Source organism: Lathamus discolor, chromosome 3, assembly GCF_037157495.1.
Source record: "Lathamus discolor isolate bLatDis1 chromosome 3, bLatDis1.hap1, whole genome shotgun sequence".
In the NCBI taxonomy this organism is placed as follows: domain Eukaryota; kingdom Metazoa; phylum Chordata; class Aves; order Psittaciformes; family Psittacidae; genus Lathamus; species Lathamus discolor.
The window spans coordinates 55,568,089-55,712,267 of NC_088886.1; the positions used below are offsets into that span (position 1 = coordinate 55,568,089).

At 41.7% G+C, this 144,179-nt stretch overlaps 2 protein-coding genes across 9 annotated transcripts; both read left to right on the forward strand.

Moving 5' to 3' along the window:
* The first annotated feature begins 5,382 nt into the window (after positions 1–5,382).
* LRRC8D (leucine rich repeat containing 8 VRAC subunit D) lies at positions 5,383–53,153 on the forward strand. 5 transcript variants are annotated; one of them, XM_065675339.1, is made up of 4 exons: positions 5,383–5,629; positions 8,028–8,085; positions 16,768–16,900; positions 50,263–53,153. In XM_065675339.1, the coding sequence occupies exon 4, from the start codon at positions 50,265–50,267 to the stop codon at positions 52,833–52,835; it is 2,571 nt and encodes an 856-aa protein (XP_065531411.1). In that variant the 5' UTR covers positions 5,383–5,629; positions 8,028–8,085; positions 16,768–16,900; positions 50,263–50,264; the 3' UTR covers positions 52,836–53,153. The 5 variants fall into 5 exon arrangements, with proteins under 5 accessions (XP_065531411.1, XP_065531412.1, XP_065531409.1 ...); XM_065675340.1 differs by lacking the exon at positions 8,028–8,085 and adding an exon at positions 17,313–17,474; XM_065675337.1 differs by lacking the exon at positions 8,028–8,085.
* A 3,055-nt stretch (positions 53,154–56,208) lies between these two features.
* On the forward strand, positions 56,209–99,930 carry ZNF326 (zinc finger protein 326). 4 transcript variants are annotated; one of them, XM_065675345.1, is made up of 14 exons: positions 56,209–56,309; positions 69,084–69,224; positions 69,655–69,754; positions 79,247–79,373; positions 81,429–81,834; positions 84,516–84,714; positions 86,358–86,392; positions 87,213–87,300; positions 89,347–89,461; positions 90,435–90,582; positions 90,873–90,972; positions 92,887–93,017; positions 93,235–93,330; positions 99,206–99,930. In XM_065675345.1, the coding sequence occupies exons 3-14, from the start codon at positions 69,748–69,750 to the stop codon at positions 99,365–99,367; spliced, it is 1,614 nt and encodes a 537-aa protein (XP_065531417.1). In that variant the 5' UTR covers positions 56,209–56,309; positions 69,084–69,224; positions 69,655–69,747; the 3' UTR covers positions 99,368–99,930. The 4 variants fall into 4 exon arrangements, with proteins under 4 accessions (XP_065531417.1, XP_065531416.1, XP_065531414.1 ...); XM_065675344.1 differs by lacking the exon at positions 56,209–56,309 and having other exon boundaries at positions 68,027–69,224; XM_065675342.1 differs by lacking the exons at positions 56,209–56,309; positions 69,084–69,224; positions 69,655–69,754 and adding exons at positions 72,575–72,705; positions 73,145–73,219.
* Positions 99,931–144,179: the final 44,249 nt, after the last annotated feature.

The following is a 144,179-nucleotide window of genomic DNA, read 5'->3' on the forward strand; positions in this document are numbered from 1 at the left end:
ATTCTCTAAGAGCCATTTCACTGAGAAGCCAATCAAGACTTAAAAAGGCAAGAAGGGCTTTCAGGCTTGATTTGAATAAGGAAATAACAGACTGAAATGTCCCGGGGGGAGGCAGAGAAGTCATTCCAGGGAGCTGGGCCATGATGGCTGAAAGCTTCTTTTTGTCTTACTCTGTTAATTCTGGTTATGACAGGTTTTTAATCTTTACTTCCTATTCCACCTCCATGCTTAGCATGCTTAGTACTTGTGGAAAGCAGGGTAAGCATAAGAGGTGGAGATTACAGAAGTAGCAAAGTGCAAGAAAATTAGAAGAGCTAAGTAGATGAAATGGACTAACTCAGTCCCAGACTGCCCCCAGCCCTCTGGCTTTAAAGGTCTGAAAGCAGTACCTGGTGTGCTGCTGAGCTGGGATCTGAGTATGAAGATGCCGTGTTACCAGGCTCTACATTGGACTGACACAGGCTCTATCTCAGATTGACAAAGCAATGCGCAAGCTTATCCCTCTTTCTGCCAAATTAAAGCCCTGGTCAGGCAAGCAGCCAGGGTGAAGGGCAGGTGACGGTGTTTGCCTGCAGCACAGCTTCATGCCTTTCTGCCAACCCACCTCAGATGATGCTGTGGGCTTTAGGAATTTATAGTCCTTTATTGATAAGTACAGAATGAAACAGGTTGGCCATCTGCTGGTATATCCATTGGATGAAAAGTGATATCTCATGAAAACTAGACCTTCTGTATAATCAGAAGCAGCCAGCAGGAGTTGTTCTGTCATTCCTGCCATCACTTGACAACTGTGCTGAGCTGCAGTGTGACAACACACGCTGCTTACCATACTCGCCACGATGGCTGCTCCTCTTCTTGTTTCATAATACAAAGGTACTTGCTAAGAATGTGGCCTCATCCCCCAAATCTCCATTCCAATTTTAGATGGCTGCATTGCATGTTGAGTGACTGAATTTGCATTATAGCAAACAGAATAAAAGAATTGCTGAGCACATTGTGGAGCTCTGGATATAATTAGAAGGGGGAAAACCCTGCTTTTTATCTATAACAGTCATTTTGGCATTGTAAGATAAGAGACACTCCTTTTTTTTTTTTTTTTTTTTTTTTTTTTTTTCAGCACAAAGACAAGATAAGGAGAGAGGGATTTTTTCCAACCAGGAAGTTCAGAGACTGGGAAAGAGTTGTGGCTCTGGAGCAGAACAGACTGGCTCACAAGGCTTCCAAAGGTCTTTTAACATAGAGGCTGCTGTGCCATGTGTTTGAAGACAAGAATAGTGAAGTGTCTCAGAAAAACATGGTAATGTGGGTCTGGATAATTATTTAAGATGGAGTTATAAAGCAGTAAAGAAAGTTGGTTGGCAGGAATTTAAATCAAAAAGGAATGATATATGAACCTAGCATGGTAGGGACAATGTTTTGCAATGCTTTTTACAGTGGGAAAACGTGCTGCTTTGGTTTTGTTGGGGTTGTCAGTAAGACTGTAGCTAACGAAGGATTGGCTGACGTAATCTAGTTAGACTTTCTGAAGGCTCTGCCATGGTGTCCTGGTCATGGGGCACACTATGCTACAGCTCAGCGCAGAAGTGCAGCCCATGGGTGACAGGTTTCCCTCTCCTCTCTGGAGTCCATCACCCCTGGGCTGGCTCTCCAAGCAACAGCCTCTCCACAGCCAGCTGCAGGCACGAGCAAAAGTGGGCCCTTGCCAACATCATCTGATTGCAGGGCTATAGAACAGCTGCCAGTACATTGCTTAATTCTGCCTGGAAAGCTGCTGTGGAAAGCATGGGGTAGAAATGGTACTAGTGGGTAGGTGAGTGGCAAGTGGTGGATGAGGGCTGAGGAGGGTGACTGCATCCCCAACCTCACCTTCCTGCCCACATGTCCTCCGTGAGCACCAGTGGCTGAACTGTTCAGCACACAGAGATCCATTTCTTGGGAAGGGGTGGCCAGTATCCAAGTGAAGTGACTCATATGGATCTTCATCTTTATTTAAATTGGAGTCTTCCCTTTCAAGCTTTGCCCATTCCATGGAGCCAAATTGCTGTGCTTCAGGAGAGGGGAAAGCCAATTCCCTGCCCATATCTCTCTTTGATGTTGCCATCTGTACTTGTTCCCAAGTAACTACCTCATCTACCTCTTAATATTCCCCTTCATCTTAAATTTGCTTGAGAGAAAAACCCGTCAGCTCACCCAAAGCCAGGACGGCAATACTTTCCAGTAGGCTTTCTGAGGAACCACTGGTACTCGCTGGTTTTGGCACCAGCTCTTCCTTATGCTCACCTTTTGCTGGTGTCCTTCCTGCACCTGGTTTCCTTGGACTGAGCTTGGACATCTGCTGTACAATGTCAGGGAGGCATATCTGGGAATGTACAGGATGGCCATTTGAGTGAAAGAACGAAAGAACTGGAAAACATCTTGGAATAAATTGTCAGCTTTTCAATCTGGCCAAAACCATAACTCTTTTGGAGGACAGGTATTTACTAGGAATTTGTAATGATATAAGGATGGAGTTGATGTTAAGGTGGAAAAGTCTGACCTCTTTTGGTTGGTCAAGGCTAGGGAATTTGAAAGATGTAAGCTAAAAATCAGTCATAAAACCAAATAGGCTGAATTCATCCTATGAGGCATACGGCTGCATCGCTATTGCTTGTCAATGTAATCACTAATTCAGGCCTCTAAGCCACAGTTTAAATTGACAATATTCATTTATTTTAATTGTAAAGGGCCACAACCAAAACAGTGCAAGCGGAAAGAAGTCATTTTTCCTCCGCTGTCCCCATTTTTCTGGCACCTCTTCTATCACATGGAGTAACGTGGGGCTGGCTGACTTGTGCTTCTGAAACAACCCTATAGCAGAACAACAGAATGGCTAGGAAGCATGTCTGCCCCAAACTGAGCTCTGTCAGGTTTTCAGCTCTCCTCCTCTCTCTTTTATTCCACCTCAGCATCTCCTGGGTGGCCAGAGCCAGAAACAGTGATCTAGAAAGAGCTGTCAAGCACCAAGACGTGAACCCAGAGAAGACCAAGCCTGAAAAAGTAGCAGAGGTCTCTGCTAGAGAAGCTTTAAAGGAAGGAACGCAAAGGGTATTAAATTAGAACTATTTGAGTGACCTTTAAATATACATCACAAGGCAAAGGGAGGGGAAGGCAAACCAAGCAACCCAGTTCTGTAGGAAGTAAGTCTTTCACACTTGTGTTTGCCCAATCAGAAAGGGACTCTAACTGGATCTGGATCTACCCAGTTCCAGGTGTCTTCTGCCTCTGCTTCTCCAGAGCTATTTGCTGGAGTGCCTCAGCTTGGCAAGGTGTCTTGATTGCTAAGTGAATGTGGATTCAGCTAGCTCGGACCAGCTCTGGCATCTGAAAAGATCTCTTTTCTTCCGCTTGAATCTCTCTGCCAGCTGCCTGTGAGTCAGGAGTTCCCAGCCAGCAGCTCTTGTTATTATCTGTTTTCTGTTGCCTTGATGTTTACCAGATTGGACTGCTTTTATCTCTATTAACCCTACATCACTGCCCCAGTATTGCACACCCCTGTGCGGCTTGGCCACTGGGTCAGAGCATAAGTAAATAAACAGACAATAAATTCACCTTCTTGAGGAAAGAGCGAGGTCTAAAACTCTGGCCAAAAATAACACAAGTGTTGGTGATCTCAGGGAAGAAAATAACTAAAAGGCCAAACGAAGGTATTAAAAAATCAAAGCTTAAAATAACTGACAGCTCATTAGACTAAATCTGAACTCTGCTAAAATTCTCTACCAGATGAAAACTCCGGTATGAAAATAGTGCTGAACAGCTGAGAGCAGGACAAGCTGGCCTGATTTCCTCTGGTCTCAGAAGCTGAATTGCTGCTAAGTGCTTTCATTTGTAACCTTAGATACATCTTACAGTCATTTAGACCAGAAGGTCTGATTAAAAATGCATCTAAAAATATAAAGGGGAGATTCTCGAGCTTCTAAAGGGCCATAAAGCTATTCTGAACAAGCACCTCAGATCACTTCCCAAGTCCTCCTGCTCCTAGAAATCATGGGAATGAAGCAAAATTAGGAGGATGAACCACTTGCCAGGTCAGTGTTTAACAAGGACTTCGAGATATTGGTGCCTTTTCACTTACAGAAGGAAAACACGACGTCCTGGTTCCCTCAAGGGCTCAGTACAGATGCAATAAAACAATAAAACTAACTTTTTCCTTTCTTTTCTCAGATAACATTTGAATAATCAAAACACACTGCTTGAACTTGTCGCTGTTTTATTTACCTCGTGTACTATGGTTCATTTACCCACACAAAGTGAACAAGCCATGGCTTTGCTACCAGATGTTTCCATATTAGGACCAGTGCTGTTTAATATCTTTATGGATGATCTGGATGAGGGGATGGAGTGCACCCTCGGTAAACTTGTGGATGACACCACATGGGTGGGAGTGTTGATCTGCCGAAGGACAGGGAGGCTCTGCAGAGGGATCTGGACATATCATAAGCCCTGGCCAATGGCATGAGGTTCAACAAGGCAAAGTGCCAGCTCCTGCACCTGACCCCCAATAACCCCACTGAATGCTCCAGGCTTGGGGAAGAGTGCCTGGAAAGCTGCTCGTGGAAAAGAACCTGGGCATGCTGATCGATGGAGCTGAACATGAGCAGCTTGTGCCAAGGCAGCCAAGCAGCCACCAGCATCGTGGTCTGCGTCAGCAATAGTGTGTCAGCAATAGCGTGGCAGCAAGACCAGGGCAGCGACCATCCGCCTGCACAGCAGGGCCAGGGCACCGGTGAGGGTGCACTTTGACTCCTGCGTTCAGCTCTGGGCTCCTCACTGTAAGAGAGACATTGAGGTGCTGGAGCAGGGCCAGAGCTGGTGCAGGGCCTGGAGCACAAGTGTGATGGGGAACGGCGACGGACCTGTGGGGTTCAGTCTGGAGAAGAGAAGGCTCAGGGGGGACCTTATCGCTCTCTACAGCTGCCTGACAGGAGGATGGAGCCAGGAGGGGGCTGGGCTCTGCTCCCAAGGAACAAGGGATGGGACAAGAGGAAACGGCCTCAAGCCGCGCCAGCGGAGGTTTAGATGAAAATTAGGCACAATTCCTTCCCCAGAGGGTGCTCAGCCATTGGAACAGGCTGCCCAGGGCAGTGCTGGAGTCACCGTCCCTGCAAGTGCGCACACACCGTGTAGACGAAGCGCTCAGCGGCGAGCCGCGGCCTTGGCACCACGGGCTCGGAGCCCCCACGGCCCGCGGCCCAGCACCGCGCCGGCAGCGCCCCGCAGGACCACCCCTCCCGCGGGCACCTGAGCGCGGCGGCTGCGCGGGGGGTGAGAAGGCGGGGCGGCGGGGCCGGACCCGGCCCTCACATGCGCGGCGCCGCGGGAGCCATTGGGCGCCGCCGGGCCGCGGGCGGTGCTGTGGGCCGCGGGGCCGGGCCTCGCCGCCGGCCGCCGGTGCTGTCCGTGTGCCGAGCCATGCGGGTGTGCGCTGCAGGGCGCTGCTAGGAGCCGAGCCCGCCCGGCCCGGCCTCCCCCTCCGCTCCCCTACGCGCCCGCATGGCAGTGCCGCGGCGGTGACCGTCTCGGAGAAGGTCCGCGTCCCTCGGACGGGCGGCTCTCGGGGTCTCTGAGCCCACGGGGCCGTCCCTGAGGTGAGGTGAGGCGAGGCGGGAGAGGGGCCGGCTGGCGGGGAAGGGGCGGCATCGGCACCAACGCCGGCACCGCTGCTTCTCCCTTCGTGCGCTTTGCCTTTCTTTTACCCCCTTCCCTGCCCTCAGAACGGGTTGGTTCGCCGCGTTGCTGCGGCGCCGGTGTGCCCGGCGGAGCTGCAGACGGGCCCCGGGTAGCGAACGTAGCTGGCCGCGGTGTCTCCCTTTCGGGGTGTCCGAACGCACCCGGTGTGCGGGGCGAGCAGCCAGCCACGGCTGCGGGGCCGGGAGTGAGGTGTGCTACCGGGAGAGGCGGGCGCCGAGCCCCCTTCCGAGGCCGGGGGTATTAAATGCATGTTGGGACCGCCGGCTGTGTGCCTTTTGTATGGGGTCAACTGCTCTGGCGCTGCACCGCACGCAGATTGGAGGGGCCTGAAGCGGTCAATAAAGCACATCTTCAGGAGGAAAACAGCCCTTGTCACGGAGAATCATGTGTGGTTCAGCGCGGCACGTCTCCTCCCTTCCCCCTGCTCCCCAGGACGTGGCAACACCGACTCCTGCTCCTCGAGGATCCTTGAGCTTGGCACAGCAGCTCTTCTGTCTTGCAACCTCCATTTCCTCTGTTACAAGTGCTGCCACTGCTGTTTAACACGATTTGAGGCACAGAAAGCTTGTGTCTTGCCCAGCATCCTTTAGGGAAGCTGGTCGGTGGGGGGATGCAGGCTGTGCATTTGCAGCACGCCAGCAGCCCGTGGCAGCTTCTCCTTTTGGGTGCTTCCAGTGTGCAAGAGCCATGAGGTAGGTTACTCAGACTTGAAAATGGAGGACGGTAGTGGTAACCAGCCTGTTGTTTGGTGGAATAAGTCTCAGCGGTGCTTCCTGTAATGGTGGTGCTGAAAGTGATGTCTTACTTGGCTTAGCTGCTGGGGTGGAGAGTGAAACATCTTCAGTGCTGGCTTTGGGGTACCTGCTGCTCATAAGCATTGTCAGTTTCAGCTTTAAGAAAGAGAAATAGCGTAGGGAAGTATTTGTTGGTTTTCTTTTTCAGCATGATGTTTATCAGCTGTGATGGGAAAGGATCATCTTTTCTGCCTCTAAAAATGGAGATGGGGAATAGCCATGCCCCCTTGTCTGAGGGAGAGGGCTTTAGGATGTGAGAAATAAGCAGGAATAGCTCTGAGATTTCAATCCCACGGCTCTGAGCTATCAAAAAAATCCCCACACTCCCATCCCAGATAGGATAGCAAAGTCCCTTTCTCTGTGTCTTTTTTTTCTTTCCTTTCATTTTTTCCTCTCCCCTTTTTGTGGTGGCAGAAGAAACCCCCTTTCTCCCAACTTAGGGCAAGGACTGGTAGTATAGAAGGTTAGTGTTATTTGCTCTTGATTGCCATCTTAAATTAATTCACCAAGCCTTGCTCAGAGGCCAGGATCCTATTCATTCTTTGTGATTTACAAATCCCCTATAAACCCTTTTATTGTTAGTCGGAACTGATTTATGAGGTCCTGATCTAGGAATATGCTACTGTGGCTATTTTTTCGGTGCTCCACACCATTGTCTCCTGTGTTTCTGAGCAAGCATTACCTTTATAGTAAACTCATTAGGTGCTTTGTCTGTATCTTGCTTAATGTGAACACCACTTGTCTGTTCTGTTTGCTTTATCTGTTTTCTTGCACATATATAAGCAGGGAATTTTTAAATAGGTACTGTTATTTGTAATCAAGATCACTTTGATAAAGATCCAAAGTTTACAAAGGCTAAATGAGGTAATGTGGGGAAGCGAGCAGCATTAAGCAGTAATGTAAGATTCAGATATGCACAATAGATATCCATACCAGTCCTGACATCCTTGGGGGGACGGTAATCTGTCCAGCATGTTCAGACCTGGAGGAGGAATTCTAAAGCGTAAGCACAAGCAATGGAGAAAGTCTGCACACTGCCATCACAGGAAGGTAATTATTAATGGGAACAGACCTGTGTAATAACAATGTGAAGAGAATGAAAGCACTTGGATGCTTGCTGTGGAAAGATCACCAAGTGTACATTGCACTAACACACATAGCTGCACACTCGAACCAGAGTTCTTGTATTCCAGTTCTTTCCTAGTCCTATGTTCCTGTCACCTCTGACAAGCTGCTCTTCAGTAGCAGTGGGTAACTGGTGGTGTGGAGATTCCACAGTGTCCTGTATGTGGACAGCTTCCTTGACTGTATGTCTGAAGAGTGAGAAAAAAACTAATGCTGTGGGTGATATGCTTGCAATAGGTCCTGCCAGCGACAGGAGGGTAGGAAAATAAAGGGTGTGTACACCCCTGTGGTCAAAAGTGCTTGCAACCATGCATGTTGTGGCTTGGTGCCGTTTTGTGCTGAAATATCGCATCTCGAAGTCAGCTCTTTTAATTTCTCCAGGTCTTCCGGTTCCTTCTGTGTGTTAAAGTGCCATTCAGAGTCTGCTGCAGCCCATATAGTAAGTGGATTTTTAATTGGGTCCTGTACCCCTGGCTGAGATTCTTCCCCTCCTTGTGTTTTCTGATGGCACTGGCTGCTGTGTCAGTTCTCCCTTTCACTGCTTGGGATGTTTTGCAGACAGAATGCTGACTCAGTGCCTCAGCCCAGTGTCTGCCTTTGTCCCTTTGCTTTTTCCTGCACCGCTAAGAGTCAGAGGGAAGTTTTGGTAGAAGTACATGGGCACTGTGATCACTGGGGATGAATCAGTGTCCTGAGGCTTTTAATCAGTGCGGGTCTGGTGATGGCTGTTTTACTGAGAAGTAGTTTGAGTCATAAATGTCATGCAGGGAACCCAATAAACAAGTTTCTCAACTGGATGCAAATAAAAGGGAGTTCCAGAGTTAGTATTTTACCAAATAATGAGCTCGGAAGGTTTTTCATTTGTTTCAGAAAAAGCAATCTGTGTCTTCCAGTTAATTCATAAAAGTGCTGTAGATCCTAAATATTCACAAAACACAACTAGCAGTATTTACATGATACTCAAATCTTCCTCTGTAAAGAGGAAAAAACAAAATGCATTGTTTCAGTTCCTGCTGTTTAGAATTCTCCATTTCTTGCTAGTTGAAGTGAGACTACACAGTTGTTTTTGGTTCAGTTTGGTTTTTTACTTTTCTTACTATTTTATTTATTCATTTCTTGTCTCTTCATGCTGGAAAGATCATGTCCTAGGAAAAAAAAAACAAACCAACAAAACCAAATAAACCCCCAAAAAGCTATTAAGAAAAATGGAGATAATATCCCCCAGAAACCTTATACTTTAAGACTTGTTTGCTCTATTGCATAATTGACTTTTTAAATGCGTTTTTATTACAAGCAGTGAGAAGTCTGTGGACTTCACCATGCGAAGACTTGTGTACATGACTGATTTTCCTCACATGTATAGTCTCTTGAGTATGCATGCATGCATAAGGCTCTCTGGTGTCACAGTAAAGCTGCTCACTCTTGAAAGGGTTTATTCTTGGCTGTGATGTTGAGGTGCTGTGGCATGTATTTTGCCAAACAAGGACTGAAATATGGAGAAGGATGTTTGTGAAATGCAGTTTTCTAGCAGCTGCCAGCATTGCATTTGTAAAAGTGTGTAAATATCATCTGTGTAAGTGTGTAAAATTAGTGTTCTGTGTGTTCTGTGCCTCTTAACTTGAAAACTCTTTGAGCTACCTTTTAGTTCCTGATGTTTGACTTGCTTGTATTGGGGATAGGTTTGGCTCAAAATCTCTTAGTCTAAGCAAATTGAGTGCAATTTTCTTTTAACCGTGTAACAAAGAATAGGTACTGATTGCTTGCCAAACACTTTTTCCCCTCGGAGATTCCAAACAAATTTAGGAAAGAACAAAGCCAGTATTTCTAGTGCTTAACTTCTTCAGAATCATATTGGGTTTTGGCATGTAAAAAATGAGAGTGCATCACAAGTTGGCACTTTCTAGTACCATCAGTAATACTAATTTCCACATCATCAATTTTAACTGACACTGCTTCAATCTTTGTCTCACCACAAATATCTGTAATTAAAAGAATTGAAGCTCTCTTCACTTACTTCTGTATTCCCTTCAGCTCTGTTCTTCCAGTCTTGCAAGAGCAGGTTCCTGTCCCCCTTCAGGAAATGGATAGGAAGAGAAGCTCAAAGACCTTCATGTAGCAGCTGCCAGAGTGTTCAGGGAGATATCCTTGGGAGGAGGAAGTTTGTGTTCTTGGGATCAAGCCAGCAAAATGCCACTTTTGCCCAACACTTGAAGGCAAGCAGTGGTGTGGGAGGAGAGTGTGGCTGCACCAAGGACCTGTTTGTTGGCACTGTTTTAGAAGAAATACCTTCCCTTCTTCCTCCCCCTCAAGTATAAATCAGGGTATGAAAACACGCTGTTCATGTAGTCTCAAAAATGTTGCTACCTATAATTTTCCTTCTTTCCACTTGAGCTCTTTCCTCAGAAGTGATTTGTTCTAAGACTGAAGGAGTTGCGATACTCAAGACTTCAGGAACAGTGATGGTGTAAAATACAGCCACCATTAGAGGAGGAGGAAAGTTATCTGTTGCTCAGATTTTTTGTTTCAGAGATCCTTTTCTTGGTGAAGGTAACTGGTTAAGAAACAGAAATAATAACCAGGCTGAAAGCGTGTGGCAGCCAGCAGTGGGTGAGAATAGCAATCACCTTCATTCACCATGGTCCTGCATTTTGTATTGTGTGATCCACAGAAAAGAAGTTGCCTGGTTCTTCTGACCTGCCTTGCTACTTGTTAAGAGTTTTAAAATCCCTCTCTGTTCACTAGCGCAGTATTTGTCTGAGTCCCATCTCCTGATGATTTCCCCTGTGTGTCGAGACCATGTGTGAGGCTGCCTAAATGCAGCTGTCTATTGCTCTTCTAGGTGTCTTATCTGACATGGAGCTAGTAAACAGGATGAGACCTACAGCAACAGGACCCCTTCCCTAGATTCTTTATGTAAAGATACGCACAGGAACAAAAAAAAAGTCAAGCACAAAGGCTTTTTATGGCCCTTGCAGTGAAGCAGTGAGGCAGGCTCCTTCCTGCCTCCATGCAACCCAGTGGCTTCAAAACCACAGCCAAGGTACAGGGTTGGGTTTTTTTTTTTTTTTTTGTTTGGGTTTCTTTCTCACTTGGACTTCATTCTTTACAAGTCAGCACTGAGATAAGTTTCTCTATAAAAGGTGTTCCTGATTGCCCTTGGGTTCTACAGAAGCTAGTGCTGCCGCACCTCTAGTGTTTTCAAGTCTGGCCAATGCCACAGATACCAACATGCCTGCTAAAAGCAGCATTGTTTTTTTGGTGGACTTTGTTTGAAGCGCTTTACTCTTGCTGCAGTGATTTTCCAATTTGGGATTATAGCTTTTAAGGAGAAAACGAGTGCATAGGATGTGTGTATGGCTATGAAGTCTGAATATCTGCCTGTTCTTTGGCTGTTGCAGGATATGAACGAGAGAAAACTTACGCACTTTGAGCTGGTGTCGGAACTTGCATAAAGAGCTACTTTAGTGCAGGCTTGCTGAAGCTGTGTGTGCTGGAGATGGAGGCAGTTCTATAACCTTGCAGTACCTTAAGGTCAAAAGAAAAGAAAAGCTGGTAACCCTGGGGAGATCTTTAATGTATCTTGATGAGTGCACATGCAAAGTTGATTTTGTCCTATTTTGTCAACAGAAAATATAGTCTGTTGCCTGTCTCAAATGCTCTGATTGAAAACCCACGCTTATACAGTGTTGATTTGCTAATGATTGAAAATAACCTTTCACTGCAAAAGCTTCCTCTGTGAATATGAATATTTTATACAGAAGTATTATGCAATAGGCATTTTGTTGCCTTTGCAGTCCTGCACAGAGGAACATGGAGTTAAGCTGATGTCATTTGGATTGTTCAGTATAACTTTGTCCACTAAACCAATGCAAATGTCAGTGAATGATTAAAAAATGTCTATCTTGCATATTTGTACATAGTGGTTTGTGTATGCTTCGTGGAGAGGGAGGACTGGAATTAGTTTGGTCTGGCAGCCTGTTCATCGAAACTTGTAGTGAGAAGTGTGAAAGGCAGTGCACTAGCTTGCTTTGTTATTTAAACACAACTATGGTTACAAACACTTTCCACATGCATTAGCAATTGCCTTCATCATAGATGCACAGCGGAACCAGACTTCACGCTTAATCTGACTGATGCTTAAAAATACAAACTGAGAAGTCTCCATACAGGGTTCCTCTCAATGGCTGCCATCCAGAAACTTTCACGGACTTGCTTTCTGTCTAATTAAATTAAGAAATAAAGCCTAAACTACCTAGCTTAGAAGAGGAACTGACAAAAGGGAAATGAAACTTTTCATGCACTTGAATCTTTTAAAGTTTCATGTTTGCTGTTTCATAACCCATACTAATTTCTTTGCTGTTTTTACCTCATAGGCATTATTAGCAGGCAGAAAGGGAAGACTGGCTTGGTGATTTTGCTTCAGTCCGTATTGCTCTGACAACAAATCTGTTGGCTCTTAAAACAAGGAAGTTGAGGAATGCAAATACACAAATGCTCGTGTGTGCTGCAGAAATTGAGTTGGGTCACTGCTAGTGCCCCCATGGAAAGTGGGTACGAAAGAGTCTAACAGGAGAATAATGAGAGAAGAATGGACTGAGAATGAGACAGAATTGTACTAATAATAAATCAGGAAAATGAATGATGCAGTGGTTTGGACAAGACTATTTCTAGTGGTTAAAATTTGTGGTTACACTTTGTTTATTTATCGTGTAATTTGATTTAAGATGTATCTAGATTGAAAGGTGAATTTAAGACTGTCCTTGTTAATGTCAATCAGAGTAACCAGAGCAGACTTTAAAGAAAGGAGCTGCTGGGGCCAGAGTTGCAGGAGAACAAAAATAGTAGAACATGTAGAAAAGCCAGAAAATAAAACCATGAGAGGCATGCAACAGTGCAAAAGAAAAGAGTAACAGTGTGGCAGAGGAAAGGAGGTAACAAGATGGAGATAAGTGTGAGTAAATATAAAAGAAAATCTTAAAGCCATGAAGTTGTATTTACTGTTCTGCATGTGGAAAGGGTATGAATTCTCTTTGTTTGACATCTCCAGAAGCAGGGCTGTAATGGTTATAAATGAATGGCCAGGTCTGCAGTCAGCCTGAATGCATGTTGCAAATATAGACCCCTGTGTGAACTTAAGTATGCATTACAGGCACCTATAAACTTTACAGGTTGAACTGGTATGAGTGCGGTTTTAGCCAAATGGTTTTGCACCTGTTAATTTGTGTTGTAAAACCATGGTCTGTCCACGTGCGCAGCAGCCTGGTCACAACCAGTATGCAGCTGGGCGGTGTGAGGAGCAGAGTGCTCCTCTGCTGTCTCTTGTGAATGAAGAGAGGGTGGTGGCCTTCAATGCTCTGGTAACTACTGACTTCTGTCACCTCCTCCATGTTAATGCCTGATTATTTACCTGCTTGCTGTCTGAACTTGCAAGATTTTACATTTTTGGCTTGCTATCTGCTACAGAATGCACTACCAATGCTACCAGCAGTAGTCCCCCCTCTTACTGCTTGTGGATCAAACAACAGGTTACCTATAGCACTGGGAAATTGTGCCTGCTTGCCCATCAAGGTTCAAGTTGTTAATGTCTTGGTTAGATTCTTGCTGTCTGCAACAGAAGAGAGGAAGTGGGGAGAAGCTTGCACATAGCTCATGGAGAGAAGAGAAGGTGGCCACAAAGGGAAGGAAAGAATTACAGGGAGCTGCTGAAATAAAGGGCTTGTTGGGTGGCATGTGAAAAGCTGCAGAGAGGCTTTAGCATGGACAATGAGCTCTGCAGGGAGCACCAGTGGGATCCTGTGTGCTCCCATGGAGTAGGAGCAATGCCTAAGGTGCTTTCCAAAGGGACTGTGGTTTTAAGACCAGCTGGAGCAGATTTGAGCTCACCCTGCTGATGAAAGGGGAAGTCCTGCCTCCCTGCCCACCCGCCTGTGCCTTTGTCAGGCAGGAGGCTTCTCCCAGGCACACACCAGGGGACAGAGTGGGAGTGTTAAGCAGCAGGGTGGCCACAAATCAGTTTAAGCTGATTGTGAAACCTCACTCAGCAGCAAAATCTGGTGTTTATATGGTTATGTTACATTGCTACTTCTGACAATGCTTCTGCAGTAGGTTTCTGGGCTGGTTTGGGGTTTTTCTTGATGGCATGACATTTTTCCTGTGTGGTGGTTTGTTGTTGTTATGCAGCAAAAAGGGAGAAAGATGGCATTTAACCTAAGTGATTGTCAAAAGTCTCCCGTTGGCTGGGTACTTGGAGATACATGTAGAACTGAGTTGTGTTAAACCTCTGATGACTGGAACTGCCTCACTTATTTTATTAGGTGAAGTTTTTTTCCAAGATCTCCACTGCTTCCCTAAAATACTGTGATTTCCCTCGTCTGTTCTTTATAGCAATTTGCTCTGTCAGTGCATCATATTATTTTTTTCACTCTGTGACCAATGATTGTTTCCATGTTAAATGCAGCCTCAGTTAAGCACGACAGAAATACTGTTTTCCGTAATGGAAACGATGTTTGGTCAAGTAACTGTACAAATGAAGGTGACCACATGTAGGCTACAGCATATAGGACGTGGCATTTGGAGGTTGCACGTGTTATGTGCCAAGTGCCTGGCTGTGATTCACATAAAATTGGCGCTTAGTGATGCCAACACCCCTGTGTAAATGGGGTGTAAATCTTTCCCTATGCTGAAGGGGCCTCAAAAATAGAGGATGAAAGGGAATGAGTGTCAGGAGGGACAAGGTTATAAGAGAAGTGGTACATGTGCTCCTTGTTTAATCTCTTTTGTACCCACTGTGCCCCATACAGGCTCTGTAACAGTGCATGTGTATTCTTGTGTCAGAGCACATGTTTCTGGGGATGTTGCTTTGTTTTAATAAATTGAGGTAGTCACTTCAGAAATGGGAGGGAGAGTTGAAGGATGAAGCATAAAGAGAATCCAAATGGGATTGGGAACATAATCCAGGAGTGTTTCAGTAGCAAGAACTGTGGGAAGGACTCCTTCACTGGTCTTCGCTCTGCCCAAGCACCTACTTATGCACTATTATGTTTTATAGGAGAATCTCTGCTTTAGGTAGGGGTATTTTTTGTTTGTTTGTGGGTTGGTTTGGGTTGTTTTTAACCAGTATCTTGCAAGTTTGTTTCCCTCCATCTCTTCTCCAGGTATGAGCCAACTCATGTGCTCAGTCTGTTCTGGGAAGGGGAGGGGGGTGGTGATGAACCTCATCAGTCCTTCAGACTGTGATACAACTCTTGGAAACAGGTTCTCCTGTTCTCTCATGCCTTACCAAGCGTGGTGGTGGTGCTGTTTGGCCTCTCCAGATGCCCTTCCTTAAATGCTGATGCATTTCAAAAAGCACAGTCCTCCTCCTCTGGAGGTGGGAGCTGCCTTTGCCTTCCTGCTTGTTGCCTTTGGGGGGGTTGGAGGGCATGGTGACCTCTGCTTAAGCCCTTCTTACCTGGGTCTCTGACCTCGTGGGTAATGATTACAGAATCACCCAAGGTGAATGGCCCTGTGGCTATTGAGAGTGTTTTCTGTCAGGGTCTGGAACATCCAAAGGTCTGTTTGAAACGTGTGTGCAATAGACCTATGTGAAGTATCTAGGCAGAACATTTCCACCCCCCTCCTTGTGTGTTTAAAAGACAACAGACTCTGAAAACTACAGTTCTGGTGATACATGCTGCAAAAAAGGGGTTTAGTTCTCTTGAATACTTGACCACCCCAACCCCTTTAAAGGTGGAAATTCTCTAAGATGCGTGTTTTATCTGTGTATTTGTCAGTGTCTTCCTTATCTTCCTTTTAGCAGTAGACACCCAGGATAAGAAACCGGGCACAGCAGGTTCCTGCTGACCTTTAAAGTGTTCTCAGTGGAAAGCATGACACAGGGCTTGCTTCTGTGGGCTTCTGAATGCCAGCAGGGGCCAGCCCTGAAAAAGCCTTGGGAAATAAATTAGGAAGAAATGGTCTGTATGTGCTGGGGGGGGGTCCATTTGCCTTTTGTTATGCAATGCTTTGGGAGCAGCTCAGGTGGGTGCTTGGCACTGAGCACAGACCCTTGTAGCAGAGCAGCTCACTGCTGGTGTGGAGGCAGTGTGCTGGTGCTAAAGCAGGGGATGCAGCCCGTTGTCCCTGCTTTGAGCTTTGGCTGTGGAGCATCCCCACGCTTAGCAGCGTGTCATTAGGGTGTAGTGGTTGGTGGTGCTAGGAATGGCTTGGGGCACAGCCAGGGCAGGAGAGGCACAGGAAGGGCAGCAAGGCAGTGCTTGCCAGCCTGCTGTGCACACAGGAGTCCTGTGGAGTCATGCGTGTTGCTAGGGGACTTGTTTCAGCTATGAAGCAGCACTGGTCTACATAGCGGCTCTCTGGGTGTTTGTTGATTGGAGGCAATTACTGTGGAATACTTGATCTGTAAGGAGGCATACTTAATAAGCAGCAAACTAAAATAAATACTTGTGAATTACCTGCTGGAGTCTGGCTGATCCTTTTGCTGAGTGGTTGCTTTGCATCTGCGAGCTCTGCTCTGCCCTGGAGCCTCTGAGTCACTGGAGGTGAAGGCAGCCACGCTGTGGTCTTGGCTGGTGGAAGTGTTGGGCTAAAGGAGGAGGGGGAGGAATCCCAGTTCTTTCCCCATTTTGTCCATCCTGGGGGTGGAGGTGTGTTCCAGAGGTTTTCCAGGCAGCTCAGTGAGTCAAAGTGGGCTGCTTGTCTGGCGTACTGCTGTAATGCAGCAATTCAAGCGTCGTCAAAGTGGTTATGTGGAGCACGCAGAATGTGCAGCTACCACGTCATTGGGATCTGATCTAGCTTTCATGGTGATAACAGGGGAGCAGTAGCATAGAAATAGCAGCACCCTTGGTTAAGTTTGGATGAGCCAGTATATTTAAGAAAATATGTGGGAAATGGCAAACTGGTAGTTTGAGGAATCTCTGCTCTTCAAGAACAGGGCAGCTCATTTAGAGTGTTTCTGAAACTACTAAAATCAGGGTGTGCTCAGCCCTCCTCGGAGATCAGTTGCGAAAAGAGGACTGACATTCTGCTTCTGTGTCGCAGAGTGACATTTCTCTCACACCCTGCTAGCGTCAACATTTTATTTGGCTGCTTTGACTCACAGCAGTTTGTTTTTATACAGGAAGAGTGCGTGGTGCTTGTCAAAATGAGAAAGTGACCATCAGCGCCTGGCTTGGTGTTCCAGAGCCACCTGGAGCCAGTGCTCAGCCCAGCTGAAGCCAGAGGAGGAAGGAGGAGAAGCACAGCCTGATCAGGTACTGAGCCAGGAGTGGGGATTGTCTGATGCAGAGTTGATGGGAAGCTGTGAATTAGTTACAAAAATGGGGTTCTGTTCCTCACAAAGTCTTGCTAAGCATGTGTGATAGGATGGTGGGCCAGTAATGACAACTGCATCATCTGTGGCCTGGTATGGCTGCATACTGTATGGTTGAGTTACGTGACATATCTGAGGTAAACATAAATGCAGTTCTGTGTTTTCTAGGGTATTTGATTTACACATGTAATATGCAGTACAGCTCAGTCTGTGTTTGCTAGTGCCTGTATCCAGGCTCCACATGAGTTGCAAAGAATGGATTAGGAATACTCTTAACAAATGTTTCAATGTCAAAGAGCAATCTGATGTCTTGAGGAAAGAGTTCTTCCTCAGCTTTGTTTTTTTTTTTTTAGCAGGGAGATAAAAGTGCCAGCTTTTGAGGAGCACGTTGTTATGTCGCAACCGTATGAGCACAGCGAAGTAACAGACTAATGGGTTTTAAGACAAAACCAGCTGTCAGCTTGGTAGTTGTGTTTTTATTTGCTGAGATTTCCATAAGCTGTTCCCAGAAACAGGTATTTATTCTTGCATTCACATCTTCCAGGTTGTCATACTTAAGGAGACTTAGTTCATCTGGTTGTATGAAGACACTGAGACAACTTCAAGGTTTTTGCTTTATTGTACTCAAATTATTGGGGTTTTTTTCCTTACGTAACTATACTTTCCAGGTTATGTGGCACTCCTGCTCCAAGGGCCATGTCTTGAGAAGACTTTTATGCACCTTGATACATTAATGATAACAGGGCTACTGCTTACGCTGAGTGCTCATACAACACTTGGGTTGGTAGTGGCCCACAATTCATTTCTAGAGGGAAGCATTCTTTGAAGAGGCACAGTATCTTTCACCTCAAGTGGTGCTTTCTCTCCAGAAGTACCAGCATCTGTCTGAATTTATTAGTCACATTTTTGTTATTTTTTATTTACTGACCCAGGTGGAAAGAGTGGGGGTTTGTGCACATGATACGTTCAAAAAATATTCCTTACGTTCTGGGGGTAATTTCCAGCTCTGATTCAATCTTTCCTTGTGTGGCTATAAAAGGGAAGTCTTTTTCTAGCTTGGATTGAGAACCCTTCACTTCTTTGTCTTTAGAAATAAGAATTGGCATTTATTTGATTGAACAACTAGCTTCCTGCTTCCTAGGGAAGAGATACTGGCTCATTCACCTGCAAACATCCCTCCTGTGGAGAGTGTTTGCTGGGGAATTAAAGGAAAGCTAGCAGCTACTAGTAAAATACAGCACAGTAGGATGAAGAGGGATTATTGAAGCATTACTAGGAAATTCATGGCTGTGTGCAAGGCCTTATGGACTCCACAGACAAGCTGACCTAAATTCTGCAGCCAGACCTTACTGGTTTCTGCATTGATGTGATGTGGCAGGCTAGATAACCTGCAGCCAGATCTGTTTTGCTTTGTTGGATGGGACAGAGAAGATTCATATTTGAGTAGAAGCACAGACTGGGCAGTCTTTATAACTGTACTGACTCCTTCTTAATTTTTTTTGTTGTTTTCTAACCCACATTTTGCTATTCTTGTATACTTTTCATGTAGTCAGGATGAGCATCCTTATAATGCAGACTCGTCAAGAAGAGTGGACGGGTTGTTTACTTCTAGATGGGGAAATACATGAGTGGTTTTACTCAGAGGCTTTTACAGATGTTTTATATTTGAAAGATAGGTATCACCATTTCCTTGCTAAAACCTATCTTATCAGTAGTGAAACAGTTAACCTGTCTGACAGTCATCTCTTGTGGGGGGAATAGGATTAGTATCTAATTGACATAAATGGCATTGCTAGCACATAATGTTTTCAGGCAGTCTGTTTCTTAAGATACATCATACAAAACAATGTGTAAAAACTCAAACAGAAGATGCTATGCCACATGCGTCCAACTAAAGCTGGTCAGTCCTACCACTGAATTCTACTGCTGTAACTTCTTGTAACAGGATTGTGACTTTGCAGTTTAGTTTCTGCTGGCACAAATCTGGTGTGGTGGCAGTTACTACTTCCTCCTTTTTGCTGTAGACGTAAGCTAGACTGATGTAATGCTCTGCTTTGCCTTCACCCCTCCTGTATGCCCAGTTACCCAGTCTCACCACTTCCTCCTGGGGTGCTGCTACAACTACAGCTGGAATTTTTCTGCTGGTGCTGCTTAAACTGGGTCCTAAGAAAGAAGCATTTTATGCAGGCACAAAGATTTAGCAGCCACTCAAAGGGCTTCTGCAGTGAGGTTTCTGCTGGTGTGGTTTGGAAGCAAGAAAAAACAGTGATCGTGGCTGATGCAGCTATATCAGCAAAATGTTAAAGTGTGGATAGGGGCTTTCCCAGGCAAGTGTTTTGGCCTGGCTACTGTGATGGAGTGTGTATGTGTGTGTGTATATATATATGTATGTATGTATATAATATTTGCCTGGAAACCTTTTTCGTGGGAGCATAAGCTTTAAGCTCTTTTGATTTGTTTAGAGGAATTTCTGCAGCTGCAGAACCCTGAAGCGCCAGGGGAAATAGTGATATCCTCAAACAGAGCTGGTTTATTTTAGATCATGCTTCACTGATGTGCTTTTGGTTTGTTTTAAGAACAATTTGTCTGTATAAGCTATTTGCTTACTATGTGCACATAATAAGCAGCAATGGGACGCCAGGTATGGTGGTGGGGTTGGAGAGCAAGGTCTGGCTCACCCCTGTGCATTCCAATGCCAGGCACAGTAATTAGAAGTTTATTAATTGACAATAAATTAGAATTCATTTCAATCCTCCCAAAACCAATAAACCAGTTTTTTTTGCTTGCAACAGTGTTATTGCTAAGGCTGCCTCAAGGCAGAAATAGGTTTTTGCTTAGATGTAGGCATAGATGGCATTTTGACTACTCCTTTGCAACGAAAAAGACTTCTGTGTGCCTCGCTCTAGTGTTACAGTTTTAATGTCAGCTTGTCTTCTCTTCCTTCCTGTCCTCCCAGCAGAATTTTCAGTGTTAACTTTAGATACAGAAGCTGGAAAATAGCCCTACTTTGGTGTTACATTTCTCCACTGTTTTTGCTCCCATATTTCTTTGCCTGGACAGGAGACTTATGTCAGAAGCCAATTGCCACAGCCACATGCCCATGAGCATCATTGCTTCCAGGCAGCTTGTCCTCCTGCAAGCCTGACCCCAGTCAAAATTCAGTGCTCTCTTTGAACCGTCAGTGGAGTAATGGGCACGTTTCCATGTGTATAGACCTGTTTCCTACTGGATGTGTACCAAATTCTGTAGGCTGTGGTAATCTTAGCTATGTGTTTTGACACAATATGATGTTGTTTTGAAGTATTTACCTGTGCTCAGTTCTTGACTGAAATCTCAGAAAATATGTTTTGGATAGATGGGAATAGATTCTCGGTGTATGGTCACTCCCTCAAGCTTTGTACATTGTCTTCAGTAGGTGATGCCCTCTTGAATAATGTAGCACCATCACAGTGTGTGTGTTCTCTTAGAGCCTGGCTGTGAATGCCAGAGCACCGGATCAGCATAGTGAGATTCAGCAGTAAAGGGTAAGGTATGCCCATCCTTGACCATACCTGATTTGGTTTCACAGGGAGATGAAACACTTCCAGCAACTGAGAAACCGCAGAAGGGATTAGGCTTGGACTGGGATAAGTTCACCATTCCAAGACCTGGTTTTCCTTCTGTAGATGGGCCTAACATTGTCTAGTATTTGTACCACAGTATGAAAAGAACATACCCTAAGAAATTGGTGACATTATTGCCTGATGCCTCAGACAGTCAAGATGTGTGTGTGTGTGTGTGTGTAAGTGAGATTTGCAAGGAAAAAATGAACAAATAGCTCTTTGTTGCCCAATTATTTTAGTGCTGCTGTGGTTTAGCTGTAATATTGTGTTACTCTGTCCTCAGCTTTTTATGAGCCTCTCCTAGAAAAATTCTGAATTTCAATAAATAATACATTTCTCTAGTTGTATTTATTATTTCAAGTGTTAGAGTTTGCTTGCAATTATAACATTCCTGTTCCTCTGGTGACTGAATATGTAAAATCCTGGCCTTTGTTGCTGAGCAATAAACTCCCAAACTTTCCACTTATCTGACTTTGCATTTCATGAGGTAGCTCTTGTTCAGTGTATTATTGGAAACTGTGGAAAACTTTTCTGTGAGTAATTAGAATTGATTTGATCAATAAGGCATCAGTGTCATTCCTGTTCCCTTAACTCTTACGTTCTGCAGGATCTGGGGAAAAAAAAGTTGATTGGTCAAGGTCCACAGCAACGCCAATATTTCCTTTTCCAGCTGAGGGAACGGATGGGAAGTTGCAGAGAAGCTCTGCAGGGTGTGGATGAGTGTTTGGGAAAGCGTAAGTGGGTGGTCGTGGAGCAGAGACATATTAGAAGGGACAGCAGTGTGGAGCAAAAAGCATGGTGAATGTGTTAATGTTATGGGAATGTATTGGTCCACTCCTGTATTGTGCTGTCTTGGTATGTGTATTTAGACTGAGACAGTCTGGGCTAACTGGCTGTCAGCTTGGTAAAATGATCAGGTTGCCAAGAACTCCATCATCTAAACATCATTTCAGATTTATGGCACACTTGTCCACCTTTAATGTGGCTAATTTAAGGTATGCAAACATGCTTTTTAGCGCTCTGCCTGCAGTCTCTCTCCCTACAGCTCATGTAAAATGGGTTTGGTTTTGCATTCCTGCTCTGTCTCAACCAGGCTTCAGTCTGAAGGCAACAACTGAGAAACATACTCTTTCACTAAAAGGGTATGTCTAGGTTGTAGGGGATGGGAAAATGAGAAGTGGAGCGCTCATCCATAACCACTCACTAAAGCTTATTTCAACAGTCACATCTGTCTTTGTTATAATAGCTGGAGCTGGGCCAGACTGAAAAGCCCCAATCTTGCTTTGCTTTGACTTTAGCTAGATTTTTACATGTAATATTTTAATGAGGTAGAGCTACTTCTGTTTTCCTTGTATCCAAGCACATCGCCGGTAGAACTCGGGTGGGATTTTTCTGCAGTGTCATTGAGTTTCTTTTGCTTGTGTGGGTTGCTCACATAGCTGTTTCAGTGGGAAGACAAACACTTGAAATAGAAAAATATGATGAGTCAAAGGCTGTCAAGTATTATGCATATATCCTCTACCTTGCATACTGAAGCCCTGACCTACTTGAGGCCTCTAGGTACTTCTGTAATGTAAGTGTTGACAATGATAAACTGCAGTGTCTGGCAGAGGGATTCAGTGTGCAAGAACACCTGAAAATAGGAACTTCTGATCCTTTCCCTAAAATGAGCCAGGGTCAAGGTTTCTGTTCTTTTGGGAGGGGCTGGACATGGTGCTTCTGGTCAGTGTGTGCTGGCATGCTAGTCAGTGGCCAGCACTTTGTTTTAGTACTCATCAGCAAAGTGATATTGATAGAGCTGACTTATTTGACCTGCTTTTCACTGTATGTGTGCTGCAGTAATTCTTTGAGTATGTGTATTATTTATCTTTTTGTTTTCAGAAATAGTCAATATAGCAGGAAAAGCCCCACTCACCACTAACATCTGAAAACAACAAAAAAAGAGCAGAAGACCAGAAAGATAGTCTCTAAACAACAACAAAGTGAGCTATATTGTGGTCGAGGAGAGAAATGCTTGCAGCCTATGGTGCTTGCTAAGGGGAAGAAGGGTTCTGAAAACCTGACAGTGATCTTTGATTTTTTGAGTTCTGCTGTGTTCTCCCAGGTAAATGCTGAGTGTAGTTACTTAGTATTCCTTATAATATTAAATGGCTGAGTTTCACAGCTTGTCACAAAAAGCCTTGGAGCTTATTGGCTTTCTGGTTAGTCTGATGACAGATGATGGAACTAGGCAGGCTAAAGGGTCATGGCATTTTAGAAAGATTCTCTTAAAAATAGCTCAATGACCTTTTAGTGTTGGAGGTACCCCCAAGATAAGCTGTTTCTGAGTGATCAGAGGCCAGAGATATGTGTTTCTTGCTTATTCTTGCAGCAAACATTAGATAGATGTGGATAGGGTTAAAAGGTTGTGTGGGTTAGCACTGGTTGAGAGTGTTTTCTGAAGTTTGAATGGGTTAAACTGATGTTTCTTGACACTTTCTTTTGGATTATCATCTCCCATATTAAAAGTGTAGTTAGGAGATGGGCATGTTTTCATTCTGAACAACCGGAGGGCACATGAGGAATGTGCATCTTGTTTTCAGAGCAATCACAGACCAGTCCTCAGGAGCTGACTCACTGCTATTTTGTAAGCTGGGTTTGCCTTCCTTTCATGCGGTTCTGCATTTTTCCGTTCCCTAATCCATGGTCATTTAGATCCCAAGTATGCTGGTGTCAGAAAGCCTGCTTCCTTGAGTAGTATCTTATTCCCATGTGCATGGTGCATGCTTGGCTTGATTTGACAGTAGCAAACATCATTTTTGATAGTTTCATTTTTTTTTGTAGTTGGGTTTTCATTGAATTATGGCACAAGGGCACTTTCCATGCAGCTGTGTAACACGAGCATTAATAAGTAGTTATTTGAGGTATTGTATTTAGTCTTGTTTACTGTCTCACTTGTATGGGCTTGTTTTCCGTTCTTTTCCTACACAATATTTGAGACTTTCCTGAGTTTCAGATTAACTGACTTGTTCTGTTTGCATTTTAACTGAGCTTTGCTATTGGAATGCCATGGTAGGGTAGGACTGGGAAAAATGGCGTGCTGGAAGGTATCAGAGGGAACGCCACAGCTCTATACAACTTGAACATTCAACTTCCTAATATGTAGCACACCTTGAGTAATGACACCATATTCCACAACTGACTTTCAGAATCATTTAAACTTACTCTCATACCTTAGTAACGTTTTAGTTGTGGCAGGTCAGGTATTTCCCTGCAATTGAGAGTAACTTTTAATTACTTTCTTTGACTTGGATCCATTTTTACTTCATGTTTTTCTAACTGGCAGCTTAGGAGGAGGTAAAGTGCCAGAAATCCAGCACTGTCATCGTTCTTATTTTCTGACTAAAAGCTTTGCTGAAAATAACTGTGCAGCCAATGTGTAAATCAAACTCTTCCGAGAGGCTTACCTGGCATTTGTTTATAGCTCTGCCAGGTTAAAGTCGGAAGGTCTGGTTGTTTTAATTGATGCTTTTGCAGCACTCGTGTGGCTGGAAAACTGACAAGAGTCATGTGAATTTCATGTTGCTTCTGCGTGATTAAAATCAAGGGCAGCAGCGTGGGCTGCCACTAGAAATATTCCCATGAAAACCATATGGGAGACAGCCCAGCAGAGACTGTTTTTTTTCCCCTGTTCTTCCTATTCCACTGTAGGCCTAAGGCTGAACATAGGCAAAAATGGGCACCATTTTCATGGGAAAAGGTGGAGTGATCCCACTTTTCGTGACAGTAGCCAGGAGGTTGTGGAGAGGGGAGAAACAACAGGAAGCTTTTTCCTGGGTTTCCTAGGTGGAGTTTCACATATGCCACTGGTTAAGTGGGAGCCTGATAGGAAGGTATGGGGCTGGTAGAAAGACAGCGCCTTCCCTGGGAGCTGCTGGACTTCAGCCTGGGTGTTCCTGCAGGAAACTCCACCCTCTTGTTCTATCTCTGTCTGGTACGTGTTCTAAGCCTTGATGTCGTCCTCTTGTTACTGCTGGCAGAAAGCTGCATGTGTGGGAGATATGTAAATGTGTTGTAATGTTCTGATATAATTTTAGCGCAGGAAAAGAGCAAGCTCTGTACATGGGTATTGCCAACCAAGCTCCAGTCTTGCAGCTTAGATGCTTTAATAGAGCTGTTAACTCTGGAAGAGGTTTACAGGGATGTGGGGTATAAGATCAAGTTCTTAATTTTGTAAGTTTACAAAGCGAGCCATACTTCCATAAAACTGAATTCCTTTACAGACAGTAGGAACTGTGGGTACTTTACAGACCGTAGGAGCTGTCTGTATCGGTATAACAGAATTTGACTGTTCAATGGCATGATTATTGAGGATTGATGTGAATTCTCTCCTTTGCTTGCAGTGTGTATGTCCCTAGGAGAATACTGGCTTTGCTAAGGGTAGCTGGGGTGGCCTTTACCTGTTGTTTCTCTCGGTGTAAAAGTTCTAAATACTGTTTTGCTTTAAGTGGGGTTGGTCTTGTGATTTTTCTTTCAGGCTCAGTGAGACATGACCTTCTTGTGGGAGAGAGAAATGAACCCCTACTAAATCCTTTCTCATTGGCAGGGTTAAGTATTGTACTCAGGAGGGTGATGTTCCAGTGGAATTGTAGTCTTCTCATAACAATTTAGACTTTGGTAAAGGAAGTGGATGAGTCATTGCAGGGGGTTGATGGCTGAAAAGATTGATTAATAATTAATTTGAAAACAAGAAGGCCTTTCCTCTGTGTCCAGCTTTCAGCCATTCAAAAGATCATCAGATTTCCACATGTAGCGTAGCATTTGAGTACTATGGACATGTTTGTTTTGATGTCTTTCCCTGAACTGCAAATGTTGCCTTTTTTTTTCCCTTCTCTTTGCTTTTGCTTACACGTTATTTATAGAGATATAAATGTCAAATTTGGCTCAAGCGTTTTGATGAGGTTACAGCACTTGAAAAGAGCCAAATGTTCACATTATTTTGGTGTGGGTGTTAGTGGTAATTATAGTTGCTTCATAACCTTTTTGAGTTGTACTGGTTTACTAGATGCTTCATGGGCAAAGGTATTCCAGTTTTCCAGTGTTTGTGTACTTGTGCATGCATGTTCATTTGTTTTTCCTCAATAGGTGTTTGTCAGTCAAGGCCTTTTATTTCTGCAGGTCTGTGTTTGAGCTGGGTGTCCAACAGGAACCACAATGTCCATGGTGCCTTTTTGCCTTTAAGCTAGGATAGTGTTGGAAACGAAGAATGCTGCAAACTGCAGTATGGCTCTGAAGCGATGACTCAAAACTGGCCCTCTGAATTCAGTTAAATTAGCATAAATGATCTCCGTTTGAGGAGTTTTTCAACTGCAGTAGGCCCAAGACAGGAGATCAATCAAAACCAGCTCCTGAAAGACATGGAAGCTTCAGCAACCTTTTGAAATCCTTTCATGTGTAAATAGCTATCCTCTGAGTGTTCCTCTCTGGGGCAGATCTTTGATACAAGGTAGGACTTGTGGCTCTGATCCTAGAAGAGGTATTAAACTGGTTTGTCTTTTTGCTATTTAAAACCATGCTATGTGCAGCCCTGTGCATTTTTTTGGTGCTGAATCTTGACTGTTTAGTGCATTGTGAGTATATGTCACTGCATTTGTTTGCTGACAGCGTGCAAAAAGCTACTGTAACCTTTCATTCTTATTTATTCATAAGCATGAAGGGGGAATGAAAATGTATAATTTTAACTTGAGTTGTCACTATCATTTATAATTTAAACCCGGAATGCATCACATTTTCAGCTCCATGGTCATCTTAGTCATTAAATCCTGAATTATGGCTCGGCTATAGTGTTCTGATCAGGTCCTCTGAAAAGGAGATGGCTGTCAGCTATTTGGCACTGAGCTGTAGCTACAACCTTCTGGCATTGGTGTTTGTGACACTGTTTTGTTAGATGTGGAGGGTGCAGCAGCTGAACCTTGCACTTCTCAAGGCCTGAGCCTGTGAAGAGTTCTCTAAGTTTCCCAGCTTGCAGATAGTGATACACTTTGACCTACTTTAACTGTGATCTGTAATTTGCTTTACTCAGAAGTTAAGATTTAGTTGCACTAAACCTGCTCTATGAATTCTTTAACATTTACCATGTGGTGCAGAGTTACCATGAGTAGGGCTTTTAGAGTGCAAAAAGAGAGGGTACAGGACTGCTTTGCAAGGATAGCATTGGAGTTAGACTCCAGTTAGGTTTGTAAAAAGAGATTACTTGACCTTTGTAATAAAACAGTCCTGTTGGCACAGAATATGGAAGGGGAATGCTTTTTCTCTTTAATTTGTGTTAAAAGGATTGAAAGCGGGCAGTGTGGAGATGATGAAGAAACTCTCGCTGCAGGGAAGGATATGCAATGTTGTTTGTTAAACTAGACCTCCCTGAATGCTTGTCTTACTGCAGTCAGACCTCCTTGGGTAAATGTCATGTGCAGGACTGGGTGTTCACCTGCTGGGTGGTAGAGAGAGGACAACAGGCAAGCTATAGAGGGGTGCTGGGAAGAAGTGGATGATTTCATGGCTTCAAGTAGATGAAACTTGCACTGGTGGCAGTATGGGCAGTGGAATTTGACAAGAAGTGGGAGGGGAGAAGGGTATGTGTGACTAGGGTGATCCTTCATGTTGTAGAAGGAAGAAGCAGGGTCTGGAATTCGTAGTCTTGACATTTTTGGATGTGTGAAGTGAGCCAAAGGAAGCTGGTGGGTGTTGAGACATGACTGATTTGCTCCAGTTTGTAGAGTAGGTGTGGACAGAAAGACAGCAAGAAATCACTGGGCTCTGGTTTAGCATAAGAGGAAAAAAATTGTGCAACTGTACTGGTCAGAGGGAAATGTCCCAAGGCACCCTGGCCTTACTGTGTCCTGGCAGTGCAGCTGTGTTCAGTTCACAGCTCCAGAACTGCTGTTCTGAATTCCTGCCATTGGAAGGAAACCTCCTAACGTAGAGAAGGGCCTAACCAGAAATAGTTGCAGTTACATTTGTTTTTCCTGTGGGATTGCTGCAGAAGCCCTGGATGGGTGAGATAGGGGTCAGAGATGACCAGTTTCCTCCAGGACTTAGTTCTTCCTACTCACAGACTTGCCTGTAAGAAGACTTGTGGGGTGAGCATTGATGCTGTAAGGGAATTCTGTGGCAGAGCGGGTGGATCTGGTTGTTGAAACTTGCCCCAAGGAGCTGGGCTAGCTTCCTATCCTTGGTCCAGAGCATGTAAAGCAAGAGTTAGCATACACAAAGTATATGGCTAGGCAATGCTTTTGTATTAAACTTTGTAAGAGTGTATATCTGCTGCTAATGGCTTCACTGCTGAATAGGTGAGATGTGAAATTGTTTGGAGGTGTTTTTCCCTTTCTTTTAAGCTAAACTGGAAATAATCCCTCTAGGTTTTCAGGCTTGGCCACAAGAACATTACTTGTCATGTGGTGTCACATCAGCTGAGGGCTCTTCAGTCAGTAAGCCTGCTTGGCTTTTCTGACACTTGCCTTTTTCCTAGTCTTGTCACAATCCTTCCATCATTAGACTGACTTCTCTTGTACATTTTGGCTATGGGGGGGGGGGGGGGGGGTAACAAAGCCTGTGAAACATGACTATCCATGAAAAATAATGCTCTGCAGTATTCTTCCAGCTTTTCTAATGGGGTCATTTTGCATGCGTACACTTGCATTAATAGCAGTTGTCTTCTAGTTAATAAATACAGTGCCCTGTGAAAATAATGGGTTATTAGGATTGGATGGATTCCTACAGTGCCCTCAGTGCTGCAGCTTTCACTAGCTAGCTGTGCCTTTGCTTGTGTGCACAGCGGAGTTGTTTACATGTTAAGAATATGCTAGAGGCAAGGAGAAAGGAACAGCTTTAATGTGATGCAGCTTAGATGCTCTGTGGGGGAGGCCTCTAAATTGTTCATAGCAGGATCAAATGTCAATCAATGTTTCAAGAAGAATAAAGTTACTGTTTATGAGAAAATCGGAGAATAGTAAATTACATGCTTTCCAGCCATCTTAAAGCCATCTATTTCTGATCCTGTCTAGGAAAATGTCCCTCTACTGTGGTTATTCTGAACCCTAGAGTATCAGTGGTGCCTAGTAGAAGCATCTATGCGGACCACTCCTGTTTGGCTCCAGCTGCTTCGCTGGGATGCCTTTGGTAAAGAAATAAGATGCCAGCTTCTTTCAGCTCTTCCATGTAAAGCCTGGTGATCATATTGTTGAAGGGTGCTGCAGGAGCATTGTGGCTACTGTTAAATTTGGGGATTGAGGGATTTAGTGGCTCTGCAGGATAAGAAAGTAGCTACTCCAACAGCAAGCTATGCACATGAGAAAATGACCTACCTCTAACTGTAAGGTATAAAAGCTGGAAGGACAAAGACAGAGGAAACAGCTAGAGAGGACTGGAGAAAACAGCTGAAAACCTCCTCCTCTCCCTCCAGAGCTATTTTTTGTCAGTGACAGAGAACTGTGGGATGAGCAAAGATTTGTATCTGCAGCAGGCTGTGGCTCTGATACGAAAATGTATCCCCAGGAAAAAACAATGAGAGCCTAGCTTATCCACAGTAAAGGCATCTCTCTGCTGGATCTGAACCTGCCATTCCTGTTCCAGGCTGCTTTGTGTTGTATTCAGGTGATGCTTGAGCTCTTACAACAAGGGACTTTCACGTTTTGTGTTAGACTGTGCCCCGTGTCAGCAGGCTGGGGTTTGGGAAAGAGCTTGAGGAGAAATGGTAGGGACAGGGAGGGCGGGAATGGAGAGGGGTCTTGGAAAACTGTGTCAGAATAAGAGGCTTTTCAACCTAATGCTGAGGTGCCTGTTGGAAATCCTTCACTAAAACAAGCCTGGCAAATACACAATCCTGAATTTATGTACCAGCTTTCAAGCTTTTATGATTGTGTGGTTTCTTGCGTTCTTCTTGGGATGGTTTGGTGCTGAACCAGCATCCTGATTTGTTGTGTTGTCTGGGCCTGTCTCCTGAGAGAGATATTTTGGACAGTTACTCCTGAGTAAATCCTGTGTGTGGTTCTGGAGTTAAGGGCTTGTCTTCACATGCCATTGAGAAATTATTTGAGTCAGCTGAAGGTATGACTTTAAAGTAAATTGCTTCAATTGCCTGATGTCTGTGAGGCAGAGTAATTGAGAGCCACTGTGGTTTTGGCAAAGAGTATCTGAAGAGGGTCTCAAGCAGTTTAATCAATCAATTCTTCAATTTGTATGGGTTTTGTCTCTTAAAGAGCAATCCAAAGGGCCTTATGCAGACAAAGCCTCAAAGTGGATTATGTTATATAGGAAAGCTGTTCTTAAGGATTTGGGAGGGTTTATGTGGCTGCAGACATATTACTTGTCAGGGATAGCACTTGCATTTTAAAGTCACTCTGTACTTTCATCTGAATTTAATATTCAAACCTTAAGCAGAAGTTACGAGAGGAATGTGAACTGACTTTGGTCTTTGCAGTAGACCTTTGAAATACTGCTGTGGCATCTTAAAGCTGTCATTAACTGTGTGATGACTGAGAAACTTCTAGTTCACATCTTTTGTAGTGGATGGAATGCACTTAGGTGGGTAAAACTGTGATTTCTTGTGAGATATGTCTAAGCTGATGGGGGGAAGGATCAAAGAAGTTAGAGTATGAGCCCTCCCAGCAAATCTTGGACTTTCAGCCCAAACTGAGATTCTTCCCATCCCGTACAAAGCTTTTTTAGGTGTATGTGTACGAAAGGTAGAATTTGGGTGAAATCTGGGTGGTAGAAAAAGGCAGAATGTTTTAGTACCTGAGGCTTTTGGCAGCCTGCATGGTTAATGTTTACCTCAAGCCTGAGAGGAGGGGACAGAGCAGTACGGCACAGGCAGTGTACACTTGAGGCTGAACTGTCTGTGCAGACTGGTGGTTTTGAATATTTGCTGCCTAATTTAGGGGGAATTTGTAGAAGGTATGGGTAGGGCTCTGCATTTTGCTTCTTAATGTACTGCTTCAGTTCCCATTTTGCTGTTTAAATAAGGGAGAATGACTGAACCACTGCATGTATTTTCCCTTAGTCATTTTTGGTTGTGCAAAATAAGTCGCGGTGGCTTAATGTACAGCAAGAATCTGGGTTATTTCCTTTTCAGCTACTGAATTTAGACCTAGTATAAGGAGTTTCTACTCTTATGAATGCATGCAGGTATGTGCTTCAGGAGCCATGTAGGAGTCCTGGTTAGGTGGGAAAGTCAATGTGTGTTGAACTGCAGAATTGCATCAGTAGACTGCTACCACCATGCTTCTAGGATACTTAGAACATCACAGTGTGTAAATAGCATACTTATTGAAGTTGTGAAGCTGGAAGCTTCTGGATGTTTTTCCTACTATTGTGGCTATTACCAAGCCAAATGTGTTTTTCTTGCTGAATATGTAAGTTTTATTGCCCTGTGAAAGACTTAGTCTCAGACTGATTCTGTACTAAGGTTCAATCGACTGCATGTGCAAATCCAGGTAGATCATAGGGGCTTCCACCTTGGGCAGATAAGGAATGTTGTGTCTATGCTTGGAGTGCACGTGCTTCGTACTGCTGAGGAGCCCTGCGGTTTCTGTAGTAGTGTCACACTGGGGTAGGACTCAGGTCAGTTTATTTTGCCTTGTTCATCAAACAAGCAGTAGATGGCTGGTAGTTGCAGAAGCTATTTACCCGGGTGAGGATCAGGCTGATGAGGAGGAGCCTAAATGTGTTGATTGTCCAGCCTGGTTGACTCACCAAGTTGGTGACTTGATAAATGCCTTACTTTTACAGTTAAGGAATAGGAGAAATTAATACAGATTTTTGTTCAAATGTTTGTTGCAGATGTCCAGAATGGCTAATCAGCAAGCATATGGGTCTGTTTCCCATTGTTCTGTTGCTTCTGAGGTGCTGAACATGCTGTTGGCATCATTGGTAGGTTGTTTGAAGGCTTGGAAATTCAGCCCATTGCAGGTCAGCTCTTGTTTCAGCTCTTCAGCTGAGACAGATACTGTGGACTTTGGTATCACACAACTGGAAGTTGCTGGTTGCCATGGGACTATTGATTGTGACCTAGTTAGGTACAGGATGGACAAACAGAACAGCTCCAAAGATAATTATACTTGATGCTTCAAAAGAGTGTGTTTGTTGTCACAAAGAGCTCAATGTTACCATAGGAAGAAAAATGTGAGTGGAAAATGGATATGTTGAAGACACCAAATAGCCCAAAAGCAGAAATTCTGGTTCAAAGAGACAACTACACTAACAGCCCTTTGGCTTCAGGACATGTCGACATTTCAAAGCAAAAGACAGTGATTAAGGGGACAGTGAATACCTGAGAATTAGAACACATGAAGTTAAGACATAAGTTAGAAAATATGTAGTTGATTCTCTACAGCTGAAGTATGTTGGGAAACAAAGAGTTCCAGTTACTAGATGGAGATAATGAAGTAGCACATGCAAGAAAAGTAGAAATAGTTGTTAATACTGTTCGCTGTTTGTGAAGGTGCAGAATGTGATACCATGAATGCCCTTCCAACAGAGAATTAAATCTATCTTAATGAATAAAGGTTTATTACCTTCTAGGGCTAGACCTGTGTAAATCAGCAGTATTATGACTGGATTGTTTTAAAGAGCTTGCTGACAAGTCTGCAGGCTTGCAGGCAGTTTTTAGTGACTGTTGGTGTTGAGGGTCTTAAAGCTAACTGTGCCAGAGTAGACAGGGGAAGGATAACTGATTTAACCATATTCCAGCTAGCTTGACAATCCTCATCAAAACACTAGACAACTTAATGCAATATTCAATTGATAAAGCATTAGACACTAATATCAGTCTGTATCACTTCAAGGGAGATGTGTCATAGCAAACATGGTGACATGCTGTAACTTTTACTTGAGCAAAGGACCTGCATGAGATGTAGTAAAGCTGTGTCTTCAAACGGCATCTGGTGCAGGGGCAGGGAGACAGTCCAACCCTTGCAGACCCCTGCTGCTATCTATCTCCTTCCAAATACTGCCTATAGATCCCTTTGTTGGCAAGTCAGTTAGGACTTTGACAATACCCCTTTGGGCCTCATGTACTGACATGTTAAGTGCTATGTGGTATTGCAAAAGTAAATGCATTAAGAACTGACTAACTGATATTTAAGAGTTAGTCACTGATCGTGAATCATTATCAAATGGGAATGCTTCAAGAAATCTGTTTTAAGGATTGAGGTGAGGCTGGATTCCATTGGACCTTTTCATCAAGTACCTGGAGACAAGGACAGGATCTGTGCTGATAGAGTTGGCAGGCTATATCATGCTAAGCAGCATGGTAAGCAAGGACAAGGCAGCTTGTGCAGGGAAATCTGAGTATGCTGGTGAGCTGGTATCAACCCAAAGTGCATTTGCATCCAGGCTGGTGCAAGATCATGGTGCCTGCAGGCATTGTACTTCAATGTAGCTGGCAGAATTAGGGAAAAGGCTGTTTTGGGGGTACATTGAGGAATCAATTGGACTCCTCTCCCACAGGACAGCAAAGGTGTGTAAGTCTGGGTGTGTAAGGAGGGGCAATAGGCAAAAGAAGGTGAATTGTGTATGATTGTGGGGTGTTGAACAGCCTGTTGAAAACACAGGCTCAAAAAAGAGTCGGAGGAGGTAGCTGAAGGCAGGGTGGTGTTCAGGTAGCATAAGGAGAGCTTGAAATCTCATTCTGTTGCTGTATCTGTTGTTTCTTGATAGATAAATGGTGTGACTTGATAATTGGTGGGAAGCACCTTCTGAGGGAGAGAATGCTGGGGCTATAAGGCTGACAGCAGCAGGTATAGCACAGCACTGATGGCTGGGAGCTGAAATCAGGCAAGTGGAAATAAGACATTCATTTGTAACAGTGAGAGAACATAAGTGCTGGAACAAATAAATGACAAAGGAAAGTGGTGGATTCCACACAGAATGTTCCCGGGGCTGAAAGCTGGTTTGAAAGTGTTACGTTAGGCAAACAAAGGTTTGGCTTATAGTTTTATGTGATCCTCTGGGCTGAATACAGGAATAATTGAGTAGAGTGGTCTGTGGCATCCCTCTGGCTTCAGTAATTCAGACATGGGACTACATAAACCTGCAGAACAAAGTGTTCCTCAGGTGCTGAATGATTGAGCACTAACTGGCCTCTCTGATAGGAAGTATATGTTGCATGTATGTATAAACATACATACATGTGAGGCATATATATGGATGGTGCCTTCTGATGTGAGATATGTACCTCCTCTCTTACGTATTTTGAGAGTAACAGAAGAAATTGGAGTCCACAAGTAGCTGCTGAGAGTCGCTTAACCATGCATGCTCTCAAACTGGAAAACATGGGTGCATTTCCACTCCGCTTATGCTAGGAAGCGATTCCTCGCTGCAGGGTGGATTAGCTTGTCTGAACTCTGTTCTCCTCTCTCTGGAACTGATCTTTCTTGCCTATAACCAGATTTGGAGTCTTTGTGCTGCACTTCTCTTGCAAAGCTCAGATCTTTCTGTTCCTCTTCTTGAAGGAGCATCTAAGGAAATGTCAAGGAAAAGCAGAGTGGAATGGACTAAGTGCACTAGGGGGCTCACAAGCAATGAGTTTATAAGCATCACTTTGTGAGGGGGTTCTTTTTATAGTGGACAGTTAATCTCTGGAACTTGCTGCTGCATGATACCATTATTGGTAAGAATTAATATGATTCTAGGAAGTATTGGGCACCCAGGGAATCAGAGTAGCTCTATAAATCTATTAAAATCTCTGGCTCTAGGATTTAAATACATTTTGTAGCAATGGGGTCTAACATGGTGGGCAGATCTTTCTATAATTGTTTACTAGGAAACTTCTTTTGCTGTAACATCTGTTTCTAGCTACTTTCAACAACAGGAACTGGTGATTCAGAGATCTGTTTCTATATTTAATGTGAGAAGGAGCGTAGTGCCGGCTGAAGGAACACTGAGGGGGTGTGTACGAAAGGGAGGTGGTGATAAAGGGAGAACGCACCCTGCATGCTAAAATGTGCCATTGTGCCTCTGATTGCAAGGCATACAAGCTGATCTGCAAACAGAATAAACACGGATCAGTAACAAACTGGTTTTGAGCATTCAGCTTTTCAGTGTTCATACTTGAGTGGTTTCTCTCCTTGAATTGATCTGCAGAGAAAATAAATGGTCTTTATCTGAGGGTTGATGTCGTCAGAAGTGGGGAGAGGAATGGAGTGGAGCAAGGAGATGGAAGATGTGGGAGGAAGAAAGCCTAGCTGTGTTCTTTATCAAGCAAAAGTCTCCAATTTTCTTTATGAACTGCCTCTTGGCACTCCTTTTGGAGAAAGCTTCTCTCTGTTCTCAAATTGAGAGTTACAAATGTTTCAATCTCCATTGCTTTTTCTTTCCCTTTTTTTTTCCTCCCAAGGTTACATACACAGGCACACTCACAGCTTCTGTGTTTGTGTGTGATAATTGCATTGGATGGATACTAGTGGACAGAGGAAGAGGTATAGGTACATGCATGACTGTGAGGGCTGTTTCACTGCTGCTTCCCTTTCATCATCTCCAAGCACTGGGATAGCTGCTCAGCTGTGCTGGCTGTGTCTACTTGAGTATGCTCCTGAGATGTCACTTGAAGAGCAGAGCTCTTCTGTGTTTGTCACTGTTTGTGTTCACCCAAAAACACATGTATGTGCTCAAATAAACTAGTCAGCTCCTGGATGTGTCTTGTGACCCATGTCTTTGTATTGCCCAAGAGTTTTGATGGAAAGGCATCTGCAGAATTGTAAAAAGAGGGAGAGGGAAGTCTTAAAACAAGGGCATCACAATGTAATGCAATAAAGGTTATAAAAATGGAGTAAATGATCAAGCATTTTAGCATCTTTATAGGTGGGAGTGGTTATTTTGTGATCAAGCCATTCGTGGCCCAAAGATGGGACCAGTGAGTGGATTTCCTTTGGAGCTCTCAGCAAGGATAAAAGTAACAGCTCAGTTATACCTCGCAGGCTGCCTGTCTGGCTTAATACAGCACTAATCTGGCAAAGCATAAAGTAGGGATACTGGATCTTTGAACAGAGGAAAACACATCATAGGTGCTATGAATTAGCTCTTAAGAACGGCATCAAGAAGCAGTGTTAAGTGTGGTACTTCGTGGCTCTTGTGTGAATGCCACGTTTTCACCTGCATGCAGTCATTCCAACACAAGTGAAATACTTTGTTGTAGAAGAAGATAAATAGTTTGGACTGTTGAGTCTGAAATATGGATGATATATTGCAGCAAAAGACTCCTGTGGCATTTTTTATGAAATGGATTTTATTTGCTTAGTGAGTTTTCAGTAGTTCTTCAGTACATGCTATTGTATTGCTTGTGTCACTGGTCTGATCTGGACTGTGGTGACCGAGTAGGTTGCATCATTTGCTAACTGTGGAAAGATGGCTTGATCTGTAAGACGCGTTTGTGTTATATGTGTTTTGTAATGTTAACTGTAAATCATAAATATGTTTAGTTAATGCCCAATACAAGCTCTTGGTGTTCTTGTCTGCCCACAGGAGTTCTGAGAGTCAGAAGGGATCATAGAGGAAACTAAAGCTGCTTTTGTACTTTGTTTGAAGGGGGGAAGTAATGAAATAAGTTATGTAGTCTAAGACATCTTGAAAATGGAGACTTTTAAGTGGTCTTCGGGCTTCTACCAAGGAACATGCTGCTGGCATTCTGGTTTTGTGCATTAGAGGGTAAAGAAAACACTAGAAAATCCCTTCTCTTGTGTCTACAGAGAAATAACTGTGCTTTGCCGCTATGTTTTGGCCATGTTTGGTTGTGGTAATTTATAGGTTCATATCCTGTGGGTTTTCAGTGACTTGAATTACTAAGAAGAAACAGTTTGTACTGCGGTGGTTGGTGAGATGGTGCTACAGTTGGCAGGGGGACCTTGTCTATGAGAATCAGACCTGTAGTCTATTGTGGCTTTAACAGTGACAGCTGCCTCAGAGGAGGACTGGAGAAGACTAATAGCTGGTGACATAACCTGGTTGGTTGTTCCTTGCTGACCTTTGCTTTGGACTATAGAGGTGTAGAGTTCCTAATTAAAAAGCTTAAATGTAAGTCTAACCTGGAAAGCTTGAATATTTCATGTTCATCTGCTTATGCTTTTGCTCATTGCTAGTAAACTTTTGAATCCGTGTCCCAGTGAGGGAGTAGAAGGATCTTTATTCAGATCTCTGTTCAAATTGCAGCTACTTACAAACAGCAATTCAGAAAACAAGTTATTTTATATAACAGGAAAACTTCAAGTGTGCCATCATTACACAATTGTGTTTTGTGTTTTATTAACTGAAGGCAGTAAAGATTCCCTAACAAATGAGTCACAATAGCATTATTGCTTGTACTTATACAACTTGAGATCTTGTTGTCTAAGCCTGTTGGCCTTTACCTCCATGAGTGTTTTAATTCTTGATGGGGTTTTTGGTTTTGTTTTAAAGCCACTTAATGATTAGTCATTTTGTTTTGTACATATACTGCCAGTCGTATCTTGTCCCTTTAGGTGTGGAAGTAAAGTTTTATTACAACTTGCTTCTCTTGACTTGACGAAGCAAGTATCAGTGAATACGTCCAGCTTCAGCAATTAAGTCTATGCAGAGCATTAAGAAGTGTTATCTGCAGATTAACTCTATGTGGAAACCTCAGCTACACTACCTAAGGAAAAATTCTAATATAGAGAGAGAAATAACTTATTTGTGAATTGTGCACCCATATGAAAATAGCAAAATTTCCTGCTAATTTATATCTTTCAATGATATCTTTGTTAAATCACTTTTCAGAATAGAGTCCCAGATTAAGGAATAACTCCAACACTACTAATACTTGCAGACTTTTTTAGGATGCCTTTACTCTGTGACTTTTGCTGCGGTCATAGTGTTGCTAATGCAGAAGATAGGAGATTTATTACTGTTTCTAGCCCATGGCATAGACCTAAAGGTTCTTATTTGTATAACTGGTCAAGCTCAAATCTTTACCTTCCTCAAACACTCTGCTGTGTTATACAGTATGAAATCCTATGCAGTTCAGCTGATTTTTTGGGCTGTAATCTTTTTGAGACAGGATTACACAATGCATAATGCTGTAAGGCTTTGATATAGAGTAGGAAATGGAACCTTTTATGCAATATAAATATTAAGTGCTAGCAGAATCTAGCTTTTTGTGCAAAAATCACTTTCTTTGTTTGAATATGAAGGAACTCTGACCAAGACCCAGGAACTCAGCGCTATACAAGTAGCAGAGAGCATATAATGCAAGTATTGTGAAGCACAGTGGCATCTGATGCATGGCATGATGAGGCAGAGAAAGGATGAGTCAGGAGCAGGATTGCCACAATGGTCTGTCACATAAAGAATGTTTTAACCCAAGAGTAGTGTTGCCTCTCATGACAGCAAGCAGCACAGTAAGCCTTTAGCCCCATTTTGTGACAAGGCTGCAACTTTCCATGGAGCCTAAAGAATGATGTCTGGCTGGCCCTTCCGTTCAAACCTCACATAACAGCCATCTCGTGCCTGCTTATGTGTGATGAGCAAGGGTCTGACTCTATTTCTGCAGAGTCCTTGTGATCCAGGGCTGCTTCGCTGTGGACGTGGCTGTGTCTATGGGCAATAACTTAGAGCATACAGCAGTAGCACATCACCTGCTTCCTTAAAGTCACCATTTTGAGTCTGTCCTGCAAGGTCAGTTGGTCCCAAGCTTTGTGACGGGGATAGAGAATGGTCTTTCCATTTGGTTTTCTAAAGCAAGTCTGTTCTGGGGAAACTGCAACCAGTGAAGGATTAGAGGAATGATTTAGTTAAGTTTTGTTATTCCAAAGTTGCTTGGTGGTTTTATATCTAAGAGGAAGGGTTTTTAGTGCTAGCCTTTGAGGAACTTGAAATGGAGATTAGAATTGCTGTTTAGCCTAAAGGGGAACAAAAGCTATTATGGATTTTGGGGCTTTCATAACTTTTCAGTTTAGAAAATGTACTCGAGGCATAATTTGGCAAGCAGAATGCTTGGTCAAAGACAGGCTGTTACAAATCTTTATAATTAATTAAATGGCTGGTTTCGTTTGTGTTTTGGTCTGGCCATGACAAATACTGAACTCTTAACTAATGGAACTTATGGGAATGTAGTCATATGTATATTATTGCTGTACACCCACATGCACAAGCAGTAGTCCCAAGTGTGCAGATGAGATAGCAGGAACATGTAAGTAAAGTGGTTGGCTAGTTGTCCTGAGGTTCTTGCGTAGATCGTTGTTAAAACAGTGATGGTCAAACTTAGGAATAGATCTGGTGTATCAGAGATTACTCGCATTCAGCTATGACATGATACAGGTCACTGCGTGGGCAATCTGTGGCTGTCCTGTGTTGTTGTTTTGTGTTGAGTCAACAGTTTGAAATGCAAACTGAGAGTTTAAGTAATCCCTGCTGTCCCCTGAGAGCTGCAGGTTGCCTCCAGGCTACCCTGTTCCAGGAGAGGGGTGTTTGCAGACACATAGGACCTGATGCTCTGGAGCATGATGAGGTCTCCACATGCCTATGGGAGAGGAATACTGTCTCCCACCACCACCATTGCAGTGGAACTGGTGTTTTCTGGTGCTGTTACAAGATAAAAGCAACATTTGCTCCCTTCTTCTGTTTCATTTTGTATAAGCAATGCCCTGTCCATCACACATGCCCATAGAAAGACTGCTGGAAATGAAGGTAAAGGACAGTTTGCCTTAGGACAAGTCCTGCATCTTCACCTTGTTCTGCACAGGACACCAGGGCAGCAAGGGGGGCTGGACTGCACTCTTAAAGCCTTATGTGGTGGAGCCATGATGAGAGCCAGGACTCTGAAATCAGTGGTGTGTACTTGCACAAGCTCACACTTTGTTTCCCCTGAGGTTTTTGGCATGCTGTTGGAAGGGATAGAAGATGGTTTATCAGGAAAGGACCCTTCTCTCAGATCAGTATAAACCTAGTGCTGCATCCTGAACTCTCCTTGCTGGTTACCTGTGCTTGCACAGAACCTCCTGGGGACCTGGCTGGGGCCTGCTAGAGGATGTGAACATTACCTGTATGAAGCAGTGGCAACAAGGAAACCGGACTGTTTTGTTTTCCTGCAGTTAGAGGGCAACTCTTATTTCTGTAGCAGCTGAGGAGTGGTGTTTGTGCTGCTGCAAGTGATGAGTAACTTGCCAAAGCAAAGCTCAAATGGCAAGCGCCTGGGGCAAGGGGAGGCTGCCTGCTGGATAACAAAAGCTGCCTCTGGCCCTGTTTCCCCATTTGGCCATCCAAGCAGATAGCACGTTGGCTGCAAAAGTCAGACAGTGACATGGTACATGACTGCATGTCTATGAATGTGGCTGCCAAAAGTGTTATTGCGAGTGCACGGGGAAGGCTGTAGTAATGGTGGTGAGGTGGTAAGTGCTGGAGCAGGAGCGGCATCTTGTCCATCGATGAGATAGAATAAGATGTCTCCTTACTGTGTTTTTATTTCCTTTGGGTTGAAGTACATACTAAGAAGGTTTCATTGTCTATTTTAAAATATATATGCCTGGAAAGGGAAGCTTCATTGTGTGTTTCACTGGAAAGAAAGGCTTCAAGAGCTGTTAATATTTAGTGCCTTACTTTTGAGATATCATGCCCAAACCAGTGGGAAGGAGTACGGCTCAGTATATAGGAATGCTGTAACTGTAAATAGATTTATCAGGACATAATGTTAAGCCTTTTCAAAGATAGTGGTGCATCAACATGTTAAGTTTGATTATACTTTTAATCACACTGCGATCCCATTTTCCTTCTGGAAGCCTGATGGGTTTTGGTGTTTTGCTTTGAATTTTACAGCCACAAACATGCTTGTCATTGTCTAACAAATAACCACTTTGAGATTGCAAGCCTTCAGGGGCAAGGGTTGTCTGGCTGGAGAGAGCCCTCAGTGCAGAGGTTACAATTCCAGCTGGAGCATTTGGGTCAAATCGTGATACAAATTTAGCAATAGTAAATATTTATAGTGGGGGCTGTATGGATCTGTTGGTGTTGGTGAATGGCAGCAAACAACACGACTGAGCCTCTCCGAACCTTTTGGCAGAGCTGGAAGCTTGCTTGTTAAGATCAGGAATGCTGCGGTCTCAAGTCTTTTGGGACATTATTCTTAAGGCAGGATTTTCAATGGAGTTATGAGAAAATAAAGCATGAAAAGGAAGGAGGTGATGTGAAGCCATCAGCAGGATTTCAACACAGCAGCCTGCAAAACATGCATTGTGGCATAATTCCTCTTTATGCTGAAGTACTGAGATTGAAGTACACACCCTGAACCAAACAATTAGGAGACTAGATGGACTAAGTAAATAGCTTACCTCCTACAGAAAGCGGCTTAAGTTCAGAAGAGGAAAAAGAAATACAGTTAAACTTCAGTAAATCCCTTTCAGGATAAATGCTTCAGCTGCAGGCATTTTTTCCTGGCGTGAGACCAGTGGAGATTCTGCTATTGGAAGCTTGGCAGGAATGCGGTAACATTAATAAGTCATACTTCATCTGTTGATCAGAGCTTTACCTGAGAAGTCCTCATTTTTACCCATCCGGCAGGATGTCTGAAGCATAGGAGATCTCTTTGCTTGCTAAAAAGCAGGTAGGTAGCAGGTTGGGAGCAGGCTGTGTGTTGTGCAGTGTCTGCCCAGGGTGTGGGGACACAGGGTGGTGACAGGGTGTTGGAAGCTGCTTAGCACTTACCTCAAGTGGTTTTTGTGACATGGCTTTAGAGCTAATCCTTGACTTGAGTGAGGAAGTGTCCTCTTCTCCCTGGGGAGCAAAGAAGCTGGGTGACATTTAAGTAGGAGCATAATTTGACTATTGTCTGTAAAAAGTTGGAGAGGTCGTGTGTTTGAAAACTGAGGGTGCAGCCTATTTATTGGGCTGTAAACTTGCCCTTTTGTATTTACTTTATATTTTTATCAAGGTAGCTCTGTGTTGGCATCGTGGGCAAAAGGAAAGGTGGAATTTAAGTGTGCTTTTCCGTATCCTGATTCTCAGCTGAGCTTGATGATCCTTCCTACTGCTCTTGCCACAGAAAAGGTCTTGGCAGAAATAGAGGAGCTGTGATATGCAGGTCCTTATGTATAGCTTCGAGTGTTGCTGGCCGCTTTTTGTTGCGTTTTAATGTGTGTGTTTAATTTGCTTTTGTTATTCTAACTTTTTGATTTGTGTGACCTTTCCTAGATGGATTTTAGCTAATGGATATAATGGAAGTGTCACTACAGGTACTTGAAAATACAGCACCTTGTACGTGTGCAAATCTTGTATAGGAAACTTCCGTTTAACGTGTAACCCAGTGAGAGTCACTGTTTGCTCTTCTGTCTAAAGAAATGAACCAGCTCAGGTAGGGAACAATGGAGCCTGTTCTTTAGTTAAAGGAATGTTGTCTGTTCTTGGCTCTACATCTCCACGAGGATGCTGTAAATGTTCCAGTGCAAGGTTGCTGGCATATCCATTAAAAATACAAAGAGGGAAAGTATTCATTGAAAATAACTTACTTTAGTTACTCAGTAAACCCTTTCCCGTTCTGATGGGGATACAGTTTAGAAATTAAGTAAACCTAGACTTTAGTACCATGAGTTACAGTGGAGAGGTCATTTTGCCCTTACATTACATTAAAACCTACAGTAATATGAACTTCAGCAGCGTGTTTCTTTCTCTTTGGTAAACACTCCTTCCTATTCTTTAGGTGTGTTTAGGGTGTGTAGTTAAAAGTACTAATATATCCTCTAATAAGATTTCTATCTTTACATTCTGTGGCTTAAAATCACTCAGCTCTGTGCCAAGTTCAATTTCTTCCCGCTTTTGAAGTTGCCCCAGTTCCAAGTGAATCCAGAACAAGATGAGACAGAGACTGGCAGCATGTGTGGCTGTGGATCAGGAAGGAGGACGTGGAGGAATTGCATGAGTCGCTGAGTGCCATCTCTACCTGAGATCAAGCGATTTCACATAACAGACTTCATAGCCATGCAGACTTCGTACGTCTTTTCCAACCTGGTTGATTCTATGATTCTTTCTCATGTAGAAGACACAAGTTAGTTAAACACAACATCTCCAAGGTCTAAACCATTTTTAACTGTTCTGTTTTTCAGATTTCTAAACTGAAAGGGTAATATAATTTTATTATATTTTTTTTTCTTTTCCAGTCCTTTTAATTACTTTTTAATTTATATTGTATCATTGGAAAATTTTTGTTAGTGATAAAAAGCAGCCTGTAGGGACTAGGGCTACCAGATGTGCTTTTATTTTGGTGCAGCTTGCGTTTGCATCTCGATAAATTCCCAAAGTGCTCTGGTCAGTAGAAGCACCAGATGTTTACTCTGTGTTCCTGTACTTCTGATAGCGGTCATGAAAACACTGCAGAAACATCACTGGCTAAAGGATGGGGAACAGCAGATCTGGAAATGGCAAAGGGATTAAATGTTTAACACTTGAATGCAAGCAGCTGCTGAGAGTTACGCTATCCGATAAACTAATTGCATTGTACATCGCTGGCAGCACAGGTTAAATCAACTGCAGTAACTCAGTTGTGTTTGTACTTGGGTAAAAGTGCTTAGTGTTAAGCTGGGGGTCTTGCACACACAAGTTGGGCTGTCTATTCAAGGGTGCTGGTGTGGGGATGTTTTGGGAGTTCTGTGACATGAGATACCAAGTGTTTATTTGCTCACTGGTTTTACTCTAGTCTGGCTAGGTAAACCAGAAAATGCTGTTGGAAATCTGATTGTTCAGCCTTATGGTCACTGCTTTGATCACTGATGATGTGCTGCATTGGGTTAAAGAAGGTATTGTGTACATGGTGGTGGTGGTAACAGCAGTGTAAGGTTTGGAGCACATGTGCCGGGGCAGACCAAGGCATGTTCTTTGCCTTCATCTGCAAGGTCCGTGGTACTCTGCCGTAGGGCTTCTGTTCAGGCAGCTGTGCTGTGCAAGACTCATGTTCTTCACCAGAGAAACTGCCAGTCAAATGCCTGGGCATTCATGGCCTCTTACAAACATAAGTTCAGTATCCTGCCCTGCTGAGGTCTGGCCTCATTAGTCATCTCTCCTGCTTTCTTGCATGTTGCCTTGCTACACGGCATGTTTTATAACTGTAAAATCACATGCGGTGAACTGCAACACATACAGTTTTATAATACTGAGCTCTTCAGAGACCCATGCAGGGGGATGCTGAAGGACCACTATCCTCTCCACTCTTGTTTCCCTCTCCTATCTCTTCTCTCACGCTGTTTATAATCTCCAGTGCTACCAACTTGTGTGAAGTGAGCATGGAGCAGCACTGCTGAACATTCAACATAGGACCTCTTTGAGGTTTTCAAGGTCAAAGGCTGACAAGTCATATTCTGAAAGATGCTGAGTGCCTGGGGATAAATGTGAATAAAACCTGAAGCTTGTACTTCTGGTCAAAGCAGCCTTCTTGTAAGGGCATGGCTCAGCAGTACTGTAGTTGCTCATTTTCTGTGCTCTGCAGGCTTGGAACTCTCATGTGGTGAACACAGAGTTAATGGTGGTGTTAATCTTTGGGTGGTTTGGGGAGAGCTGGTCAGTACAACATTGGGCTCCTGTTTTGAAAGTCATCTTTAAACAGACCTGTCTGGTCACTTACAGCAGGGCATGGTTGATACCGTTTACATACAGCCATGAGGTATGGTTTGGAGTTTATTGTTAGGGAAATTATGGTCACTAATGCTGTTTTTGACACATCACATCGATTACAAAACCATCTGCGTAGGAGTGGCAGATAGCACTAGACCTTCAAAGAGCTGGTAAACAAGGACGAACCAGTGTAAACACTTAAATAGCAGCATCCCAAAGTAGGTTAGAGTGTTTGTTACACAACCTGGAAAAGCCCAGCTTGGAAGGGCAGAATTTTTGAAAATAAAGTAATAAAAATAGACTGAATTTTTGTAACTGGATTCTAATCTGCCATTGATCATAGAAATCAAGATTCATATTTTCTTCTCTGACTTACAGAAACCTAATATTTCTGTATGCAGTCTGAGAGAAATCAGATCTTAATACTTTTTTTTTTTTACCCAATTACTGTCACTCAGATTAATGTTGTTCATCCAGATGGTGATCCCTTAGTTGCGGAATTGATTTACAGTCTCTATCAGCAGTTATATATTCCCTTTAAGGGGCGGGTCCAAAATTATAGCTGTGCATTTGGGCAGTGGGATGGATGAACTGGGGAGATGCCTTAGTTGTGGGGGGTTTAGTTTGTGGGGGGTTGTTTTTTGTTTGGTGTTTGGTTTTGCTTTTGTTTCCTAATTAATGAATATGTGAGTGGTGTTAATGGACCCTTCTTAATCACTTGAGTGTGATAGCAAATAGTAGCTTCATAGTTTTCCATATATATTTATATAATGATATTTAGATAAAATGAAAAGCTATTGTGGAACTGTTGTTCCTCAGTTGAAATGTTTTGCTTTATAGGAAATCTCCTTTCAGCTTTGTATTTGTTGCTTTCTCCTTATTTAGTTTCGCTTATCCATTACACTCACACCATCTCTAGAATACCCCCTTCAGGGTGACACACAATTTTATGTCAAATTGTGCAGATAAATATCCCATCCCATAGGAATTTTCTTAGCCTGGAATATCAAATAGGCCAAACAAATAACAATTTGCTCAGTCAAGGGGGAGCCAGGCAAAATTAAACTCAGAACTTGCAGATTGGTCTAAGACTGGTAGATTTGGTCACTGTCAGATGTTCAGGGAAGAAACAGTGAGTGGGAATTGTCATGCAGGCCCTTATGTTGAATATGGTTTGGATCTTCCTAAAAAAAAGCACTAATGGGGAAGTATCCGATACTGTAAGCTGTACTTGGTACACATAGTTCTTGTGTTCTGGTGGTAGTTAATGTTCTGCAGTACCTTCTGCTGCTGAAGAAGCAGCAAAACATTTCATATAGTAGAGCAACACTATACCTATGTTGTGTGTTACTGTGGAATGTTTCCTCGGCTTTTCAGGCTCCTGGTGCATGGGCTGCTGCTTCTTGACAGCTATCCAGGGGCAGTGCCTCAGCCAACACAATAGGAGCTGCAAACTGGGCTAGGCATAATGGTAATGTTTCCAGCTATATTAGCAGGGACAATTTCCCTCTTACTAGATCCCAAAGCCTACTGGTGTCCTGGTTAAACCACCTTCAGTTTGTCTTAAACTTGATCTCAGAAACTGAATAACCAATGCAGGCAACAAATATGTCTGTATGCTCAGAATGCATGAATCCATTCGTAGGCTTTTCTCTGAATGTCTGTGCATTATTTCACAAGGGCTCTGGGGCTCCTTACATGTGGTTCTATGGGGAAGAAAGAAAAAGGGATGGTGCCATCTCTTTGATCTGTGGAACAATTGATGTTTGCAGCATCCTGGCTAAGAGGAATCTCATAATCTGCTCTTATCACATTAAGGTCTAATTGCCTGCCTTAATAGGGATGGTGCAGAAGTAGAAAAACAAAGGAAGCAGAGATGGTGGAAAGAAGAGAGTAAACTATACAGTGGAAATAAACCTATGGTCACTTGATCAAAAGCAAGCTAGCAAAAGCCTTTTAGTTATGGGAAAACTTCTTTTCTCCTTACTTTCCTGTGGGAAGGGAGAAAAGCATTTTGTTCACGGCAACACTTTTTCTTTTCAACTAGAAACGTTTTCTCTATTATTAGGAAATTCTTGACCAGTTGTGGTGACAGGGCTGATTGAAGAATCTTTTTGTTTCCTGAAACAAAGTGGGCTTGTTCCAAGTCTTGGGAACCTGCAAGTGAAAGGAGAGGTTCATGTGCTACAGTTCCGGTTTTGTTTGTTTGTTCTAACTTTGGATTTGCTTTAAGTTAAAATATGCTTTTAAAACAGGAGGGGCCAGCGAGTTACAGGGGCAGACATGTTTTATCAGTAAGTACAGGAAGAAGTGGGATGTAAATAAACATTAGTGACATACCAATCTGCTGCTTCCTTTTCCTCTAACTTCTGTATTTGAGCTAGTTTCTTAGGAAATAACCCCGGAATGTCCACTCTGTATCTCAGCATTTATAGCCTGAAATATGTCAGGAGAATTCACTAGGTTAGTCACATTCTGAGCTCTTCCTATTATAGCTTTTCTTTGAGACTAATGAGAGGATTACATTTGGCTAACTATGACTTCCGAAATTGGTTGTTAACCCTTGATGTTTTAATGTGGGGCTGTAACTTAAAACAGTTGTATTGTCAATGTCAGTGTTTTCTTCTTAGATTGTTTTCATTGTAACTTACATAAGTGTGAAATAAAGTGGTTTTAGTTCTTACAGCTCCATACCAAAAAGCAATGAAAAGGGAGGTAGTATTACAGTGCTTTCAGAAAGTCACGTTTTTCTACCTAAATTCTAAGGAAGAAGCAGTTGTGCTTAGAACAGTTTGTCTAGGTTAAAGAATTATCTGCTTCTTTTCCCCAGAAGACAGACTGCACCCAGGAGACTGGAAGTAATGGATGGAGCTGGGAGAGGTTAATGTTACCCTAGAGCATCATCCAAGTTACAGAACTGGAGACAAAGGGTTTGGGGAGGAAAAGCCCGAAAGATCATACTGCAATAGGCTTGAATTAAAATCTGTGCTTATTAAAACTAAACTAAAATATGCTGGTTTAAAAAGGAGACTGTCCTGAAATTCTATATTGGGAATTAAAACTCGCTTGTCTTCAAGAACCACAGTTTGCTGGTTTAGATCTCAGTGTGTTAAAACCCCATGTTCTAGTGAGCCTCATCAAGGTCCTTTCAGTGCCCTGTAAGCCCTGAAAAGGGCTGAAAATGTACGTTTTCAACAGAAGAAATAATTCTTTTTATTTAATCTGTTTTTCTTTTTGTTCCTTTTCCTTTAAATAGCTTAAATTTAACCTGGAATAAAGAAAACCCAAACCCGCTACGATGCTGTTATTCTGAGTAATCCTTAATAGTTTGATTTCTAAGTGTTGGCAGAACCAAAGTAAGTTAACTTCTATGATTATTAATTTAGTACAATCAAACACCAATACACGTAGTGATGGATTTAAGACACAAAATACCACATTTATTTGCAGCCCATCAGTCAGAACATCTTATACTGTGTGTAGGCTTGCATTCTTTCCTTTTGTTTCTTAAGACTCGGAGCATTTAAATGTTTTAGACATGTGAGGACAGAAACCTGTTTTCAGCTCCTGGAGTTGATTTTCACTAGCTAGAAAAAAAGAGTCTGCCTCTGTTTTATGAGACACAGTGTTAGGAATACCACAGAGGGGTTTTTGTGTTTTGTAACTGCTAATCTCTGCCAAAACAGCAGCTCTTCTGTGAGTATCAGTAACTTGAAAGAAGAGACATGTTTAGAGCATTGAATGTGGTACTTCTCCGTGTAAAGCTCCTGTTACACCACCCTGCCTACAGCTCTCACAAAGAGGATTACATGGGCTCTGTTGTGCCTCCTAACCTCTTTGAAATCATTCTGTGTTTGTAAAAGACAAGAGGTCTCACAGAAGTGATTTTTAGCTTTAGATTTTCTATTGATATTTCTAAGTCTCTACCTGGAACCACTTTGTGCTCTCTCATTTCTTTTACGCTATTTCAGTCGCTTAGAATAGCCATGTCTGCCGCGCTTGGGTTTCGGTGCTTTATCCATGTGTGCTCGTGGCAGAAGCAAAAAGGCACCATCACCTTCAGACTGTTAAGGAATTATGCAGGTTGTGCCCTGAACCACAGTGAAGTAACTTCCTATGTGATCAGCTAGTACGAAGTTGAGGAAAAGGCTGGCCCCAGAGGAACAAGCAGTAGCAGCTACCCATCTTTGTCACAGCAGTGATTTTATTCCTTCTTCCCATCCATGCAGGAAAAACCTCCACCTCTGCTGCTGTTATAGAATCATAGAATGGTTTGGGTTGGAAAGGACCTTAAGATCATCCGGTTGTGTGGTTCTCCTGCCTTGGGCCGGTGGCGGTTGTGCCTTAGGAGTAAGGAGGAATCTGTTCACATTAGTACAAATGACTAATGCTATTCTTCTTCACATGGATGTTATTGAAATGTTAATTCCAGGGCAAGCAGTCATGCTGTGACTCAGTCTAGGTAAGCACCAGGACAAAGTAAAGAACATGGGAGTTCATAGCTAACTTGGAGTAAAGCACTGTGTGGCTTTGGTAGCTGTGGGGTATGTTGCTGCTCTGTGTCCTTCAGCACCTCCTGTAGCCACTACAGCCCTGGGCTGGAGTGTGGGGAAAGGCTTGGGCACCATGCTGCTAGGAGGCTGCTCTTGTGGAGCTGGGAACGCTGTAAGACCCTGACAGCTTGTGTTACTGATGAGGGAGGAGGATTTGACATTCCCTGGAAAACAGAGGGAGATGGAAGTTCCTTCTGCCCATTCCCTGAGGAACTGACCCAAACTTTCACATTTTGTCAGCTCTGCCCAAAGTACTGGTTGGGATGAGCGCTGCAGAGAGGTAAACCCACTGCCTCTGGTTGTCTTTCCCAGATCCTGGGCTAGGTATGCAGTATCCTCCCAGTGAAAGCTGCTGGGGGAGTTTGGGGAGCCAGGGCTGGATTCCTCCCTGTGGTGGAGGAGATGCATTCATCCTGAACTCCATGCTGGGCTCTCCAGCAGTGACTGCTGGCCTTTCCTGCACACCAACACCATGGGAGCTGCTGCAGGGCAGGAGAGAGGCCGATGTGTGCCTTTGACCATAGAGGCAGTGGCTGATACTTGAGTTCTGCATGTAGAAATGCCTGATATCTTCAGAGAAAATAGGCTAGAAATAATCTATCATGTTGTATATTCCTTGCCTGTGACACTGTCCTTCAGGATTTGTAAGGTGCTGGTCTGTACCAATTGGTATGCTGCATGGATCTGATGCATCTTTATACAGCCTGCTTTGATCTCCTTGTGCTCTGCTAAGCTGGTGTTCTCCCAGCCGAAGGGAGTCAAGCTATGTATGATCATGTACATCCTGTCTCCTCCCCTCTCTGTGTATACACACAAGCTGCATATTTTACTTTAGAAATGGCAAATTTGGGTCACAAGTTCAGCAGCTAAATGATGATTATACCACATCCTGCTTGCACAGGAAGCTGCTTTTTTAAAAAGCTGATAAGTTGAATCCTCTAGATTTTGCCAAAACAAGAAGCAAATGAAGCTATTTAAAGCCGCAGAGAGTTCTGGATTGTCACATGATCGCTTTGCCACTGTGTCTCACAGTTCATGCTTAAAGTGAATTAACTTCAAGGGAATTATAGTGCATTAACTTAAAGTGAAACCCTTGCAGCCTGCTCCTGTGTTACTTGGACTAACCAGCTTCCTGTAATCACCAGGCAGTGATGGTAACCTGAAAAAAAGAATTTTTAGTAATACTGTATCAATTTTCCTCCATTATGTTAATAGGAAGTTGTGGGAGATTTTTCCTATTTGTTGGCTGGGATGGATTTTTCTAAGGAAGGATTATTTCTTAATTAAATAGGGAAAAATTGATACAGGCCCAATGAATTGACAGCTGTTTCTCACTGTAAAACTTGCACATTAAAAGTTATGCCAAATATTCATGTAGTAGCTGCAAGACTTGTGCAGTGACACTGAAGGGAAAGGAGCTAATCAATCTGGTAAGCAATGTTGAATGCTCAGTAGCAAGAAGTGGGAACCTTCTGAGGGTCTGTCTGTGTCACGGTGTGATTGTTACTCCATGGTGAAATAACCCGCCCACCAGTCAACCATCCTGATTTTTTGTCTCTGTTCTCTTGTAGGAATGTTCACCCTTGCAGAAGTTGCATCGCTCAATGACATCCAGCCAACTTACCGGATCCTGAAACCATGGTGGGATGTATTTATGGATTATCTAGCTGTTGTCATGTTAATGGTTGCCATTTTTGCTGGAACCATGCAGCTGACCAAAGACCAGGTGGTCTGCTTGCCAGTTCTGCAGTCTACTGTAAATACAAAGCCACAACCCAGCACGTCAGGGAAGGCTGACTTCACCACTGTTGAAACAACCACTGGTCAAGGAGAAGTAACATCAATGGGAACGGTTTCTTTTGGAAGTGCCCCTACTGTAACACCTGATGTACTTCTGAGCAGAGCTACCTCTTCTCAGTATCAACCCACTGAATCAGGCCAGGAGCTGAAAAAGGAACAGAAAGATTCCTCAGGCCGTAAAACCAATTTGGATTTTCAGCAATATGTATTTATTAACCAGATGTGCTATCATTTGGCTCTTCCTTGGTATTCCAAGTATTTTCCCTATCTTGTTCTCATCCATACTATCATTTTAATAGTCAGTAGCAATTTTTGGTTCAAGTATCCCAAGACTTGCTCAAAAATTGAGCATTTTGTGTCTATATTAGGGAAGTGCTTTGAGTCCCCTTGGACTACCAAAGCCTTGTCTGAAACAGCATGTGAGGACTCAGAGGAGAACAAACAGCGGTTAACTGGTGCCCAGTCCCTACCCAAGTATGTTTCCACTAGCAGTGATGAAGGAAGCCCGAGTGCCAGCACTCCCATGATAACTAAGTCTGGCTTCAAGTTTTCAGCTGACAAGCCAATGATTGAGGTTCCCAGTGTCACTATCTTAGATAAGAAAGACGGAGAGCAAGCCAAAGCACTGTTTGAGAAAGTGCGTAAGTTCCGGGCTCACGTGGAGGACAGTGATCTGATTTACAAGCTCTATGTTGGCCAGACTGTCATCAAGACTGTCAAGTTCATATTTATTCTCTGCTATACTGCAAACTTTGTCAACACCATCAGTTTTGAACACATCTGCAACCCGAAAGTGGAACACCTGATTGGTTACACCCAGTTTGAGTGCACACACAACATGGCTTACATGTTGAAGAAGCTGCTCATCAGCTATATTTCCCTCATTTGTGTCTATGGTTTTATCTGCCTCTACACCCTCTTCTGGCTGTTCCGAATACCTTTGAAAGAATATTCCTTTGAGAAGGTCAGAGAAGAGAGTAGCTTCAGTGACATCCCTGATGTCAAGAACGACTTTGCTTTCCTCTTGCACATGGTAGATCAGTACGACCAGTTATATTCCAAGCGCTTTGGCGTCTTTCTGTCAGAGGTAAGTGAGAACAAGCTACGGGAAATCAGTTTAAACCACGAGTGGACTTTTGAGAAGCTGCGGCAGCACGTTTCCCGCAATGCCCAGGACAAGCAGGAGTTGCACCTCTTCATGCTGTCGGGGGTCCCCGATGCCGTGTTTGACCTGACGGATCTGGATGTGTTGAAACTGGAGCTGATTCCTGAAGCTAAGATCCCAGCGAAAATCTCCCAGATGACAAACCTCCAGGAGCTTCACCTGTGCCACTGCCCTGCCAAGGTCGAGCAGACTGCCTTCAGCTTCCTGCGGGACCACTTGAGATGCCTTCACGTGAAGTTCACAGATGTTGCAGAGATTCCTGCATGGGTGTATCTGCTCAAAAACCTCCGGGAGTTGTACTTGATAGGCAACTTGAACTCTGAAAACAACAAAATGATAGGGCTCGAATCCCTCAGAGAGTTGAGGCACCTGAAGATTCTCCACGTGAAGAGCAATCTGACCAAAATCCCCCCCAACATCACAGATGTGGCCCCGCATCTGACAAAGTTAGTCATTCATAATGACGGCACTAAGCTCGTGGTACTCAATAGCCTTAAGAAAATGACTAATGTCGCGGAGTTGGAACTGCAGAACTGTGAACTGGAGAGAATCCCCCACGCCATCTTCAGCCTCTCTAACTTACAGGAACTGGATTTAAAGTCAAACAGCATACGCACAATTGAAGAAATCATCAGTTTCCAGCACTTAAAAAGATTGACTTGTTTAAAGCTGTGGCACAACAAAATAGTCAACATTCCTTCCTCCATTACCCACATAAAGAATTTGGAGTCTCTTTATCTCTCCAATAACAAACTCGAATCCTTACCAGCTGCAGTGTTCAGTTTACAGAAACTAAGGTGTTTAGACGTGAGCTACAACTCCATCGTGTCAATTCCAGTGGAAATAGGGTTGCTTCAAAACCTGCAGCATTTCCACATCACGGGCAACAAAGTCGATGTTTTGCCAAAACAGTTGTTTAAATGTGTTAAGTTGAGGACTTTGAGTCTGGGACAGAACTGCATTACCTCAATCCCAGATAAAGTCAGTCAACTGCTGCAGCTGACTCACCTGGAACTGAAGGGAAACTGCTTGGACCGCCTGCCAGCCACGCTGGGGCAGTGTCAGCTTCTCAGGAAAAGCGGGCTCGTGGTGGAGGATCACCTCTTTGACGCGCTGCCCTCGGAAGTTAAAGAGGTGTTGAACCAAGACACAAGCATTCCCTTTGCTAATGGGATCTAGGCGGAGGTGAAGTGCTTTCTGGTAGCCTACTTCCAAACAGCATATGCTAAACAGTATGGTGATTGTGAGACCATGCGGAGGCAGGACTGCTCTAGCAGGGTTAGAAGAGGTGTAACCGAGTGTTCAATGTTTGCAGTGTTTAGAAAGATTATTTCCAAGATTTTGGAGAGGATAACGAACCTGAATAATCTCAATTCCTTTTTTTTTCTCTCCCCTTAAATTGTTTGTAACATGGATGCTGCCGCTTCTGAATGTTTACAAATTTGCTTGCCTGCTTAAAGTAAATGATTAAATTGATGACCTTTTCTTACTATGCAAGTTGTTCCTTAAGGTCTGGATTTACTTTAGTGCATTATGGGGGGGAAAACACAATGATAAATATATACAGTATGGTCCTAACAGCACTCAAAACACATGTTGATGTGTATTGTTAGTGTTTAGCCATCCTCCAGTGAAACCAGCTTGGCTGTGCTTTGAACTGCACCAGAACCACCATTTACCTGCATTAAGGTATGTGGCTTGCATCAGGCCAAGTGTGTTTGCCTTCTTCATCCTCAACGCCTCATGTTGTTGGGTAAGATTTCTGCTGTGGTCCAGTGCCTGGTCCTTCACACTGGCAAAGACTGGTCACGTTCCTGCCACTGATCTCTCCCTCAGTTTCCATAAGGCTCCTCTGTCCCACCATCAGTGGGTGGTAAAAGGGAGAACACTGCCACTTGGCTTCCAAGTTGGGGATAGTTTTGGTACTAAAACTGGTTTGCAAGGTGACTCGAAAGCCATCGAACACCACTTTAATGCTTATGGTCTGCTTCTCTTCTGAGTTTTCAGCTCAAGGCATTTTATGAGTTGGTGATTGTTGTTTCACAGGCCTTGCTTAGGAACTGGGGTGTCTGCTCCATTTCCTAGACTGATGACAGAGGCATAAGAGTTGTGATTTACCCAAACGTGATTTAGCTTTACCACCTATTGTGGTGTGTCTCCCACACCTGAACTTCAACCATAGGACCACCACCATAGGACCACCTTTGTCCCCAACCCCATCCCAAGTAGTTTGATGCTTTTGAACACTTAAGTAGTGTTAGAAAAGCCTAACTCTGCCACATAAGTCATCAAGTAAAGGAAAAAGCAGACAGCAGTGAGCGTGGGATTTCTCTTTGGCTGTTTTCTTTGGTGGTGGTGTGGTTTTGGTTTATAACTGCGTTTCCATTGCCAGAACCATTAAAGAAATATAATCCATTAAATCTGCAAAATCATCAGTTGTAAATCTTGCCCATTTACATTCCATGCGTGCAGAAAAGAAGTACTGTGTTGGGAGATGATTACATGATTACTCATGGTTTAAACACAGTTCCCTATTGTGGTGCGGTCAGGACTGAACTAGTCTGTAATTCAAGGGACTGTTCTCACACAGAAATCCTCATGCACAGTGATTTCTACTGTACCATCGCCAGAGCTGCCCTGACTTACACCACTATTAATGAGGGGATAGTTTAGGCCTGGGGGCATTGAGCAGTCAGGAGCACTTCAAATACTGTTCTTATAAGGCTTGTTGTTAATCATTTACTGTTAGTCATGCTGGGATGACTGTTCTAAGCTGTAGGTAGCAGTCTCTATGTATGTATGAATACATACCTGCACTGTATGTTTGTGTAGATCAGAAGACTCATTTATGAATAGTGGTTTTCCCACTTCTTTTGGGGATACAGCCTGTTTTCTACTTGCCAGCAGGTAGTAAACCTGAGATGTTAACAGTCCTGCAACACCAAGCCATGGTTTTGGCAGCATACTTGGAGTTACTGATCCACTGGGAAATTCACTGCTAACTGATCCTCAGAGTCTGTGTTTCAAGCAGAAGTTGAGGCTGCAGTGGACTCTTTTTCTGTCTCTTTTATTAAGATCCTCTTTCATGTGTTTATTTTTTGCACATAGATCACTTTAAAATTGCTGGACTATTGACCCTTTAGAAAACCTGTGGAACATCCTATTGGTGTACACTTCGTATTTGCTGTTGTCATTTCAGCTTCCAAGACATTGTGTGTAGAGGGAGGAGGCGTTGGAGGATGACAAAGTAATTAAGATATTTACAAAAGTGGTTTTCTTTTTCATCCTTTCCCCCTTATTTTGATAGTGGAATCTCACAGAATGTGGCTGTGCATTGACCCAGCTTTGGTGTTTTCACATTCTCCTACTGATGTTCAAAACTAAGCCCATCTCAACTTCATAGAAGTATGGTACTCGTTTTACACTGCTGTTCCAACTAGTCATTAGCCAATTGTACTTCTCTAGACAACTTCCTCCAAAACAAGTATGTGTTAAAGTTAATTTCAGGCTTGTGATGCTTGCTCAGCATAAACTCCATTCTTGTTTTCAGGAGAGCTTTCTCAGCATGGGGAGGAACTGCCCATTGTCCCCACGCTGCCTCCCCCAGTCCTTCCTCCTTGTTGTGACTGTTCATAATGTTCCCATTTGCTGTGTGTCGACTGACACAGTCTTGCTTTAAAGTTTTGGAAGTTCATCTCCTTTCCATGTAAGGCATGTGAAATATATTTTGCATTTCTTATGTGATTTAATAAATAAGATGTTTGTATCTTCCTCTAATCTATTTTTTTAATGGGGAAAAAGCGTGTTTGCGTAGTAAAATCTCTGATTTCAAGTATCTTATGCTAAGAACTATGATTAAGAATGAAGAAGTATGAGTTCCTGCTCATAGTAAATCTTGTAGGTGTGGTTTCTAACTGTACTTCAGGATAGGGTTTTTATTCTCTTCCATGTACATAATCTAAATGACCTAACACTGTTTTGATTTGGCTAATGGAGTTTAGCAGAATAATTGTATGGCCCTGGAAGAAAAATGACTCTGCTCCTTCAAATGAGAGGAAGTAGGAAATTGCCCCTTCTGTTTGCTCCTGCCACTGGAACGCATTTCTGTGAAGATCCTTTCGTTTTCCAATAATTGTCCTTTTGGAAGATGCTTCCTGTGGTGCTGTGGCTGTCCTGAGCAGTCATCAGGCCTCTTGGTGTGAGGGAGGATGCTGATACTCATGAAAGGCTCTTTGCTGCTAATTAAATGGCTTTGAAGCTCTGAGCTGCCCTCTCACAGCAAAGGAGGATGCCCAGAAGCTGGTGTATCGTGTCTGGTTACAGGGGATTTGCTTTGTGGCCTGTATTTTTAATTGAAACCTTACAGAAATAGCTGTTCTATGTATTTTGCTTCCATCGACGTGCACAGAGATCAGTGGTGTACGGCCATGTGAAGGCAGGGGGCTGGACTGTTTACTTCAAAGTCATGTTAAGCAGATGCAGTGCTCCTATAGTTGTGGTGACCATCAATCTGATTTCTTGCAGGAGCAGACTTTGGCTTTCAGACTTCTCAGTTCTCCAGACAGGGAGAACACAGGTTGACAGTCCTGAGTGTAACCCTTCCACATGAAAAATGAGGCCGCTGTCCGGTCTGTGTGATGTGAGGTGCTGAAGGTGAGAACAGGGGGAAAGGGCATTTAAGATTCACATTTCCTGTCTCTAAGCTGAGGATTCTTTAATGGAAGTTAAATGCATGAATGATTGTGAAAAACACAAAGCCTGTAGAGCTGAGGTCTCGTAGAAATCCAAGAGCCACAGAGGCAGTCTCATCATTAGCATGGCAGAGCCAGAGTGTGCATCTGGAATCTTATTCAAACAGCAGCTGCTGATGCTCTGTTTAGGCCAAGTCAAATGACTAGAAAGGTATTAATCTATTTGCTTGCAAAAGTACAGATGGTGACAGACTTCTGTGTTGGATGCATTGTGTCCCAAGCAGCTTGGGGAGACTCAGGTTTGGGATTCCTTTGAAAAGAGCTCTTAAGGGAGAGCTAGCATCAGCTTGGTTACAGACAGGCAAAAAGCTGCATTTTCTAGTGATGGCCATTTGCAACCATGGGGCTGCTTTGTCTCATCTGAGGATGGTGGTTGACATCCTTGCCCTTGCAAAGCCTGGGTGGTCGGTGTGTTCAGGAAGCCATTTTGTGAAGGTATTTAAATTAAAGCTTTTCAAGCAAGTTAGCTGTAGGAACATGCAAGGTGATCCTAAAGGTTACCAGAACTGAAAGAATTGAGACATTCTCAGTGTCTTTAATCTTGGCATCAGCCCCTTGCCTCCAGCTGTTGAACTGATGGAATTGGTGCATGAACTACTGCTGAATTGACAGGGTTCTCCTAATGACTGCCCATTTTAGCACTAGAGAAGGGTTCCCAGTTCAGGCGCTCCACTTGTGCTTGTACAATGTGTTCAGCACTTAAACCAAACACATCCAACACTGATGTTGCAAAGCCCTGAGGGCTTATGCTGTGACCAGTTTCCCAGGCCAGCAAATCATTCCCCATGCTGCTGAAGGGGGGGAAAGCTGTGTTGCTGAATACAGTTGTTTCTGTAGCAAAGATGAGGCTTTAGAATTAAGCTCAGAAGCAGATTTTCCGAGCTGATTACAAACACACAACCCATTCCACGATAAAAGTCATGAGAGATGGTGTGTTTCTGGCAGAGATGCTGAAAACAGTGCCTGTAACTCAGCCACGCAGGGGTGCAAAAGCGGCAGCTCTTCAGCACTGCACATCAACACAATACAACTCCAGTGAGGAGCTTTCAAACCACACACACTGGAGTGTGGCCAGGCTGCATCTTTCTGCCTTCCCTGAAGAGAACAGCCCCTAAGCCCTTTTGCAATTAGTACCACTAGGACCTTTGTTCTGTCTTGCCTCCAACAGCACGTTGCCCCTTGATGCTGGAGGTAATGTGGGGTTATTGGTTTAATAATGGCTGTTTGGGAAGAATGCCATCTTCTAAATTAACACCACGGTGGCTTGCAGGATGTGTTCCAGGGCTGAGCAGGTCTGTTCCCATAAAATGAACATGCTGTGCCCATAAACAGCACTATCTTGAGTTGGGACTGGGTTGCCCAGACCATTAGGAGCAAATGCATGAACACGTTGCTGTTCTGCCAACCAGTTCTGGGTAGTTTTGGTGCTCCAGGTGATTGTAAAAGCAGATTTTAAGACCTTTTAGCTAATACCATCCTGCAGTGTGGCTGGTTTGCCCCAGAGAGCAGAGGTGGGGTGGGAGAAGGCCTGATTCCTGCTGCCAGCACCCCATGGAGGACCCCATCTGCTGGAGTGGCTGGATTTATCCTGCCCTTCCTGAGGCATCACCTATGGGGGATGCCACATGAGGTTACATAGCTACAGAATAAAGGGAGCGTGGTTGAATGTGACCTATTGCCAAGCAGTATGTCTGAAAGATGGGGAGCATGATAATGGGAGGAAATGCAGAATACGGGGGAGGGTTCTAAGAGGAGGTGGAGCCCCCATCCCCAGGTTGAAACGTCAGAAGTTATAGAAAGATGGCTTAGAATGTGGAGTGTGAGTTACAGCTGCTCCTACCTAGAGCCAAGCTCAACCCCTTGGAGCACCCTGTGAGTCTTACTCATTCTATGCTGCTGTCCCCCTCTCTCAGACAGGCCTCAGGGTGCCTGTGTGCCTGCTATGTGCTCTCCTGCTCCCATGCAAGTATCTGTGATAAGCTGGTCCCTGCAGAACCGTTACCCCTTATCCCAGCACGTACATACCCAAGGCTGCCCGTGTCCTGGCTGTGTGCTTGGCAGAGCTCTGCAGGGAAACCCCAGGTTCTACCAGGGTCAGAGTCTAATCTTGAGGCTGCAGCTTCCCCTTGTGATGGGATTCTCCCTTCTCCGGCTGGCAGGTGATACCCCAGTGGAGGCTGGCACTCCATCCTGGCTCTCAGCCTCCCATCCCAGGGCAGCCACATGGAAGTGATGCTAGGACTGGTTCACCATCCTTAAATTGCAGTTTCCATAGGCATACTTGCAGCTCCTGTGTCTTTACAGCCTCCCCTATCTTTGGTGGGAATGGGGCTATGTGTTTCTTGCCCTGTTTGTAAAGATTGCCGAGGGCACCTGATGATTGTCACATCCCCCTCTGCAATGAGTGCTTCTTCATGGCCCATGTATTTTTTTTTTTTCGTGCCCTAGGTTAAACCCCTTCTTTCATCCTTTCATCGTGTGGTGTTTGAGTTTGTTTGGTTTGTAGCTCCTGTTGCTCTCAGTCCTCTCACGTTTGGTAGCATTAGTAGTGTCTGTAATGGGATGTGGGACCCGGGCTCAGGCATGGCCTCCGGGTGCCTCTGCTCTGAGTCACAAGGGAGGCGACTGCTGCCCTTGGTTGCTGTTCAGCATCTCTGAGGTCCAGGGGATGTATCTGAAGGCAGTGGTTGGTCTCCAGCCCTCTGGCCTGTTATCATGAGAGTTTTACCATGGACTTCTTCCCATGCTGCAGGGTAGCTGCAAGGATGTCCTATGGATGGGAAATGCTGGGCAAGTGGAAGCTCCAAGTATACAACCAGGTCTAGAGGGCTGTAATGCACAATAGAGTAGGAAACAGATGCCTCTCAGGACCTCAAGTATTAACCTATTAAAACTGGGAAGCATGCTTAACAAAAGGCAAAGGCCAGCTGGGTTGTAAGTTGGTTGCTGTCAGTGTTGATGTTTATGTGTATTTGAGACCTAACGCCAGTGTGATCTGACCCAGGATGAGATACGTTTCTACCTACCTTCATACTAAAATGGGCTTTAAAATGGGCTGTGTTAAAACGGGTGTGAGGTGGCAGTGTCCCTGTGAGCAGCACTAGTGTAGGTGAATTAATACTTTTAGTACTTGGGAGAGTTCCTCAAACCTTCAGAGCTGTTTATGGCTGAGTATGTACCCCTCTCACTGCAAACATCAGCCTTCACTCAGGGCGTGGGTGTTCTCCCTGGGTGCTGGTGGTCTGGAACCCCAGTGATCCAGTGCCATCCTTGCTGGACAGGTCAGCTCCAGGAATCAGCACTGGCATCACATAAGGAACCTTAGCACGTCCTCTCTTGGGGACCGTTCAGCTTCCAGTTTAGGACCAGTAGAGCTGCCAGGCTGCAGTTTGGAACTAGAAATGCACTGAAGAGGCCTTAATTAAATCACTTTTCTGAAGTAATTAAAAGACTGCAAAATGATCGTGTAGACAGCAGTGCTGCACCATGGTTGGAAACCCGCCTTGCCTCCTCCCTACCAGGCAGTCAGGTAAGCTTGGCCTCCTCTTCGGGCAGAGTAGGTAGGATCCCAATGGATGTCTCTATGGGAGTTACATCCACTGTGAAAGGTTAAGTGCACATAGACCAAGTTCTTGTGCCTGTAGGGCTTTGTTTATGTTTGTGCTTGCACTGATCAGCCTTAGCAGCATGTTTAACTCTGAATATATTCATTTAATGAAATGCTTTTAGCATTCATTATGGGGCTTTTAATTGCGGACTTCCCCAGAGGAGCTTGGCAGCAGATGATGTGAGGTGTGAAACACCAGTGAACAGCCTGGGTGGGACTCCCAGTGTCCCAGAATGAGCGTTTCAACTTTACAGTCTGCTGCTCCCTCCTCCCCAGGCTGCGAAAGGGCTGGCTTGGAGGAGACCTCGGAGATCCAGTTTGGTGAGGCTGTAATCAGTGCTCTGAAAGCCTGAAAGCTGCTGCTATTATTAGCAAAACGTTGGCAGTATGATTAGCTCTGTGGGAGACTTTAGTTCAAAGAAGCTTAAAGGGTGAAGAGATGCAGACTGGACTTAGGCATTGTAAACCTGTGGCAGTCCTATGTGATACGGGACAGGGCGTGTAGATGCTGGTTTTCCCCTTCTTACCTTGCTGTGCAAAGCAGCTAACTGGCCTCTGTTACTAAGTTACTGCTCCTTGGTATATGAGAGTGAAGCAGGCCAAGGGTGGCCCTGAGGGACTGGAATGTGCAGTGGGGCTGGAACTCCTCAGTACAGGAGCTTGGAGATGCGATGAGATTTCATGGTCTCAAGAGGATGCAAAGGAAGTTCACTGAAGAGCAGTCCAGGGAGCGTTACTGAATACATGGAAACCACCTCTGCCATGGCATGGCCCTGCCTTTTGCCCTGCTTTTCCTATGATCTGCAGCACCTCCTCTGCTGTCAAAGCGGGAGGCTCTCCCACAGAATGGCCTGGTGGAGAGCGAAGGGCCGCTGTGTGCTGTGCAGGCCTCCTTCCTCTCCTCGGGATGCACTGCAACAGCAGCATCTGCTCCTGCCCTGGAGCGTAGCAGCTAGCCACGGGCACGGCTGTGAGTCCTCCATCGAGACAGCTTTATTACAGGCTGCTGGATAGATTCTGTGATAGACAGCTCCTCTGTCCTCCTCTGCCTTGCTTTTGCTGATATTGTGTCTCCAGAGCACTGGTGCAAAAGGACACAGATGGTGCGCCTCCACTGCCTGCATGCTGGGGTTGTGCTGCCTTTTGGGGCAGAGTGAGATGAGCATTTTGGAGCTCTTTGGAGCTTTGCAAAGGTGTTTCTAGCTTAAGCAGAGCAGCTCTTGCTCTCTCCTGCAGTTGCCACGTTTGGAGATGTGGGTCTTGCTCCCTTCTATGAGTTCATGCGCAAAGGCAGCAGCTAAGTAGCTGTCAAAGGCTGGGTTGGAGGAAATCTGTTCCTAACACTGCAGTCAAGCACAGCTTGTGAGATGAATGTGGTGATTAGGAGGAGGTTGGAACTGGTCCTAACACATCACAAAGAGCAAAGAAATCCTGCAGTTGAATGTGCTGACTGTTCACAGGGCTGTTGTACCTCTGCAAGGCTCAGCTTTCAAAGCTCTCATATAAAGGGTTATATAAAGTTATATGAACTGCAGTGAAACCATCCTCCAGAAAGCTGGGATACATCTCAAAGCTTGCTCGCTAGCTGGGGTAGAGTTGAACTGTTTCTGCCCTCTTCATGGGCTTCTTTCTGTTACCAGAAGGAAAAGTTAGTTTTGATTCCTTTGGCTTCACATCCAGAGTGATTTGAAGCTTGTTTTTTAGTAGATGCCTCCTTTGAAAGCAGAACACTCAAGCCATTGTGCCCGGCAGCTCTGGTTTCAACCTGCTGAAAGGTTGACAACAATCTCTGCAGTCTTTCTCTTCCCTGGGCTTGGGGTTTGAGTGTTTTTCTCCTAGCAGAAGCTTTGTCACAGTCAGGCTGACAGAGGCCTACAACATCACTGTTGCATTAACAGGCATATGGCATTCGGAGCGGTCTTTTCTGTGTTTCTGAATCCGAATTATTTCCCTGTAAAAAAACTACAGCCCATCCCGGAGCTGCTGAAATGAATCACCGGGGGTGAAGTGCTGCCAGTTTGAAACTATAAGATGTCTGGCTAAATCCTTCCTCCCTAACAAAATCTGGTGCAAAACTTCCAGTCCCTTGGAGGAATCACTCTATTGCAGCACCCTATCAGTATGTGGGGACTGTTTTCTTCCTGAAAGGAGTTTACTGTCAGTTTATGCTAACTTTGGCAGAAAAAGGCACCCTCTAAAGCTCAAGGCTGTTTTGGAGATGCTGCCATCTTCATTAATTTGGTGGTTTACTGAAACCACAGACTTCTGGGAACATTTCCATGCCAGAGCTTCTCAATGGGCTGCTTGTGCAGGTAGGTGCTCAGAGCTGTGAGGGTTGCCCAGTCCAGCTCTTCAGCTCCTCTAGGAATATCCCTTTACAAGCTCTAAGATCAGGAGAAGTATCTGTGACATTTCACTTTGGTGCTGTTCTCTTTAGCAGTGAAGGACTGTGTGTATGGGATGTGTACTGGGCCAGCACCATAGCTTCAGACTCCTGCAAGCGAAACTGCCTTTATTTTCACTGTCTGAGGCATACACAAGATCAAATACAAATCCAGTGTAGAATGTGGCTCTTCAAGTGCCATTTGGGGATTAATGTATACAAGGACATGAGTAACAGGCAAAGGAACGTGCTTGTGGCTGAAAAATTCCCAAGCTTTATGTTGCCTCTGTCCATGTGGTTCAGCCAGGGAATAGCAGTGAGTGTGCCCGGATCCAGAAGTAGGCAGGGAGAGGGTGTAAGGCTGAGGAGGCAGGTCGTTCCTTGTATCTGCTCTGAGTGCTTTGCTGAAGCTCTCCTAGAGGAGAGCCAGCCGGTGACACTCATTCTGGTGGCACTGAGGAGCAGATAGTAGCCTGCTGGAAAAAGATCCAAGACCATCAATTAATTTTCATTCCCTGTGCATCAGTTAGATGGCCAGAGTATTGATTTAAGCAGACAGCTAGAACTGACAGAGCCATATTCATGGTTGCTGATATATAGCTTTGCTTTGCTTGTGACTGGGAGCACCTGGGAAGTGGCTTTAAATGGGTAGCTTGTGTGTTGTCTTTGAGGAAGGAAATGGTGAAGGTCCATAGAGAGACAGTTGCTGTGGTGCAGCCCTTGCTAGGCTGCATGGGAACCTGGGCAGATGGGATGTTACCTTGGTTGTTATGGTCAGTTTACAGATCTGTTTAACTTGCTGAAGAAATCAGGCCCTACAGGGCTATGGGACTCATTTTCAACAGCTATCATTTTCCTTTTCCCTGTCCTTCCTCAGATCCTCAGGTGAACACAGACTGAGCAGCTGTGAAACTCTTGATTCAAACCCCACATCCTGTTTACCAGCGCTCTGGTTTTTATGTTTTAAATACATGGGGATCTCTGACCTTTTCACTTGAGGTGATGTATGTATGTGCCAAAGGAGGGTACGATCGCAGCACAGGGTGATGTTCCAGTGCAGCCTTGGCTTTGGCCGGCCTGACTGGCAGTGGCACAGATGTCAGCGAGGGATGTTGAGACCCTCTGCTTCAAGTGTCTGTAGCAGTACCTTTCCTAATTTAGCTCGGCACATACAGAACCCCACCTTCACTTGCTGGTAGGTCGCTCTGATTCCCTATGCTTCCAGTGCTGAGGAATTTTGCCCTTTTTTTTTTCTTGCTTAAATTGGATGGAAAGTGGTATTTTAGTAGGTTTTTCTGTGATTGCTGCTTTCCTTCTCCTTTTGCTGGTATGTATCTTGGAGAGTTCATACATCTTAATGAAATTATGCAAAGGGGAGGTGTTGTCCAAAGGAAAGGAGAAAGTGAGGGGGGGAAAAATACATTAGCTTCCAGAAATAACATGGAAACCATTTTATTTTTGTCTGTAGCCCTGAAAGCCTCTTCTAGGTGAGTAAATTGGAATTATTTGCAGTCATACGCTGAAAAGACAACATAAGTGTATGAGTGTCTGCAAGGAACACCTGCCCGAGTGGGACCCAGAGAGAGTTCTGGTGTAGCCAGGGGTTTTCCAGGGGACAGGCACTGGGATGGCCCCTTGCAAATGCCATCAAATGAATCATGCTGTTCTGGGGCGGTTGTGGAGCAACCTTTGGCTCCTCATCTGAATTCCACTGAGCAAGCACAGTGCAGGAGAAATTCACTGTACATAATACAAGGAGAAAGCTAGAGCCAGGTTCAGGCTTTATCTATGGCATATCCGTTTCCAAACCCCAGTGTTTTGCATGCAGAAATGTGGCAGGAGGCAAGGCAGACGGATGGCTTTGTGGAGCGCTAATCCTGGCACTCAGAAGCTGGCCCTGTGTATCTGGGCCTAACGTTATGCCAGATGCATGTTTGCATTTGGGTTTTGCCTCTCATATTAAAATACATAAGCACATATCCCTCATGCTGTAGCTCTCTGTAGCTGCTGGAGATGTAATTGGGAGAAGAGAGAGAAAAAGGAAGAGAGCTATATCTCAGCCACAGGGAAGATCTGGATCAGAGCCTGTAACAAAGCCAGTTTGTCAGTGTCCAAGGCTGGAGTGACAGAGCTAGGTGGTAAATGTCGGCAGAAAAGGGGAAATGTATGAATTTGTGTTTGAATCCTGATTCTGACCTTTCTGTCCCAGCATGCTGAACCTGCATCACTTAGAAGGGAAGAACACAAATCTTCGCATCTCACTCCTGTAGCTACCCCAGATACTCCTGGGCTTTGTGCAGGGGAGTCTCAGCAGTGCAGTGGTAAATCCATTAATCTGGCAGGAGCTGAGGTTATGTGTCCCTTGGTAGCAAAAACAGGTGAGAAAAGCTGCCTTCGAAGTCCCCATCATGCCTCAATGCTCATTTCTTCCCTGATTCAGATATTTGTGTGGCTGCACATGAACTGGATGAAAGAATGAGATTTTAAAACGCCCTTAAAGGGGGAGGGGGGATGGGGGGATTGTTCACCCTGTGCAGAAAACCTCTGTTGTGCATCTCTATTAAGATCTGTAGTTGTGGTTAGATGAGGTTATCTGCACTTAAAGTGCTCCTGGATTTGGACCCCAGACAATGAGGTGTGCTGGAACTGCATGCCCAGGAGGAGCATGACCCTTGAGCATGGAATTCAGTGAATCTGTGTTTCAGTGGGATTTTTGAGAGGCAGCCAGTGTGGGTTTCAAAGTGCTTTCAAGTATAGCAGAGGAGATGTTGACAGACGCTGCGATCCTCACACTGATGAATGTGCTCAAGATGTGGAGAGCATCTCCACTTTCATGCCAGAACGTGAGACCTGGAGTAACAAGTGTAATGGAAAAGGAGGAGGAGGAGGCAAAAGCTGATACTGAGCAGATGCTTTCTGTCATTTTCTGGGTGAGCTGCATTGGGCTCAGCAGAAGCAGCTCTCTCCTGGTAAGGCAGAGGAGCAGAGCAGGCAGTTACCAGGGCAAGAAGACACTTTTCAGACCCTGGAGTGAGCTTCCCAGAGCAGAGCTGGAGGGCTGCGGGATCTCCAGTGCCAAGCCACTTGTCTCTCTGTGACACTCACCTTTTGCAGTGCATAAGCCTACCCCTGACTCCAGACCAAGGCTCTAAAGCAGGTTTAACAGCACAATTACTGAGCTAACAGTGTGTGTAATTATCCCATGCTTCACAGAAACCAGAATGTTTGGATGTGAAGCTCCTCAGTGAGGATTAATTCAAAGCACAACAAATGGAAAGCACAGAGAAGCATTAATTCCAGCATTATGTTTTCAGATTGTACAAAGCACACACTGCATGCACAAACCTGATCCAGAAACATGCATCATGTGCAGGTTTGATGAGTCTGGAATCCTGAAGTGTTTGCTGAGACTTCTGAACCCCTTGAAGTGCATGGGAAGTCGCATGCATGCAGACTGAGAAAGAGAATGTTGCTATTTTCTTCTCTTATACAATTTAAAGGATTCTGCATATGTTCCTTCACAAAATTATGCAGTGATTCCCCTATAAAATGTCAGTAACCTGGAAATAAACTGTTGCATGGAAGTTTGACTGTGTGCCATGGTGTACACACTACATCATAGACCCTGCAACATCAGATGGCAGTTTTCCCTTCTTGCACTATGGGAAAATGCCTTCTGCAGATGTAATATTCACCAGCATACCACAATGTAAGGGGGAAAATGCAGGGCACTCTCATGGCAGGATGTATTGGGCCATGTGGAATTTGTTCCTGGAATGAACTACTTTGGAAACATAGTAAAAAAAATATGTGAAATGTTATGTCAAACCATATGTTGACATTCTGGTGATTCTATCACACAACTTGTAGCAGTGTTTGCTCTACACCTCTGCAGTCTGACTCGAGAGCATGGAAACCTGAGCTTTAAATAACAGTAAGTTAAAAATTAGAAAAAGCATTGCTCAGAGTCACACTGAAAAGTTCAAGACTAAAGCCCAAGAGAAAAGGCTAAGAAAGTGGCCTGCAAATGCAAATAAATATACCCTCGACTTTATTTTTTTCCCCCTCTTTTCACCTGAATTCTGTGTGAGTTCCCAGTAGCTTTGAGGATGGAGCAGAGAAGCATGGGCAGAATTCCTACCTTTCTAAACAATTCCCATATGAAGCTCACATCCTAAACTCTTCTAAAGCTTACTGGAGCAAAAGGAGATGTGCCCTGTTCTACCGTTTTCCCTAGGAAAGCATTAACAAACGTGCTGCTATGTCCCACTAACTGTTACAGAGAGAGGTGGCCACATGTCAGAGTGGATGTGGCAGCCTGCTGTGTGTAATTTTCTGCTCCTGCGGCAGGGATGAGTGTCCCGTTTCTGAAGGGATTGCCTGGAGTAGATCCTCTCCCATCTGGGGCTCTCCTTTTCAGGCCTCTCTTTCTGTATCAACCCCATGGACTTGTCTATACAAACCATAGTCACAAGGAGGACTAGAAACCAAGATCTTTGGCCTTAGAAGTCCTCAGCCACTTGAACTGTATGAAGTAAATCACCCAGTTAGTTACTTTTTCCCTAGAAGATGACATGCTTTTTCACATATCTCTGGTTGGGCCGCCTTGTTTTCAGCACAGTAACAGTATCCTAGTTAATGGTGACTTTTATTTTCAAGGGGCATGTATATGAACGTGACTCTATACTCTGAGATAAACTGCTGCTGTGTGCTGCAAGTGTTATTTATCTTCATGGGTTTTTATCTTGGAACCTCACAGTTTCTCAGACATGCTGCTTCTATCTAAAAAGCGTTTCAAAAGTATGTGCACTGGCCAAACTTTCTAGGAAAACAGTGTCAATAGACCCTTGCTGTGAACAGCATGTTGCTATTTCAGCTATTCTGTCTGCATGAGAGAGGGCATCTGCATAAACTCTACTTAAATACAAAGTTTCTGGGTTTATGCCCTTTCTGGTACATAAGCACCTATACTGAAGGGTTGAAAAATACTGGCAATGAATATGTATGTTTGTGTTATACATCTTGTTTGGCTTTTTGTTTTTAAGGACAGTGAAGGTCAGGCAGGGGTTTGGCAGAGGCATCTCTAACATGGAAGCAAATGAGCACGTAACAGGCATCTAGAGGAAGTGCTCCAGGACATCAGTGAGTTGACTGACAGTGGAAGGGCAATGAGCAGTAAGTCTAGCTTGGTCTTTTCTCAGGGCACCTGCACAGCTCTGACTCGCCCAGTATGGAGGCAAACAGCCCTACACACCCCAGAAGCACTTCCCTGCAAGATCACATCGTCACTGGAGCTAGCCTCCAAGGAGTGTAAAGTAAAAATAAGTTGTAAAGCTAAAAAGCAGTAAACATAATTGCTCATAAGTGTTTGCTTGCAAGAAAAGTGAGACACTTCACTGATAATTTGCCAATTACCAATAAATTGCTCTGCAAAGATCCTTTTCCCTCTAAGGCTGTGTAATACTGAAGCTGATATTTTCTATTCCCAACCAAACGGCAGTTAGAAATCATGCCAAAACCTAGACCAAAGCCTGAAATGGGTTCTGCTACTCTCACTTCTGTGTTCCACGGTGACCCAAAAGTTACAGCAATTACTCTCTCCAGCAAGAGCCCACTGCTGCTTGTTGGATGCTGATGGGGCTCCATCAGGGCCATAGCAGCACACGATCTCTAGCAAGTCTGTGCTGTGGCACATCTGAAAGCTTCTAGTCTTTCCTGTAAAGGAGCTATACGAAGAAGCTTGTCAAGTTTGATTGACTCAATCTATATTTTCAGTGTTATTGGGGAGTGGTGGTTGGTTTGTTTTTTGGGGGGCTTTTTTCCCTGTAGGAAAGGATAATGTGATTAGTATGTTTCTGCATTAGGATGTTTCCACTCCCTCCTGCTGAATTTTAGGGCATTTTTTATTTGTGTTGTACAATATATACATCCAAAGGCCATAATATTTCAGATCTGGAAATCCCATATGACAGCTCTGATTTATGCTGGGATGACAGACATAAGAGCCCACTGAAATCAGCATGGCTCTGGATGGTTACCATGGTTCTTCTGTGAGGCTCAGATGGAATGATCTGCTTCTGTGTTAATATCTAAAAAGAAACAAAAGGAATTAGAATTCATGTTCTAGAAAGAATCCACGCAGTTTTCATGTTCCTGCCCCACTCTCCATCACCCTAAAATGTGAAGAAAGCTATGTCCTGAAAACGTCAAGTGTCAGTGGAGATGTATGTTTAAAATCATATACCACTGCTGTGATTGCTGTTTTAATGGCACTGGAGAGATGTGCTGTTGGAGAGGTGTGTACCTATAGATTTAAATATTATGGCAATCATTGCTGCTCTAAACAGAGTTAAGGGACAGAGAGATTTCATCAAAGGCCAGAAGATCCCCTTTCCCCCTTGCTGTCAACGAGATAAATCACCTCTAATGCAATGAAATACACAGGATTTGTTAGTGTTAGGCCTCCGCAGTTGCTAGTACCTGGTTGCTAACCACCGTTTGCAGCAATTGAGAGTCATTTCACAGAATGAAAGAGTAGCAGAAAACACAGCACTTGGTAAGAGGAGGAGAGGGTGTGGGTAGTTACGGTACCGAACTACAGAAGAGCTGTACTTCACAATAACCGTGCTGCTGTGTCTGCTCAGAAAAATCACTGATTGTTCTCTTATCCCTGTACTGCCCTGAAGAATTTACAAAAAGAAGAAAACAAGCCCGAGGAAGCAGCAGAACGTGCATTCAAGAGCAGAACGGGATTGCACAGCATGATTCTACACTGAGCGGAAACATCCATGTTCTGGATCATCGAGAACAAATGAAGTACAATGCTGGTCTGTTCCCTTTCTCTTCTTATGTCTCCATTTTGCTTTGCTTTGCTTAGCTTAGGTTTTTTTCCTTTTAGGAGCCCTGCAGGGAGGAAAGAAGGAGCCTTTGTTTTAAAAAGCCTGAAACCAACAGTGGCCCATTGATCATAATTAAGTCTAAAATAATACGCTTAGCTGACCTGTTTGTGTTGAATCCAAAAAATTGTATATTGTACCTGCTAGAGCCCTGGTCTGCCTCCAGGATCCAGTTTCTTCTCCCTGAGCTTATGATTCTGGGACAGTATACTTTAGAAACCCAAAAATGCCCTGTGTGTTTGCAAGGCTGCATGTGAAAGCACCTCCTCTTCTGTCTGGTGCCTGAAGTGCCTGTTGGTATGAGAACAAATTCTTCATAACTGGCCGTTCTCTTTGTCACATACCCTCTTCTCCTTGACAGACTGCTGTCCCCATAACAACCACCTCTGCTGTAAGTAACTTTCTCAGACTGGTGAAACGACACACAGGATAGCAGTAATTCTCATCATGACATATGAATTGTAAGTAACCTTTCCATGTTGTGCATGGGCCCAGTTGGGAGCTTCCTGAATGCTGTATGAACCTCTCTGCTGATTTAAACTATCATTGGTTTCTTCAGGGACTGCTTCCAACCTTTTGCAGTGAGAATTTTAATATGACAAAACATAGAGGCTTAACCTCTCGGTAGTCTAGTATGCTTTAAGAAGTAGATATTCTGATGGATTAGTCACAAAATAAATGTGGTTTGGGAGAATAGCAGATTAAAAAGATAAAAAATTAAAAATTATGACTTTTTGGCATCAAGTCCTTTATCCTACAAGTGTGAGGTGCCTTGGTCCTGCTTCTGCCCTGTCTTTAGAGACCCACACTGCACACGCAGGCAGCATGCACAGCTTGATCTTTGTTCTATGGGTGAGTGTCCAGGGAACACCCCCCCCCCCCACCAAGTGTCTCCAGTACCTGTTTGCTAGACTGCTCATTCAACTCACCAGCTAGTCTGGCGTAGAGTTCACAAGCAGATCACATGCACAGACACGGAACTGTGAACACGGTCACATGGAAAACAGCTAAACCCAGAACTTAAATACATGAGACAGACAGTGGCAGTAAGTCACAGGGCTCAGCCACACAAGCGTGTTGACCAGCAGTCTGCTTATATGCAAAACAGTTCTTTTTATTCCCCCTCTCCAATCCACTTGAGTCTGTTTTGTTCCTCCCTTCCTTGTCTTTGGCCTTTCTCCCAAACATTTCACAATAATCCTGTATCATTTTAGCAGTCTCCTGTTCGACCCTGGTGTTTCCCTCTCGGACACTGCATTATAAATCCTGTTTCCTTTATGCAATAGTCCCCTTAGGTTGCACCAGAGAGTTTCATCTGTTGAATCCTTCCACGGGGTTTGCAAATCTTCACTTTTGATAGTCCCCTTGGCAGCTGATTCAGATGAGTCACGTATCCTGGGTCTTTTTGTTTATTTTGAATAACCATTAGCCAGATATTCTTACCGTGATCACAAATCTATCTATCCGTTCTGCATGATTTCCTCCCTTCAGAACTGCTTATTCAATAGCACTGTCATTAGCCATCTCATTTGGCCGAGCCAAATGCATTGGAAAGGGGTGAGAATCCACTTTAGTGCATTCCTCAGCAACTCATCCTGCAGTGTGCATCGAGATGAACTTTACAGTTCTGAATGCTGCATCTTTCAGGCTACTTGGGAAAACCAGCTTATTCCCAGCACATTTGTACTGAGTGGTTACCTAGGATAGCCTTTGGATACTGTGCATGTATATGCTATTTCTCTTAATTCCATGTATCTTTTTATTTTGCATGCAGCAAAATGGGTTCTGGTTCACAAGACGTGTACAGCTACACCCAGCAATGCAAAAAAGGCTGCTACACTGCAGACATGAGGCATACAGCCCTGAGCCTGTTGTATAAATTTCACTTTCAATGCAAGGAACTTGTCTGGCCCTTCGGAGGGTGCATGTGTAAAGGGACGGATCACAAACAGGTCTGCATGGGGGCTGTTTGGATCTGGAAAGCATGACGTACCAGCGGTAAAGCTGAAGGAAAAAATCCCTTTGGCAAGGAATAAACTTCTCTGCATGTATTTATCCGCAATGCTGGGGGAGAGAAGGCAGCAGAGCTCCCAAAGGAGAGGGACCAGGAGCGAGCAGTGCCGGCTGCCGGGCTCTTGCCTCTCCGTAGCGAGCCTGAGGCTCGAGTACATTCGCGTCTGCTGCCATCCAGAGCTCGGGGAGGGAAACTGGCTGCTCTCCCTCAGCCAGCTTTTCCCTTAACCCAGAACTTGGACTCGGGAGGAGTGCAATCTTCCTGTCCTGCCACGGGGATTTTATTACTTTTCAGGTGGTCGGAAATGGGAGAGGTTTGATGCCATGCTGTCAGCCACCCAAGACCAACAGAAGCCCTGGAAGCCCTGTTTTAACAACAAAATGAAACCCCAGCAGACAGTGGCTTTGCCTGCCCTTACAACCTGAAAGTTCACCCACAGCTCGTGGTCAGAGACATGTTCCCAGCTTAAAACTATAAGGAAATAAATACTCTGTATGCAATCTTCACACAGGGATTTACTTTTTCTCTCCGCACCCCGCACTCCCTCTGTGGTGTCAGGGGCAAAGTCAGTTTTGCCCTCAAATCCCAGGCTGCCCAGAGGAGCACAGTGTTACCTCACAATTTCAAATGCAAGTCTGTGTTTACCCTTAGGCTGTTTCAGGGTTTCAATGCAGCCTGTTGCAGGTGCTGAAACATTTTGTTTAGGAGTGACAGATAAACGGCTGTTACACGCGTTAGGTTCACTGAAGGGGGTCAGTACAAGGGTGGCATTGCTTAAATAAGCGTTTTATTTCATAACCCGGCTGGCGCAGGGCAGCAGCCCGCCCTGGAAGCTGCCAAGGGCTCCTCACACCCAGGGCTGTGGGGCTGCAGGGAACCACCTCAGGCTAACTCCCGCCAGGAGCTGCCTGACTCCTAGCTCTGCCCAAGGGCGGATTTTAGTCCTTGTGTACAGAGGAGAGTGTTTTCTGCAGTGGTCGTTTCACCAGGGCACAACGGGGTGTGAGTGTAAGGATAAAGGTTTGGATGTTTCGCCTCTAATAATCCCGGGTCACGCCGGACAGGCCCCGCTGCCAGAACGCAAAATGGCGGCTGCCAGTCCCCAAGATGGCCGCCACCCAGCCCGTCCCTCGTGACCGGGAAGAAGCAGGCACCCCGCGCTTCACGCGGCGTCGCCGCTGGTCATGGGTCCCGTCTCCTCATTGGTCTGCCTGCTCACGTGACGTGGACCCCAGGCCAATCGCCGCCCGCCGTGGCTGATCTGTCGCACGCGGGTCCCGCCTCCCCTCAGTGTCGGGGAAAGCGCCATTGAGGGAAGCCGGAGTTAGTGTTGCTGCCGCCGCCGTCGGCCGTCTGGGAGAGCCAGGCCCCCCGCCGCCGCCATGGACTACGGGGAAGGTGAGGGCGCACTCGTCAGAGCAAGGGTAGCGCCCGGCCGCTGCCACTGCTGCCGCCGCGGGGCCCGGCCGTGTTTCAAAATGGCAGCGGCCGCTTTGTTCCGCGCAGGACCCCCCCCTTCATCCACCCTCCTCCCCGCCGCCCCTCCCGGGTCGGGAGAGCGGCGGCCGGCGGCAGGAGGGCTGCGCGGGACGAGGGCCTTCCCGGGGGGCGGCGCGGGCGGGATGGGCTGCGCGGGAGGGGGTGGCCCTCGGTGGGGCGAGCGGCGGGGGAGGGCGGGAGGCGGGCGGGGGGAGGTAGGGGCGAGCTCCGTGAGGGGGTCGTGTCAGGAGACTGGAGATCCGACAGGAGAGAGAGCCGCCTCTTGGTGCGGCTCCCTGTCTCTCCCCTCCGGCTCTTGCTAAGAACTAAGTCATTCTCACTGACCCATCCTCTCCAGCTGAAGACAGAGATTGGAGATTCCCAGATACCCCCATGCATTGTGGTGTGAACATGCCCAGTGGGTCAGTCTCAGGTATGAGCTATAAATACGTCTAACCTGTAAAAAGAGTTGGGGCTAAACAGTCAGTGTTGACAAAATCAAAACTAAAAAATAAAAAAAAAAATTAAATAAAATATAATCAAACGGGTTATTAAAAGTACGTAATGTGATTTGACTGAACATGTTGTTTTCTGGAGGAGTTATGACTGGCTGGGAGCGAGACTTGATTTTCATCTTGGGCATGTCAACATGAACTCCTGCGTGTTCCAAATCAAAATAGTGAGATCAAGGAGTGGGGATGGGGAGGGGGAATACAGACTTTTCTCATTATTATGCTTTTTGCATAAATCAGTGTTTTGGTTTTTTTATGGAAAAAGAAAAGCAAGTCTTACGGACTACTGTATTTGATTCTTATTGCTTCTGTTCATACAGATGTGGAAGGGCAGAACTTGAAGCTGCTTGATAACGTGGTTTGGGTTTTTTTTTGCCATTTTGGTTAAGTTTAACACAGCATATGAACAAGAAACGTTCATATTTCATATAGCAAACATTTTCACATGAATATGAAATATATGGATATGAACTATTTTAATATTTCATATGAAATGTGGTACAGCAGATGCTAGCTCTTTTATACTAACAAAAATACCTCATAGATCCAACAAAAACAAATGCATATGTAAGATTTATTAAGGTTATGAGTTAGTAAGACTCAAGAAATGTTTTGACATCTCCTGCTAGGATGCAAGCAGATACTAAAAGGATGTTAATATAAAAACTTGGCCATAAGCTTCGTTTACACATGTCATCTAATAAGTGTTTTTGCTGTTCTATCTCTTGATACTGTTGCTGACCGTTGCACAGAAATAACAAATTGGATTACAGATGCACCTTTGATTGCAGTATGATCATTTTGATGATACATTCCTTGAGTCTTAACTTGCTGCTTTTTTTTTTTTTCTTTTGCCGATCATGTTATTTTGCATTTACTTTTCTTCATAGTAAAATAAAGAAATGAATGCTGTGGCCCTGCTTATTTAATTTTTTGTATTGATTCCTAATTAAATTTACTCTAGTTTTTTAGTAGAAAAGGTTTTCCTTAAGTTGCAGTTTAAGTATCTTATTGGAATATTCACTGTAGTCATTAAACAGAACCTGCTTTTCTGAGATCTGATGACAATAGTATTAAACTGAATCCAGGCTGATCCTATGGGAAGTAACCAATCAAATGCATGTTGTACAGTTAGATTGTTCTTTTTGCATACCTCTGTAATTATAGTTTTCATTGTGATAATTAAGCTTTCTATTATTTGTAATTATTAAACCAGTTTAATTATGATGTATGCTGCTTAATGTCTCACATAAATGTTTATGCATGTATGTATGTCAGTAAGGCATGCGTAAAGCTTTGTCTTACTTCCATTCTGTGCAGTGGGCTGAAGGCTGTTTTGCAGGGGTCCAGTAGATGGCAATAGAGGATGGATGTTGAGAGTTTTCATCTTTGCCCATTTTTTGAGTTGTTGTCACGGTTCTTCCTGTTGGAAACTTCTAGCCAGTGTGAAGCACTTTCTATTGGATGGCTGATGACTGCTGTAGTTCCACTGTTCCTTGCTGGTGGATGACTTGGTTTGAGACAGAGATGACATGGCCTGTAGGCTAAATTCTGTTAATATTAATAGCATGTTAATATTTTGATTACTGTAACTAGTGTCCTTTTAATCTGGAAGGGGAAAGGGCTTTCGCTGCTATTCCTAAAATTCATCTGCTTTGTTGTATAGCTTCTTTGTTTTGCATAGGATTCAATGATGTGTGAAAACTTTTCTAACTAATGATGAGGTTGTGATCTTAAAGCAGGCATGGTGTTCTGAAAAATGCAATATGCCTGGAAAAAATGTTGCTTACTATTACACAATGGATCCTTAAGCTTGTTGTGCTCATTGTGGATTCTGGTTACGAAATACAGGAAATGCAGCTTGTTTCAAGCTGGTATGTCTGGGGTTTTTTAATTGTTTAAATATTATTTTTAATTTATTGAAGTTTCTTATTTAATTTAATATTTATTAAAGATGCCAGATGTTCTTCATTTCTTCTTAGCCTTTTCATACGCTCCACAGGGAGAACACTGTTGAAAATGATTTGTTGCTTTGTGCTGTAAATACCATATCAACATTTTCTGATCTGAATCTTTTAAATAGAGTTCTTTGTACCAAAGGGTTCTGAGTCTTATCTACTGCATGTTTAACTTCCTAGTAGTCTTCCTAAGGAAAAATTTAAAGGATCTTTTTACCAGATACGGCTTTTTTTTTTTTTAAATGTTTTAATATGTAAATTGAACTTGTCTTTTAGTGTCCTGTTCTTTTTTATTTTAGAAGTAATACTTTTTTTTTCCCCCTTTGACACAACTCTTATTCCCTCTCCCTTACTGCAATACTTTTAAGTATGATCTTGAAATGAAAAATTAAATAATTCTTTGCAGTTCTGTTTCTGTACTTTAACAGCTTGTTCATCCACACTCCTTATGCAAGAGCTACAGATACCAAAGCCTGGTCTATTCATTCAGCAAATTTTTTTCAGAAACTTTGTCAGTGCCTTCATCAGTTAACAAATAAATATCAGTTCAGGGGTAAATATGAACCACTTACTTATTTTCTTCTTTTTTCCCTCTGTAGTATTCATAGATACGCAAGTACAATGTTTCATCAAAGTTTTCTTTGATACATAGTTGCTATTTAAACTTAAGTATTATGCTTTTGAATTTTCTGTTTGAGGCACTGTAGTACAATTCCTGGTCCTTTTTCTCTAGTGCTTAAGCAGGTGTTCTCTTAGCATGTGAAACAATTTCACATTTACTCTGAGTAGTTTGCACAGACAGGCAGCTTCTCTGTATCTCTACTGGTGTTGACTGCCAGAGCTAACGTGAGAGTGTGCAGGGAGCAGGCTACACGCAGAGGAAATTGTTCAGTGCAGGTAAAGCTTTTTTAATGTCTATCTGTCTTGCTTCAGTTAATAGAATAAAAATCAAAAGTGTAAAAGAGGACAGTATGGAATGGATTTTGAGGTCTGTGGTTGGGAGGTTTGTCATCTGATAAGCTGTTTAGCTTGAGATTGTAATAATCGAAGCTGTGTGAGTGATTATTATTCAGCTACCACATTCAAAAAATGAAATACTTTTATTTTGGTTCACCTAGGTGAATATTTACTGTCTGCTTGTACGTTTCCCCCCTTTTTAGGATAAAGCCTACCTGGAGAGCAGACTGTAGAGCAAAGAAAGGCTTAATTCCCGAAGAAATGATGCACTTCTCTATTTGAATGTAGTATCTTTGTCAAGCTCTGGGCATGAAGTATAAAATTTATAAATCTTCAGCTAAGTTTACAGCTGACTTAATGACTGAACCAGGAGGCCAGTGGTTGGAATGATAGATTAACTGCTTAGCAATCTGGAACAGTTAATGCAATAATCAGAAGGAGTTCATAACATCACCTTTGTTAGGCCAGGTCAAAGATGTGTCTCTCCCCCCTCACCAATATCCTGTGTGTTGCTGTCTGTCTGTAGATGTGGAAGGAATAGTACAAGTACCCCTTTGGTGTATTTGTGTCTTCACTAGTTTGCAGCTTGGAGACTTTCTGAACCAGAGTTGTAGTCTGTGTTCAACATCCTCTGAATTTGTTGTCAGTGGATTTATCCAATTTCTCTTGAATACATGTGAATTTTTAGTAACTTCTTGTCACAGAGCAGTTTTAGGGCTTAGTATCTGTTCTGTGAAAGAGGATCCAATTAAGTTTTTAGCTTATTTTTAAGTTTCATTTGTTCCAGTTTCTTGTAATAGAAAATGATGCAAGTGATCAGCCCTCTCATTTCTCAGTATCTTTTGTATCCCTGTTAAATCTTTTCAAATGTGAGTGTATTATAATTTGGTTAAATGCAGCACAGTGGGTCTGGAAAGGATGAGTAAGTTGTTCAGTGTTAGGGAGGAAGTAGTGGTTTTCTAAAGGCAGTGGTTTAAGGATTTGGAGACTGGCATAGCTTTACAGCAAGACTACCGGTGTTAAATAACATGAACATGGATGAGTAAGGAGAATGTTGAGCAAAAGTGGATATCGGAAGTTAGCCTGTGATTGTAAAACATATTTTAGTATTTGCTGTCATGCTAAAACTTTTAGACTAACAATTAATTTCAAAGCTGTGCTTCAAACCTGCCTTTGGAGGAGTTCATTTGTGTGTGAATGTTTTGGTTTTTTTTTTTTTTCCCACTGCTGAGCTTCTGGCATGAGAAGAGTACTGGTTGCTGTTCTATTGCAGTGTAGTTGACTACACTGTAATAGAATTGGGTTGCAGTGGCAGAGATCTTGACAGTATGTTATGTTCTTCCTTATTGAATGATTTGTTTCATCTCTTCAGCACTTAACCTAGTTACTTTTGTTCCATCTCAGGGTCTGTAGATAAAAAGGAGCAGGTGGAACAAAGGGTAAACTATTGGGTGCTTGCAGGTCAGATATTTCAGTTTTCAGAATGTCATTGTGTTTTGATTATATATACTGTATCATTAAAACAAAAAACAACTAAAAAACAAACCCAAACAATCAAACAAAACCCTCTTTGGATCAGAGATTGACCATTGGATTATCCAACCTTAGTTTCTGTGAAACTGAATTTTATTGATTACCTTACTTTGCTGCAGAGTTTTTATTGTATGTTCAGAATATGCAAAGTTGTGATGTGACTTCCATATTCAAAGAAAGGTTTTTAGAAATATTTTAGATGGTTTTAGAAAGTATCTATAATCATTAGAAGGAAAAAAAAAAAAGCAGATCTTCCTTTGATGGAGTTTCGTAGCATACGGGCATGCTAAGGACATCTGTGTAAAAGTGATACAGTCAGCTCCAATACAGAATGTGCAGAATTCTTGTTGACAGATGTAAGAAAGTAAATTACAATGGCTGTCTGGTGCGAACAAGAAGCTGGTGCAAACAGGAACTAGAATGTATACTTATTTTCTTCAGTACAGTGATTTTCATGGAATGATAATGCAGGAAATGACTGTGTTTCTTTGAACAGGAACATTTTCTTCTGACTTCAAGTGAGCTTATTGGCCTGTTATATTCTGGAAAAGTCAGCGGTTTCCAGTTGGAGATTTTGAAATATATAAATACTCTCTGGTTAGAGTAGACAAGTCTGTGGGCTTTTGTTTTTATTCTTCCTGTGTTCACTGTGTTTTCCTTCTTTGTGTTACCTTTTCTGTGAGGCTTGACTTGCCAGGCTTTCTTTATGTTAGCCAAAAGTTGTTGGTTGGTACTGGAAAGCAGTTTTGGTCACTTGAATGCTAGTGAAGTTCAAATTGTGTTTGTTAAGGAAGACAATGGATAATAATCATTAGGCATATCTGTGGCACTGTTTCAGTGTTTTGAACTGTGGTTAGTTAACCAGAACTTCTAGATAGGACTTCCAGGGTTGAGAAAGAAGTTGGTTCTTTTACCAGGCTTCATTACTAGATATAAAGATGTCATGCAGTGACATCAGTTCAGCTACGAAATACCAGCATCTTGGTGCGGTTAGTGAGCTGCGTCTCAGTGCTGATTTGGATGGATTTTTGTTTGTGCTAGGTGGAGAAAATTCTGTTGTTTGACTGTAGCCTATATACAGCCTGCACTGCAGCATAACAGCTGAAGGTTTCTTGTGATGTTGGATAGCGAAAGCAGATGCCTGTGAGCTGTGTGTATTGTTAAAGGGTGGGAATGGTGTTAATTCTCCACTAACTTCTGACATAATCTATGTTGTGCTGCTTCATTTAATTCTCTTAAACTAACTTGTGTCCAAATTCCAGCTGATAGAACAATAATTGTGAGTTACCCACTACTGGGGAAAAAAGATATGAACTTGACCTCAGTAAGAGGTGCTCAGATTATGACAGACACACAGCTTCCCTAAGCACAGTGTCAAAATTGGTTTGCAACTGGCAGTTTTGTATTTTGTTTGTAAACATTGTGAAGAATTTAAACTAGTTTGCTTAATAAGACTTCTTGCTTGCTTTCTTTATAAACATTTTTCTGCTCTTTTTTTAGACATGGACCGTGATTATGGGCATGGAGGCTATGGTGGCCCACGATCCATGGACTCTTACCTTAACCAATCCTATGGGATGGAGAGTCATGGAGGTGGAGGCGGAGGAGGTGGTGGTGGTGGTAACAGGTAAAATAATCCCTCGATTGTCCCAAGAATTGATCAAATCCAGTTTAAGTTGAAACCGTTGTCTTCTAACTTAAGTGTTCCTGAGGCATGTTGTTACGATTTTGTATAAACACTTTTGTTCTGAGTCTTCATCTTCAGTAAATACTGGCAAACACTAAAGTATAAGAGCTAGATTCATGTCATAATCAGCACTTTGTGGAAAAGTTTGACAGTAAAACAATGCGTCTTTCAATGAAAATGGAAAAAATGTTATTTTTCAGTAATGGCTGGCAATTTGTAACTGATTGGCCTGACGTACCATTTCTGACATAGCCAGCTAGACCTGTCTGGTTTAGTGCCTTAGACTGAATCTATCAACATTCCGTTTTCAAGGAACATTTAGGGTATATGTTCTTTGGTTTGAATGTGCAGTGCTCAAATGATCTCGGTATTGAATCTGAAAGTCATGTCCAGATTATTTCATTGGAAGGTACTGATTATACTCAAAACAGTGTGCATGTTCTAGGCTGCTTTGTAAGATGGATTGGTATCATAAATTCTGATGCAGTGGTTTTAAAGTTGCGTATTTGATTCTAGGATACTACTACCGTTGCTTTTTCAGATAAAAACAATAGGGAGCAGCTGATTTGATTTAGGTCTTAATATTGTATTTCAAGAAGCATGCTTTTCAGAGTAGTGATTCTATCTTGGAGGAAATAAAATGTGAAGAAAACTTAGACAATCTGATGGTTTTCTTGTGTGCGCCCTTGAATTCTTGTTTGGCTGTAACCAGACTACTGTATGATTCTTGTCTGTAGTCACTGTGGTGCCACTGGGCAAGGACAGTACTAAGTAGGGAGGCTGGAGAAGTGTTGTGTTTTGCTGCACGGTTCTGTTAAACTTTCTAGTTAAGTATAATTTGTTTAATGATGAACAACAAGATCAACTTAAAAGTCTGAGCAGAGATTCAGGAATGAGCTGTACCTACCATATAGTAATCTGCATATGATTGAGGCTGAATGAGTACTTGAACACCAAAATGTTTCTTGCCATGTAACTTTAATATTGTGCATGGGCCATATTTGTAGATAGTGTAATTTTCTGTGTAGCTTTGGGTCTTCTGAGACTAACATCTTCTGAAGTGAAAACATTCAGCTTACTGTAGATACCTTTATTAATTTGAGTCTCTTCTAGTTTATATTTTATCAGTCAAGGGGTTGTCTTTCCCAGCTCCTACTGAATTGCCTTATTTTAACTCTGCAGGGACACTAATGTGTTTCCCTTCCGAGTGGTTACAAATACTGATGATTTCTAGCGTGACAGTCCTCCCCTTCTTCACCAGGCAAAGCAAACTCTGGGTCAGCAGCTAAAGATTTCAGCTCCTTGTTACTCTATTCCGAAATTCCAAGGACTGTTTTCACATCCACTGTGCATGCATTGGGTAGACTTTCAAAATCCTGAGTTGCTAATGGGCTGTAAGTGAAAAAGGGATACACTGACGCTCACGAACTCTTTTGATTGGGAGACTGAATTTTATAGGGAAGATTTCCAAAAAGTACAGATATGAATGGGAGAGCATGTGCCTTTTTCCTTTAAAGTAGAACTGTGGGGTGTTTAAGACTCACGTCTGTACCACTAAAAAAATGTTCTTTTCTTCCTCAGTTCAGAGCTAAGCCGCCTTTTAACTGCTGTTTAACTGTTAGAATACAAGGGCATGATTTTGAAGAAAGGAGAGCTTGACTAGCCTATGAATGTCTGCAGGTGATTATTTTTGTGAGACTAGGGCTGGGCTCTAATGTTTTAGTATATGAATGTTGCTGAAAATTTTAAGTCAACAAAGTTCAGGCATACTGAACTTTAGAATTGTTCCTAGCAAAAATGGCTCAGATAGCTTTCTATCTGGTCATAGTGTGTTTTGCCCAGCCCTAATCAAGATTTAAACAATAACACAATTGTACGGACCAGTATAGTAATAAATTGATTTTAGTTGATAAATGTCAACTGATAACTTGTCTTTTGAAATGTATAACATTAGTAAGCTTACTTTTTTTTCTCCTCACTGTGCAACTTTTCCAGGTTTGGACCTTATGAGTCTTACGACTCCGGGTCTTCTCTGGGTGGGCGAGATCTGTACAGATCTGGCTATGGTTATAATGAACCCGAACAAAGCCGCTTCGGAGGTAGTTATGGTGGTCGATTTGACAACTCCTACCGGAATAGCCTTGACTCTTTCGGAGGTAGAAACCAGGGCGGGTCTAGCTGGGAAGCACCTTACTCCCGTTCAAAATTGAGGCCTGGGTTTATGGAGGACAGAGGAAGAGAGAGTTACTCTTCCTACAGCAGTTTTTCTTCACCCCATATGAAGCCTGCACCTGTAGGCTCTCGGGGGAGAGGAACGCCTGCTTATCCTGAAAGTGGATTTGGAAGCAGAAACTATGATGCTTTTGGAGGACCATCAACAGGCAGAGGCCGAGGCCGAGGAGTAAGTACAGAATCTTTTCAGATTCTTTTCACTAGACACTCTTTTAAACCCTTTCAAGACCACTGCTGTAAAATGAATGCACTGTTTGGTACAGTGTGGGTTTTTTTTGTCTAAGCAAACTGTCATGGTTGACAATGTTGTTTACCCCCTTGAAGCTGTCTTCAAGTAGAACCCAGTCCCTCTTTCTGGTGAAAGTAATGAGTAATAGAAGACTAGTTGATGAGGTTTGTTAAATCTCTCCTTTTGTTTGAAAGGTGAAGATAATAGGTTTGGTCTAAAAGGGATTAAAAGGACTTGCATTTTTCCTTGTAAACACTAGCATCTTTGCTGCTGGTGGGGAAATTCTTGGATATTGTAAAAGTTTAATTCAAAGTCTGTTGAAGTTTTGAGTAGGTTAAAGGTGCAATGTATAAGAAAAAATAAAACCGAAGTTGTGAATGCTAGAGTAGTTTTTGTTTCCTGTAAAGGAAAATCTTAGTTAATTCTTTAATATGTTGAACATGTGCTTTATCAAACATCAAGTTGTCTTTTTAACTTAATTCTTACACTGACTTGTGTGTTGGAAGGGTGATGGGGAGGAAATGGCAAAGGTGGGTGGTTGCAGTTATAGTGGTTCTTTCTCAAAATTAAAGCATGGTTAAAGGAACACCATCAACTCGAAATCAGGTCCTTTCACAGAATTAAGATTAATTTCCAAATAATGTGCCTAGTCCTGTTAACTGTATTCATTTTGTTTTGAAGACTTATGTTCTAATTCCTTTTCAGTGGATTCCTTTCCAGTGTAGGATATAAAAACTGTATGACCAAGAAACAGGAAGATTAACTGTACACAAAATAGTGGGTCACAGTTTGGGGAAGTAATGTTTGATGTTAAATGGGCTGGGGAGGGGGAAGAATACAGCAGAAGGAAATAAAAGAAATCTGGACAGAAGAATAAACTTTAAGTTGATGGTGTCCCTTTATCTTGGTTTTATAATCCCAATTATGATTGTTTCAAGCACAAAATGTTCAGTGAACACTTTTCTGCCTGTGCCTCTAGGTGTAACTTATCTTTCAAATTCTTAAGCGTGCCATATTTCTTTGGAAAGCAATTCCTTAATGTTCAGCCATGCAACTTGTTCATAGCTTGAAGTATAGAGGAAGGTTATTTTCATTGGGTCCTTCAAGTGCCTAATAGTGTGGTGGTTTTGTTCCAGAAAGTCTCCTTCACAGCATTCTTGAGTACTCTAGTTGCCATATGAAAGTTCTAGCTCAGATTTGCACATGGCTGCTAGCTAGCATGTAGCATGGTATGAGAAATAGATTCTAACCTTTATGTTTCTCTGCTGGTGAAGCTCAAAGCATTAGGTTCTTACACTTGGATACCATCCTTTCAGAACTCATTTAGATCTGAAAGTTTTGTGCAGTTACAACCAAGTAGCCTTATTTCTTTTTCGTTCTGTTTTTGAAATGTATCTCTTTAGTCTTTTATGTAATGGAATGTAAAGGCTAAACTACTTGCCAGATGTAAAATGCATTGCACCTTTAATAGATAGACTGTTAAAAAACAGGAATTGAAATTATCCAAGTGCATACTTCATGACAAATTTATGCGTACAGTGTAAATGTACATGTTAGGTAGTTCTGTAACTATCTCAACTAAATAAATTAACATGGCGATCTTGTGCATGGACTCATTAGGAAAAGTTTCTGGTTTGGTACATTCTGTCATTTAAAATCTGCTTTAAAAAGCAAGTCATGCTTTTCACAAAGTATGTTGAAGTTATTTTTATGTTCTTTTAACTTTGATAGCATAATACTAATTCTCTTTTCATGTCAGTAGAAATATTTCTGCTTATCCAAGTCACCCATCCAGTCAGTGGGCGCTCTTCTGCCCTTTATTAATTCAATAATTGTGTTAAAAATTAAGTAGTATGTTCGAGCTTTTGTAAACACTGCAGCCAGCTATATTCTCCCTCTTCAGATTACACAGTTATTCCATGCTTTCAGAGAGGTAACTTTCATAAACAAGCATCCACAGCACTTTTAGAAATGTCCACAGGAATTCTACTAGGAATAGTAGAAAGGTTTTGTCTTTCAACTGAGTTTTCATTTCTACTGCTGCTGTGTTTTTGTATCGCTCCCTCCAGGCCAAGCTTTTACATTATGAATTTACTGAATTCAGTGGAAAGATAAGTAAAAGAAAGAATGAGCTTCTGTCAATTAATCACCGTTCCACACTGGCCAATCTTCTTTACTTCATTTTTACATCAGTGCCAATCATTTGGCGTAAAGAAGCTTTTTCTTTCTTTTTTTTTTTAGAACTTTAATTGCTGCTCTCTGAAGTAGGTTGGTTAGCTCTGCTTTTTTCCCAAAGAGAGAAGTCGTTTATCATCTAGAGAATCTGAAGAGAGGAGCCAAGGTATTAGGCTGAGATACAAACCCTGTTAGACATGTTCATTATCTGGACAACGGTTCTGAATAAGCAGAAACGCAGTTTATACATCTGTGTTCATTCTACTGGACAAACATCCACAAAGCCATTGCAGAACACAACATTGAGCTGGGAGCTTATATTTCCCCTGCATTTTGCTCTAGAATGCAGATTTTACTTAGTTCATGGTTTTATTGTACCGAGTAAATGTTATATTTCTATTGATTTAATATACTAATACCTTTCTCTTGATTTAACAAATTTTCAGCATATGGGAGACTTTGGAGGAATGCACAGACCTGGAATTGTTGTTGACTATCACAACAAACCCAGTCCTGCAGCAGTTGCTGCAAGAGGAGTAAAGAGAAAAATGGTACCACAGTCATATAACAAACCTGCTGGGACATTTGTCAAGAAGCCCAAAATGACAAAACCTATTTTGAAGCTGAGCCAGAAAAAATCTCCAAGTAAGTAACATGCCAAAATTCTTACCTGTGCTGGTTGGTAATTCTGTGAGTTTACTCTTCTACTGCAAAGATAATTTGCTGAATGAAATATCATACTTTGATGTGTTATATGTACTGCTGAAGACTATTTAATTCAGATTTAATGCTTCCTGGAGACATATATTCACTATGGAAAATCATTTCAGATCTCAGGTTGCCTTAAGTAATGATGCCTGACAAATGTTAACATGTGTCTTTGCATGAGGCTGGGACCTGCTGCCCAAATACTTCAATGTAAAATGTAATGCATCAACTGCAATGCAGCTAAAATAAAAGTATAAGCTGTGGATGTAGAGGAGAGGGGAAGGGAGATAAACCTGAGAACACAGTGAAAACTGCTATAGAATGATTTCTGAATGGTAAAGGGAGATTGTTCCTTCTTGTAAATGAAATGCCATAATGACAAGAAGGACTGGAAATATGATGGATACACTGGAAATACAAATTGCAAAGTATTAGTAGTGCTTGGTTTGTTTAGCTTCCCTAAAGATGTTCTACAGATCTAGTAAGTTTCATGTAGCAGGCAAAGAGGGAGAGAAGTATCACTGAGATTGGAATAAACTACTTGATTTGAGGGAATTTCAACTTGAGTCTTAAATATTCTGAATGGCATGTACAGCAGTCAGATTTTATTTTGGGGAGGGGCTTCTAATACCCTCAGTAATTTGGATCTGAAGTGTTTAATATAATTATGAATTTCATATAATATATTCATAAATCACACATGAAACGTGGTCAAAATTACTTTAGCTTGGAGCTTGCAAGGTAAAGGTACAGATTGGGCAAAAACTTCCATGTGAAAATTGTAGTTACACACTGTATTACAAAACTGTTCTCTTTAATTTCAAGACTACTGTAAAAGTTTCAGGCACTGGGTGTGTAGAAAATGTTCCTCTGTTTTTTATATAGGGAATAATATTGCTGGACTTGCCAGCTTTGTTGTGATGAGATTGGGTCTGTAAAATACACATCCAGGTATATCAAAGGTGGGCATCTCTGAAGTCTCCCTTGTAGCTCTTCTTCTTTCAGTACTTTTGTACTTTTTCCTTTTCTGAACTACCTTCAGACAGAGCAGTTCTAGTTTATTATGCTTCCCCTCACTGATTTCCGCAATCCAGGGACCAATGTACTATTTAATATTGAAGTTACCTTTAAGAAGTGGAGTAGATGGTGCCTACTAGAATGCACTTTTGATCAACCTGTCCTGTGGAGACTGGGAGGAAGAAACTGTTGGGTGGCTTTACACAATTTTCTGAAACTTTAATTGAAAGATGCTCTAAGCAGTGTTGTGTATGTGAAGACTAAGTGGGTGACAACTAACAGAAAATTGGATACATTTTTACACATATATTGTATCTCAAAATTATATTGTCCTCTCTGTCATGGCTTTCCTGTTTTGTGATGTTAAATATAGATGGTTGCTTCTAGAAGACCAATTAGTTTATATGCCTAAGGATAACTGAGTGTATGTTTAATATTATTACTAAAATATGATAACTTGTAGATGTAGACCTATTCTTTTTCGTAAGTATTTTATTGCCTTAAAATGAACTGGCAGTGACAGCACTATTACATTATTTATTTCTTCCTTGCTTTGCTTACAGGCAGGAAGTCATCTTTCCAGGATTCTACGATAGAGGTAAAGGTTCACTGAGTTGGAAAATGTTTGTGATTGTTTCAGCAGTTTGCACAATATAACTGTAGTTTAATGATTATTCATCTTTAGGTATAAAAATTGAGCACTTAACTATACAAGTGTGTTCTAAATTTTTTTCTTCGCTATTTTTAAACGTGTCTTATTTTGGTGGCAGTCTGAAATCCTTACTGATTTCTAGTGAAAGATACAGCTTGTGCACGTAGCCTGGAAAAGGAATTTTAATGTCTATTTGTAGACCCTACCTGTTCTTGTAATGCACAAAGACCTGTCACATGAATACAGTAAGACATAAGACACAACAAGGAGTGGGGGGTGAATGAAAAAGCAACCAGTGTTAACAGATGTTCTTTGGTAAGGTACAAAGATTAGTTCCCACATACAGAAAGATCAGTTGCAGTGCTGTGTAGGAATGTGATCAGTAAGCTAAGTGTGTGTATATATATCCTACTTCCACGCTGAAAGACTGGGATGATATTTTCCTTTGTGAGTGAAGGTATTAATGTATTCTCAGCGAAGTATATGAATGTCTGAATTGGAAGTCAGAGTATTTATGTGGAAGACAGAATTTTGATTGTGAAACTAGTCCTCAAAGACTATAAGGTATTAAGGAGAAATGCATAGCTTGAAGTGTTTATACACAGAGTAACTAGATAATCAGTTCTATTTCTTCTCTTGTTTTATTTGATAATAAAAGTCAAGTAGGAGATTACTGGAAACAATTAGCACTCTTTTTCTGGATTTAGAATGACATTGTTTTGTTGGGTTTTTTTTCTTAACAAGTTTATGGATTTGACTTTATTAGGAAATTGAAGTGGACACAAGTGGTGCAGTTGTTATATATGAAGACTTTACAAGAGATGCTTATGATCTTGGATATCAGACTTTTGGAGGTAAGTCAGTTTGCTTTGTCCAGTAAGGTATGATAGGTATTGTATTTGTGTGACAGATTAGGTTTGGTAAGCCTGTATGTATGACCTCTAATTGTTATTAAATAGCATTACATTTTTTCTTTTAAGAGTTTATACACGTAGGCCATGGAGAAGATGACTGTTTGTTCCATCCATCACTTTTTTGTTCTTTACATGCTAATGTTCTCTGTTTTCTGATTATCTCTGTATATTATTGTTTGATTTGTTTTTTCTTAAATTAATGTTATGGTCTTCCATACTTACTGCCATTCCATTGCTTAAATGTTGTTAATCCCACCAGTTCTTCACCCATATACTATTATTTATCCCACCAGCTGATCAACCTCACCCTTAAATTGTAGGTGAATCATTTTTATAAGTCGATTTAGCTAACTTTGAGAGCTGCTCTCAGGAACATCTGGTCTATTTCATGTGCTGTCTTAATGAAATAGGTTAATTATTAGTCTGCATAAAATCAGTTGAAGTATCTAGTTTACATGAAATCAGTTGAAGTGTGTTAACTGTAGCAGTCTCACAAGTATACAAAGGAGTCTAGTGTTAATGCTGAAACTGTCTTGAGTCCCATTCCCTTTGTGAGCTGCCCTATTGCATGTGTAGTCTAATCTGATGCTGAGGACTGCTGGAAGTTTGCAGCCAGCTGATCAGAGTCTCTCGTCTTAAAATACTGAAGTGGGAGCCCCACTGTGGAGTCCTAGTTTTATCTGTGGACTTAGGCCATCCATTTCTCAGCTTGTAAAATTTCTCAGCTTGTAACAGGATGGGCACTTGAAATTGTGAGCTTGAGGGGCAAGGCATAGGCCATTTCACTCCACAGAATGTCATACAGACACTTTTTACAGCAGTAAAATGAGATCCTTTGCATATTTCCATGGATAGTGGTAAGACACTAAGTGAAACTTAAAGCCTGAAATCAGTAATGGGAATTGCGTCTATCTTTAGGATAGTTTTTCTCCTCTCTGGATTAGAATAGTTTTTGAAACTCTGCTATAAAATGAAAAACCTTTGGATAATCAGGAATGGAGCGAAAGCTGTCAGTCAGTGGAAATGTTCTCAGTACTCGGTGACACTTCTAAAGCCACGGAGCTTTTTGTGAGTCTTTTTTTGCATTATGCTGCTGTATGTTCCTTTCTGTCCTAATTTGGATGGAGGCTAACCTCTCTCCTAAGGTAGAACTGCCCCCTTTTCTTCCTGCTCTAAAACTACTAGCTGAGTAATGTTCTGATTGTTTCCCTTTATCCATAGGCTTTTAAAGCAGACATAGGAAAGGTATAAGTACGCTTAGGCAAAAGTCAATGTCCTTAAAAGTCTTTAACGTTGCAGAAGTAGTCATTTATTTGTTTGCACCCCCTCTAGCTCTTTCTTCACTGGTTTATTTCTTCAACTCAAAATCTTTGGAACATTTTTCTGTGAAGTCTAGTTGGGAAACATAATAAAGTTGAAGTTCAGGTTGGGTACCGTACCTTAAGGAAACACTGCCTCGTCTTCTTTATGAGAACCTTTGCTTTTGTTTTTGGAAACTGCCTTTTCAGCAGAAGAGAATGGCTTTAGATACTTTCTTTTTATGTCAGGGGATTGTAGCAATGGTGCTCTAAAACCATGGAGAGTTTTAAGTGACGTGTTTCTCACTGTGCATCCCCAAGTACCCTTTTCTGGTCACTTCCTTGAAGAGGCCTCTAATAACTAGGCACAAGAGGGTAGGGTTTGCTTTAACTCTGAATTCCCTTCATTTCATGAGTGCAATCTATAGTGTAACCCCTTAACTACTAATTTAAGTTTAAATTGGTTGTCTTTAGAGGAGGAAGCCAAACTGAAACTTTTATGGCATTTAAATATGCCATTGAACCACTTCAGTATAGGGTCATTCTCTGCATTCTAATGTGTTTCTGGAGGAGACAGGGAAGATGGAGACTTTTACTGGTTAGGGTTTTTTGGTATGCGGTTATTTTTTGTGTTGTTTTGTTTTGGATTTTTTAACAAAATTTTTAAATCCCTCTTCTGTATGTTAAGATGGCAAAGGAGAAGCTAAAAGTGAGGAAGAAGAAAAGCGACGAATTGAGGCCAGAAGAGAGAAGCAAAGGCGTAGAAGGGAAAAGAACAGTGAAAAATACGGTGATGGATACAGGTTTGTGTTACCTTCTGTCTTGTGGGCAGTGTTTTTCTTCCCCTTTATCCTTCTGTTAGAATATGTCTCATTTCCTCAAAGCCCTTTTGGACTGATTTTATCAAAATAAAATGTAATGAAGAAATGAGCAAAAAACCCACACCCAAGGTCCCCACCCCAAAACAAAATCCAAAAACTAACCTAAACAAAGAAAAATATCTTGAACCAAAACCTAGCACCCGAGTCCTGCAACTTAGAAGACTGGATGTTTCGCTGGACTTCTGCTGCATCGGAAAATACAAAATATGCATCAGTGCACACTTGAGAAGCAGATTAGAATGGTACTGCTTTTGAAGTATGTATTTCAGTCAAATATAAATTCATGCTGATTTAATAAGCTGTTAAAAATTGTCTTTATTCTGGTTCTTAAGTATGGTGAGCTATTGTGTAGAAAAATTAAGTGGATTGTTCTGTAACTTTTCTTAGTCTTTCCACAGCCAAGCAGGCTAATGGCCAGCACTGTACAAGAAACTTCTGTATCAGTGCAATGTATGATCATAGTGCCATTGTGCTAAGGTGGCCATATTTCCTTAGAAAAGATTATATAGTTTTTAATTTTAAAATGAGCTTTATGTGAATTATTTTGATTTTATGTAGTTAGGAAATAATGGACTGGGCTTGACTGTGAGAAGTCCTGCAAAAGGTGACACAAACTAGAGAGCTGTGATAGCTAAACTCACAGAATAATGTGGCTTTTAAATGACTAGCTTCTGATTTCAGCAGTTTTCATCTTCTGCATAGATAATTCATCTGTGTTTGGTTCTTGTAGCAGTTATCCTTCATGTGAAATACTGCGTTTTGCTTTTTCTCTTAGGCTTCTTTAATGAAGGTTTTCCCTTTTCTGATTAGGTTTGTCAAGTCTTCATAGTTTTGCTGAAAGAGGGAGGAATGTTTCTGTGATAGTAATACTGTTTACTGTTTTTTCTCTTGCTAGAATGGCATTTACTTGCTCATTTTGCAAGTTTCGAACATTTGAAGAGAAAGAAATTGAGGCACATCTGGAGAGTGCAGCCCACCAGGAAACGTTGGATCATATCCAGAAGCAAACCAAATTTGACAAAGTAGTGATGGAATTTCTTCATGTAAGACAACTGCTTTTTGATCAATAGAATACTTTTACATTAGAATGTCCTTAAAATTTACCAGTGCTTAATTTATCATTGCAGATGACTTTTGGCACAACACACATTGTTAAAAGCTGAAGCAAATTCAGAGTCTGTAAAATAGTGTTACTTTGACGAAGTAATTCCTTAAGAAGTTAAAGCAATTAATTGCTCTTTATTACAGAGCTGTTCTAAGTATAGATTCCTATGGGAATATAAATCATCATACATCAAACAAACTAAAGGTTTTTTTATCCAACTCTCTGTAGGAGTGTATGGTGAATAAATTCAAGAAGACAGCTCTGCGTAAGCAGCAGACAAGTAACCAAACAGAAAATGCTCAAGCTGCTGAAAAAGATATAATGGAAGGTGAGTAATGGTTTTTATGTGAAGATGCATACTGTGGAGCTCTGCTTGTCCTTTTCTCCTTTCATTCTTTGATAAAATCAAAATTATGATTTTCCACATGCTTTCTGTTGCCTGGTGGGGATTCCTTGCTTTGTTTCTGATACCATGTGGAATGTCAGCACAATGGGAGATGGCAAACCTTATTTATGTTTGCTGTCCAGGTAGTGATGTCAGAAAGTAAGATAATGTTGTTCTAAGTACTTGGTAAACAGAATTATGTGGACTTTGCCGTCATCTTACTCGGTATAATGCATGAGGAGTGGCAACAGGTGAATGCAGATAGATTGTGAGAGAGTGTGTGATAAAGCAGTAAGGTGATAATAGTCAAGTATGATGGCAGGGATCTGTTTAGAGTAAGTACAATAGTGGTTTTGAGGGACACTGACAAAAAAGGAGCTTGATTAATTTCTTGGCTACCTGAGATGCATCTTGGCCTCTTCCCCCCCCCCCCCTTGCTTGCCCTACAGGCAGTTTTCTAGAGCATTTTCTATGTCCCTGCCTTTCTGTGCCATATCATTCCACCTTATCCTTTGCTTGGGGGATTTCAAAGGATGTGCTAGAGCCATAAGGGGACATTGAGTATTTTATTTCAGGCAATAACTGTGTTTGGATATTACCTTAATTGGAATTTTAATTCTAAAAGCTACTTAAACTGGTATAGTCTGCATCTTAACAAACTCTCAAATCCTTTTTGAGTAGCATCATAGAATAGTTAGGGTTGGAAAAGGCCTTAAGATCATCTAGTTCCAACCCCTCTGCCATGGGCAGGGACACCTCCCACTAAACCATCTCACCCAAGGCTCTGTCCAACCTGGCCTTGAACACCGCCAGGGATGGAGCATTCACAACCTCCCTGGGCAACCCGTTCCAGTGCCTCACAACCCTCATGGTAAAGAACTTCCTCCTTGTAGCCAATCTAAACTTCCCTTGTTTAAGTTTTAACCTGTCACTCCTTGTCCTATCACAAATGAAGAGTCCCTCCCCAGCCCTTCCCATCCTTATAGGCCCCTTTCAGATACTGGGAAGCTGCTATGAGGTCTCCATGCAGCCTTCTCTTCTCCCATATGAAGACCCCCAACTTTCTCACCCTGTCTTCATACTGGAGGTGCTCCAGTCCTCTGATCATCCTCGTGGCCTCCTCTGGACTTCTTCCAACAGTTCCATGTCCTTTTTATGTTGAGGACACCAGAACTGTAAACAACACTCCAAGTGAGGTCTTACGAGAGCAGAGTACAGGGGCAGGATCACCTCCTTTGACCTGCTGATGGCGTTCCTTTTGATGCAGTACTTTCCTTAAGAACTGGAGGGCCTGTTTGCTTTCATGATCAGAATATTTTGTTGGCATGGCAATACTTAAAAATTGCAAGAGGAATTGGATTCATGCACCTCCTGGTGGTGAGGGGAGGCAAGGAAATAAATTAGCTCTTACTGAGGGGAGGTAAATCTAACTGTTTTGAAGCTCTGATTTGTTTCTTGTGTTGAAATGTGTATTATTAAGGATAATAGTTATTGTTGATTTTTTTTTTAATAGATGGCATTTTTTTGTAGTTTAAATAGTTCAGTTTGATTGTTGTATGATTTTAATTTCCTTTTTTAGACAGGTAGGTGTTCATATAATCACAGACAGCAAACATAATGCCTGAGTCTCATATATCGTCTGTGGAGATGAGTTGGAGTATCCAAGTGCAAAACTTCCTTCTTTAGCATTGCTTTCAGAGAGCCTAGTTTTGATGCCTGAATTTAGATGAACATTCTTATGTGGTTCAGTTTGACTTGATTAACAACTGAGAGCTCTGGTTTTATGGTGCAAAACCTCTTCTGCTTACCTAGAATAACAACACATTTTGTGTTAATTTGTTGAATCTTCTTTGGCAGGGGTTACTGCTGATGACCATATGATGAAAGTTGAGACTGTTCACTGCAGTGCTTGCAGTGTGTATGTTCCTGCATTACACAGTTCTGTTCAGCAGCACTTAAAATCTCCTGATCACACAAAAGGAAAACAAGTAAGATATGACACTTTTTAAAGGCAAGCATAATCTAATAGTAGGTGAGAAGTGTTAATGGAACTCAGTGCAAGTAACTTCTAAGTTCTTGTGGTATTGTTCTCTAGAAAGCTAGAATGTCCTTGTTACACTTTGTAAACATAACAACCATGAATTCAAATTTGTGACAGTTGTAATAGGGGTATGAGAATTATTCACTGTAAAAATTGTTTCCTAGGCCTACAGAGAACAAATAAAAAGAGAGAGTGTTCTTACTGCCACTAGCATCCTGAATAATCCTATAGTCAAGGCACGATACGAGCTGTATGTGAAGGTAAGACCCCAACAGGAAAAAACATAATCAGTGACGTTTGCTATACCATTATTTCCTCCATCCTGGTAAGAGTTTAACCTCAGTGCTCTGTCTTCTGTTTTTGCCTACTAGGTAGCTCACAGGTCAAACATACTTATAACTTATTTTGCCAGTCTCAGATTGTTGTCTCGGGTAATTTCAGATTGTTTGCAGCCAAAAATTGGATTTAACAGGTTTTGGTTTAACATTTGTATTTATATCTAGTCATTTTTTAATTTGATGCTCTTATTAAGAAAATCAAGCTTAAAGAAAGCATCAGCAGTATCTATAACTGTACATAATACTAACTGCGGAGCACAAACCGCTTTACAGGTGAGTCAGTCTTTATATTTAGAAGCAAAGGCTCCAGCATGTGGCTTTGTACTAAAGAATAGTGCACACACTACTGGGCTACTTTGTATTCTGTAGAATTTCTAGGATTCGTGGGAGCATACAAAAGATGAAAGCTTACAGCAGTTTGTTGTGATCAGAGAATTTAAAAGGCATGTAGCCTATGTTGCAGGTACATGGCCTGAGAAACAAATGTGAGTTTGTTTTATCAAAATGTGGGTTTCTTTCTGTTGGGCCAGCAAAGTGACTTTTTCTGTAGTACCATTGTTAGCTATTTCTGGTAGTTACTATTAATGGGTTTATAATTTTGTCTGTGCCCGAACAATAGACTCTTTTCAGACAAAGCAATAACTGTGTTGTAGAAATATGACAAGGTGCAAGCCAGTGCGGAAGTCAGTTGTGGCTTAAAGTACCAAATCAGTCATTTCCTGCAAAATTATATATGGTCTGAAACTGATTCACACACCCAACAACTATTCTGTATTTGTTCAGAAAAGGTAGCAAATGACCAGATAGCACAGCCTGGAATGTGTGAGATTTCCAGTCATCCCTTCTGGTGTTCCTTATGGCCTGGTATGCGTATGCGTTATCCCGTACAGCCCCCTGGTGGGGGACTGGTAAATGGGGAATGGAATGGCCATTTGTCAGTTGGAAAACCGGGAAAGATAAAATTTGTGAGACTGCCTTCACAAGGAGACCACTGCCAGAACTAGTATTCCCTGGAGAAATTGATTCTTGACTTTTAATACACTTTCAGCAGTACCTGCTCAGCCAGATATATCTGGCTTCTGGTTATGCAAATCCCTGTCAACCTCATCCAAATGTGTAATTAGATGCAGACTGAAGGAGACCAGTTCTATTATACAGCATATGATGAAAAGGAGCATGGGGTGCATGCATTTGGTGCCTGCAGTCTTCGAGGAGAGTAGGAAATCCTTGTTACAGCTGAAAATAGCTTGCTTTGAGGTGAAGGGCAGACTGGTTTGGGGAAGCAAGGCTCCCTACCTCCCAGCCAAACCCAAACAAAACAGCCACCCCCAAAACAAACCCAGACTCACCCAAACCCAACATTAGTTTGGAAAGTGTTGTCTGTCCTGCATATGTAGCATGGAAGGAGGAAATTCAGAGCAGGGAAGACCTGTGAGGCTGTTGCATAGAGTTGTACCAGATTGCAGGAGCAGGTCATCAACACCAGAAATGCCTTTGAGAAAAGGATAACAAAATTTCAGGTCAGTAACTCCTGGTTTTTTTTTTTTTGTACATCCGTATTAACATAGTTTCACATGAGCAAATAAGATGGAAAGATTTTTCTGCTGAAAATTTCTCTGTGCTTATTGGGAAGTTTGTTATTTTAACGAGTGGCCTAGAAGAAGTGCGTATCCAAGATGAAGTTGAATTAGGGAAAACTCTGTTGAGGTGGAAGGCCCTGTCTTTTAGAACCACACTCTGTGGTAGAGATGAAGGACTACTAACTCTCGGCAATCAGCGTTTTGAACCCACCTTCCCCCATTGTGGTTTTGTGTGAAAAATTCTGCTTAAGTCATTTCAATCGCCCCACAAATCTGCCAAGTAACTGCTTGGAGAATGACTATTGAATGTAATTTAGGCAGGCTGACTATCAATTTTGAGGATATGTGCTGTATTTAGTATTGCATAAGACTTCTCAAGGTTGAAGGGTCTGGCTTATGTTTGACTGAAAAGGAAGGAGTAGATCATGACTTCTGGTCTGAAGTAAGCCAATTGATAAGCAGTAACAACTGCTGTTTTCCTTGGGACACCCTGGCCACTTCATTTGAATAAAATGCCATTCTACCTGTCGTTTATTTCTCTACCCAATGCTTAATGGAAAACCTTTTTAGCTCTTTGATTTAATCATCCCTGTTCCACAGGTTGTTTCCTCCACATGGTGGTGGTTGTATGTGCAAAAGGAAAGCAAGTAGGTAGATGCAGCCATTTTTAATGAACTTACAGCTTGGAATGTAGTGTTCTAGAAACACTCGACTAATGTTTTTTCTTTAACTACATGCTTCTAGTTTGCACTGTGAGAAAGAAAGCAGAGATATGAAATTTTCATATTTAAGCACTTAATTATGAAGTTTTTAAATATGGTAGAGGTGCCTGTCATGTTCACTGAAAATGGAAGCATTATATGGAATTAGCCTAAGATAATCACTTGTTTTTTGTTTGCTTCAATTGGAAGACAGCATTAGTAAATTTGATGATGTGGCTTTAGTGGAGCTCCTGGTCTTTTATAAAGATTATGATATTTGTTATGCTTACAGTCAGTGACCAGAGTTAGGAATAGAAAGGAAAAAACCAAAGTTTCCTGAAAACTACTGTGCCAGAGCTGAGGATTCCAGTTGTCAAGCCTTGCACATGATCTTTATGATCCTTATGGTGACTATCTTTTACACTTAGTCCATGATTTTTTTTTTTTTCCCAATTCCTGTATTTGAAAATCCAGTTCAGTGCTTCAGTTAACAGCATATTGTTTGCATCCTGTCCTTTGCATGAAAGGAACCTTTACTCTTAATCTCTTCTTTGGTATCTTCTTCATCAGGTATTTTAATCAAAGAACTTTGAAAGCTTTCTCTTACCTTGGCCATTGTATTAAAGAGCCCTCTGTTTCCCCAGCGTTGGTCTTGTATGGTCCCCTTTTATGCTTCCAGTGTACTCTTTGTATGGTTAGGTGCTTTTAAAGTTCTTCCCTTCTTATTCTCTTCCATCCATATTGTAAAGAGTGGAGGAAATGTACTACAACCCACCTGCTAGCCAGTCTGAAACAATCATCTTAGAAGATCTGTGAACCCATAGCAACTCCATTTGTAGTAAGGAGGGAAAAAAATCATCTTGTTTCTCAGTCAAAATGTTATTGCTTGATGAAGTCATGATTTTCTAATTTTGGACCATGTAGGACTTCCTAGATAGATTGATGTCTATGATTAAAAGCTGCTTGGATGTTGCTCAGGAGAAGCGTCATGGAGTTTGACATTTTCTAACACATCATCAGCTAGTCCTGGGATATAGTATATTACTGAAGCCATTCAGAAGTTTGCCAGTTAGGTAGGTGGACTTTGGAATCTTTTTGTGTCAAGTTTGTAAGACTTTTTATGAATAGGTATAGAGTGGTTTCTGAGGACATACAAATTCCAAAGCTTTGGTTGTAAATACCAGTTCACAGTCTTAAGCTTTCTCTGCGTTTTAAATAGTCTAGAGACAAGGAACCCAAAGAATGCATCTCTGCGGAGTAAACTACTTATCTGCTTCTGGTTTTATGCTTTGTAGGCATCATAAAGTCTTTTCTGCAGCAGTTCAGTGGTCTGCCTGTGTTCTTGGCTTCTTGTTTCGCTTTGTTTTTTTAAAGCCACCTGGGAAGATGGGACCAGTGTGGCTGTCAGAATCAACTAGCATCAAAGTTGGCTCCGCATCCGGCGCTGGATGCCTCTGATGCTACATCACTGAAAAAGAGTGCAGTCGTTAAGATCTTCCCCTTGAGGACAGTAACTTTTTCCTTAGTTTGAGTACTTGAAACATACATTTTTCTCAGAAAAAAATAGTTGGGGAAAGGAACCTTATTCTTTTTGTTATTATTGTGTAGAGATGTGTTCAGGCAGAAGTAGTGTGCTGAATCCAGTTCTGCTAGGTTAGTCATATTGTCTTGCAGGAGTGAAATGTAGCAGTTTCCTGTAGTTTGTCCCCAAGAATCAGGGACACTCAGAAGTCATCTGTAGGAGTGTGGAAGTAGTCCTTTTAAAATAGCATTCTTTAGCTAGAGTTCATCATTGTGCCTAATTTAGATGTGATAGGATTTGAATATTTCCTTTTGTATCAGACCTGTAAAAGGGCTTCTGATCTCTTTGTGAATCATTTAAAGAGAAAGGCCACCTTTTTGTTTTCTTTTGCTCTTAATATGCCAGTCTTCCCTCTGTAAGGTCTAGTGGTGAACATGTCTTTGAAGCTGACCAGGTGAAGTGGTCTTAACTCAGTAGTTAGCTTATTTCTGTCTGGCTTCTGAAATCCTTGTTTCAGTACCCAAATGGGATTTACAGTGTTTGGCTAAACCTCATAGAAATGGCACCACAAGCTTTGCAGTCAGGGGTCTTTCACACTTTTGTCCAAAAAGGAAAGTACATTTTTGGGGGAGTTGCACTAATTGTTACTGAATTAAGGTTTGGATGCTGTCTTTTTGTTATTTCACAATGCTTTCTATTGATGTTGTAATTGAAGTGGTTTAGGCAGTCTTTTTTTTTCATGTGTATTTTTTTTTTTTTCCCATGAAATGGTTTACAGAGCTAGCAAATATTTTTGGTATTTCAGTGTTGGAGTCTGTAGCTATTCAGTGAAATAGTCCTTGGTGTTCTATAGACACACTGGTACTAGACAGTCATAGTTGGTCATCTAAAGGCACCATGAGTTTTAAATGAGATGGGGCTTTTCTTGTTTTCATGGGGCTCATATAAGTTATGATAACAGCTTTCTGTGTACTTCTGATCTCTGAGGATCTACATCTAAAAAAGCCAAGTTTAGTATCTGAGAGAAGTTTATGAGGTTTACATGTGGTAGCTATGTCTTTGGTTAGGCTATTAGTTAATTAGGCTCAACAACTGTAAAATGTAATGAAGCAAAAATATTTAAAGCAAACAAAGGACAAAGGGCCTAGTACTCAATTTTTCCTTTTGGATCCTCCTTTAAATGATATTCTTGAAATCCCAAGCCTCATGTAGCTGGTATGATCTCTTCAGATCAGACTTGCTCTGTAAACCATTCAAACGTGAAAGGAGCTTTAGTGAAGGAGCTCTTCTATACTTCATGTAGTAATTCTTTATTGATAAATCATAGTTCTTAAATATCTGAAACAAGGGAAAGCTGAGGTATGTCGTGAACTGAATTATTGTAGGAAATAGATAAAATATGAAAATAAGAGTATTTAAAATACTTTCTGAGAAATCTGCTTGATAATTTGTCTAGCTGAGCAATGGAATGAATAGCAGGCTAGTCAGTGTAGTTAACTCTGGATTTCTCTTTGCTGAAGTTTGCCTTTTTTGGTAGAATTATTCAGGGCGAATAAAGGTAATCGAAAAGGAAAAGCAGAACGAAACTCTTCAGATTTTATTTGAATTGGGGAGAAAAAGGAAGCAGTTACAGTTATTCATAAAAACATGCTGAAACTTAACCATGTAATTTTAATTGAATGTTCAAGTTAGACTGGAGTTTGTGTGTAGCATACTTTGGCTTTTTTCTCAATGCCATTTCTGCTTTCATTACAACAGTTCATTGGGATCCCAATGAAGTGTTGCTGATTTTAAAATAAAATGTGTTTTTATTTTCTTAGAGGGAAAAAACCTCAAAACCAACCAACCAAAACACCCAAAAGCAAACTCTTAAAAAGCTGTTATAAAATACCGCAGCATTTTTTAGTGGCTGACCTTTTCTTTCATTGAAACAATGAGTAGCATTTTATGTTTCAAATAAATATGAAAGTATTGTTTTCCATCTTCTGCTTCAGGGTGAAAATCCTTTTGAAGTAAATGATCAGGCTCCAGAGCAGCAGACGGAAGAAGAGGAGAAAGCCGATGAACCAGCTGAGGCTGAAGAAGAGGAGGAAGAAGAGGAAGAAGAAAATGAAGAACAAACTGACTTCACTTTAGACCACACTGAAGATAACTAAGTGCAAGAAAATGAAACTATATTAGGGGAGCAAAACAGCTTTTTATTTCTGCTCTAAGAGGGCTCAGACTTTTTAACAGTCTCCAATGAAGTTGTTGAAGATTCCCCACCATATGCATGCATTCCATTCTATGGAGAACTTGTTTATGTAATTCCTCTGTATTTCTGATTTTGTTTGAAACAAAATCAAGATTATTTTAATTGAGCTTTTTGTAGAAAACTGACTGTTAAAGCTGATTAAAACCCTGTGTTGTATATTTTTTTAAGCATCCTATTTTTTTTTTGGTGTGTGTATTGAAAGTTGGATATAATAATAATTTTTGGTCTAATCAGTTGACAAGAAAGGTGGGTCTGTGGGGTAAGTATGTTACATGCCCTATGGCATAAGCTCATTATTTACCTCTTAGTACAGAATGAGTAACTTCAGAAATTGTGCTGTTGAGTGTGGCTGTTCTGGGGACTGCATTGCACTCTGTATAATAAAGTATGTGTTACAATATGCCTTGTAGCTTTTTTGTGATACGATGTACCAATTTGTAGCAATAAAACACTTAAGAAATGTTACTGCTTAAAGTATCCATACTTAAATGTTTCCCCGCTGACTACCAAATTGGTTTTGAAATCAAATCTTGATTGGTACTGCGACTGAAGTGAGTTAAAGTTTGTCATTGCATCTTAATGACACATGGTATTTATTGCTGACTTTTTCTACATATACAGTCTCCATCTACCAAGCCAGATAAGCACTTGAGCCTTCATAGTGTGTCTGGGGGAAGCAAGCTTTCAGTATATTTACATGCTGTGCACTGTTGTTTCTCTTAGAAATGATACATAAGTACGCTTGTTGTGGTTTTTGGTTTTGTTTTTTTTTTTTTTCCACAGTTCCCTCTATCTTTTGACTAAAGAGAACTGGAAATGTCTGTTTTCCCTAAATGTGGTAACTTAACAGAAGGAACTGTACAATCTCTTGTGGTCATTATGGGCAAGTTTGCTCAAAATCTCATCATATATGTAGTTTGTGCACCTTTCTGTAGGAGAACCTTTGTTAATTTGCAGCCATTGCTGTATACAGGTGGTATAAGCAGAGAGTGGAGAGAAGTTAGGTAGAATTAAAATACTTCTAACCTCAACTGTGAACCAGTTTGCTTTTTCAGTGGTCTACTGTAGGATTGGGTAAGTATTGGGTAAGTGCAAGTTTTAAGGAGGCATACTTGATTTGGATATTAGGCTACCAGGAAGTCTAGTAGCAGTCAGCTCTGAAGCATGCTGTGCATTGTATTTATTTATCTATTGCTTTTAGCATAACTTGGAGAGTAGAAAATACAACATTGTGAGGAAAGAGAGGAAACTGAGTTAGGTGCTTTGACCTCGTGTTTTCTGTGTGGCTTGCATTTTTGCTTTTTAAAAAATCAGCATGATGTAGGCTTGATTATTGTACCTGTAAGTGTTAGCTTGGAGTTAAAAGCATGGGTTGGTTGAAAGATGTGTTAAGCCTGCAGCTGATTGAACAGTATCTCATTTGGATATGTAAGCTTAATATAACAAAGTATTCCCTACATCTGTAAACACTCATTCTCCTGTTCTCCATCTTAAGGCTAGGATTAAGATTCATACTTTCATTACTTTTAGGGTGTAATCTCCCCTTCTGTCTTACAAGCTGGTCACTCAACTATTTATGTTCTATTTGTAGATCTCTTCCTCTACAAGAGGAAGATGCTGGTCTCTTCCCAGACAACTTAACAGGAACTGTATCAGTGTTCTAGGAACTGGCAAGAGCAGCTTTAGCATGAGAACTTTTTTGCAGTAGTTAAGAGAACTGAGATGCTGCATAAATATCTGCAAGTCGTGGGTTTTTCATCTTTGTCTATGGCTCCTTTACTGGTTGGAGAGAATTAAGTTGCCTCTAGGCAGCTAAGATAAGGTTTTCTACCTAAGATCTCAGTACTTCGTTTCTGTTGCTGTAGTCATTTTATCCACTATGACCTCAGGAGCTTTGGATTCTAAGCATTTGTGACTTCATGCTCCTGACTGGTAATCTGACATATAATTGACTTCTGTGTACTGACAGTTCTCACCCATGAAGTGTGTTCAGTGATAGCTTAAACTTAGATTTGGGGGTGGAGGGGCAGCTGCTGATTGTGATAGACAAAATCTCTCTCCTAGAGACCTAACTTAAAGCAAGGAAAAGCTTGGTAAGTCCCATGTACTGTTGGGTCTAAAGCCTTCAATGGTGTTCCTCAAATCATGGGAAAAGATTGAAATTTGGCATCAGGTTAGCAATGAAGGTTTGTTCTTAGTGAAGTATAAAAATTAGTAATATATCTTTAATTTGTTTTTAATTTCAAAAATTGTCTTAAGTTTTTAGGCTTTTTTAAAATATAGTAAATATTGTACTTGCTTTTAAAGTACCTGTGACTAAGTCCTGCAGCTCAATTCAGCTGCCTTTAAACAGATTTGACTAGTTTTATGTACTAGCCAATGACTAAGCCTTTCTGTATAAATAAAAATGTGTATAAACTGAAGTCCAACATCTAAAACAAGAGCTTCTGATCTTACTCTGCAAATCTAAGCTTTCCTCATCCCATCCTTTGGTACTTCAAAGCTGATGCTCACAGGAGAAGGAATGAATACCTGGAGGGTGAACTGGTGCATCAAAACGTGCTGAGGCAAAAACATAAAAGAGAAGGCTACTTAACAAAACCTCAAGACCCCCTACTACCCTGTGATACTGATTTAAAACAAAGTTCTGCCTGTATGCAGAAGTGTTGTTGGGTTTTGGTTTTTTTCAGGACTCAAGAATACCAGCTATTACTGGAGAACATGGAATAAATAACCTGCTTGCCTTCGTGGTCTTCTGCAGGTCAAACATTTGAGTCTGTGATTTTTATGGAGACTTGCCATCCTCACTCCTCTTTAAGCCCATACGTCTTCCTCATGGACTCTAGAACATGTGTATTCCATGTGTATTCCAAACTTTTTGTGTATTTGTAGGGTTCTATATATACCCAAAGTGTGAAGGTAAGTCAAGAATGCTGGGAGCTTTTGTGGGGTACAAAAAAAGCTAAAAATGGATAATACAGGGGCAGGAGGAATACATATATTCCTTATTCATTACTGTGAATAAGCACAACCTACTGCATATTTAAGTGAATTATTTGTCAAAGATGAAGAGCAGAACAGCTGTATGGACTTAGGGAAATAGCCACGAGTGACGATGTGCTCTATTTAAAAAAGAGAATCTTGGTTAATGTACAGGCCTTTTCAGTCTTCTCACTTCTGAATGTCATACATATCCTTCATGAACAGCTAATAATGTTGTTACTGATAATTTTTATTAATAATATTTAATATACTAAATAGTTATATAAATATTAACATTTAATGATATTAATGTTAATATATAGTAACATTAAATATTATTATTAATTTGTTATTATAGTGGTCCAGATCCTTTTATTTTCTCTTGTTATCAGTCTGTAAGGTTGCTGTATCATTAAACCGTCAGTCAAATAAGGCTCTTTCAAGAGTACCTGTGAATCACTCTTTGTCTTCACACTGAGATGACTGGAGTGTGTTGAGGCCTGATTGAATTTCCTGGGATGTTGTTAAGGTAAGTGTGTAGCCTCTACATGTGGCAGTGGACGGTTTACAGTTGCCTTAAGCTCTAAATGTTTTAAAGTAAAATATAATGTTATAAAGTAAAATGTGCTTTATGTTGTCTGGGTACTTTACTGTGTGTTAAAGCCATCCATCTGGAGGCAGAGTACTCTGAGGAAGGGTACTGTGATAGCAGATCAGCAACTTGCTTAGCATGCAGTCACTGTTTAGGGATGAGTACAGTGGTACACTCTGTTAAGGCTATAGATATATAAGGCTGGAGAGGAGCACTGTTGTGTAGCCATCCTAGCTAATGTCAGCTGTGTTCTGCTTGCTGATCAAATGTCTTTTTGTTAGACTAGAATATAGATTTTAGAAAGCTAATTTATTTTAACTGTTACAAGTCAGACAAGGGTGAATCTTACACAATTTCTACCACATTTTATTTTAAAACCCTAAAGCTGATTTCTGTATAGTGTGGGGCTCCATACGGCCTTGTCTGGTTTTAGCTTTTATGTCTATTGCTGTAATTTTTTGCTTCTCTTGGTGATAAATAACACACTTGTTACATGCCATAGTAAACAACTTAACTGATTTGTTCCTCCCCCTCTCTTTCTGACTACTAAGCAGTCTGTGATGTTACATGGGCATCTCCTTCCTAAAAGACTGGCAAAAGTTACTAGTGCGGTGTTCTCTGCCAGACTCAACCATAGGTTTCCCACCATGTGTGTCTCGTGTTTTCCTTTGGAAAAAGTGAATAGTCAGTTCAGGTGCTGTGAGTCTTCATCATTGTTCAAGAAGTGCAGCTGACTGTGGAGGGAAAGTGCTTACCAATTTAATTATTAGTACTATTGATTAGAGTTCAGTATTGGACAGATATAGTTACCTTCCTTAGTTGAGAAGGTTTGGTAATGGGCATGGTGTCCTTCCCAGAAGCAGGGATACTTTGTCATGTGTTCTGCTAGTTCTCTACGTGGCAATGCACAGAATGTGAGGTGGGGTCAAGCAGGGCTGAAGGTCTTACTGTATTGCTTCTTAGAGCTTCTTGTCCGTTCCTACTCCCCATAAGAATCATGGGAGCTACTAGAGTAATTGGGATGGAGTAATCTATGACCCGTCCCTCCTCTCACATTGCAAACATCTGCTGAGTATCTAGAATATGTGGGCAGATTCCGTATTTCTCCCTGTCTTTCCTTAGGACTATGTATAGGAGTTAGGGCCAGGTCAGTTTGCAGGCCAATGTTGTAGCAGTTCCTAGTGAAAAGACTATATAGGATCTCTAGTGTCACAGTTCTGAATCTGACTGACTGAACACCCTCTTGGTATAACATGACTATCGTGTGAAAAGGGTATCTATAAAGAATGTTAGCATTCCTACTTGCGTGCTCAGTCCTTAAGTAGGGTATTATAAATGTTTTTTCAGTGAGAGGTTTGTTCTTGCCACTGAAATTCCTTCTCAACCCTTGAAGACTATAAATGTTTCTATCTAAATGTTTGTATATATATATATTAGCAAATACACTAGCAATGAAAGGAGAGCTAAGGAGAACTTTCATTCTTTATTGGATGTGGGGAAAAGTGGGAAATAGGACAAAGGGTGAGGAGAAGGCTGAAGTACTTCATGCCTTCTTTGTTTCAGTCTATAATAGTAAGTTGTTGTTCTATAGATAGCCAGCCTCTGAGCTGGAAGATGGGGACAGGGAGCAGAATGAAGCTGCCATACTCCAAAGGAAACAGTCAGTGACCTGCTACACCATTTAGACACACACAAGTTTCTGGGGCCAGATATGATCCACCCAAGGGTACTGAAGGGAGCTGGTGGAAGTGCTCACTAAGCCACTTTCCATCACTTATCCGCAGTCCTGGCTAACCAGGGAGGTCCCTGCTGACTGGTGAGAGGCAAATGTGACGCCCATCTACAGGAAGGGTCGAAAGGAGCATCTGGGGAAATACCTGTCAGTTTGGCCTTGATGATGGTGAAGGATGTAGAGCAGATCCTCTTGAGTGCCATCACACTACATACAGGGCAGGCAGGGGATCAGCCTGGTCAGCATGGGTTTATGAAAGGCTGGTCCTGCTTGACTAACCTGACCTCCTTATGACAAGGTGACGACTTAGTGGATGAGGGAAATGCTGTGGATGTTTCCACTTTGACTTTAGTAAAGCCTCAGACACTGTCCTCCCGTATTCTGCTGGAGAAACCGGCTGCTCATGGTTTGAATGGGTGTACTGTTTGTTTAAATATCCTGGAGGTATTTAAAAGGTGTAGATGTGGCACTCAGGGACATGATTTAGTGGTGGGCTTGGCAGTTATGTTTTCACGGTTGGACTTGATAACCTTAAGGGTCTTTTCCAGCCTAAACAAGTCTAGGATTCTAAGACTGCCAATATAATAATGTTAAATGATGTCGCAAGTGCTATTTATAGAAAGCATTTATAATTTGCAAAATTATACCTCATTTCATCTACTGCTTGTCTTGAAGGTAAAACCTTCTGTAGGCTGTACAGTAGCAGTGCATAGCAGTCCTAATGCTGGTGTTCTCAACCTGCTGTGTACCAAGGGGTTAATTTGTTTCCATCACTGGGGATTTGAATTGCTCGTCAGTGCTGAGGTCACTGTCACTGTTAAATGACAGATGTCTTTCTGAAAATCCCTTGCATCTTCCCTTGTGATGTAAAGTTCAGTGACTGCAATAACAGGGTGTTGTTCTTTAATAACTGTTAAATTTATTCTTTAGAGAATTTACAAAGATGTCCTATTGCTCTGGGAGAGCTCCCTTGATGCCCAACTCTGCATTTTCTTTTTGCATAATGCCTACAGATTTAGAGCCACTGTACTCCCAGTTGTATGGCTTCTGTATCCCTTGTTCAGTGTTGCTGAAATACTCGTAAATCTCCTTTCTTCTAGTGTCTTTGTGCAGCAGCTGGGGTATGACAATAAGGTCCCTGATCTATAATTCCAGACAGCCCCTGAGGGTGAACAGATCGACCAATCCTCATCCCCAACGTAAGCCTGGGGAACTCGCTGTCCCTGGGAGGTAGTTGTTTAATGCTCTCTATTTGTATTCTGCATGAAACTCTTCTTGATGCTGGACTGTTGTTCACTTAGAGAATTATCCAGTGCACAGTATATAAACTCCCACTAGAGATTGAATGCATGTAAATAAAGCATGCCTTAAGTCTAGCATAATGTAACTTTAAGTGAGAAGAAATAGACTGAATCTAAGCACCTTGTAAGGCTGCATTCACTGCTGAGATCTGCACAATGCAGTCACAATCTGCATTTCTATGTCACATGGATAAGAGGTAAGGAGGACAGCTGTATAGGTTTTCTAATGCCAAGGATTTCCTGGCTTTTTATTGAATATGATGAGAGTACAACACTGACTTTTTCAAATAACAGCTGTTTTGGAAATACTCTTGTGGAATAGTAACATTCATCTTGTAACAGAAAGAGACATAGTTCGAAAAATGTGATTGATTGACTGACCTTTATGCTACACATGCCTCATGAAAATGTTACCTTATACTGGCTGTTTTCACACTACCCAAAAGCCTGGCAGGCGTTTCAGGGTACAGACAGAGGATGATCCCTGCCCTACAGCCTTTGCAATCTCCTCCTAATCTCTAGTTATATTCACTTCAACTATATTTTTGCAACTTTCGTGTCTGTATAGCAGTACTAATGTGTATTTTAACTATAAATTATTTAGAAAAGATCTGCTTGAAAGCTAGTACTCATTTTCTCATAAACCTCCATCATCTGTTTTAAACTTTGAGATTAATGAAGTGTAAAGGGCTATTTTTAAATGGAAGGTGTTTCACACATGCTGTCAGTCTTTTATTATGCTTGGTTCATCTAAGCAGTTTTAATATGAATACAATTGTCTGGATAATTTTATGTTCTGCAGCAGCTTTAAAGGAGATAAAACCACTTCTGTTTAGTGATCTGTTATTTGCCAGAAAAATACATTCATTACATGGACAACAACAGTGGCATGCTTGATGGCAGTCTCGTGCTCTGTGCGAAGCTCCCAGCTCGTCAAGGCCAATGGCAAAGTTTTCATTGACAGTGACACAGCCAAGGCAGCACCCAGCCTGATTTAGTAAGATCAAGTGTTGGACACTTCATCAACACTCCTCTTACAAAACTCAAAATTATTCTGATATTATGGAAGTACAATTCCATACATGCACTGTGAAAGCTAATCCATAAGGAAAAGATGGAACGTTAATGGAACAAAGCTATTTAACTTTTTATCCATCATTTCACATTAGTTTCTTCTGCTTATTTTTAAGAACTGATAGTCTTCTCTCCAGCCCCTCCAGAGAGGTAATGGGACACTGGTCTGTCAGACAAAACTAAGAATAACTTATTTATAGAGGACAAACTAATGGGAATTTGAAGTCATGTTTGATTTGTATTTGTCTCCTTTGTAAATATAGCTCTAGATTATGGCCTTTAGCCTGTCCTTCCTCAGGCGGGAATTCAGGAAGACTAAGAGAAATTCCTGTTAAAGCTTAACTGTCCATAGAGACTCTATTTTTTATTTTAAACAATGGATTTGGTTGCCCAAATTGAATATGAAAGCATATGAATTCATCACTAATAAACTAGGACTTGTATTATTAAACTGCAGTAGGCTGTTTGAATTAAGGTGTGTTTTGTTACCAAATGATCCAAATAAAGGATATTTTAGGCTCTGAAAGTAAACGTAAAATAATCACTGTCTCTTTAGTCTTGCTTAATTGCAGCACAGCTCAGCAAGCACGGAGTCCTAATGTATATAAGAACATGTACATAACACAATGTTCAGAACACGCAGAGTTCTGTGCCAAAACACTGTGGTTTGCTAATTCCTTTTACATGAGCCCAGCACTGTGCTTGTTGAAGATGGATATTGCTTGGTTCACTATACTTATGTAAGTGTATGATGTAATTAATGTAGTCTTAGTAGGTAAAATGAACTTTGAGTCAACGTTGGTTTGTATTTGTTTTATCCTTGCTGCTCTCAAGAGGATTCTTTTAGCTGGAGATTCATGACAGTATGATTTTTGGAACATTAAATATGGCCAAAATAAGGGAAGGCTTTTGGCAAACAGACCTAGGTTGCTTCCATTTAACTAATATTTTTCAATCAGTCAGATTTCCAATTTTCTTACCAAAAATGCTCACAAAGACTTTATCAAACAGATTTAATAATGTTCTAAACATTTTTCTTTATGGTTTGGAATGGTTTTCAAAAGAGTCAAGCATGTCATAATGAGATGTTTAAAGTGTAAAAGCAGTTAACACAGGAAGTTATAAATGCAGTAGGGTGTTTTCTGAAAGCTTTGCTTTTGCAAAGAGGCATTACTTCAAGCAGAAACCAACAACTTCCTGCTTTACAAAAGTTGTAGCTGTCAGAAGGTCAGTTTTGCCTGATACTTCTCTGGATGCTGTAGCCTTTCACTGCTACTGCTCATCAATGCTATAAATATTTACTGAATTTCCCTGGAAGTGCTCTGAGGCAATATGGCAAAATCAGAAGCAAAAAAATTGTGCATATATGTTAGGAGATTATCCTTCCACTTCCTCTTTTGTTCTATTCAGACTCTTTTGCGTCTGGAGCCTGTGGAGGGTGCCATGATAATCATTCTTTCTGCATACTAGCTGTGTTAACCACATGTTACTTCTTAGGCTGATATTAGTATTGTAAATTAAGATGATTGACTTATTTTCCCTTCTGCCTCTCTGATTCCTGCTTCCCCGATCACATTTGTTTGCCACTCACAGTCTTGAATTTCTCATCAAAGTGGTAAAGATATCTTATACAGGACTCATTTTTTTTTCTCCCTCTCCCCCCCAGTTGTTCATTCACTACTTTTTCCATCTTTTGAGTCAATGCTAAATGGTGCTGGAAGCATAAGGATGGATGGAGAGGCAAGTACTGATCTCTGAAGGAACATACAAAAGGAGTTATCCATTCTTCAGCTCCTCAATTTTCTTCAACTTGTTTCTGGTATTTCTCATGTAGAAACTATATCTAACCCAGATGCAAGTATAGTGTGCAACACAAGTCCAGACAGATACAATTTCACTTTATCTTTCATATTACAGAAACTAAAGTGCCTGAGGTTTTAAGTGACTAAAATAAGACACTCGGAATGCAAGACAAGAATGCAAGGTTGCATGAGCACTTTCTTTGCCTTTCGTACTTCTACTCCCTTCATATAAGAGACTTCAAGCTGTTTAGTTCCTGGGACTGGTATTGTCTTTCCAAATGGAGCTTGGCTGAAACTTACTTTGTTGACAGACTCAGAAAGCCAAGCTGATCAGCCTTTTTTGATGTGACAGTAAAAGTATGCAACTGCGGAATGTTTGTGCGATGTTTCTCTAGTGATATTCCCTAGCAGTTCTGCTTTTAGTTTTGTTGAACTTGCATGATGGAATATAGTTGTGGTGATACTACTCTAAAATCCTTAACCATGCTCATAAAACTGCTTGTATCTCTTCCTGTCCTCTGCATGGGTCAGAAAATAACACAAGCCCTTCACAGGAGAACAGACTTCAGGTTGCTCTGATTCTCTCGGTGGAGATAAAATACTTAAAGTCCCAGGGGCTAGGTCCATTATGTTGACCTCTCAATTTGAAGAGCTTCTTTGGGCTGGGAAAGGACTGCTTCTAAGAGTTTTTGTTGTGATACTTCTCATTTCTTCTCTTCTGACTGTTTTTTGGGAGCACTGATGGTTAACAAAACCAAACAAGAAACCGCCCCCAAAACTTCCTTGAATAAATGGTGGTATAAGAGGAAAGTATTGCTTTAGAAGTAACTGAATAGGGGTCAAGGATTCTCTTGTATTTAGCTCTTCCAAGGACTTCTGATGTCTTGTAGAAATTAATTTAGAAATGGTTAAACTTCTCACTTGAACAAGGAACTGAGTTCATAAAGCAGCTGGAAGTATTTTAAGCTTCCAGGAGAGAGCTCCAACCACAGAATCGCATACTTTATTGGTACCATGATGTAATAACCCAGAACTTCTGTTTCAATAAAATGCCTGCTGTATACCTGTGTTCTTTTGTTGAAGATGCTTTAATTTAATTCCTATTCCACGAGGAGAAGAGGTGCTCATTCAGTGTTCCAGTCCTTATGTTTCTATGGTGGTGCTTCATGGTTTCCATTGAAAATCTGTTATTTTATGGCATGTGAAACTCGCCTGGATTTCAGTTCCTCTGGAAAGCCTTTTTTATTCCTTTCTTTTTTTTTTGGGGGGGGGAGGGGGGTTGTTTCATGGAAAGGAGTTTTGTTGCTTAAGACAAACTCAAATGCATCCTGACAAAGTCTGAATTGCTGAGTCTGTCTGGCTATCTGTCTTAAGGCTTTATAGTGGAGCCCACTGGTGTAGTTTCCATGTGGCAGTGTGGTTAATAAAATGAGATCCCAAGTGAACTTGTTGGAGGCTTTTTATCCTCTGCAGTGGTAGGCAGCTGAGCCTGGTGTAATCCGGAGATGAGCAGTGTTGATTTGTTAGCTTTGCCAGGGAGAACCTATAGCCCATGACTGGGAAAAGGTCTTCTTGCTCCTGTCACTCTCTGGGTAGTGTTTGCTCTGCTTATATCTTTATAAGCTGTCCAAAGCAGAAGCAGTACCTCTTCCTCTTGTTTTACTTCATACTTGCTTTCAGAGAGCTAACAATGTGGATCTTACTTGTGTGTTTATATGCCCTACACGCAAACACTTCAGTATGTTTTAATGACATACTCTAGCTATTTGACCTGGTGTGCTATAGAGTGTGGTGCAAGTAACCTGAGTGATCTGTCTTATTTTAGTAGTTCATTAAAATGCACTGGACCTTCGTTGTATTCCATGTATGCCTACTTCTGGCTGATGGCTTCGGTTGCCAAAAGATGAGGTAACAGGGGATGGAAAGTGTTCCTTAGCTTTTAATTTCATATAAGAAAAAGTTGGTTTATCCTACTTGGTTTTAACCGTCATGATATTAAGGACACTGTCTTGGTCTCCATGTTTTGTAGAAATAACTAGGCCATGGGAAGTGTTCATTGGAAGCTTTTACTACTCTTCAATGAGAGGGAAAGATGCATATACTCCTGGGGATTCAAAGAGAGTTTGTTTTTCTTCTGGTGTTTCAATCAAGTGGGTATTAAGAGAAACTAATGAACAAACCACAGGTTTAAAAAGGAGGAATAAAACTGTTCCCATCTGAAATTAACAGCATGTGACTTGAATTGCTGTAATGATTGTGCGGATTCTGTGGTCACACAGAGTGCAACTATGTGCACAAACATAACTTGAATTTCTTATGGGAGAAGGAACGTAAGGAAGAGAGGTTTTCTTCTGTTTCAGAGATTTCAGTCGTAGATGTGTAGCACTTAGTGCAACAGGAGGAAAACCTGCTGAAGCAGGGGCTCAGACTGATTCCTTCTGCTTTCTTTTGCAGGTCTTGCCTTCTGTAACAGAGCAAAACAAATCCAGAGTGAGAAATGTAGCCTCTAAAAGGAAGGAAAGGGACTGTGTACCCCTATGAAAGGAAGTGTAGGTAAAACATGGCTGTTGTCCTGCATGCACTGAACACAATACTTAGAGAAATGGTGTGGCTTTGGCCTGAGGGAAGATGTGCTGGTAGCCCCAGTAATGGATGATTAAACAAGTGAGTGATTTTAGGTTAGTGTGTTCCAGCTGCATATAAATAAAAGCCTCTAACAATTATTCTTCCCATGCTGGCTGTGTATGTCCATGTTTAATTGTAAGTAAAAGAGCTGGTTGGCTTTTTTTTTTTTTTAAATTCCAAGTAGTTTTATAGCATTCCCTCATTTAAACTCAGTAAATGGGGAAAATAATTGTGACTTTAGTTTTCTGCTTGATCAAGGTAGATCATTAAATGGTAGCTGAATTCCAAGGTCTTTTAGTATCCTGGGAAAAGTCTGAGACTTAGGTCATTGTTCTGCTTCTTCTGTCTTCTCCCACAATCTCGAAGTTGAAAGGTAGAGGGCAGCAAAGTCCAGTTTTTTAAAGGAAAGTTCAAATCCTTTTTAAGTGAGTGGGTTTTTTTATCAGGCTAAATAATGATAATCAGTTTGTGTTTGGTCATTCTGAATTATTCCAAATTGGTATAACATTTTCAATAAGGAAAAATAATCTTTACTAAAATACAAATAAACTTAAAAGAATCTTGCCTGCAGTGTGGTTTCAGTGGTAGTAAAGTAACTGCAATACAGGAAAACAAAACCAGAGTACATCTGCAAAGCCAATTGAAGGACAGCTTTTCAATATCACTAGTGAGAAGCTTGTGCTGGTTTATGCCAGAATCTGTAATTACAGATGAAATGGAGAAATTAAAACAAACTACAGTCACACACAGCTATTTCCCACTTAGGGAAGAAACAATGAAAGAGAGTCTTGCCTGTGACTTTGGATTGATTTTTGGATAAAAGCCCAATTTTTGCCTCATTTATCTCACAGTGTGAAAGTATTCAAATTATTCAGTGGTGACATTCTATTCCTGTGTGATTCTTTAAGTGCAGCTATAAAGTGATGGCATTGAGTTTGAAATCAGTTGCTCCTCCAGCATCAGTGTGTGAGCTGTAAACATTTCACAAGTGGAACAGGGAAAATGTTAAAGCAAAAATGTGAGTTAATTCTTATGAATTCACCTGAAAGGGAGTACCCCATGCAGTACTTTAGCCATTAATAACGAATGTCGATCATTAATGCAGAAAGTGGAGTTTACTTCATTAAATACATTGGAACATATATTTTATTGTTTGGAATTATTATTATATTGTACTGTTTAGCTAATATAGTTGCCTGAAACTAGTATTGCTTATTATGTACAGTGAGTATGCAATGAGTTTAGAGGATAGTTTGAGAACCCACACTTTCAGCTGTGTGCAAGTTTCTTTTTGTTACACCACAGGTAACTATTAATTTGGCTTTTTTTGTATGTAGTGGATTAATGAAATGCAGGGGAAAAGTTTCAGTGGAAAAATCAGATGTAAGCTGGAAGGCAGGAACACAAAGATGTTGTCTGTCCTTTGACTGCTTATTCAAGATGTTGAAAGTATTGTGCAGGCGTATATTGGGAGATAGGATTCCTCTTAATTTGTGTTTGTTATTTTTGTGTATCTCTGTCAATGTCCTAATAGTGTTCTAGACCTACTGTGTTAATTTCATCTCAGATGTGCAGGGACTTTCACTGCTGTCAATAGGTGCCCTCTTTAAGTGCTACAGAAAGGAAAATTTGGCTTCCATGTTCTTGGGTTTACTGTGTTTTAGAGTTTGGGTTGTGTTTTTCTTTCCCTCTGTTATTCGTTCATTCACCAGTGGCTCCTGGGAAGCTGTATACTGTCCTTAAAATGCCTTTTTGAAGGACATGACATTTTCAGTGTCCTTCCTTCGTATATCATTCCTCTTACATTTCTCCCTGACACAATCTTGAAATGCTCATTCTGGCTGAAATGATGACCCCAAATTATTGCAGACTTTTTAAAGTATCTCCTGCTTTATCTAAACCAAGTTTTCAGACATGTTACCTTGAACCCCATCACATCTGGATAAATGAGGCAAGTTGTGTCTAGGTAATGTCTTTATTTTAGGTTTTAAAGTCTCATTGTTTATTTATAGGGACAATTTCATATCAGTTTTTAGCATTACAAAAAATGAATGCACATTTGCAGACATTGTCACCTGATGATTTAAGTGTTGGAGCAGTTAAGTATTTAAGTGCTGGAATAGGAATAGTGACTATTTAGGTATTAAATAATTTATTGTGTGTTCATTCTTTATATAAATGACAAATACTTGGATCTGCAAAATGAATTGTAAGAAATGTAGTAACACTGTGCATAATGCAATCATTAAAACCCAACAATCCATACATCAGAAAAAGAACAGTACAAAGTGGGTTGCATTGTGTGAAGTTACAGATACCTGAAACTTGAACCTTTATGCTGTAGCAGCATAAAGGAGCTCTAAGACAAATGGGCTGTTTTAATTTCTGCATGGCTAATATTAGGAAGTATGATTAATGAATTTTTAATGCATGTGTTGTTGGGTTTTGGTGTTGGTGGGTGTTTTGTTTTTACAGAAGAGAGCAAGGAGGTTAAAGCAAGACTTTAAGCGTTGTTGCTTTGAATCCAAGGTAGGTCTGAGGCACACATTTCTGTGATGGAATTGTATCATCTAAAAATAAGCTAAATTGAAAGACTGAGTCGCCCTTTACTATGGAGCATGACAAAAGCGTAGCTAGTATAATGTGCAAAATATTGCATTTTTCATTGGCAAGCGAAGCCTGTAGTGCTGCTGGTAAAAAACAGATTGACATTTGGTCATTATTTCTTATCAAGGGTGTTTTACTTGTAATGCTATTTGACAGCTATATTCTAGGTCTGACAGCATTGAACCAGCTTAATTCCCACTGAACTGCTCTAAATACGTGGTATTGCAATCAGTTTAACAACCCCTGGAGGCAATAAAATCTCTCCTTTGAACACACACAAGGGAAAGAAATCTAAGATTTATAAAGGGCAGCAAGTATTCAAGATAGGGGCAAAGTTTATGTGTGAGCCTATAATTGATGTTTCCTTTGTTGGAAAAGAAAGCTTGAGGATGCTTTAAGAATTAATCTTTAACAAGTTCTAATCTGCACTAACAAGATCTGCTCAAGATGAGTGAGAGAGAGGTATGATACTGAGTGTTTTGTCAGATTCAGCCAACAATGGAAATTCAAAGGTACTGTGTAGTTCAGGAGCATTTTTGAGCAGAGAAGGAAACTTCACAATTAGATGTGAAGTCTGCTAGAGCTCTCTGCCGCAGGTGAGTGAGTGCAGAACTTGTAACCTAGCCTGCTTGTTCCCTACCATATATCTAGGTGGGTATTCCTATGGCTGCAAGCACTTTGTGTTATCTACTGAACATACAGGATAGGTGGGAAGTTGCTTTAAGTTTGTCTGCTGCTTTTGTTCTTGCAACATGTGACTTGGCAGATGAGGCAGTGACAAAATAAGGGTAGATGCTATTAAATCATACCTTAAATTCCAAGGGATACCCAGTGCTTTAAAAAAATACTGCATTGGATATCACCCTTCAATTAAAGGTAGTTGCCTCTAGGGTGAAAGATGGTATCTTTCTAAGAGCATACACTTGATAGTCAGGGTTTAGGAGAAGGAATATAAAACATTTTACTGAATTGGCAAATACATTTTATGTCTTTATGTTCTGCTTTATGTCCAAAAGACCTAGCAAGAAGTTTCTTAAAAGGCAGTTTGCAGCATTGTTGCAAAAAGATGATGGCCTTCTCTGGATTAAGAAATAACTTCTTTCACAGCCTGGTCTGGTGGAAGGTGTCCCTGCCCATGGCAGGGGGCTTGAAACGAGATGATCTTTAAGGTCCCTTTCAACCCAAACCAGTCAATGGTGATTCTATGGTTCTTTCACTATCCCCTGGGACACAGGGGTCTCTCGTGTGAACATTGCTCCCTTTGGTCTGTGCAGTTTATAATACCTGAAGGAAGGTGTCCAGGTGAAGGCCTGATCGTGGCCCTTACATAAAGGGAAGGAAGGACTGGGCCAGCAGAGGACAAAAGAATGTGGATGTGGATTGCTGTACCTCAGTAACTCTCACATTCATCGAGAGGAAAATGAGTATTATGCAAAAATACGAAGCCTGCCATCATGTGTCATTTAATAAGATACTATTAATGCCATAGGAACATCTCATTAAAATGTGTACAGAAATCTTTTCCTTGCATGTGTGGAAAGAGCATTGGGGGAAAAGGTTTTCAGAACCTTCCTGGCTTCCGTTTGCAGAACTACACAATGCAGGGTTAAAACATAACTGTCTAAGAGAAGTCTTTGTGTTCCAGGTTACCATCTGACCACTACTTTAATATCTGTAAAGCATCAGTCAATATGGGGAGCCTGGGGATAGTCTCCCTAGTGAGGAAGTGAAATAATAGTGTTATTGAAGAGGGCAGGAAATCTCCTCTTATCCTAACTTGAAGAAGAGCTGTAAATATGGAGAAAATTAGCACATCTTCTCTGGTAGCATCTCCTTTTTCTGGTATCAAAACACTGGATCCTGGAATTGTATGTTAGCTGGTATCTGCTATTGCTGTGACAGGCAGTGGAAATTTGAAGGGGCAAAGATTCAAGCAGTGTGCAGTGGTACAGTGGACAGTGTTCCAGCATGAACAGGTTGTTCCTGAATGTGCTCTGTTCCTTGTTCAGTGCTGCCATAGACTGATGCACACAAGGCAGGGTTCTAGTACTTTTCCATTTGATAGTTCCTGCAGAAGTTAGAGAAAACTTACCTGAAGGAATTTGTCAAATATTTCCTTCTGGCTCTGGTGGATCATCTTGTCTAAGTAATCACATGCTATAGCTCTTTTTGTTGCAACAGTTGAGAGTTGGGGCTGTCAGTCTGCCTCAGTACTAGTTTATTTTCTTTTAGAAAGGAAGGTAGCCTTCTTTTTGAGAGTTTTATTAGCTGGCACTTGCCTTTCTGTACAAATTCAATCCAGTATTGTAATGTCAGCTTGGATGGTTGCAGGTTTGATGCAGTAATTGTTTGCATTTAATTGTTCTTAATCAACTATAAATCTGATACTCCAGAGAAAGTGGCCTTACAGAGTTGCAGAAAGAGGCCACTTCAGTATCTGGGCAATAGATAGCTTCTGGTCGAGTATGGAAAAGGGGAAGAAGCAAAATCTCTCTGGCCTGTGGTGAATAGATATTTACAGGGCAGCATTTCTCTACGATTAAACTTCTAATGTTACGAAGTACTGGTAAGATGGTGCAGATAGCCAGGCATATCTTCTAGGAATATGAGAATGATCTTTGCTCCAACTAATGTCAATAGAACTCAGAGTTTTTCTCAGATGAGACAGATGTTGGTATCTTTCCATGTTCAGTTGCAGTTAATAGGTATTGTCAAAAAATATTGTATTCAAAGGTTTGACTGCATTCTGGCATGCCCTTAAGTCACTGTACTACTTCCATTTGAGAACCTTTTCTTCCCCTGCTATGACTCTTGGGTTTGCAGACCTTTAACTTGGTTATTTAAGGGAGTGCTTTCATTTAGCTCATAGGCCAGTTGCTGGGTGTTGCTCCCATGCAAGCCTTAGCTGTAGAACGGTCTTGATCAAATCATTACTGTGATTATCAAGTACGTATTTTGATTTAATTTGGCCAAACAGGCTGCATATTTTCTGACTTCTCTCTTAGTGCTCATACTCTACTTTCAATGGATAACTTAGCAGTGTAGTTCTATTCATAAGCCTGTTCATTATTATAACTTTTGTTAGATAATCTTCTTCTCATACTCCTTATGAAGCAGAGAGTGAATCATTGAGGCCTAGGTGAATCTGTCTTCAGTCAAGTGCAGTGCCTTTGCTTTTCAAGTTTTTACTCTTATCATAAGACAACGGTCTTTTTAAAATCAGTTGATTCAGTGTTTATTGCCAATAGAGACAAACTTTAAAGCTCCTGTCAACACAGGCTAGTTTAGAAAGAAAGAAACTTTGCCGTGTCTTTCTTTTAATATAGCTCAGATATCCCTTTCATGCACAGTAGCTTTGCTTTATTCACACACGTCCTACAGGAGCACAGTGTCCCTTTTTGCTTGGCAGTAAACTATATTAGCAAAGAGTAACTGTAGTACTGATATAAAACTTACTGTAAGGTACTTAATTTTTATAATGCAACACTTAGGTTATTCTGAAAGGTTTTGTAGTCTTTGGCTTCTTACATAGCCAAAATATCGGGGGAGGGAGGGTAGATTGTGAACAGGTCTCTACTCCCTAATGTGAATGAGAGAGGTTCTATCAGAAGTGATTAAAACCAAATTAAGTAGAAGCACTAAATCTTTGTCTCCTAAATGAAGGTTTCAGTAAGGTGAAATTGCATCTCATTGGTCTTAGAATGAATTATAAATGAGGCAGTGAATCCAGTGGATCATTTCAAGTGACTAATCTTAGTCAACCAGGTAAGTGAAGCTGGCTATAAATTGGGTTAATTACTGTAGCTTGAGTTTTAGCTCAACAGCTCTTAATTTCAACTTTCAAAGGCTACACAAACCAATTTTGTACTCTTAGATTATAATGAGCAGTCTTTATTCTTTAATCAGTTCATCCAGTAGCTGGCTGTCTGCTCTAACATTCCTTTGAAGTATGGAGAGATCTAACATAATTGAAGAAATGTCTAACTACTTGACTCTCTCTTTTTTAATATAAAGGAATTAAACATTAATCAGACTTGTGCATCTCAATTAAGCCAATTAAAATTATCACAGAATGTAGTGCACAGAGCAATAGGTAGCTTTAATGTTTGAATACATTATCAACTTTTACCTAATGTTCCTTATTTAAGATGTTTGTTACTCAAAAAGGAAATGCATGCAACCCATTAAAGAACACTTACCATTGTTTCGAAAGAGTTTGACTAACTTAATTCACTTCGTGTCATTGCCTGCATTTATGCACAAAATATGCTAAAATTGGTTGCATTTAGTTAAAAGTAATACCATAGATTACTTGAGTTCTTCCCACACCCATCTCATTTCATCTGTTTTTTGGTGCTGATTGTGCTTTTTTGTAAGGAAAATATTCATAACTCTATCTAGTTTCTGTCACAAGGAAGCACAGCTTTGGATTCACTGGCTGGAGTCTATACACAAAGTCCATATAATTACTAATAATTTGTAACAAGTGTTAATTGATAAACAACTCCCTCTGGTAGCTTAATTAAAGCTGTAGGAGAGCAGGGTGATTTACAACTGGGATTGATCTCAATTAGTCAACAAAATCTGGGTAGTCTGTTCAAAGGAGGAGGAAGAATTTAGCCTAGCGAGGCTTTGGGGATTTTTTTTGTCTTGTCTTTTTTGTTAACAAGAGAAATCAAATCACAAAGTATAGTAATGTTTTCTGCAGTGATCTACCCACTGTATCCTATGCTTCTCTTTTACACTCCCCAGCATTTGTTCTTTCAGTTGTTTGTTCATTGTCAGGTTACAGAACAATATTCAAACATTTCTTTTCATTGTACACAATGCGATGAAGAAGTCATTTCATACCGAGATGTACATTTTAGAATAACACCCCCAGGAGACCACAAACTAGAGAATGAAAACCATTTAAAATATGTCAGGTTTTGATCTTACTTAGAGATTTGTTTATAAACTGGCATTATGCAGCCTTAATTAAAAGATAACACAGGAAAGATGGCATTAGGGAATAACTGGAGATGTGGAAGCACACTGATCTTATAAAGTCAGTGGCGCTGTTTCAGGATTCACTACTCTTTTATCATTTGGACTGATAGTAAGAATATAATCTATGAGTACTTGAAATTGCCCCTGTGGAATAAAAAAAGAGTGTCATTTCTGTTTAAACTAGATCACAGACTGGCTGCAAACAGCTGCTGAAACATTAATTAATTTGTTTGCAAATAAATCATGGATATGTACTAGCTGCAAATACTGATAGAAACAAGCACAAATGTTGTGCTGCTCAGATTACTTATAGGATCCCTGGTTTGCTTTCATTCTTTAAGATAGCTTCATATGCACCAACAAAGCCAACACTTGAGACCCAGTAATCTGGAAGAGCTGAACCTTTTTATTAAACTTGTCCTATAGATATATAGTTGTGCTGAAATGTAAATCAGTTTCAGTGCTTTAAAAAACACACAGCCATTTTACATTTGTGTAGGACTGAGCCTCATTTAAGAAAGATTTGTTAATCAAAGAGAATGAAATATTTTGGTGGAGGCAAATGAATGTGAGTTTAGCAAGTTTGCAGCTAAAAATATGGCTTGATGGTTTCAGCTGTGCAATATATGTTCCTCTGTATCTTGAATGTTCTTTTGGCAGCTGTGTGGCATCCTCTATAAATTCTGTGTTACTTGGTACCTGCTTTTCATATACCATCAAGGATGCCGTTTAATGCCCATGGATTTTTTTTTTTAAGGAAACAGGCTAAATCCTAGCCTTGTATCTTCACTGACTTAGAGCCCAGGGAGATGTACCCAGACTTGTAACAACACATGTGCGTCCTTGGGGCTAGCCTTGTAGCTGTTCAGCCCTTCTCATTGCAAATCCTTGACTCTTTCCAGCGATGCCCTAGGCTCTGCATATGGTAGGCAGAGGAGGAAGATGATGCTTCAGGCCTTGCCCCCTTGACATTAGCTTTATTTTCAAGATTGGAAAAAATAAAGGTTAGATTCTGCCAAAGGATGAGACTTGCATATGTAATATGAACAACACAGGGAGGCCTTTGGATTCTAATTACTAACCTTCAAGTGGTAGGCTGCTCTGTTGCGAAACACATTGTTGTAGAGGCTGGAGGAGTAGCCAGGGAAGGGTCCGTGGCCTAAATTCTGCATCACAATGCTGCTGGGGCTGTCTTACATACAAAGCTTTTGCTCTGCTCTCTTAAAAGATTTTGAGTCTTTTCTAACATGGAGGGTGTCCTTTTTAGTCTTTGGAAAATTAAGTGCTTGTTGACAAGAAAAATCACATTCTGACAGGCAAATTTAAAGCCAAAACCCTGGGGAAAAATCCCAAAATTATTCTGTGGAGACCTAGTGATGTGATTTGATGTGAATTTGATTTCCCTCCTCCTTCTAGGGTCTGTGTTTTTCGTACACTAGCTGGACTATCGCTTCAAAGGTACTATTCCAAGGCAGATCCCACTATCCAGATGTTCTTGTCAGTGGAGGGGTAGGTTTTACTAAGTTTGGCTGATACTTGTTTGAGCAGCCTTTATCTTTAGGTAATGACAGTGAATTGTGCTTTAAGATCCACCTCTTCTGTAGATAATGCAAGCTGTAGCATTAGTTCCAAGAGCAGCCGTTGACTTCAGGGAAGGTACTCCTGCAGGCACTCGGGAAGTACTGTTAGCACCTAGATATCTGCTCCATGCCTACTTTCACCCTGACAGAGAAAGCCTGAGATCATTTAGTCTTTGTACTTCACTACACTTTTGCCCTTTGCTTGGGCTCTCAGAAAACACTGGCTAGAGCATGAGTTCTCTCCAAATTTGAAGCCTGCTGGGCCTTCATTAACAGAGGTTAATGTGACCACTACAGGAAGTATCAGTCGTGTTTGTCTCATACCCTTGCCCCAAAGGTGGTCCAAGTTCAGCTATTCAGCTTCTTGTGGCATAGTATTCCCACTGGCCTGACTCTTCAGTAATAGTATCTGCCTAGAAGCTTGACTTTCCTATGTTCAAGGAAAGAAGGAGAAACTGACTTTATTTCCACCAATGACACCAGCTTAATGCTCTTTTTGTGGAAGATATGAACCTTTGGGTTTTCTTTCGTGCAGTGTGGGAGAAAGTGTTTACCTGAATATGCAGGCCAATTCCCTGGGGATAGAGGTGTGCTCTTACAAGTTAATATGGAGGATGGTGATGGGTTCAGGAATCCAGTTTATGATCCTGGGACAAACTGCTCTATTAGAGCAGGCAGAGAGTCTGGAGAGTGAGGTTTCACTGATGGTGCTGTTGGGAGAGATCTTATTAATGCTTTTATATTTCCGACTGGAAACGCTAATGAAAGCTGCAACCACCACAGCTCCTGATCAAATTAGGGAGGCACAGATTTGAGAAAGGCTATATTTTAATTGCTACTCTATATACAATCATTTTGGATAAACTTTAAGCTCTCCTGTACTCATAGCAGCTAATAAACTCAGTGGGCAGCCTGGGATGAGCAGAGCCCTCAGCACCACTAGCACAGAGGATTTTGACTTGCTTATCTGTTGTTCCTGTTTACTATACATGTCCTGGGTTCAGCACTAGCAATCATTTTTCTCCTTCTTAGTAGCTGGTGCAGTGCTGTGTTTTTGACTTTCGTCCTGGGAACAGAGCTGATAGCACCAATGTTCTTAGTTGCTGCTCAGTAATGTTTACACTGACCAAGGACTTTGTGAGTCTCACGCTCTGCCAGGGATGAGTGGAGGCCAGGAGGAAGTAGAGACAGGACACCTGACCCAAGCTAGCCAAAGAGGTATTCCGTACTACAGCACGTCATGCCCAGGATGTAACGGAGAGTTACCTGGGAAGGCTAGTGGAGTGCGGGCTTGGACTAGGTATCAGTTGGTGCTCGGTCAGGGTTGGGGGAATTATTGGTCGGCAGGTGATGCATACTGTTTAGGGGGTGGATCTTCACTATGTGCTTGCCATTTGAACTCTCCAAGCTATCAGCCCGTTTACAGGATGGGGTTAAAGTATTCAGTTTACCATGTTATCTTGCCACAGTCCTGACTAAGCCTCCAATGTATAGCTTACAGGAAGGAGCCTCTGTTTTTACTGTCTTAGATTTTTAGTATTTAATGTAGCCAAGGAACAGAAATAAGCCGCAATATTTTGGGAAGATGTGATACCAGAGTAAGAATCCTGCTTCCTGGAACAACTCCCTTAAGCTGTTCTGGTGCTGAAGTTCCTAGTGCCAATGGCACTAGTTATTCAGCTTCTTTCCACTCTTTGGTTCATCCTGTATCACCTTGCTGTTCTCTGCAAGGTCATGATGTAAGTGTAGCTTGGCACACCTTGCCCTAAAACTGCGTTGCCTTCTCAGAATTGACTCCTCCATGAGTCTCTTGGGGCTGCTTTTTTTTTGTGTGTTGTTTGGGGTTTTGTTTATGCTCCCTCCACTTCTTCTTTTCCCTTATACATACAAATTGACTTAAGAAGACTTTAAGTGAAGCTGAAGCAAGAGTTGGGGGTTCAGCCTGATAACTTTTCAAGTTACTGTGTGCTGCTGGTTTCTTCAAGAACTTATTCACCTCTGTGATCAGCTTTAGAACACTTATTTATGTACTTGTTTCTAGCCAGTGTCCTCAGCTCCCCTCTTTTTTGCTTCTGGAAGCGCAGGAGTGCTGCCCCCATTCAGCAGGACCCACAAGTTGTCTGGACGGTGTTATTAGGGGCAGGAGACAAAGCAGGGACTCTGGAACATGCTGCCAGACCATGAGGAGCTGTACTTCGGACCTGAACGCAGCCTGCCCTCTGGGTTTAGCTGCTTGTTGCAGCTAATTATAATTGTAAATTTGCCCTTAAAATCAAATTCTGTTTAAAGAGCAACTTTTGCCTTGGGGCAGCCTTGTAAGCGGAAAATACTTATCCAAAAAGCAGTTTACTTGGCTTATGATTTCCTGTAATCCCTATATTGTTCTCTAAGATATTCCTATTAGAGGGAAGAATTGCTTTCCGCAGCCCAGCCTCTCCCCTCCTCTTTGTGCCTGATCTTATACAGCAATCATCACCTTTTGTTTTATGGTATCACAGCCAGTTCCCATAGAAATGGCTTGATGCTCCCAACCTTTGTCTCCCAGCAGGATCTTGCCTTTCAAGCTGCCGCTTCCACGGAAGAGTGGTTGGAGCACTGCTCGTCAGGAATTTAGGCTCTTGGTTCTTTGGCATAGAACAATTTAGATACAATCATTTTGCCCACAATTGCATCTTATTGTGGGCTTAAACATGAAATTTATATAACCTTGAGGCTATGCTACTCAGTAATTTGAGGTCAAGAAACAAAGAACAGCATCATGCGTAACTGAGAGGTGCCCTAATCGCTTGACTGCCTGACATGTGGATCACTGTCTGAAACTGGGACAGGGTTGTTTGCCCGGTGATGTAAAGTCCGGTGCTTCTTTGGGAGATTTAAATAAATCTGAATGCGTGAAGCTATTTGTGCAAAATAGGCCATGGAATAATTGAGCAGAGCAACTGCCAGTCCTTCAGCAGGTCTGGAAAACAGAGCTTCAAGCTGCATGGGTTCTTGCTGGGGAATGAGCCACATAGCTGTTGGCACTCATCAAGAGGAAGTAGAAGGAATAACTAAGCTTAGCTAACCCTCCTCATTATGCTATCTCTTCCTGATTCATAAAGAATGAATTTTTGAGCAGTTCTGGCTCAGTTTCTGTCTTTGTTTTCTGATTAATAAGTAAAGATCAACTAATGGTTTCAGGGTCAGTCAGATGAACAGACCTGCTAGGATTCAACTGCAGATAAGTTGTTATCAATTTAAGTGTACTGGGTTAAAACTGATGTAAGCTAAAATGAGACTCACTTACGTAAGTGTGAAAGTGTACCTAGATGGCAGTTCAGTGCAGGGTTTGGATGGAAGCAAGCTGAGAATAAGTTAACAAAAACATAATTAAGATGAATAAAAAGGCCCCTAGAATGCCTTTATGTTCCAAAATGCCATATGGTCAATTGCTTGGCATCATCTTCCCAAGTATGCTAGCAGTGCTCTACAGGTTGCTTAATATCAGTGCCCAGACAGGAGGCAAGGGCTGAAATAGCATGATGTGAGAAAGGGAGCAGCTTGAATGCTTCCATCCACGTGTTAGCAGTCAGGCAGCATTGCTTCAGAATCTGATGGCTGTGTGGAGCTTGATTCTGTAAGACTTGATTAGGGATTGTTGGGATGTCAGTGATGGAATGATGTTTTAACACTGTCCCCCTTAGTTTGGGTGGCAGGATTTTAAGGACAATCTCTTCAGGTTTCTTTTTTTTTCTATCTTATTATTTATTTGCACAATGAACAGTTACCATTCTTTGTTATGGGGGCCAAAACATCCATCAAGCTACATAAGGGTAAGGGGTAAACAAGACTCGTGAGTTATGCCACATAGTCAGAATAATGCAGGGAAACAATGAGGGGTATAATTGAAGCAAAACTCATTTCTGTTCTTGTGTAACATTCTGACCAGAACAGTGAAGGACATCACAAATCCATTCATTTATTTCAAAATTTGCAAAACAAATCCCTTCTTACACGTAGTATTTGTACAACATGAAATTATTATTCAATAAGTTGACATTTTAAACCTATTACCGCCTAAACCCATCTATTACTGAGCTATTCAGAGCACTAAGTTAACATTTACCAGAACATTCATCCTCACATCATGGGGAGATCAAGCTCAAATCCTTTATTTCATATTCAGATCTTGTTGGGTCAGGATTGCAAACTGCTACCTTTCTGATACTTTACCAAAAAGCCACTCTGAAATCCACAAAAGAATTATTATCAAGTTACTGCAGTTATTCAGGTAGATGTTGACTTTGATATGTCAACTCTCTGATCTTTAATAGGAAATTGATGGTCTTGCACTGAGGGTCACTCATATGCACGACCGGGATAGGCCAAGGTTTGCATTAAATTACACCCAACCTTGCATTCTCATTCTCTGGCAAGCAAAGTCAAACAAAGCCAAATGGATCCCGTGTTAGTTTTGTTTTCTTCATTGTTTTCTGTTGGCATATGGATTTAATTCTGTAATGGGTGACTGCTGGGCACAATCTGCTTTACTGATTTTTCAGGGGAAAGTTTTTGTAAGAGCACCCAGAAGTACAATAACATAAAAGCAACTGGTGCAATGCTTGTTTTGTTGCGGTATGTGTTTATTCTAGCACTTATTCCACAACTGACTTTGTCACAAGAAATCAGGTTAAATTTGTGTTTCCAGAACTTGCTTCCTCCAGCCATGGGCTGCAGTTGCCAATCCCACTGTGGCTTTTCTGGTTCCTATATATTTTGTACCTGTGGAGACTGCAATCAATCATGCAAACTTTGTCCCTTTTCAGTGCTGCTGGTTCTCAGCTCATACATTAACTTGCGTGAGGAAAGAGCACTGTGTGCCAAAACCAGGATACCAATGGTCTGGGACTGCATTTTGGGTCTCAGCTTCTAAAGTGTCAGTTGAAGCCACAGAGGGTTGAATGAGCTACGATTCCGTGTTTCATTTCCTTGATGGCTATGGATGAATATGTTGTGTGGCAGCAACTAAAGGGAATGAAAGGAAGGAAATGTATTTTCCATTTAAAAAACCCAAAACAACAAAACAAAACAAGATCAAACAAACAAACACACCACACACACACACCCCCGAACTGTTCTTCAGCTTCCATTTCCTGCAACTGCTGTTATGTAGACACCGTATCAAATATGCCTACAGAGACTTGAGTGGCATAGCAACAACTTCTGGTCTTGTCTGTAGCTTCTTGCAAGGTACTTAGGTTTGCTGTTCAATTCTTGCTCTTCAGACTAATGACAGAAAATGAATATACATCCTCTCTCTGACTCTGAGAATGAAGCAAAATTCTCATACCAAATCATAGAAGGTGATCACAGATTCGGACATACACCTCTATGGATAATGGCAGTAAAGAAAGTCCCTTTCTGAATGGAAATTGGCCACAGCAGTGGCTGGTAAAGGCAGGCTTACCTGGGCATTAAGAAATGTCCCTTTCCTCATATGAAAGCTAGAGAGGGTCCTGGACAGAGAGGAATGGCTTTTTGAGGTCTCACCATTTTCTAAGTAGGCTGATCATGGAAAGACTCCATTTACACAACTTGTGTCTATTGTTTGTGCTGATTTTGTGGCAGTGTTGTTTTGTTGGCTAGATTTTTCAAAGCCTCAGCTGGGAGGCAGCCACCTCATACTGAAACACAATAGGATCCAATATTCAGAAAACCTGGCTGAGTTAGGAAAACAAGTCTCATTGACTTTCAGCAGGGCTTACATGCTTAAGTCTCTTAAATGCTTCTGAAAATGCTAACCTTAGATTTGAAAGCCAACCTTGGATTCCAAGCATATGTGTTAAGCACTGTCACAGAAGCAGGCTGCTCACAGTACACACTGCAGGACAGAGTTGTTTCACAACAGATGCATTTAGCTCTTAAAAAAAGGGAGTCAGCCTTCCTTTAAGGAGACTGTAAAGCCTAATGTGGATATTAATACAGCTCTTAATGCTAAGTTAAGAACATCCGTGAGTATATAGGAATGATTTTTAGGAGTAGCCTTTGTTACTGCTTTGATGTGAATCTCCTTCATCAAACTCAGAATTAACTTTGCTGAAGTCAGTAGACTTTTGCACCCTTGTAAGTGAATGCGGTGAGGCAGCCCTCTGACTGTATATGCTATTATAGAGCAAAACATACAGATTATAAATAACATCACAGGGAGACTGGGTCCACTTTATCTGTGCAGTAATTCTTCTGATGTGCTTTGAGTTACATCAGGATAAATTTGGCCCACTGAGATTGGTATAAAAAAGCTGAGAGTGTTTCTTTGCTGGAAAGGTGCGTATAAATCCCTGTATCTCTAACTTTGATCAGCTTAACACTCGGCTTTCTATGTGAATCCTTTACCTTCTCTCTTATTTCAGAGCAGCTAATGCTGGCAAATGCCTTTTGGACCTACAAAATTACAGTGCTGTGCAGTGGAGGTGCTGTGAAACTCCCAGAGCATAGAAGGGATGCTCAGATCAAACTGTCTTTCTCCTCCTTGTCGTGTATGAAATTGTGCAGACGACTCCTTCAAATCTCTCTTTTCATTTTAGAGCCTGATCCTGTGACCCATTGATTCCTCTCATCTCCCTTTAAAGCTAATGAGAGTCAAAAGTCCTCATCACCGTTCATGGTGCAGGATTAGGCCCTTAATTATCCTTGGAAATAGTTATTCCCTTCTGGGGATGAAGGGTGGCTTTATCAGCCTTACCTGGTGGTGGTGATACCTCTTCCTCTTTGTCTTTAGGTGCATGGCCATAGATCCTGCTTTGTCAAGACAAGGGAAGTGCCTCTGCCTGCCACCCCCCCTCCCCCCCCCAACATCATACACATTATACAGCAACGAATGGCACCAGCCTGTTTTTCGTTTGTCCCTTAGGAAAGAAATGATTGTATCCACTCTTTAAAGTAGCTCATCATTTAATACTTTCTGTATAATTAGGAAATGATGTTCATCTGACAAAGTACATTCATTAAATAATTTCAAAATAAGCCAGAGGCATTGTTTAAACCTAGTGTCAACATAAACTGCAAAAAATGTGCAGAATAGTTAAATTGTAGCCAAAAGTGTATGTTAATGGAGCCAGAACACTAAATGTTTTTTTTCTGCTTTTTAAGGCATCGAACTATCTTTTAGTGCAAGTTCTGCCTCACAGCCAGATCTGGCCCCTTCTTCACCCTAGCCCTTTCATCTCCCTTTGTTCCATGTCTATGCTGAGACTGAGATTTTCCCACCTCTCTCAGTCTTACTGTGGCTCTGAAAGATGATTGCCTTCCGGTGAAGCCCTTTCCCCTTCTTCTGTACCCAAGCTCCATGTTCAATGAACATCAAAAAGCCTTATCATACCCTGATGGTTTAAATCTTTAAACAGAGAGTAACAGCCTGAGTACATCCAGACCCCTCACATCCTATAGTCTTGTCACTATGTGTTCCTGCAACAATTACCAGGAGAGGGAGGCTGTGGAGTGAATCAAGTAGCGTGTGTTGTCTCCCTGGACTCCATGCTGATGCTCTGATCAGGACTTCAGCAAAATTCTGTTTGAAATGAGAATAGACTAATTTTCATCAGACTCTTCTCTGAGGAATCCCATGTGGGCTAGCATGCCAAGGGTCATCATTAGAAAACTGCCTTCAAAAGAGCTGAGCTTTCTTGTGGCAAAGCTTTCTCCCTTTACTAAATTTATAAACATTTACGTAAAAGTGTATACATTAATTGTTCAGTTTCCTCCGTATGACTGCAAAGTGATGCCCAAAAAACACACTGGAAGAAAATAGACTTGTAAAAATAGCCCAAGTAAGGACAAAAATTGTCCTCATTTTGACTGAAAATGCAGAATACAGTGATCAAAGGCTGCTGTAACTCCCAGCTGTTCAAAGGGACTTATAGTACAGAAAAGAGAAATCAGATGTGACCAAGAATAGAAAATAACTCATTAAGAGCTTAACTAGATGATGACAGGTGAAGCCATCAGTTGCTTAAACACTGTAATGTTTCTTTCCAAGCAGTTTCTGTTATTTTTCTCCCCCTTTTGCCCCTTGGAATTGATCTGTACTTTCTAGAAATAATTATGAGATCAAGTAAAGTTTGTCTGCTGTGCAAAATAAACACATACACAAGCCATTGGGCTGTGGAGTAATTAAGACATCACTTTACTGCACTTGCACTGTTGTAAACAGAGAAATTGCTGAATTCATTTTACACTTCCCATTTATCAGTTTCCTTTTGAAGTAGTTGCAGTTCTTAAAAGGCAGAAGAAGGATAATGGGAAGTCTGGAAGAAAAGGAATGATCTCTGGAAGTTTTAAGCCCTCAGACCTAAGAAATGGTCTTTTCTCTGCCTTTTGAGACTTACAAGCAATGAATAGTAGGTGGATATGATTCTCGTCTCATTTTTATAGCTATTGTTTAGCTACTACAGTGTTTGTAAAATACATTAAAAAAATCTATATAATTCTCTTAAGCAGCTTAAATCCCTTTTCGCTTTCCCCAGGCAAAACCTGATTCACTTGCATGTTTTTGGGCTCTGACCTTCACAATGCTCATCTCCCAACAGTAGTAGCCAGTTTCTTATTCTTTAAGTGCTAGAGGAATCATGAAAAATTCAGACACTGGGTTTCCCTGAGACCAATCTGGTGGCTTTGTCTTTGTGCTAACTGCTGCTTTCTATGCATCATTCAAAAGGTACATACTGTTGTCAGCCCCTGAACTGCTACTTGGTGTTAAACATGAATATTTGTAGCTTAGCAAGGGACTAAATTTAAAAAAATTAATATTTGACAACCTTTGAGCAGACATTACTGGCATGAAACTGCGCGAATGAAAGCCGGAATGGGTGAAAAAGGCAAACTTTCTTCACTGGGGCAATTCTAACCATTACAAGGCTTGCTTTGAAATGGCTCTGATTGTTGGGTTTTCTTCTGGATACCAGGTTACGATTGTACCAAAGAAAATAGGCTGGTGGAGTTGGGTTTTTTTTTCCTGTATGCTGCAGGGGAAAATTCATTCTGTGCATGTGCCACTAATCTTGCCCGACCAGAAAGCAGAGAAAGATGGTATATGGCTTATTCCAGCTACACATCAGAGAGACATCCAATGGTAAAATTGCCTTTTTCCACATTTCTTAATTAGAAATAGAATCGGCTTCAACGAACAGAATCTCTTATTAGTAACAAAAAGAATTGCTAGCTCTCTAGTTCAAGTGGCATATCTGCATAACTTATAGCCTTAAGAGCTTATAGAGTCACTCACACTCCTGGCAGAATGCCTTTTACTCTGCCATATTAATGAGTTGTTCTAAATTTAGTCTACTGTGACAAACTAATATTAATACAGTATTTTATGGCCCAGAGCATTGTTAATGCATAAGAATGAAACACTGAATCAAAGGGAAGGGGAAAGGAGGCAAGATTACTTAGTATGATTGTCAAGATAGAAGATAATCCAACTATGTAGATATTAAGACTTAAATATAATACTCTGCTTATAGATTTATATTATGTGAAACATTTTCTATTATTTTAAATCCTTGCAGTATTAGTTTCCTATTTTCAAGGGTTTAGAACTCGGCCATAAAAATTCACTCTGGGCTGAAACTTGGCATACAAGGTCTTAACCTGGGAGCACGTTTTAAGGAAATTTCAAACAAATCTGTATTTTTCTCTGCTTAAAACGGGACAACAGTCAACATATGGCTATTGGCTTTGAACACTTCCAGTTTCATCACAGGTCTCAGGAAACAATGGGAACTAATAAGCAAAGCCAAGAGAAGTCTCTAACAAGATTTAGTTGCTGTTTTTATAGTTTGGGGGGGGGGGGTAATTGCAAAATATTAACAGGACAGCATATTGGACGGGCAGTGGCTCTTTCGATGTCAATTTCTCTCACTGAAATCAGGTGGAGTTTTGGCACTTTTTCAAGGGGAAGCAGGATCGGGTGCTCTGCTTGGCAGCTATTTCACAGCAATGAGTTTACCATCTCAGAATAGACATTTGCATGGCTATTATTTAGGTATCCTTTTGTAAGCAAAAAAAAGACTTGATGCGGGGCTTTTACATGACTCAAAGAGCTGTGTGTTATAAATAAGCACATGCGTATAGATGCATTTCATCTGTGCAACCCAAAGCCAAGTCTGAATACAGCTGATCCATCTCTTGTGTAAGTTAAGATGAAGAAAAGCATATGACCCTCACTGATGTGAGGGGCTCTGCTTTCAACTATGCCAAGTATGTAGAATGTCTGCCAGCATGCTGCCAGTTGTGAGGTGCATCATGGATTTCCACGGTAAACAGTAGGCAACAGGCAGCAGCCAAGCAGATGGGGAAGCATAAGGTCAGCAATGAATTGTGTGAGGTGTCTGCCTACATAAGCTATTACTGCAAATCTACCATATATGAGAAGGGATGATAGTTTATTGACTGGTTAATGGCATAATAGAAATAGTATACAAAAAGTAATTTTTAATGTACTTTGGATCTCTGGTCCAGATATCTGGGAGATAGCATTTAACCCCTCATTTGGCCTCTCTTTTCTCAGGCTTGTGTGGATTGGGAAGTTTTATCTCCAGGGATAAACAGATAAGGAGTCTTGCGTAGATATGAAACTTGGAAGGTCTGGAATGTGCAATTCAGGTGCATAGCCGGTCTTGGAGGAAATCAGTTCTTTCAGCCTCATCTGAGTTGTGCTGCAGAGCTGTCAGGATGGAAGTTGTCTTTGTGCAGGTGAAGAAACAATCCATTTGACACTCTTCTTAAGGAAATGTTCAGATAAATGAATCTATTTTATGGCTGCTGGTGTGACATTAACACAGGTCACTTAAACTACATCCAGTGCTGTTGTGATGTGCTGTTTCAAAACATGCAAAGCACCTGAATGGTTGGTTGTGGGACAGGCACTTCCTCTGTGCACTCTAACTAGTGTTTCTGGGAGCAGTGGTGTAACTTCCAATTGGCTCCATACAGGATGGAAAAATCTCTCGAAGTCCAGAGAAGTTGCTGTGGGCATTATGGAATGAAACAGCAGGAGTCTTGATAACACAGAAGCACTGCACAAACTGGGATTTTAACTGGTCAGCTAGGAAGGAAAGAGCAGAGGAATGAGGAGCTCTTGCTCTCCAGTTCTCCATGCTCTTGGAGAAGGGTGAGTGTCAGAGCTGGGTGCCTGGGTCTACCAATGGCTCTGCTGTGAAGCTAACAACAAGTTTCATGGGCAGTGGCAGATCCATGCCTGAGTGGGCAGGGGGAATGGCAGCAGCTAGGTATAAGTCACACAGCAAGGGTAACAGTGGTAAGGGGCTGTAGCTCGCCGGGGACAGATGTGACTGAGCTACTTCACAAAGTGGCCAGAATAATTTCTAGCACAGCCCTTGTTTTGCCACTGATTCAGTCTCCATAAGACCCCCATATGTTAACAGAGAATCACAGGCTAGAATTTACCTAGAACCAATATAATTTGGAACAAAATCACAAGAACTGGCACTAGGGATTAGTTGCCTTGCATATTGTGTTGCTCAGGTTGTGCGTACCCGCTGCGGTGGGTAGGATGCAGCCAGGGCTGCTTGAATCCCATCATAACATTGGGAGTCTTTCAGCAAGAGCAAAGCCCTATTTATTCAGATTTCCTTCATTGTGCAGGATGCCAGTACTTTCCACATTAAACAAATTATGGAGTTCATTGATCTTCATATGCCATAATTATGTCTGTTTAAGTCTACAGTTGCAGTCTGGATTCCTTTTGGTGGGTGTTTGGGGAGCAATGGACCAGTGTTTTCCTCACTCTCTCTGCCAGTACTAGATCTTTACCAAGCAGAGGTAATGATCCAGCCAGCCATCTTTATCCCTTGAATCCTGGTCATATACATATTCATGGGGAATGTGTATATGACCATGAGGGATCAAACTCATTTTGGGGATGGAGTGTTATTAAAAACTGTCTTTTTGCCCAGAAGGCAGGATGAAAGGAAGGCAAATACAATCTTGTGTCAAAACTGAAAATGATTCCTGCATTTGCTTTGCACTCTTATAGAAACATAAAGTAGATTATGGACATTTTCTGTATTTGGATAGTATTTTGGTCTATTTTTAATTCTTTATGTCCTGCTGGCTTTAATTCCAGTCATTTAGCTGTGTTCCTACATACTCCCATGAAGAAGTCCCTCAATGGAGTCACATCAGAGGTCTAAGGACTGGATGGATGGCCCATGCAGGTTACAAATGAGTAGTCACTGTCAGTACAGCGTTTCTGCACAGCACCGTCAACAGCTGTTTTTGTGGTATAAAGCCCTGAATTTGATGCACCTAGAAGAGAATTTAAGTGGTAGTGATTTATATTCTCCATGAGTGAATATGAACCATATTATCTTCAGAACCAAATACTATCTTCTCCCTCTCTTGCAGTTTGTTTCTTGTTTGGTATTGGTTTGGTTTTATTTACCATTTCTGTTTTTTTCAGCTGTAGGTATAAAGATAAAACCAAAGGAGTCAGACCAGTAGTTTCAAAGGTGTGCCTTGGCACCATGCACCTCTGTTGTGTAGGGTTCCATTTGAGAAGCTTGAAAGGAGACTTTGAAGAGGTATGTGCCAAACATCTTCTAAAAGCAAGGCTTGATAAAGCTGTATGAAGGCAGCCTACCAGAACTGGATGCTGTTAGATTTGCCAGCTCTTCTGAAGTCTTGCCATTCTTTGGCATTGTTTTCCTTTGCAGAGAAAATCTTGGTAATGTGGAACTACAAAAAGAAAAATTTCAGCAGCTGTCAGGATCTGTCTGTTTCCTATGCACAGAATGCTGATCGTAGAATCATAGAATGGTTTGGGTTGGAAGAGACCTTAAAGATCACCTAGTTCCAATGCTGATACCTCCCATCTTCTGAATCAGTATGTTACTAAGATAGATTGAAGGATGAGGCTTCAAACTTACTCAGATGACTGCCTCCACACTGAAGTGGGCAGAGTATCTATTTCATAGAAGCGACTAAGAGAAATCTGTAATGTTAAGTGTTTTATTTCCTATACCTTTAATCAAATACAATGTTGTATTTTTCAAGAAAATACTGGGGGGCGCAGACTTGAAGAACTGTTTCCTTATGACCCCATTACACACAGTGTTTTGGACTTCAGTGATAAGTGGTGGGTTATTCTTTTATTGCTGAAAGAACTTGTTTAGCATATGCAATATGCAAAAGGAGCAAAGCTGAGCGTTACTGTGTATTACCAGTGTGCACTTACAAGGAAATTATCCCATGAAAAACAAACTCCTCTACTTAAATGCTACTCATAAACTAGAAGGCAACTAATTCTATCTTAATGGGTGAAATTGCTACTTGATGGAGAAATAAAACCAATACTGTTAAAATATTGAGCTAGTGTAAACATTAACAGGTTGGAATCTATTAAATGCATGCTATTATGGGAGCTGGAGAGGCTTAGTTTGTGTTGGCTTTTTAATTATACCTGGGGTTTATAAGAACTTCTGTGCTTTTTTCTGACTGTCAGAGAAATTCTTTCATCAAATGGGAAGAAGGAGAAGCTCAAGTTTTATATAAGCAAGTGAAGCATGGGAGATATCCCTTCTGTGAGAGGAGAAAGAATAGTGGTAGGCATTTTTCACTGCTCTTTTATTCCCTTGCAGGTATCTATACAATGCTATTGAACTCTTATTATCTTGAAGGCTAATGTAATGTAATTCCAAGCAGGCTACCTTCATGATGATGGAAAGTCTGATAGTAAAACATATCAATAAAATTAGAGCATACAAAATATAAATGCCTAATGGAGGTTTACAATATGGAAAGATGCTGGAGATGTGGAGGATACAGAATACATTCTAGTGGTTAAATACACTGAATGCTTATAAAATAGGAAGGGAGAAAAAACATCGCCAGCAATAGCATAACAGTGTCAGAATTGCTACTGATGATCCAGACATCTCATTTGATTCCTTTGTCTCGACTGGGAGGTGCTTCTGTTATTTTGGTGAAGTTTCTCATTTAGACCATACAACTGTGGTACTCTGTGTTCCTCTGCAAGCCATCTGTTCACTAGAGGGCAGCATTTGATAAAATGTTTAGAAGCAGACTTTTTCCTCAGAAGTGAAGGAAATACATGCCGATCACTTTAATAGCACTTACAATAGTGTTCTCTGACATAAGTTTCCAGTTCTGATTGTTGGGCTAGAACCTGGAACATTGTTTGGCTTGAGGGCATTGGGCAACATGGTCTAGGTCCCTGTCCATGGCAAGGGGGTTGGAACTAGGTGATCTTAGGGTCCTTTCCAACCCAAACCCTTATATGATTCTATGATTCTTTTCCAACCCAAACCGTCCTTTGAATCTATGCTGAGACTTTCTGAAAGAATTATAAGGATTTATTCCGCTAATAAATATGAATTGGTTTTAGATGGATATATTATTTCAGGTTCATAGACATCACACCCTGCAGCCTCTATCTTCTATCCTTAGCCTTTTAAATGTACATAAATTAATATTTTTTTATATGTAAAAGAATAAAACATGAATAGGCTCACTTTTCTATTAGCCCTTCCCTTTAATTTTTTCTGTTAGGATTGCTTTTCAGCTGTCCTGGCAGCATCATTACTTTATTCAGCTCAGTTGCTGCAGTCTTAGTAGGCCTTATGGCCAGGCACCTGTGGAGTCCTGTTGTGGTACTAGAGGCAAAACCTTCTCTTGTGTTGGTGGTTGTTCCCTGATGGTAGCTGGTTTGTAAGGCTTTGCCAGGGCTTCCAGCCCTCTTGAACAGGCTAGCGGCTCCACACAGCCTCCTCAGGTCTAAGGATGCAGATGGCTGGAGACAATGTACCTGGACTGACCAGACAGGAACCCTTGAAGAGGTGTGATTTGATACTTAGGGTTAGATAAGCAGGTATTTCCTGATTAATCACTAGCCAAGAAATGCCTTTTTGCTTCTCTGAACTAGGTGCATCAAATGAAAAGTGACTCCTGCCACCAATCATTAAGGATCTATCTGAGGAGACTGTGTCACCCTTGGCTTTCTCTCTAGTTGTGGGGGAAGGAGAGATTGTTAAAAAGGGCAGTTTAGCTGACCTAAGACGTGAAATGCCTTCTGGAGCTGCACATCCTCTAGAGAAAGCATTTGAGTGATATCTAATTCGTATGTGTCTAAAATTAAGTGGCATAACCTGGACTCCAGAGCTGTAGATGCACTTTAACAGTGATTCCAATGCATTTCCCTGGTGAGCAAGAAGCAGATATGACCAGGGTTTGTACTGGAGCCATTCTGTGTGCTGGGAAGTGCTCTGGTGGTTTAACAGACTTCTCAGCATTGACTTAGGTGCACTCTTTGCATGACATCTTTGCTGGGATTGCTAGCTGCACAGGCAAGGTGAAAGCTGGATGCTGAGGATGCAGGTACTCAGCATGCATCAAACATGCCCAGGACACCCCCAGCTCAGAAGCTGAGCTGTGGTTAATTGTGCTGTGCCTCTTGTAATTGCTGCCAAGTGGGTGAAATTCTGATTTCCTGTTTTAAGCTGTTGGTGTCCAGTACTGACTGCAGCTTTATGGTTAAGGATATTCCTGTTTAGTTAGCCAAACAGGATTAATTTGGATGACAGGAGATGTATAAAAGGAATATCGTTCTCTTTAGAATGACATCTTTCACTTGCCAGGTAAATCCAGAAGGCAGTTAAAGATTTTTCCCCTATGACATTATCACAAATGTCACTTGGTGCTTCGAGACTATTTAAGCTAAATAAATTCACAAGCGAAGCTGGACAGTGATGTTTGTATCATTATATGTTTCGTGTTTCTATCTAGTGAAGCGATGCTTTTGCTTAAGATGTGCTGCTATAAAGGAAGAGGAAGGAACCAACTGTAAAAGCTCTGGTAACCATAACTTCTTGGGGTCATTCAATAAACTCTTCAGTCCCTATTTGTATGTCCTGACTGGTTAAATTGTTGCTGGTTGGCCAGTGAAACACTGCAGTGCCACTGAAGAGCATAGTCAACTCAGTGCTTATAGAAAGAAAAGAACCACTTGCTTTACATCTTAATTTTGGTAAGAACCGAGATGAATGTCTGTTTGGTGGTGCAGGGAGATAGTAGTACACATGTACACCAAAGGCATAGGCACACAGCACTGTGCCTTCATTTAATTTTAAATGGTTCATCTGGCTCACTCTGAATCGTGAAGTTGAACCTACGTAGTGATCAGTGCTTATTGATGAGGTATGGGGCAGAGCTGTTCTTAGTATCACAGGAAGACTGAAGTTTTATCTTATCCTCAGTACTTACTGAGGAGCACTATGCCCTCCCTCACGGTAACATCATCCTGTTCACAGACTTTTGGTGCCCTAGAAAGACACCAAAATGTAAATGGAATTTCTCCTTTTCAGAGCCAGTGCAAAACAGATTCTTCAGGATTGATGTTCTTGGTGTCTGTTCAAGAATATTCAGCTAGTCCTTTAAGCTACCTCCAGTGTATGCTGCATGCTGCCAGATAACTGAGTCCGAGAGCTTCCTGTCTTATTGTAAATTATCCATAGTGGTGTGCCGTGCTGCAGTGTGGGCAGCCAGGCAACTGCATCTCATCAATGAAGCAAAGAGAACAGGGTCCTGGTGTCTTCACCAAGGTGAGATACCTGAAAGGAGATTAGTAAAAGTGTCTTGCTCCTGATGTATGATGATACTTTTACATGAATGCTGGTGATCCCTGGTAATTGGTTGCCTCTGTACCCCAGAAGGCAGGAAGCAGTAACATCCTCTCAGTCTCACCCTCTTGTTACATCCCATATGCCTTCCTCTCTTTCTGCTGGACTAAGGGTAAATGAGACACTTGCTAGGAGTGGAGATCCCATTCCCTTCCAATGGCAAAATGGGAGATGTGGCAGCAGTTCCCGAAGGAGAGGAGCTCCTAGTGCTCATATACCCATCTGCTTGGATGGGGAGCCAGCCCACCTCCCTCCTTCACAACCACAAAGAGCACTGCTGAGACAGCTGCCAGGCACTGGCAGCTTCTGGATTTACTATCCATGGCATGACTCATGGCAAACTGCTTGCTCAGGACTGTGAGCCCAGGCTCTGGCAGGTACTACAGTAGTAGTTAGAAGTGATGACCATGTTCCAGTTTGTTGTTGTGGTGGAACTGGAAATAATCTTAAAATGGAGACTGGTGTAATTGCATGCCTTCAGTACAGAGGCCTTTCAGTACTGGCCCATCTTGTCCATGCCTAAATACATCCATACTGTTCAGTTTTAATAAATAAAAAGCAAAACATGATGTACAAGAGCAAAGGAGTCCCAAGGAACATCATCTTTGGTACTCTGTGGTTTGGTTTTTCCTTTGGGCTGAGGTGTTTAATTCACTCTTTTACTTAGATTACAAGCTCAGCTGTACCAAGAATATACAACAGTCGTTTCTCCCCTTTTTATTACTTGTCAGTGTTTTCTGCAGTCATGTTCTCTTGCTGCTGACAGGATGACAATTGGCTTAATAAACCCTCAAACACATTAAAAAGCTCATTTGAATAGGTATTATAGTTCTGTAATTTCACAGCTTTTTACAGGGCATCACTGACCCCTGGGAGGAGATGAACACAGAGGTAACATTGACAGACTTTGACCTGTTATTGGGGTATTCGTGGTGGGTAAATCTGTGATTATGCTGGAAGGATGAGGACCAAACACCTCTTCTTCTGAGGCAGCCCTTTCACTACCAAAACGGATTAACAAAAGAGGCAGATGCCAGTGACAAAGTGCCAATATTTGTTAACAGATGTGATCCTTGTAATGTAGCATGTGTTCTTAATTTGGCACTGCTTGACACCGGGAAGATCTCTGTAAATAAGGTGTCATTAGCTGCATCCAATAGGCTTTCCTCCTAAACTGGTCTTTGATTAGTATCCATACTCTGGTGGAAACTGGCATTCTACCTTGTGAATGGGCACTATGCCACTCTGACAGATGGGCATGACAGTAAACCAGCCAGGGAAACACTGAACTCGTCCAAGCTGAGTATTAGGGGCCAAACAGTCTATCTACAAATACAACATGGCAGGTTTGTCTTATTGTAACTGGTGGATGTGTTATTACTGCTTGAGCTCCTATATGAGTAAACTTCCCCTTTCTCAGACTTTGCTTTGGTCACTTTCAGATGTTGGTTCTAGAAGAAGGAAGACTGCTGCTAAAACCAAAAAAAATCTAGGAAAGAACTTGTGTTTTGGAAAGAAACTTCCATGTTTAGAAAAGAAAATACTAAGTGGAGCCAGTCACGGTTCTTGTGAAGTAGGTTGATGCCAGTTTTCTATTTATGCTGGCTTCCAATGAAGTATTTAGGTGAAAGTGTTCCACACAGTGTTTCCTTCCCCCAGATTAAACATTTTAAAAAGGGTGAATAGGAGATTTCTCTCTCTCTGAATCTCTGTAGGAAAAACAAGGTCTGTTACATCAGTGAGAAGTTAACTGAGTTACTTGAGGAATTACTTGCTCTGATGTTTTTAAGAGAGGAAAACACAGATGCTTAAGTAATGTATATTTAAAGATTTAGAAACCTAAAAAAGTAGTTGTTCTGAGAATTTAAAGCTTTTCTCTGTAAGAACTTGCTATCGCTATTGCTGCTCATAGAATTCCACTTACATTTTCTGGCAGATAAAATTGGTCTATTGTTCTAGTTAGGACAAAAATAGTAACTTTGACTTAAAAGTGAGAAGAGTCCTGCAATACTTTTACAGCAGTGTTAATGTGTTGTAGAAATTGTAGCAGGCATGACTTGGACCTTGAATGTCTTTCTGCAGCTAAACTGGACTTTCTTGTAATTTGCATGAAGAAATCTGTAAGTGGAAGAAGACCCTACTTTTTAACATCATCAGTGCAATTATGCAGGTTTTGTAAGGCTTCAGTGTGGTTTTAGTGCAGTTTTGCTATATCTGCATTTCAGCAGAGACCGATCAGTCAGATCTGTTTAAACATGCTGAAAAATCTCTCTACCTTGGTGTAAAACACGGGTGTTTATGCTTCGCCTCTGAGATATGAGGGATGCAGCAGGAACAGTGGTCAGTGAACCCCTTGGCTAGGTAGCAAAGGTTGTAAGGATAACACAGACACAGACTGCTTTTGTCACCCAAACTCTGCAGTATGGGCACGTTTTCCTACCACTGGAGAATTCATGAGCTTCTGTAGCCTTTGATACAGATGCATATGGTAACTTGTTGCCAATTTCAAGCAATTAGGGCATACAAAATGGTTTCCCTGTTAGGAATGTTGCATGTGCTACGACACTAATTAGGGGTTTCTCTCCTTTACATGCATGCCTGTCTGCCATTAATATTAATGGCAATTTTGCCCAAGCACAGGGGAAGGCAAGACCTGTGTAACTGTGACTTAAACTTTTGGCTTGGAAATTCCCTGTGTAGTTGTCCTTGGGAATGGAAAATGCTGGCTTGCAATTTACTAAACTTACCTGCTGAAAGCTGTAGTGTGTAGATCCTAGTTACCTTTTTAAGGGGGTATTTTTATTAACACTTCAGTGATTTTTCCCCTCTGGATCTCTGTGGTTTGTCCCTGTGGTTATATTATAAGCTTTTGCAGCTATTAAAAAAGACACATTTTATGCATATTTAATCAGATTTGGTTTGGGTTTGTTGGTTGTTTTTTTCCCTATAATGAAGCTTCTATTATAAATTAAATTAAAACAAAACCCAAACCCAAGCAACCTTCAGTGGTTATATACTTACTCTGAGTTCACTCTGAGTGAGGAGGTGCATTGTGCTATGTCGTAGTAGATGAAAGGAATGAATCTGGTCTTATTTTCAGGTACAGGCTATGGGGTTTTAAAACTCTGCTGAAGTTTTTGGTTTACTGCAGGTTAAGGTGAAACCACTGCAGGTATGCAGTGCTCTGTGAAGGCACCCCAGCAAGCCAACTCCAAGGAAGGAAAACAAAGGAGGTCAGACAGCTTAGGACCTCCAGCTGACTGCCAGGGAATTGCAGGGGTGAGCAGAGGGAAGCAGCAAGGCAGAGGCTAGTGCAAGGCCAGCCTTAGGAAGAGACAGCTTGTCCAGAAAATGGGAAGGCTCTCAGACAGTAGTCACTCCTGCTCAAAAGTCAGTTGAAATTAAGACACTGATTAATAGGATAAAGGATGGAGGCTGGGATAAGATAAATCTCTGTCTCTCAGCAAAGACCACCAACAAAGACATGGCATGTATGTCAAGAACAGCAGATGATGATTTACAGCTACATGAACCTACCATAAGAAAAGATTGCATTTGGAACAGGCCATGCTTCTAGCTATCCGTACGTTCCAATAGCTGCAGTTGAGTGTACAGATTTACTTTGAGGTGTGGACGTGCTGAACTCTTTGTTTGAACTTAGCTTTGGGGATACTTGAGCAAACTTTTCAGTGCTCTAAATGAGTGAGGCAATGAGTGAATTACTCCAGCTTTACAAGTCCTTTTGCCATACAGCTGATCTGGGGGAGCTGAGCTGAGAACAACCATATAAGCTTTCCATCTTATATGAAATGAAATTAAAATCCAGAGCTGTGGATGGTAATTGAAGACTGAAGACATGGGTGCTGTCATATCTTTGTTCAGGGAAAAGGAGTCTTTTATGCAACTTTATCTATGTGAATTACTTTCCTGACAGAGCAAATTATGGACTAAAGTATCTAAAGGGGTACCCTTTTTTGATTATATCAACAAAAACCTTTCAAATTCTGAATAGTAAATTCCCCCTCAATTTCTGTCATAAAGAGTGAGCACAAGTGTGCCGCTGGCTCCGCCTGGAAGACAAGATCTGTTGCAACAAAATAAGAGTAGAAATAATTGCTCTTGCTCTTCAGAGGAAGGGTTTAAATTTATTAACATCAAGGTAGTCTCTGAAATTTCTCAGTGCTTCATTAATTCTTGAGGCTGTGAAAGCTGAAAAAAGGAAAGAACATCTGCATTAAATGAGAGTTTGTATGAATTACCCTCTAAAATGCACCTAAAATGTAGTTGAAGGCAAGGATCCCAAGGCCAGTCTGCTTTCCTCTACATTCCTCTTCAATTACCTTGTCTCAGAGTTGTACAAAATTTAATTGGAGCAGTAAATGTCTTGTATCAATACATTTGGGGATGGGGAGGAACCCAAGAAAAAGGTGTGTGTTTATAGATATACAGCTGGGAGAGACAGAGAAGAGTATATGTGCTGTGGAACCCAAAAAAGCAGAAGATGGGCTAGTGGTGGTATCCCAGAAATGTCATCAGAAATAGCCACAGATGTGAGATTCTGAGGGAGAAGGTTTATAACCAGATGAAATGGTTTGAACAGCTTCCTATCACAAATCTTATGACCACAGATCTTAACTAGGGATTGACATATTATGGTTGCTTTGTTCTTGTAAGTGATGCATAGAAGTGAGTCAGTTGTGGCTTTGGCACAAAGACTCTGGTCAACTTATGTCTCAAGAAGAGGTCAAATCTTTTACATTATTTGCTTATTTGCCCCAAAGAAATGTTAGTTGCAAGTGTATGTGGGCCTTTCCTACAGTGATGTTTCTCACAAAGCTCTTACTGAACTGTGTATTGTAACCTGTTGTGGAGTTCTACAAGATGCATGAAGCTGCAAGAAGGTTGAGCATCTTGCCTCAGCCATTCCCAGGGAGAGTTTCAGGGCAGAACAAACCCAGGGATGCTGTGTGCTTTCCCTCAACAAAAGTTGACCCTTGTTCATTTCACATCCCCCTACCCAACCCCCCCCCCCCCCCCCAAACAGAGTGTGTATACTGTTGATGCAGGGATGATGGCAGTGCTGTTTAGCTTGCCTAATAACTGCAGTGAAGATGGGGTGCCACTGCATTTCATCAGGAATCTGAGAAGTGCACAGGGATCCTGTGTTGGTCTTGATTTGCCCATTGAGTCTTGGGCTACAGTGAATTAATTTCAGTTCTTCTTGGTCTTGTTTTGGGAGTGGTTTTGCTAACAATTGTTCATTCCAGACAAGGAGCAGAGCAGTTAGCAAGAAAGAGAAGATAGTGGGTCGGGGAAATGAGGAAGCAAGTCACTTAATCCTGGTGTGAGTTTCTGAACAAATGCTATGGAGAAGGTAAATTGAGCTCAACAAAACAGTAGATTAAATTCATTAGTAATTAAAAACAACAACAGCTGTAGTCTAAAGAAAAATGCTGGAGATCTGTAAAGCTTTGCCATTAAAATGTATAGACACTGACCCTCTTTAAATTCATAGAGAATGCTCTTTGCTTAGCTATAAAGGTTTAATGTAACTTAGCAGATCTGAGTTACTTCAGGAGAGCTTTAATGCTTGGCAGGTCTCTACATTTTATTTATGATATCAAAGCTGCAACTCAGATTTTTACTCAGTGGAAGACATAAAAGAGATTCAGAAGTCATCCAAATCATCTTGTAATTAATGTTACCATGCACGCCCAAGACATTAAAATGTTAACAGTGTTAGAATCGTGTGCTTTGGAATACAGAGTGAGGGCTTTATTAGAGAGAAATACACTGCAGATGTCATCCACCCTAATTGAGGACATTGGGTTGCCTGCTGCTTGTTCTTATCACTGGTTCAGGGTTTTTTTTTTTAATTAATTCATTTTCCTTACTGCTAGAATCTGCTCTCATTATTAGTCTATCTTGTCACTCATTTGCATTTCAAGTGCTGGGACTGTGGGGTACCAGCTAGCTGCCTTAGAAGAACACTTCAAGGGGTTACTCTATCAAATAGCAGCACAGTATCACAGTGAATTTGACATCTGGGTTATCTTATTCCCAGATGCTCCATGGTGTCATTAGCAGGATTAATCTTAGCTTTAATTTCATAATGATTCTTATTCTAATATATGTGAATGAACACAAAGTCTCTTGACTCATTATCACCAATTTACCCAAGATATGTAATCAGGCTCTTACATTCACCAACATTTATTTTTGCTAATACATCTAAAATTGTAGATTAAGCAAATACAGTTAGTTCCAGCTGAGTGAATGCCTAGTGAAGTAGCAATGTAGCATTTATGCTTTAATTAAAGTATATTAATGGTAGTGTCTTTTAAATACATACTGACCAAAATCTGCCTGCTGAAAACAATACATTTATCATTCGAGTGATACCAACTTGTAAATTTAATCACAACACATTTCTCTTGACTACTTATTGTTTGCAAGCACTTAGAAATGAGTCAATCTCTTCTTATACTATAATTTTAACCTTTAAAGATCAGGGAAGAATGTTTTATTCTTAGGAAAAAAGAAAATCCCTTGACTTCCCAAAGCAAACAGCATTTAATTTTTTAAGTTAAATTAAAAATTAAGCCCCACTACATTTTATGCTGTAACTTTTGATTTTAATTCCTATTCTAGCTTGGACTGTAATACAGAACACAGGTTATTTTTATAGCTAAGCACACGCACAAGATTCGCCTCCACATCATCCAGAGTTTCACGCTGT

What these genes read in the sequence shown, in the direction of transcription:
- ZNF326 (XM_065675342.1), top strand. An exon ending in TCCAGGATTCTACGATAGAG is followed by an intron (nt 86,393 to 87,212) that starts GTAAAGGTTCAC and finishes TGACTTTATTAG; the next exon opens with GAAATTGAAGTGGACACAAG. An exon ending in GATACGAGCTGTATGTGAAG is followed by an intron (nt 93,331 to 99,205) that starts GTAAGACCCCAA and finishes CTTCTGCTTCAG; the next exon opens with GGTGAAAATCCTTTTGAAGT.
- LRRC8D (XM_065675339.1), top strand. Translation starts at nt 50,265, where the DNA reads ATGTTCACCCTTGCAGAAGTTGCATCGCTCAATGACATCCAGCCAACT.